Source organism: Pseudorasbora parva, chromosome 1, assembly GCF_024679245.1.
Source record: "Pseudorasbora parva isolate DD20220531a chromosome 1, ASM2467924v1, whole genome shotgun sequence".
Classification (NCBI taxonomy): Eukaryota; Metazoa; Chordata; class Actinopteri; order Cypriniformes; family Gobionidae; genus Pseudorasbora; species Pseudorasbora parva.
In genome coordinates, this window is record NC_090172.1 from 20,132,250 (window position 1) to 20,272,430 (window position 140,181).

The 140,181-nt window shown below is 41.3% G+C and overlaps 2 protein-coding genes, 1 long non-coding RNA gene and 1 pseudogene across 4 annotated transcripts; 3 read left to right on the forward strand and 1 right to left on the reverse strand.

Moving 5' to 3' along the window:
• Positions 1-19,746: 19,746 nt before the first annotated feature.
• Positions 19,747-103,331, reverse strand: LOC137059471 (cellular tumor antigen p53-like). 2 transcript variants are annotated; one of them, XM_067432448.1, is made up of 11 exons: positions 103,213-103,331; positions 102,573-102,642; positions 102,297-102,357; positions 98,081-98,284; positions 57,955-58,141; positions 34,730-34,842; positions 32,888-32,997; positions 32,671-32,795; positions 20,277-20,383; positions 20,090-20,193; positions 19,747-19,986 (listed from the first exon to the last, which is right to left on the reverse strand). In XM_067432448.1, exons 2-11 carry the CDS (start codon positions 102,638-102,640, stop codon positions 19,920-19,922), a joined length of 1,146 nt encoding a protein of 381 aa, XP_067288549.1. In that variant the 5' UTR covers positions 102,641-102,642; positions 103,213-103,331; the 3' UTR covers positions 19,747-19,919. The 2 variants fall into 2 exon arrangements, with proteins under 2 accessions (XP_067288549.1, XP_067288550.1); XM_067432449.1 differs by having other exon boundaries at positions 103,125-103,264.
• Positions 72,373-74,157, forward strand: LOC137081953 (zinc finger BED domain-containing protein 4-like; annotated as a pseudogene).
• A 9,147-nt stretch (positions 103,332-112,478) lies between the features above and the next one.
• LOC137083437 (uncharacterized) lies at positions 112,479-113,574 on the forward strand. The gene is made up of 3 exons (XR_010906503.1): positions 112,479-112,659; positions 112,814-112,907; positions 113,040-113,574. It is a non-coding gene; the product is annotated as an uncharacterized lncRNA (long non-coding RNA).
• An 18,317-nt stretch (positions 113,575-131,891) lies between these two features.
• On the forward strand, positions 131,892-135,881 carry LOC137083442 (uncharacterized). The gene is made up of 2 exons (XM_067449392.1): positions 131,892-133,348; positions 135,725-135,881. Exons 1-2 carry the CDS (start codon positions 132,233-132,235, stop codon positions 135,725-135,727), a joined length of 1,119 nt encoding a protein of 372 aa, XP_067305493.1. The 5' UTR covers positions 131,892-132,232; the 3' UTR covers positions 135,728-135,881.
• The last annotated feature ends 4,300 nt before the right edge of the window (positions 135,882-140,181 follow it).

Here is a 140,181-nt window from a genome sequence, read left to right on the forward strand (position 1 = left end):
TCCTTCGGTGGCCCGTCGCCAGAGGATGATGAGGACAGCCTCTCCACAGCCGCTTCTGGTAGCGAGTGGTCAGCTTCTGTCTCGGAGCCCCCCGCTTCGACGCAGACCGCCACGAGCGCCAAATCTAATGTCGACGCAGAACTCATCCGCGTGCTCTCCAGGGCCGTGGAAGACCTCGGGCTCGAGTGGTCCCAGCCCGATGAGCCGACGCGCAGCAGATTGGTCGAGTGGTTCCTGGAAAGCCGCCGCCTCTCTTCTCCTCAGAAGCCCGCGCCTTTCTTCCCTGAGGTACACGACAAGCTTACGAAGTCGTGGAAGTCGCCCTACTCTGCTCGCGCTAGATCCGCCTTTTCCCCAGCGCTCTCCATTGTCGACGGCGCTAAGGAAAAAGGCTATGAGTCTCTTCCCCCCCTCGAGGAGGCTGTCGCCGCGCACCTCTGCCCGCCCTCCTCCTCCAGAGGATGGCAGTCCAGGGCTCAGCACCCGTCCAAGCCCTGCCGCACCACTTCTGCTCTCGCTGGCCGGGCATATGCCTCCGCTGGCCAGGCTTCCGCGGCCCTTCACACCATGGCTGTCCTTCAGGTGTTCCAGGCCAGACTTCTCCGCTCCTTGGATGAGTGTCCCCGACTCCGAGGTTTTGAAGGACCTTCGCAGCGCGACGGACTTGGCCCTTCGCGCCACTAAAGCCACTGCACAAGCCATCGGGAAAAATATGGCTAACCTGACGGTCTTAGAGAGGCACCGTTGGCTGAATTTGACCGAGATGAAGGACGCGGATAAAGCCTCCTTCTTGGACGCCCCCATCTCCACTACCGGTCTCTTCGGCCCGTCAGTCGTGGGTTTCGCGGAGCGTTTCACCGAAGCGCAAAAGGCTTCGCAGGCTATGAGGCATTTCCTGCCTAAGCGCACCAGCTCGTCTTCAGGCCAGGGACGCTCTCGAGGTAGATCCCCGCCTTCTCAACCCGCTAAGCCGGCAGAGCCACCTTCCCGGCCTCGCTCCTCTTCTGGACCGCGCCAACGTTCCCGCTCCGCGAACCGCAGCAGTCGGCCTGAACGCCGGGGACCTCGACCCAGGCTTGTGTTGAACCCCGAGCCTCCGAAGCCGTCCTAGCCGCAGGGATAAAAAGGAGATGGTCAGGTCTCGCCTCGGCCGGACCCCCATCTCTCCCTCCCGGTCTCCCAGTTCCCTGCACCCAGGTGACTGCCGACCTCAGTTTAGCAGCCAACGAGCCCGTTGTCAAACGCACACGCCTGCACACAAACGCCGTTATCACGGCGACCCAAATAAATCTCAAAAAGAGCTTTTTCTCTGTAGTAAATGTGCCCACACATCAGTCTGCACTCCTACACTCATTCACCCCTCCCACCCATGCTATAAATGTCCCGGCGCCCACTCCACAGTGCACGCCGCCACACATAAGCACTACCCCCTCTATGTCTCAAGCACAAAATGGCAGCGCTACAGAGTTCCCTCTAGTAGGCGACCCTTATCCGCGCCGGCTCCAGCCGCGATCGTGTCGGGCTCAGGCCTGGCAAGCCATGCCCGGGGTATCAAATTGGGTTATGAACATAGTAAAAAGGGGCTACTCGCTACAGTTCGTTCGCAGGCCCCCGCGCTTTCACGCCGTGGTCGAGACCTTGGTGAGAAGCAGCGTCAGTCACGTGCTTCGCACCGAGATTTTGAAACTGGTAGAGAAGGGAGCGGTGGAGCCCGTTCCCTCTTCCAAAAGCGAGTCGGGCTTCTACAGCCGATACTTTCTCGTTCCGAAGAAGGACGGAGAGCTCAGGCCCATCCTAGATCTAAGGCATTTGAACAAAGCTCTAATGACTCGCTCTTTCAAAATGCTAACGGTGAAACAGATCCTCGCGCACATTCGCCCTGGGGACTGGTTTTTCACGATAGATCTGAAAGATGCGTACTTTCACTTGCAGGTAGCCCCCCACCACAGGCCATTCTTGAGATTCGCCTTCGAGGGGCAGGCTTATCAGTACACGGTCCTGCCATTCGGCTTATCCCTGGCGCCCCGCACGTTTACGAAATGTATGGACGCGGCATTAGCCCCGCTCAGGCTGAAAGGGATGCGGGTGCTCAACTACCTCGACGACTGGCTAGTGATAGCCCAGTCTCGAGCAGAACTACTAACACACAGATCCTGGCTCCTCAACCATTTAGACTGTTTGGGTATCAGGATCAATATCGCCAAGAGCTCGATGTCACCCACTCAAAAGATATCTTTTCTGGGCATTGTTCTAGACTCGAGACTCATGAACGCGCGGCTAACGACACAGCGCGTGCTATCCGTCCAGAACATGGCGACTTCATTCAAAGCCGGAACTCGCGTTCCCCTGAAACACTTTCAGAGAATGCTCGGCCTTATGGCCTCGGCATCGTCAGTGCTCAGGCTGGGACTGCTACACATGCGCCCCCTCCAGCGTTGGCTACGCGCCCGTGTCCCTCCTTATGCATGGAAATGGGGCCGTTTTCCCGTCAAAGTGAGCCACAGCGTTGTCAAAACTTTGGCTCCTTGGACGAGGACAGAGTGGTATTGGAGGGGCGTGCTTATGGGCACGGTTACGAAGTTGAAAATGGTCTCGACAGATGCCTCCACTCGGGGGTGGGGAGCCCTGCACGAGGGCAAGCCGATCTCTGGCCTGTGGGCAGAAACAGAAAAGCGGCTGCACATAAACTGTCTAGAGATGAAAGCGGTCGCCTTATCGCTGAGAGCTTTCCTTCCACATATAAAGAACCACCACGTCTTGGTTCGTTCAGACAACATGTCGGTGGTAGCGTACATAAATCGCCAGGGCGGCCTGAGATCATATTCCCTTCACCGCATGGCGAAGCATCTCCTTTTATGGGCAGAGCACAACCTGAGCTCCCTGAGGGCGGCTCACGTGCCAGGTATTCTGAATGTGGGTCCGGATATGTTATCCAGGAGAACCATTCCCCCAGGGGAATGGTCTCTTCACCCGCAAACGGTTCTCTTAATTTGGAACACCTTCGGCAGAGCGAAAGTGGATCTCTTCGCCTCAGAAGACAACACTCGCTGCCCAATATTTTTCTCCAAACGCAGGGATGCCCTGGCCCATGTCTGGCCCAGCCTCCCGCTATATGCTTTCCCCCCGATCGCGATGCTACCACAAACCATCAAGAAAATCAGGGTGACAGCATCCGCGGTGCTTTTAATAGCCCCGCTCTGGAGGAACCGAACGTGGTTCTCCGATCTGATCCAGCTGTCAGACACAGCCCCATGGCCCATTCCGCTGAGGAAAGACCTCCTCACGCAAGCGAAGGGGGGGATCTGGCATCCCAGTCCCGAACTATGGGCCCTCCACGTATGGCCCATCAACTGGTATCGGGAAACCTCTCTGACAGAGTTATGAACACTATAGCGGAAGCTAGAGCCCCCTCGACGAGGCGGCTCTATACTCTGAAGTGGTCGGTGTTTTCTAATTGGTGTGCCGTCCGAAATATCGACGCACGCTCATGCGAAACAACAGAAGTGCTCGCTTTTCTCCAAGAGCTACTGGACGCGGGTCGTTCCCCCTCCACGCTCAAAGTTTATGTCGCCGCCATAGCAGCTAACCACGCTCAGGTCGCGGGACATTCACTAGGGAAAAGTGAGCTCATTGTACGTTTTCTTAAAGGGGCCAGGAGATTGAACCCCCCTCACCCCCCCTCGGTTCCTATTTGGGACCTCGCGGTGGTTCTAGACGCTATGAAGGGTCCCCCCTTCGAGCCTCTCCAGACCGCGACCATAAAGCTTTTATCACTCAAAACCGCGTTTCTGCTGGCTCTGGCCTCCGTTAAACGTGTGAGTGACTTACACGCACTCTCAGTGAGTCCGTCCTGTCTCGAGTTCGGGCCCAACAACTCCAAAGTTGTGCTTAAACCGAGACATGGTTTTATACCCAAAGTGCTTTCTACCCCTTTTAGAGCACAGGTTATTACTCTGCTTCCTTTACCCGCATCTCAGGGTGAACAGGACGCGAATCTACTCTGCCCGGTCAGAGCTTTGAGACTGTATCTGGAGCGCTCCTCCCCCTTCAGGCAGTCGGACCAGCTGTTTGTCTGCTTCGGCGGCCGCACTAAAGGTTGTGCCGTCACGAAGCAAAGACTCTCACACTGGATAGTGGACGCGATCTCGCTGGCATATGAGTCTAAAAACCTGACTTGCCCTATAGGCGTTAAAGCCCACTCCACTAGAGGCATGGCCTCATCTTGGGCTTGGTCTTGTGGCATTTCTTTGGAAGATATCTGTGCGGCGGCAGGCTGGGCCTCTCCGTCCACTTTTATCAGATTCTATAAATTGGAGGTTCCAGCTCTACAAGCAGGACTTCTCTCCATCTAGGCTCTATCTTGACCCTGGTAAACAGATTGCCTTTAGTTTTGGCCTGTACACATCAGTCCTTAAGCACTTTTCATTTATCATAAGATCCGACTATGTCCGATCAGCCGTTCAAACGAACCGACTCTTCCGGTTCTTCATCCCCCTTATGGCCGCCTCTTCGGTGCCTCGGGGGTTATTTACATGTGCTTTGGGCATACTGGGTCAGTCAGCACACACGGCGCTTTACATTGTGTTCCCATAAGTAATACGAGGAACCTCTCTCGAAAGGGAACGTACTCGGTTACTTTCGTAACCTCGGTTCCCTGAGAGAGAGGAACGAGTATTACGTTCCGTGCCGTGTTTATGCTTCTCAGGTATCGCTTCAGTCGATCTAAAAACCTGACACCTATGGCGAAATTAGGGCTTTATATAGCCTCCTGTATGCAAATATAAGCACCTTCTTTCGGCGGGCTTCTGGAACGCCTCCCATTGGCTCGTTCCTCTCAGCCGCCTCACCATAGGTTCCTGCAGTTGCCGTGGCCCGGCCAATCAGAGCGCTTCTCGCGCTGAGCTATGGCCGTTCAGCGGCACTGCGCTTTACATGGATACCTTTATTAAAGTTTTGCTGAACAATTTACAAATCTTTTAGCAAATCTTGCCATTAAATAAGTTAACATTTGCATTGAGAACGACATGACAAACACAGATCTTACCTGGAGCTCGACACTTCGCGGTCCCGCTGGGAGGCAATCATATCACGGAGACAAAAAGAACCCACGATTGATTTCCTCCTGGCCGCGGCGCGTTGACGCATGCGCAGTTTGCGATGACAGAACTAAGGCTATTTTTGTTACAGAAATCTTCATCGTCTAAGCCTAACGCTTAGAGTGAGTATTTAACTATTATTTTTTAAATATTGCGGATATTGCTGTTAACAAATAGTTTGTATGGGTAGAACATTACGAAACAAATATATGGGAATATACTGCAATTATATGCAAAATAGCCTATATTAAAGGAAATATAAAGGAATAAAGGAAAGTTAAACTAAAGCCTTTTTTAATATAGCTACTGCAATGTATGCATATTGACTATATTTATAAAATATGACTATATTTTAACACATACAATATTTAGTAATTAAGATATAAATAGTATTAAATGTAATATCCATTAAGTTGTATTATTTATTGTGTAGCCTTACTGTATATTGAATTTCCCATATTAATGTGAATGCATGTACACACATAAACACTTTTACAGAATGAGTTACAACAAATTTCTACTTCCCATCATGCTTTACTTCTGATTTAAAGGAGGTTAAATATTATATATATATATATATATATATATATATATATATATATATATATATATATATATATATATATATATATATATATATATATATATATATATATATATATAAACCCTTTGTAATTGTTAACATTTTCATAAGTAACTGTAATATAATAGCACTTTCTCAGTAACTGTAACGGACTACAGTTCCTTTTATTTTGTAATATATATATTATTTTGTTCAATATATTTTTCGGTATATCATCACATGCACATCAAATAAAATGACATACATTATGATATATAAGTAAATATATTGTCACATTTTTCTAATTGAAAGCAGCAATTCCTCATGTATTATAAAATATTGTAATATATTTATCCTGTATATTTTTAATATGCAGTTAAATAATTTAATATATTTATCATTTATACCCTTTTTTATTCGTTTTAATTGCTAATTAATTTACTAAAGTAAAATCTCACTGATTTGCAGGGGTTGTATTTAACACAATCCAGCATATATTTCTTTTACAGTGTAGGACATATATGATTGAAAATACATGAATATTGTACAATTTGTATATGTGGTTTTTGCAGCATATATGATCCTTATAGTTTTCTGTTGGAACATATAAGAATCACATATGTTTTTAGCAAGACTTTTCCATATGGGAGGCCCTGAGCATAGTCTTTGGAGTGAAAAAGTTTCACTAATATCTGTATGGCCACAAGTTCCACCTGCTAACTGATCATAAACCTCTTCTTGCAATCCTAGGTCCCAAATCTGCCATTCCAACACTTGCTGCTCTCCGCATGCAACGGTGGGCTTTGACCTTGTTGGCCTATGATTATGAAATAGAGTACAGGCGCTCTGCGGATCACGCAAATGCGGATGCATTGTCCAGATTACCGTGTGAGACACCCTCTACAGGGGGGCAAGAGGAGACTGTTTCAAGTCTCACACCTAGATGAATTGCCAATCTGTGCAAAGGACATCGCCACAGAAACTAGGAGAAATTCCTTGCTGTCAAAAGTGTTGGACCTAACTTTGTCTGGATGCCCTAATCATGTCACAGACGAGCACTTGAAACCGTTCCTTGTGAGGAAAGACCAGCTCTCAACAGACCAGGGATGTATCCTTTGGGGCTCGAGAGTAATCGTTCCTCCGAAATATAGGGAAAGACTGTTGTCTGAGCTGCATGAGGGACACCCAGGCATAATAAGAATGAAAGGATTGGCAAGAGGATACCTCTGGTGGCCATGTCTTGACCAAGACATCCAAAAGTTTGTAAGTAAGTGTCCATGTGAGTTGGGGCGAAACCAACCACCCTGTGCTCCTCTTCACCCATGGTCTTGGGCGACAACACCCTGGGAGCGCATTCACGTAGACTATGCCGAAATAGACAAGCAACACTTCTTAGTGATTGTTGATGTTCATTCGAAATGGGTGGAAATCTTTCCCCCTCAGCTGACAAATGCAGAGAAGACTATAAACCTTTTACGTCCTCTCTTGGCTTCCTATGGATTTCCCAAAGAGCTGGTGTCAGACAATGGCCCACCATTCACCTCCAGGGAGTTTGAGGAGTTCCTAAGGAATAATGGTGTGCGTCACGTTCTGTCGCCTCCATATCACCCAGCCACAAACGGTCAAGCCGAGCGAGTGGTACAAACCTTTAAAAAAGCATGGCAAAGGTTACGAGCACAATCTGTAGCCCCTCATCTACGCCTGGCTCATTTTCTGTTAACCTACAGCAACACTCCCCATACAGTAACAGAGAAAACACCTGCTGAACTGTTCCTTAAAAGACAGCCTCGTATTCGTCTCACACTGCTAAAGCCTGATACATCTGCTGTTGTGCAAGTCGGAGATCGTAGTCGGAGACCAAGTGCAAGTCGGAGATCGTAGTGTGAAGGTACATGTGAATCATCTGCTGTCATCTAATGCACAGGACAGAAAGGATGTTATGGGCAGTACCATGGCCAATGACTTTGCTCCTGATGTGAGTGACAAGGGCAATTCCAGTGATACCCAGTCACATGTTCCAGTGGAAACAAGGACAATTCTCAGTCCTGAAAGAAGATACCCACTTCGACAGAGAAAGGCAACTTACTGATAGGGTTTTTTTTATCATAAGAAGTTCTAACCACATGTCTACAATGGTTATTATGTGAATCAGAAACTGTAGTCACATTTCTGCAAGTTGTTCACATTGTTAAGGGGTTAAAATCTATGGGGGAGGAAATGTATTGTTCATGCGATGCTATACTATGCACTAAGTTAGTTTCCCATGTGTTGAACGCTGGTTGGAGCAGCAAGGCAGTGTAACTGAGAGAGCGAAACCCGAAGCACTCACCAGTAAAGACTCTGCAGTGAAATGGTTGTCCGTGTTTTTCCTCTGAACAGTAGAACATAACATTCGGTATTTAACAGGTAGTTTCAACTTAATATTTATATTTCTGTTGTGATTACAAGTAGGGAAAGGGTGCCACCTTTTCTTTTTGTAAAACGTTTATCCCTGTTTTTGTTTAGTCAGGGAGTGAGGGAAGATTATGTTGTTCATTTATTTTTATTTTACTTGTTTAGGTCATTTAGTTCCCCTTACAAAAAGTTAGATTACCTTTTGTTTGTTGTTTTGGCTAGACCCTTTCCTGAATATTTATTTGCTTCCAGTTTACTTTTACCTGTAACAAAATAATTAGTTTTTTGGCTATGCTATAGTGGTTGACTTACATTTCTGGGGCAGAGGATTGAAGGGAATCCTCCACGTTTCGTTCTTTTTATTCTTATGTAATTTATTTTGTTACCCTCTCCCAACCCTAGACTGTGAGAGCTTGTAACAGTATACAAATCTATGGATGTAAACTGAACACATTTACAAGCAGGTCAAGCTAATGTTACTCAAGGCCAAACTGAAGGATCGCGGCAATCTTTGCGATACCAAACCCAGAAGCACTTCGGCAACTGGAATTCCCGTTCAAGGAAAAGGTAAGGACAACATACATTTACAACTTAACTTTACCTACTGAAGTTAAACTAGTTCACAAGCTAAAACGTGAAGGATTGAACAGTAGCCTATGCACACAAACTCGTGAAGTCGTTTGCTAATCATTCAACACACGTTGGCATTGCGGTCAATACTAACTTTAGTGTTTGCTTCATATATATATATATATATATATATATATATATATATATATATATATATATATATATATATATATATATATATATATATATATACAGTATTGTTCAAAATAATAGCAGTACAATGTGACTAACCAGAATAATCAAGGTTTTTCGTATATTTTTTTATTGCTACGTGGCAAACAAGTTACCAGTAGGTTCAGTAGATTCTCAGAAAACAAATGAGACCCAGCATTCATGATATGCACGCTCTTAAGGCTGTGCAATTGGGCAATTAGTTGAAAGGGGTGTGTTCAAAAAAATAGCAGTGTCTACCTTTGACTGTACAAACTCAAAAACTATTTTGTACAAACATTTTTTTTTCCTGGGATTTAGCAATCCTGTGAATCACTAAACTAATATTTAGTTGTATGACCACAGTTTTTTAAAACTGCTTGACATCTGTGTGGCATGGAGTCAACCAACTTGTGGCACCTCTCAGCTGTTATTCCACTCCATGATTCTTTAACAACATTCCACAATTCATTCACATTTCTTGGTTTTGCTTCAGAAACAGCATTTTTGATATCACCCCACAAGTTCTCAATTGGATTAAGGTCTGGAGATTGGGCTGGCCACTCCATAACATTAATTTTGTTGGTTTGGAACCAAGACTTTTCCCGTTTACTAGTGTGTTTTGGGTCATTGTCTTGTTGAAACAACCGTTTCAAGGGCATGTCCTCTTCAGCATAGGGCAACATGACCTCTTCAAGTATTTTAACATATGCAAACTTATCCATGATCCCTGGTATGCGATAAATAGGCCCAACACCATAGTAGGAGAAACATGCCCATATCATGATGCTTGCACCTCCATGCTTCACTGTCTTCACTGTGTACTGTGGCTTGAATTCAGAGTTTGGGGGTCGTCTCACAAACTGCCTGTGGCCCTTGGACCCAAAAAGAACAATTTTACTCTCATCAGTCCACAAAATGTTCCTCCATTTCTCTTTAGGCCAGTTGATGTGTTCTTTGGCAAATTGTAACCTCTTCTGCACATGCCTTTTTTTAACAGAGGGACTTTGCGGGGGATTCTTGAAAATAGATTAGCTTCACACAGACGTCTTCTAACTGTCACAGTACTTACAGGTAACTCCAGACTGTCTTTGATCATCCTGGAGGTGATCATTGGCTGAGCCTTTGCCATTCTGGTTATTCTTCTATCCATTTTGATGGTTGTCTTCCATTTTCTTCCACGTCTCTCTGGTTTTGCTCTCCATTTTAAGGCATTGGAGATCATTTTAGCTGAACAGCCTATTACTTTTTGCACCTCTTTATAGGTTTTCCCCTCTCTAATCAACTTTTTAATCAAAGTACGCTGTTCTTCTGAACAATGTCTTGAACGACCCATTTTCCTCAGCTTTCAAATGCATGTTCAACAAGTGTTGGCTTCATCCTTAAATAGGGGCCACCTGATTCACACCTGTTTCTTCACAAAATTGATGACCTCAGTGATTGAATGCCACACTGCTATTTTTTTGAACACACCCCTTTCAACTAATTCAACTAATTGCCCAATTGCACAGCCTTAAGAGCGTGCATATCATGAATGCTGGGTCTCATTTGTTTTCTGCGAATCTACTGAACCTACTGGTAACTTGTTTGCCACGTAGCAATAAAAAAATATACGAAAAACCTTGATTATTCTGGTTAGTCACATTGTACTGCTATTATTTTGAACAATACTGTATAGAGTAGCATTGCATCCTGGATATCGCCGAAAAGTCTTTATTTTTTTTATAATTATATAAGAAAGATGCGCTGTTCCGAGTCTTTCCGAAAAAAGCCGAGCGGGTGGGGGCGTATCGTGTGAGCGGAGCTAAATAATGACGTGTGCGCGCCGCTGTTGTGTTGAGTGCGTCGTAAAGCTGTGTGATCCCTAACAGCGGGAAAAAACTTTATTCAAAATAAAAATATGGCTTTTAATCAGATACAGCCATACATCTATGATCCGGAATCAGACCCAGAGGCTGCAGTTGAACAGGAGCAGCAGCAAAAACGACTAGAGGAGGACGTCTCTATGTGGTACAAGTTATACACTAACTATATAATATGCTTAGTGACTTGTGTTATTTACATATTTATACTTGAATTATATCGTCATATTTTTGTCTTTGAAGGTGTACATGTGGGAAGTGCAGTTGTGCGTGTGTGTGTGTGTGTGTGTGTGTGTGTGTGTGTGTGTGTGTTTACGCGTGGTTTGTGTAGACAATTGTAACGTTAGTAAGCAGACTGGTTTTGCACGGCAGGCTAGTGTTTACATAGAAAGACATGGAATAGTAGCGCATTTGAATGAAGAAGCGTGCTTATTTAGTTCACCATATTTCCCCACTCTTTGTGTATTGTTGTTTGGAGTGCTTTTACAATACACAAACATAAAGTTACACATATAGTGGCCAGCTAAACAAATGTACACTCACTACACATCGCATGCTCCATTGATCAATTAACTATACGTGATCATGTTTGGGCTACTTGATGAGCATAGGCAATAACACAGACATTTGAATCAGTCTTACTCACCGCCTGCGGTTCTAACGTTGGGACCTTTATTGTTGGGACTGCTCCATCCTTCAGCATTAGGCGATCGGAAAATCCTGCGTCGAGCTGGGCCTTGTTTATGAAACAGTCGGTACCGAAATGCAGTGAACAGACATAAACCTTTGCGTAACTCAGTTGCTGATCCGGAAAAGCAAATTACATCCACTGTTGCCTTAACGCGGGTTTTTTTGGCAATCTGTACAGGACTGTTTTGGTCTGGCAACCAAAAACGCACTTTTTTGGTGACATTGTTAATTTCTTGAAGTCACATCACCTGTGCAGCGCAGCCTACGAGCCAGCGCTGATGAGCGTAGCCTGTTGCTTTCGCTCTCTCTCTCACGCTCTTCCGGTAGAATTGTCCGTACGGCCCATACAAGGAAATTCCGAAACTTTAACATCAAGTGGACCCATGATCGAAAAAAAATTGCTGAACCTTATGACTAACCGGAAGTAGTATTTTTGACAAAGAAATACTCCCATCAAACGTCCACCTTAACTTTTGAAACTTTGTCTATGTTTAGTATGGGATTCCAAGTCTTTAACAGTGTAAAAAGATCATTATGCATGAAACAGCATTTCACCCCCCCTTTAAACTACCTTTAAGGTCCACTCTGTTAAATAAAATACCCCTACATTATTTTTTTGCTACGAGCTGGTTTGTGTGCGTCTCTCCTTTATGTTAAGGGTGGTGTCCGACCGCCCTTAATATATTGGAGGCTCGTCCGGGATTTTGTTTTCATATAATTGGACTTTAGTGTTAAATTGCGAAACTTCTGAAAGCTACAACATTTTGGTGAGTATTCTGGTGGGCAATTATGTTTGTCTGTTCATTTGTTTAGTCAAGGTTTATTTTATTTTTGGTGGATATCTCAGGAGGGGGCACTCGGATGTCTCGAGCTGAGTAAGCCACTGAAGATACGTAGATATTTAGGATTTTGTTTTGGTTTTTGTGTATAGGTAGTAAGAGTAGTTGGACAACATTTTGCCTATCAGAATACCTTTTGTTTAGTTGTATAGCCTGTGATATATTGTGGCATATCGCCTATTTAGTGAGCACTCGTCTTCGAATTATACGAGCGTATTGAATACAATTTGTGGGTGGACATTAAAGTTCGTGGTCGTCTGTAGCCTATATTGTGCTTTTTGTTTGACCACTTTAGATATTCGCTACCTTGTACTGTAGCTTTGTAGCAGTTAAACTGCTTTAAGTGTTCTCTTATTATATATGTATTCTTTTTTTCCCCCTTGACTTTGGTCCGCTCTTAAGCGTCCTTTTGTGGTTTAATTATAATTTTGGTACTTGAATTCGGTGCGCGTTTTAACCATCGTTTCGTGTTAAAATGGCAAAGGAGGAAGCTTTTATTAAACCCTCTAATGAGTTACTTTTTTAATTTTCGAAAGAGCAGTTACTGAATTTGGCAGTAAGTTATAAAGTTGAGCTCACTTCTGCTGAAAAGCGCACCAAAGACACAATCAGAACCGTCTTACAAGCTGCTTTGTTTATCTCTAGGCAAAATGCCCTGGCAAAATCTCCCATGTCTACAGAGGCATTAGAGCTGCAGATTCGCTTGAGTTAAATATCAAAGAGAAGCAAATTGAGTTAGAGCGGGAGCGTATGCAAGCACGTGAGACTGAACTTGAAAACCGACTGGCTTTAAGAAAGTTAGAAATCGAGGCCCAGAGGGAAGGCGTCGTTCCTTCTGACCCTAATTCCTTTGACGTCACTCGCCACATTCGACTTGTGCCACCTTTTATGGAAAGAGAGGTGAAAAAATATTTTCCACACTTTGAGCGTGTCGCAACAATTTAAATTGGCCAAAAAATGCATGGGCATTCCTCCTGCAATGCGTTTTAGTGGGAAGAGCGCAGGAGGTTTACTCATCCCAAACAGTGGAGCAGAGCGGGGACTACGATGTGCTGAAAGTGTCAGTTCTGAGGTGCTATCAGCTGATCCCTGAAGCATATTGACAGAAGTTTAGGAACTTAAAGAAAACTGAGCGGCAAACTTTTGTTGAATTCGGTCGAGATAAAGCTGCTCTATTTGATCGCTGGTGTTCATCACAGCAGGTCGATTAATTCTCTTAGAAGAATTTAAGAACTGTCTTCCGACCGCTGTGGCAACCTATTTAGCTGAGCAGAGGACCGAATCTATTTCTGAAGCTGCTATACTTGCGGACGAATGTTTTAACGCATAACATTGCCAAAGAACGTTTTCGCTTAAGAGTTATTTCCTCCACGACCTCTGATGTAGACGTGAAAAAGAATGCAGTAAAACAAGACAGACACTGTTTTTATTGTAAAAAAACTGGGCATGTTGTGGCAGACTGCTTAATATTGAAGAAAAAACAGTCCTCGAAACCAATGGGTCTTGTTATTTCTTTGAAGAAAATGTCACCTGTCCTTCATGCGGAGATAACGTTAGAGAAAACCGAGTCCATGTACGAGCCCTTTCCGACGAATGGGACCATATCTGTGCTTGAAGATGCCGTTGCTGTGCGCATCTTGCGAGATACGGGCGCTTGCGCAGTCTTTCCTCCTCCGTGGCTTGTTGTCCTTGTCTGAAAAGACTGCAACCGGTAGCAGTGTCCTTGTTCGAGGAATCGAGATGGGTTTTCTCGATGTTCCCTTACATAAGGTACATCTTGATTCAGACTTGGTGTCTGGTAATGTAGTTGTTGGCTCTTTACCAATCCCTGGTGTCACGTTTCTCCTTGGTAATGACCTAGCCGGTGGAAACATGTGGAGCCGTGGCGATATTCCACCTGAGGTTGTTTCTGTGCCCCTCACCCAAGAATGCCCTGATGAGTGCGCACAAAAATTCCCTGGGGTATTTCCTACTAGTGTTGTCACTAGCTCGCAGACTCAGAGGTTGAGGGATGCAGTACCTCCCAATAACGTGGACCTGAGTGACAGTTTCATTGCTCATCCTGCAGAATGTGAGAGGCTCTTTGAACCTCCTTTCATTCAACGCCACAGTAGTCCTAGGCCTGTAGTGAATGAGGAAAAAGAAAAACACTTAGATGTCTCATTGTCATTAGAGAAACTTATTGCTGCTCAAACAAAAGACCCCACTCGTTTCATGTTTTAATGCAGTTCAATCTGTTTCAGATCGTGCAAGCGAGAGTCCGACCTACTTCATCAGAGATGGCCTACTTATGCGAAGGTGGAGACCTCAGAAAAGTAATGAGTGGAATGACATTGACCAATTTTTTTTTACCATCTGAAAGCAGACGAGTGTTGCACATGATGGAGTTTCTGGTCATTTAGGTGTGACTAAAACATTCAACCATATTCTTCGTCACTTTTTCTGGCCTGGGCTGAAGCGTGATGTGCGACGGTATTGTAAAACGTGCCATGTCTGCCAGGATAGTCGGAAACCAAACCAGACAATTCCATCTGCACCGTTGTACCCCATACCTGCCATGGGTGAGCCTTTTGAAAAGGTAATCATTGACTGCGTTGGTCCTCTTCCACGGTCCAAAAGTGGATATCAGTATCTGTTAACCATTATGTGTACTGCTACTCGCTTCCCAGAGGCAGTGCCTCTGAGGAAGATCACTGCTTAAATTGTGCGCAGGGCTTTGTTAAAGTTCTTTTCTTTTGTTGGGTTACCAAGAATCGTTCAAAGTGACCAAGGAACAAACTTTACGTCGCGTGTCTTTTCTCAAGTCCTTAAGTCGCTACAAGTTAAGCACCGCATTTCAAGTGCATTTCATCCGGAAAGTCAAGGCGCTATTGAACGTTACCATCAGACGCTAAAATCTATGCTGCGTGCATATTGTTTGGAGGTGGGTACAGACTGGGAAGATGCGATTCTTGGATGTTTATGGCCTCTAGAGAAGTCATGCAAGAGTCAATCGGTTTCAGCCCTGCAGAGCTAGTGTTTGCTCATAATGTTCGTACACCATTGAGCGTTATTAAAGATCAGTGGCTGAGCAAACCTACTCAGTGCATTACAGTTTTGCATTACGTAGTGCATTACAGTTTTTTTGTCACGTTCGAAGCCGACTTCACATAGCGCGTGAACTTGCGAGAGCGAACTTGGAAAAGACCCAGTTTAACATGAAAACGTGGTATGATCGTAAAGCTAAAGCCCGTTCGTTTAAACCAGGAGAGCAAGTGTTGGTTCTCTTTCCTGTGCCCGGCTCGGTATTCCAGGCACGATTCAGAGGGCCATATACTGTGGAAAAGAAAATATCTGATCTGGATTATGTAATTTTAACCCCAGATAAGCGTCGACATTCTCGTGTCTGTCATGTAAACATGCTCAAGCCATATCATAAGCGTGAATGTGTTCAAAATGACTTGAGTAATCTTAACTTACCCGGTCCAGTTGAGTCGTCCTTGTTGCTCTCTTCACTGGTAGAGGACGATGACGGGGTGACTCCTCCGTCGCGGTGCGTGATTGAAGGTCGACTCAATAACTCTGCTATGCTATCGTTCATTGCAAAACATTTGCCTCATTTAACTTCCGCTCAAACAGCTGACATATTGTCTGTGACAGATGACTTCCCTGAGTTATTCGGAGATGTTCCAACCGTAACTACAGTCCTGGAACATGATAGATGTGGGTGATAAGGGACCAATTAAACAGCACCCATATAGGGTAAATCCAGAGAAGCGAGCTATCCTGCAACGGGAGGTTGAGTACATGTTAGAGAATAATATTGTTGAGCCTAGCTTTAGCCCTTGGAGCTCCCCGTGCCTGTTAGTTGGCAAACCTTACGGCACTCACAGGTTTTGTACGGACTACAGACGACTGTAAGACTGTTATCCATTACCGCGGATGGATGACTGTGTGGACCGTGTTGGCTCTGCCACGTTTGTAACTAAGGTCAACCTCCTAAAGGGTTACTGGCAAGGGTTACCCAGCCTCGTTCCAGCGTTTAGTGAACATTGTGTTAACTGGAATGTCAAACTGCGAGGCGTATTTGGACGACATAGTCCTATATAGTACACACTGGTCCGAACACATCACACATCTTCGAGAGCTTTTCCGTAGGCTGTCTAGTGCCAATCTCACAATTAACCTTGCAAAATGTGAGTTCGGAAAAGCCACTGTCACTTACTTGGGGCAGATAGTTGGCAGAGGACATGTTTTGCCAGTAATGGCTAAAGTAGCCACTATTCAAGAATTTCCAATGCCCTGTGATCGCAGTGCGTTACGCCGATTCTTAGGAATGGTAGGCTACTATCGGAGTTTTTGTAAGAACTTTTCCACTGTGGTTTGTCCCTTCACTAATGTTCTGAGCTCCAAAACTAAATTTGACTGGACTGAGTCCTGTAGTAGAGCATTTGAAAATATCAAAGCTCTCTTGTTGACTGCTCCCATGCTCGCTGCGCCGGACTTCAACAAACCGTTTCAGTTTGCTGTAGACGCCAACAATGTAGGGGCCGGTGCCGTACTTTTACAATCGGGTGCAGACAACATAAACTATCCCGTGAGTTTCTTCTCCAGGAAGTTTATTTCTGCCAAGAGAAAGTACTCCACTATTGAACAAGAGACTTTGGCCTTAGTCTTAGCCATTAATCACTTCGAAGTGTATTTAGGCTCTACAGTACATCCAGTTAAGGTCTATACTGACCATGACCCACTCAAATTCCTCAGTCGCATGTACAATTCACATCGTAGGTTAGTGCGCTGGAGTCTATTGCTTCAACCGTTTAACCTCCAGATTGTGCATGTCGGGGGGATAGACAATGTTATTGCTGACGCGTTGTCTAGGGTGGATGCTTAATATTAAGATGTAGATCAGGGTATATGCAGGAATCCTGAAGTTAATTTCAATACCTTTTTAAGACTTTTTAAAGACCTTCTCAAAATAATTTAAGACCTCATCGCACATCAAGTTCTAATCAGCAACAAACCTTTAATACAGTTGTAGTCGAATGTAGACTTCAAATCTCTATCATAGGCCAATTTTGTATCGTTTATATTGCATATCTGTTTCGCAACGTAAGGAGGGCGACACATTACCTAACTGCGCATTTCGCAAAATACATGACGTCACCCGTAGACAGCGCTCGCCAGGGATGGAAATTAACTTTTTTCAAAGTCTACCACTCAATGTTTTTACCAGCCACTTTTTTAGTTTTGAACTGAAAATGTGTAACTGCATGTGAAAATTTATACTACAAGCTCTATAATACTTAAACAGTTTATTTAATCTCAAGTCTCAATGAAATACTGACATTTTCACGATGATTTGTGATCTTTTATGACTTCCAGTTTTATGGTTTTTAGTCCCAAGAATGAAGCTATTCGTTCTGGCATCTTTGAAGCGTGTTGACAACATACGAGCAGAACATTGTCAGTAGGGATGCACCGAAATCAAAATTCTTGGCCGAAACCAAAAAAAGAAGAAACCAAAGCCAAAAAAAAAAAAAAAAAAAAAATTCAAACTAAAATGTTTAACTTGACCTCACTCATGTGTTCATTAAATAATAATGTTCATGCCTACTGGCCTGCAGAAAGGTACAGAAATTGAATAAAGTAATCAAATGTAAAATAACTGCATATTTAACTGTTTTAATGAAAGATTAATCCTTATTAAATTTACAAAAGCTATTCAATCAAGAGCATTGTTTAATGTCAAACTAAATATAAGGACATCACTCAGGCAGCAGTAAAGGCTACTGCGCCTTTAAGACCTGATGCAGGGATATGCTCGTCTTTCTCGACTGTGCATACTATACAGTTCACTTAAGGCATATTCAGACTATGTCTGCTAGGATACTCATCAAGATGGACATGTTGACATACTTCTTGTGTGAGTTTGTCCGTATAAGCGCAAGACTTGAAAGAGAACTCAATATTTGCGCACTGTGAGACGAGTGCGCTCTCGGATGATGCGCGAGTCTTACAGCACGTCTTCACGCGCGTGATGACGGAGAAAACGACTGGTCATATGCACACATACGGCAGCACTCGCATGCATTGAACAAAGTTTACAAAGAGGTGAAACAGCTCGGTAGGTGAAGCGAGTTTACCCGCCACAAATCTAAATCAGCCGCATTTGGCTGGTGGCGGTGCTAATTTCCATCCCTGGCGCGCACGCTCCGAGCCGATCTCAGTCTGAGCGCCCCGTTGTTTTTTAATACTTATGGGAATGAAAATAAATATATTCATAAATAATTTGTGGAGTCAAACTCTTTTGACAAAGCATTAACAAAATACTTTCAAAATTTAAGACTTTATAAAGCCGTGATAAGACTTTTTAATACTTTATAAAGGTCTTAATTTTCCCAAAATTTATTTATCACCTTTTAATACTTTTCAAGACCCCGCGTATACCCTGTAGATAGTTTTGCCGTTTGTAAAAAATAAAATAAAAAGATTTGTAAAGATTTGCATTTGCCCTTTGTAATTGGAAAGTCCTAAAACTTTCTGGCCTGTGTGGCCTAAAACTAGCTTGTAATTAATTTTAAAAATAACTATAATTACGCCAAACTATATACATCTTCCTAAGCAGGTACGTCTACCATCAGTGGTAATGATTTTTTGTATCTGGAACTGTTGTCTGGGTTGGTTCGAACAGTGAGCTGAACACAGAAAAAAGAGTTTACAATGTATGGCGACAGGTCACCATTTTGGGGTGAGGGTGTTACGTCCCTCAGCTCTGGTGTTTGTTGCTACACGTGTTTGAGTGGGTGAGTCCATGCAGTGAGTGTCTCTTGATTGCAGATGAGCCACACCTGAGCGGAGCCTGTGTTAGCACTATAAAAGATTTCCTGGAGCATTTCAGGGCGCGCACACGGATCCTTGAGTGTCTGCACAACCGTGCTCACCTGCTGGCTTTGGTTGCCGTTCAGCCGTCCACCCAGTAGAAAACGTTCCGTATTGATTGTTGTTTTTTTTTTTTTTTTTTTTGTTAAACTACCTTTAAGGTCCACTCTGTTAAATAAAATACCCCTACATAATTTTTTTGATACGAGCTGGTTTGTGCGTGTCTCTCCTTCATGTTAAGGGTGGTGTCCGACCGCCCGTAACACCTTGTATAACAACTTTTGATCAGGCATTTAAAACCGCTACCAGCGGACACAACTTCACAGGCGGACACGATTTGTCATGACACCAGCCCAATTTAACCTCTGTTTGTGTATCTCTTAACATACATACAGAACTAATATAAAAATGATTTTTTTGATATTCCTTCTTCTTTTTTGCATTTAGATGAATCAGGGTTAAGAAACCGTTTTTGTTGTTCGCATCAGATCTAATACACAAAATCTCAACTTAAATCTTTTTACAAACTGATCCTTGCTGCTTTTACAAAAGATTGCTGAAGTAAATACAAGTAGTAAAGCTTTGCATGCGTGAATAAACACTTGACACTAGGTGACACTAAAATAAGGTAGTAAACGTGTGTGGCAAGACATGAAGAGAAGTTAAATTGTACAAGATTTTACTGAAAAATATTTGGCATGTAAAAAACAAAAAAAGAGATTCAGAATTTTTGAAACTTGGGAATCAAAAAAAAACAGGTTACACATCCACCTTCATAACAACCAGAAGCAGAACACTTTTCATGCATAGAAATAACATTTTAAAAAGCCTTATTCTAAATCTTCGAAGATTTCTTGCCACTCTTCAGCTGCAGACTGGATTGATCATGTTTTGAGGCATGTCTGGAGGAGAGATTATAATAAGTAAAAGATAAAAACTAGTTAATACCTTTTTTAAACATGCCAAAATTAGTTATAAGGACAAAATATTTGTCAGATGTCATACCTTTTTTGCCTGTACTTTTCTTGGTCAGCAAAAGGAATCATGTGCATAAGCTCCAAACTAGCATTTATGGTCTTCAGCATCTCATAACGTGCTTTACCACGTACCTAAAAAAAAAGGGTTTTTTATTTATTTTATTAAATGACAATTCATATACTTCTTAATTCATAAATATTCCCATGTTACACACATGAAGAATGAAGACATCCTCATTGGAACTGGAGTCAGCCTGGCTCATCTTGCACTCAAGACCAGTTGCAGGGAGTGGCTCTTTTAACCGATCAGAAATCCGAAGCTCTGGTATAATTGGGTTAAGGTGAAAAATATTTAACCGATAAAACAGTTACAAAAAAAATTTAAAATACGTTTAATGCACATATTACTGGGACGGGTTAGATATTACCATTTTTCTCAATTGCTAAAACACTAAACCCCATTCTCTGAACCAAATGCTCAGTGGCCTAAACATGTTTGTCAAATCACTCTTTAGGCAAAACCTTATTTATTTCATTTAGACACTATTTGCATGCACTCTTTTTGCAAAACGCTAATCATTCTCACTCACTAAAACATTTCATACGGTGTTAAAAAAAAGGTAAACATCAAAAGTTAAATTACAACAGTTGCCGTTTACACACAACTTGTTCACAGTTGTTTTTAATGACGTGAGACACCCATGTGTGACAAAAACACCCATTACAACTAAAAATAAACCAGACCTTTTCAGGGGGTGCTTAATAAAGTTACCACTTTATATGTTACGACTTACCATTTTATATACGTAAAACAATGAACTAATAAAGTGTGTGCTCTCCATTTCATTACTGCCGTGACCAGAATCCCTCTGGAGACTGCAAGCTGGACCACGAACAGTTGGTACATCTTTGAATAACTTTTTAGCAAAGCCTGCTTGTTCACAAAGCGATCTAGTGTGAAATGATTTGAGTTGATTTGATTTGAATTGCGAATTTAGGTTTAATTTGGGCAAATTACCTTCAAAAATAAATATATCCACTGTGTCCTCAGATGTTGAAAGGAAATGAAGACTCTTATGTTCACTCAAACAAAACACCAGGATTGCTTATGAGGCATCATCCCTACAGCTGCTCAAGCACAAAGAAAATGGTAGATAGCTCGCTGAGGGCAGAAACTATGGTAATGCAGGTCAGTGGTTATGGGCTGGACCTGAGCAGTATGACATCATACTTCTCAGAGAACCAAAATGGCATGTCTAATGAGACCGCTTTTAACGGGGAGTTAAAAAAAAAAGAAGTAATTTATTATTATTATTATTTTTAAATATTATATATTTATATTTTATTGATTGTAGGGTGATTGTGATTGTGTAGGGTGACACTGCCAACACACATTTGTGTCATTTAAATTGTCACTGCTTCTGTCATTGCATAAATAATAAAATGCCATGCAGAAAACAGATGCGAAATGTCGGGAGAAATCCATTTGATTGTAGTTTAAATGATTGTACTTTAAAAGTGACAGCGAGTCATTTTGCGGTCCAAATACCTCAATTTGAGAGGCAACGTAAAACGCAAAGAAATGTCATCAGGTTTTAAAAAAAGAGTGCCGATTAATTAGCCTAGAAATCTAGACGCACCCTAGCGGCAGCAAATTTAATCTGCCCGCGAGTGTCGTCTAGCAACTCTCAATACCCTTCTGAGCTGTTTTCCCCTAACTCTTGCCGGGCCAAATCACATCGTGTATAGAGTCGGTGGGCGGGGCCATAATGACGACAGCCGAGTTGCGTTTGCGTGCTTCTAGTAAACACAGAAACAGCGAACGGCGGTCTTTTGAATCAGCTTTGACCGCGACTCTCGAAGACTTGGAGTTAAGCTTTTCTCGGAGAAAAGAACAAAGAACGGCACTGAAGTCATTCTTAAAAAGGGAAGATGTGTTCAGAGTTTTGCTGACCGGATACGGCGAATGTTTAATCTATCAACAAGCTCTGTTTCACCTTCGTTGCTCTGGTTGGTGGTAGCGCTATCCTATCGCGTGCAGAGGGAGTTTGAAAGACAACCGTTTATCCCGCCCCTCGGATTGAGCCCTATCAATGGTGAGTTTCCAGACCAAACATCTTGATGTGGGTCTGGCTTATCAGGCTACCGATTAATACTATCAGCTAAACGTTATAAAGGGTATTTTGTTAGCTTCAGGTTTTGTTTGTTTGTTTGCTGCATGGTTATAGAAAAAATATGCAGTATTTGTTAACTACGTCCACACAGACATATTTCGCAAAATAAAGCAATGAGAAAGTAGTAGGCCTACTGTGTTGGACCATTTTGACAGAAAGGGCAACAAAGTTACTTGCAAAATATGCTACACGACATTAAAATACAGCAGTAGTACATGCTCCTGACTGGTGGAAAGCAAATAAAAGGCGCTTCCCAAGGCTGGCCAGTCTAGCAAAGCTTTATCTCTGTATTCCCAGGGCATTAGTGCCATCTGAAGCCTTGTTTAAGGCTTTTCGTAGTGTAGTTTTGGTTTTGTCACGTAAATTCTGGTTATAAAAAATGGTTTATAGAACAATTACGGAGTCACCGGCTGTTGTTTCAAAGAAAGCCATGTAAAGTATAAACATGTCTCAAAACGGAGAAGAGCCTTCAGCGGAGGCTCGTCTGGCTCTGCAGCGTGAAAGCATAAACAAGGCTTGAGAGAAATTGGTTTAAATTTAACCAATTACTTAAATCAATCAGAATACTATATAGAGTGTTATCAATAAAATGTTATCTTTAACAAAAGCCTGAAACGGGAGAATTTGCGGGTTTCAGTCAGAATTCAGACAGAGCGTGCGCCCTGCACACAATGCTTGGTTTCAGGGATGACTAATTTGAACGCTTCTGATTGGCCACCATGCTCGACAGAAACGCGTGTAATTGGTTGTAATGCTCAACGCTGCAAAAGGAAATCTGACGGAATGCAGAAGTCGGGTGGATCGAGGGAACGGATCCGTACTCATCTCGAGTATGTTTACAAAGTTTGTTTAACCAATATTATCACTTAAATATATCTTCTATTACATATATTTTGAAATAAATTTCCATGAATTAAAAAAAAAAAATTTGGTTTGTTTTTCAAAAACCTTTCCAGGCCTGGAAATTGCTATTTTAAAATTCCATTACTTTTTCAGGTTATGACTGTATGAACCCTAATTATTATTATCAGTAGAGGCGTATTATTATTACACAGAGACATAGCTAAATCTACTGTACAACAGTAGCCTAATATATTCTGTCAATTTCTTCATGTTACACCAAGCTTTTATTTTGACGGGTTGCCATGAAGACCTTTGAGCGTCCCTGTTCATATGACCGTTTTCTTAAATGAAATGGTAAATTCTCATGAAGTGATGGTTCATGCATTCGTGTGCTTATATACTGACACACGGTAGTTGGCAGAGACTACAAAGACAGCGAGCATCACGTGTATGTGTGTGTGTGTGCTTGCACGCATGGCAGCTGCGCATCGGCACTGGTCATTCACACAGAACAGGCAGGAGTACTATTTAAGTAGTATTTTGCAGTTTAATATTCACATACCCTAGTACACTCACCTAAAGTATTATTAGGAACACCTGTTCAATTTCTCATTAACTCTTTCACCGCCAAACACGGAAACTTCCGTTACTTGTGAGAAAACGCTTCCAGGCCAATAACGGAATTTTCCGGGTTTCCGTGTTTTCACTGTCGGGTGCTAGGGGGCGTTATTGCGCATCTTCTGAATGAGTACTGAATCTCCTGATCAAAACACACGTGAGGAAGACGCAGTGAAACAAACGATCGCATGTAATCATATGCATATTAAAAATAACGTGATCATCCTCATTAAACAGCATATGAATCAAAACTGCCTAATGTTACTGAATGAAATGTGGACCCAGGATGAGCTACAGGACTGTGTAAGCATTAGGGGTGTTGATGGACTTGATCTACTCTACTCTAAATTATTTTCTCAGCTTTTTGTTCAAAATGTTGCTTTTTTTATGAAACCTACCCATATTCAAGTGTTGATAAAAAAGGAATGCATGAAGCTAGAATAAAACAATTTTTTTTTGTTTAAAAGAAGAGGGTCAGATCTTTATTTTGATATATTGTATGCTCAGATATTCATTTAACAAAATATTCTATGGGCTATTAAATTTTGGTGAAAATTGTCAAAAACCCTGGCGGTGGCTGGCAACTTTTTTTTAAAACGCTGGCGGGGAAAGAGTTAATGCAATTATCTAATCAACCAATCACATGGCAGTTGATTCTATTCATTTAGGGGTGTGGTTCCTGGTCAAGACAATCTCCTGAACTCCAAACTGAATGTCAGAATGGGAAAGAAAGGGGATAAGCTATTTTGAGCGTGGCATGGTTGTTGTTGCCAGACGGGCCGGTCTGAGTATTTCACAATCTGCTCAGTTACTGGGATTTTCATGCACAACCAATTTTAGGGTTTACAAAGAATGGTGTGAAAAGGGAAAAACATCCAGTATGCAGCAGTCCTGTGGGCGAAAATGCCTTGTTGATGCTAAAGGTCAGAGGAGAATGGGCCGACTGATTCAAGCTAATAGAAGAGCAACTTTGACTGAAATAACAGTTACAACCGATGTATGCAGCAAAGCATTTGTGAAGCAACAGCACGCACAACCTTGAGGCGGACGGGCTACAACAGCAGAAGACCCCACCTGGTACCACTCATCTCCACTACACATAGGAAAAAGAGGCTAAAATTTGCACAAGCTCACCAAAATTGGACAGCTGAAGAATGGAAAAATGTTGCCTGGTCTGATGAGTCTCAATTTCTGTTGAGACATTCAGATGGTAGAGTCCGAATTTGGCGTAAAGAGAATGAGAACATGGATCCATCATGGCTTGTTACCATTGTGCAGGCTGGTGGTGGTGGTGGTGTAATGGTGTGGGGGATGTTTTTTTGGCACACTTTAGTCCCCGTAGTGACAATTGGGCATCGTTTAAATGCCATCGCCTACCTGAACATTGTTTCTGACCATGTCCATCCCTTTATGACCACCACGTACCCATCCTCTGATGGCTTCTTCCAGCAGGAAAATGCACCATGTCACTAAGCTGGAGTCATTTCAAATTGGTTTCTTGAACATGACTAAGTTCACTGTACTAAAATGGCCCCCACAGTCACCAGATCTCAACCCAATAGAGCATCTTTGGGATGTGGTGGATCCCACAAATCTCCATCAACTGCAAGATGCTATCCTATCAATATGGGCCAACATTTCTAAAGAATACTTTCAGCACTTTGTTGAATCAATAGCCCCGTTTCCACCACAGGAACTTTACCCAGGAACTAGGAACTTTGGGTGGTACTTCGTGTGTTTAGACCGCAGGAACCAGGGTATAAATGAAGTTCCGGGTAAATATTTCCCCCTCCAAACGGCCCTGCTCGCGGGGTAGTACTTTTTCAAAGTTCAGGAACTTTCGAGGGCGGGACTTGGGCGCTGAACATGCTGATTGGTTGAGCTCACGCAGCATTTAGGTTCAACTCGGCATTTTTAAAAGTCTTACACGCCGCGCTCATGTTGACAAGAGAGGAAAGTTAATTTTTCTGAGGGGTTAACTTTTTATTTCGTAAGTTATAAGATAATGAAGATAATGTTGGAGTAATGACACAGCGTATATTGCCCCAGGCAGTTTTACTTTAACTGCGCCTGACAGAAGAATTATTATTTTTTCTGAGATGATTATTTAAACAAATAAATAGCTTATAATAACTAAATCCACTAAATCTTTCAATCGGTACACAAAAAAATGATTACTGTCCGCTAGGGCTGTCATTTAAAAAAAAAATCTAATTCGAACGGATATCAAATATCAAGCAAGGCATTCGAATATATTCAATTATCTACAACGCCGTCATCTCCAGCAGCTGGAATGTGTTTACGGATGCCATAGCAACTCTCAACGGCCACCAGGACTTTACGGTTTTATAAAAGCTATTCATTTGTTGTAAAGTGTAATAATCATCTCAGAAAAAATTAATTCTAATGTCAGGCGCAGTTGAAGTAGTTAATGATTGTTTGCTTACATAGGCTTAGGGACAGTGTCATTATGCCAACATTATCTTCATAACTTCTTATGAAATAAAAAGATTATCCCTCAGAAAAATGTATTTTCCTCTCTTGTCAACATGCTTGGTGCATGAGCGCGACGTGTGCTCTTCAGTGGGGCGCGCGCTGTTGTCACATAAGGACGCGCACTCAAAAGTAATCCGGTCAGGTCATTTACATGGTGAAATGTTTCGTTTGATCGATTCATGAAAAGATTTATCCACCCATCTCAAAACGATTACAATTTCATTCAGTTTGGGCATTTTTATTACGATTGAGGTGTTTATATGGAGAATTTTCCTTCAGATTGGACTTTTAAACTGATTACAGTGCTCCATGTAAACGCACCGACAGTAAAAAAAAATTGCGCTACATGGCACTTTAAAAACCGGATAGTTTATTTATAGTTCGATTACGGATATTTCACGTCATCTTCGAATGCATATTCGAATATCGAATAAAAAGTGACAGCCCGTCACTGGCTTGGAGGAACAGTCGCGTGCAGTCCTACATCACCGGACTAATTTGCCTAATCTTCTCGGAACTTTATCGCGGTCGAAACGCAGACAGCTGCAGGTCTGGGGGGGAGAAAAGTTCCTGTAAAAAAGTTCCTGGTACAAATTGTTCCGGGTAATTTTGGTGGAAACGGGGCTAATGTCACAGAATTAAGGCATTTCTGAAGACGAAAGGGGGTCAAACACAGTATGGTATTAATATGGTGTTCCTAATAATTTAGGTGAGTGTATATAATCGGCTACAGTCTGGAGCCCTGTGCTTAGATTAACATGGAAGCGACTGAACGCAGCTGCAGGCAGAGTCCTGCATGGGTCCATTTTTGGAGACCCGCCCCCGCAAGGTTTAGCACCAGATCCGACCCGTGAAAATATCAAAATTAAATCCGCACCCGCCCAGACCCGTTAGTATTTGGCCTATTACCTGACCCGTGCACCCAAGATAAATCAAACGGCAAAATCATTCCAATTAAAATGCTTTATTTTTTTTATCTTGCACCTCTCTCAACATCACAACAGTGTCATGAATGGGCTAATGAAACAGGCTGTGCCTTTAAAGACTTGTTATCAACAATTTGTATATACTCCACTCACCAACTTTACTTTTACTTCATCCATTGCTACTCCTGCAATGCTCGCTCCAACTGGGCTACGAGATGCACAAAAGTTGCACTGTCGCACTGATGGTGACGTGATGGGTCAAATGGCATATTGTTGTTGCATGCATAATAGTAATTTGGACATAGAAATTGTAATACAGAATGTTCGGGGGGTGGGTGGAGGCGGGAACCGGCTAAGATTTAAAAGACTAACCAAACAAAACGAAAGTAAAGTGTGCAGCCTCTCGGACAACTTACACACACACACACACACACACACACACACACACACACACACACACACACACACACACACACACACACACACACACACACACACACACACACACACACACACACACACACACACACACACACACACACACACACAACTCAACGTCAAATCCAGGTCTGGTGATCTCTCGTCCTTTATTGGTGTTGCTCGTCCTTATATGCCTCCAAACTCTCTCATGAGAGGACTAGAGACCAGTGTGGCTCGCAGGTGAAGCTCATTCACAATCACGCCCCAGTCTCGCTCGCTCTTTCACTCGTCCACCTCGCCACAGAAATATTGCACATATTTTTCATCCGCACTACTACCCACCCACACAGATTAATTATCTGCCCGCATCCCCGCCCGTGAATTTTATAAATGTCACAATCCACCCGTTTTAGCCACTTTTATCCGCGGGTACCAGACCCATTGCAGGACTCTAGCTGCAGGTACCGGATATACTCTGGAGTCTGTATTACAGAAATACTGGTATCGTTACAGTTTTTAAAATGTCAGTACCGGTACATGTGACATCCCTATCTACTACAGTATCACATCACTGAGGAAAAATCCCCTTCATTCACTGTACTTACTCGACTTGACACAATACTCAATTTTTAATTCATAACATTATAAATACTGAAATTAGTGATTTTATTGACACTACACTTTATACTTTTGCACAAAAAAAATACCGGATGCGGGCTCCCTAAACATCGATTTTAATTATCTCAGGGGGTTTTCATTACAACAACACCAGCTGATTCATATGTTATTCGGTTCAGGAACTTCTTTTTTACCATTAGGAAGAGAAAGACATTAATATTAGGGATGCACGATATTATCGGCACGACATCGGAATCGGCCGATACACGCTTAAAATATAAAAATCGGCATCGGTCGATATGAAAACATTATGCCGATATGCCTTGCCGATATGATAACGTGTTGATATGTGCCTGCAATAACTCACGTGTGCAAGGAGTGCTACAGCGATAAGACCATGTCAGCACTGCAGTCATTCTTCAAGTGAAAACAAGAAAATACATTGCATGTACAGTGATTTATATTGACTGTTTTTAAATGCTGCCTTGAATTTCTGAATGCACGTACAGAAGGACGTGACCGTCACGTTTTCACAACAAAACTAGCCCAATCGCGTCTCCCCAGTCCCACTCTCTAGCACGTGCGGCAGCCTCCATAGCAGCAGAAGCTCCTCCAGGTCCTAGTGCCCTCCCGCTAGACCGCTATATATTTATACATGTAGTGGGTGCGCTGTTGTTGCACTAATACAATGAAAAGTAGAATACACAAATAAATTGAAGTTACTTCTTGTTCTGAATAAACAAATCAGTAATGATGTCATAAATCACAAGCAAGCCCAATCGCGTCTCCCCAGTCCCACTCTCTAGCGAGTGCGGCAGCCTCCATAGCAGCAGAAGCTCCTCCAGGTCCTAGTGCCCTCCCGCTAGACCGCTATATATTTATACCAAGCCTGCAGTCTCCCTCTCATTTACTGAAGCTTTCGCGCCTCGATCGCCCCCCGGTGACCGGTCCCAGTATAGCCGCCCCTCTGTGATTTCTAATGGATGCGAGGCAAACTAAATAATAAAATTACACTTCAAAAATGTTTTCCCCAAAGTTAGTTTATGTCACTGAAGGCAGTTATCATCACGATGATTTCATTTCAGGTGTTCGTTTTAAAAATAAGTTTAGTTTGAGTTAGTTATTTGATGCTATAAAAACGGGGGGTGTGACGTCATGATTGACAGCTGAGACTGACGGCTTCTCTGAGTGAAGTTGTCACTGAGGCACTAACGGACTTTTTTCGAAATTTTTGGGAGCAGATTAGAGCTTTAGCTTTAATTTCTACATTTCCATAACTGTTTATTTCACACCAACATAATTAATTGTTCTGCATCTGCGAGAGTGTGGGCGGGCTTTTGATATCGCGACTGTACTTCCTGCTCTACTTCCTGCGCTCTACTGCGCAACTCCGGTCCCGAAATCGCTACTGCGCAGACTCGGTCCCAAGATGTCCGCGCCGTGCAAGGCTGCCTGAAAGCTTCAAATATGGCAAGCGGAAACGGATGATGTCGAGTCGTCCATATTTTTTTACGGTCTATGATTTATACATGTAGTGGGTGCGCTGTTGTTACACTAATACAATGAAAAGTAGAATACACAAATAAATTGAAGTTACTTCTTGTTCTGAATAAACAAATCAGTAATGATGTCATAAAATCACAAGCATGACACTTGTAAATTAAATACTTTTATATACAGTGTATTAATCTGCAATAAAATTTTACGAAATGGATGATGAAAAATAATCAAAGGAGCTCTACAATAATTGTAGAATTAAAAGACAGCATCAATGGATGTCATGCCACCCCCACTTCATGTGCACAAACGTTAAATCCAAAAATACAATATTTAGGTTACAGCTGCATCTGGGGTGAAAAATTACTGACTTTATTATTGTTATTTTCAGAGCTTTTAATATACTCTTATCATAAAAAGAACTTTATTAACATTTATTTATCTTCAACAAGAAGGATACCTCAGAAATCTGAAACCAGAATGAATTTTTTTTTTTCATTTTTTGCTTGAGTTTTTGCTCAAAATGGTGTTGTTTCCAAACAAAGGGAAAAAATAAACATATATCGGCATCGGTATCGGCATCGGCCAAAATGAGCTGAAAAATATCGGCATATCGGATATCGGCAAAAATCCAATATCGTGCATCCCTAATTAATATCAATCGTCACGAGCGGCAAACAGGTTATCGCGACTTAAGCCGGGTTCAGATGTCTGTGGAGATATTTTTGTGTCATTGTCGTTTTGTAGCTCAACATTGTGCCAATAATAACCATCTTAATTTAAGGTCATATAAGGCCTGCTATGTGTCAATATAAAACGTTTTGTGGATGGTGGTGCGTCAGATTAATGCAGTGTTTCCCAACCGGAGTGCGCGGGGTGCCGCGTAAAAGGTTTCAGCATGCACTTGCATCGCGGTTCATCTGATGACGCATCTTTAATATGGGTTGTGACTTGAAAATAATGCGTTATGTATGTTTCTGTCGATGGATAGCCTACACCTGCTGGCTCCTCGGTGATACATTACAACAGCAATAATAATAAAAGAAGTGGGCAAAACTGTCTCTCTTAGTAAACTTTGTTTAATGCATGTGAGTGCTGCCGTATCTTCGAATATGAATACGGGTGTAGAGCCAGAAGACGCGATTGAGAACTCACGTGTGATCGCGATGTGAGAAGATTTGTCTGTGCGGTCATCCGAAAGCGCACATGCACGTCTCACAGCGCGCAAATATTGAGTCTTGCGCTTGAACGGACAAACTCACACAAGAAGTAGCCTATGTCAACATGTCCATCTTGATGAGTATCCAAGCAGACATAGTCTGAATATGCCTTAAGTGAACATACAGTCGAGGAAGCGATACCCCTGGGTCTTAAAGGGGCAGTAGCCTTTACTGCTGTCTGTTTAATGTCAAAGAAGATAAGGAATCATTCACTGCTCTTGATTGAATAGCTTTCGTAAGTTTAATATGGATTAATAGTTAATTGAAACAGTTAAATATGCAGTCATTTTTCATTTGATTACTTTATTCAGTTTCTCTACCTAAAAACTAATGTTAGGCCTACCTGAAAAGCCCGAAAAGCATTATTTTATTAGTAGCCTATCTTTGCTCAATAGTAATTATTTGTGCTGCTGCTTGTATTTAAGTTATTTGTTCTTATTTTTATTTTTTGACAGTAGTTCTTTTTTCCATGAACATAAATACTGAACCATACAGAAACCGTAAACCTGAAACTGTGAACCTAAACCGTGATACAAACCGAACCGTGAGCAATCTGTACCGTTACACCCCTAGCGTAACGTATGCGAGGGGCTGCCACAAAATTTAGTTTTTTACTGTTCTTTAGTCTTTAAGTCTTCTGAAGAGACACAATGGCTTTATGTGATGAATATATTTAACACAATGCATATACTATAGTAAACACAGACGTTCAAATGATTGCATGAGCCGCGAAAACAACATGAGAGAGGAAATGCTGAATTAAAATTCTTGCATGAGCTACAGTTTGAGAGCGGTCATTTTGACGAGCTTTCTTGCGATTAGAACTGTGATCGATTGCATTGATCATCTGAAGTGCATGTGGTGGCGGAGCTCTTCAGTGAGAGCGCAAACATTATTTAAAGCAACACTCCTCAAAGTCAATGTGCAAAGAACATTTAAAGCGACACTTAGTTAACGCGCAAACATCATTTAAATAACCAGATCACATTTAGTTTTAGTGGTATGATTATTCAAAGCATTTCAGATGTTTCATTCTTACATACTACATTAATAGCGGGAGAGGCAGGGCATAGCAGGCATGGGGAGAGATGCTGCCTGCATTGAAAGAGTGAATAATGTGTGAGGGAAAAAAATTTAAGTTCAGAGTATCAGTGACATACATTACATTAATAATCTTATTACATCGAATCATACAACAACTATACATAATGTATAATATTTATGGGTCCTGATAATAAAACACAAATAATAATATTATATAATATTATTTAAAAAAAAAGAAAAAGAAATACTTTATTTTGTCTTAAAATATTGGGATACATATCGTATCGTGAGTTCAGTATCGAGATACATATCGAATCGTGACACGAGTGTATCGTTACACCCCTAATGAGGATGCAATGCTACAATCGTGATATCGAACTGAACCAAATCTATGACATGATAATCGTAATCAAACCGAACTGAGACCAGTGTAGGTTCACACCCTTACAATAGATTCACACCCTTACAATAAAGGAAAGCATTTGGCTTCAGCTGGAATGGAATAACAGTGTTGAAGTTAAAAGTGGATAAAAATCTGTCCGACTCGCTTCTGATATTTGATGGTCAGAACAACCATCTGACTTTTTCATGAACATTATTAAATTAAATCATGCTTTGAAGTCAAAAATTATTTCCAGACACTGTATACGTGCATTAAACGTGTATATGATTATAACATGTACAATATTTAGTTGTTTAAAATGGTTTCAAGAAATTGTGTTTTGCAATTGTAAAAATAATTTGAACTCTTACTTCTCTTTGTCCCAGTAACCATGTCCCCATTAATCTTTTTCAGGTTTTCTTCCTCAGTTTTGCGGTCACGGCCTGGACATGCACAAACACGAACTTCAAAACATCGGCGACCAAGAACCTGTTCACTGTGAACATAGAACACCACTGTTTTTCCCAGCAGTACTGAAGATTAAGATTGAATATTGAAAGTTAGAAAAAACAGGAGAGAAGGACTTACTCGAATGTCTCCAGGGTCAGTATGGTGAGAATTGGCCTCCTATTCATCCCACCCATACAGCTGCTATTGCACATGAAGTTCAGTAGTATGGTGGTTACCACTGAACCAAGCTAAAGGAACAAAGCAAAAGAAACAAAAAAACAGTGTAGATTAGTAGGGCTGGGCGATATGTAAAAAAAAAAAGTCTCTCGATATTGTTACATTTTTTACAACATTTGATATATCTATACATTTGTAATTGCTTTTAACTAAATAAATTAAAACTTTTCTTTTACCACCATTAAAATTAAAAATTAAAATTAGATAAAAAAATAAAAGCACTTATTTTATATAGAGCTTTTTACGAGTCCAATTGTTTCAAAGCAGCTTTTAAATTAGAACTTAATTAAATATAAAATTGTGGCGGGGGGCGGGGGGGGGGGTTAGCAAGGTCTGCAGCGGGAGAGAGAGTCAGGAGACGAACGGTAAGTGAGTGGGTTGGACGCAAACTATCAGCACCTGTTTCCTGTTCCAGTAACTGGCGCGGAGAGAGTATAAAACGCCAGGAGGGCCGGAAGACAGGGAGAGAGAGACGGACTGCTGACGTGAGAGCTGACAGGAACCCAGAAGCCCTAACCCAGAAGTGTTTGACAAGGAAGTCTTCAGAATAAGAGTCACATGTTGTGTGTGTGTGTGTGTGTGTGTGTGTGTGTATTTGAGTTTAAGTAAGAATAAAATACGTCAGCAGTCCAGCCGACCCGTGTCCTCTTCCTTCCTTCATACGAACTACTACACTGGTGCCGAAACCCGGGAGGAAGAAGGACCACCGCAGGGACCGGAAGTGCACCGCCATGCAGAGTTTGTCCGCCACGCCGCTTGTGGATATCATCGCCTCCCTTGTGGTCCTGCACAGCGAACACCACCAGGCCCTGCTGGACTTAAGGGCTGATCAGGAGAGGTGCTTCCAACCCATCGTGCAGGCCCAGCAGAAGGGCCGCGAGAGGTTCCGGAGCTGGGTCGGTCGGGAGGTTCGCACCAAGGCTGCCGGGCAGTCCACGGCGCCCATGTACTTACCGCTCCACAAAATGGGGCCCCAGGATGATCCAGAGGCTTTCCTGGAGCTCTTTCAAAAATCGGCCGAGGCATGCGGGTGGCCCCGCGACCAGTGGCCGGTGCGCCTCATTCCCCTGCTCTCCGGGGAAGCCCAGGTGGCTGCACAAACAGCTTCCGATAGCAAACCTCCTGGTATTCGACAACCTGAAGAGGGCCACTATCCAGCGGGTCGGCCGGTCGCCGGAACAACATCGCCAGCACTTCCGGTCCCTGGACTGGGGTGACGCCAGTCGACCCTTCGCGTTGGCCCAACAGCTCCGGGACTCCTGCCGCAAGTGGCTTCTGGCCAAGGGAAGCGACGTGGACCAGGTGATCGATCTGGTGGTGCTGGAGCAGTTCATCGCTCGGCTACCCAAGAAGACGGCCGAGTGGGTCCAGTGCCACCGCCCCCCATCGATCTGGCGGAGGATTACATGGTGGCGTGCCCAGGGGGTCGGGAACCCCCATCTGCTAATTCTCTCTCTCTCTCTCCCCATCTGCTAATTCTCTCTCCCCTCTCTCCCTTCCCCTTCTCTCTCTCGACCTGTCCCTCTCCCTAGTAAAAAGTTCATGGATAATTGTGCGTGCATGTATAAATCATTTTGAGTCTAAAACATCCCATGATATACCTGTGTGTTTTGTTTCACTAGTGCAGTGTCTGTTCTCGATGCATAAAAAAAAACTAGTGTTATCAGCTTAAAAATGTTGTATACTTTACAGTAGTAAAGAAATGCTTCAGGAATTTAAGCAGTGTGTTAAATTCTTGTGTACCTGTGGGGACTCATAAGGCAGCGTCACACTATGCCTCTTTGTGTTTAGATCCTCATGGTACTGTATTTTTTGACTGCCCTCCACACGGATGAGATGACTACGGTGAGAAACACCTGAGAAGAGCAAAAGGCAATCAATATAGACAAAATTAATACTGACTGGCTTTGCTGACTTTCTAATATAAACTTACAGTATACAGTATAATAATTTGGATTTGTTCTAACAAATTCATTAGCCTCATTTAAATTACATACATTTTAGGCAAAGCAACTATCATTAATTGGGTGACAAGTGTGGAGGGTAGATTCCTAAATTTCTACATTTGGTTCACCCTAATCTTTAGTCAAGTCAACTTTATTTAATCAGCGCTTTTACAAATGACGATAGTTTCAAAGCAGCTTCACAGTGTTAAACAGTAAAATATTGCAACAGAATTTGATTGAGCAGCTCATTTCAATTTATTATATGGCGACAATGTTGGCATATCAGTATTATAGTTTATAGAATGAAATAAAACCTAATTCATACATTTTATTTGTATAATTAGTTGAATAATTTTGATCATAATTTTAGTGTCCCCAACTGAGCAAGCCAAGCCAAAGGCGACAGTGGCAAGGAACCAAAACTCCATCAGGGCATGATGGAGAAAAATAAACCTTGGGAGAAACCAGACTCTATTAACACACCGTGTATGACTATTATTCTTGCAACCTTACAGGTCAGAAATCATATTAGATTGGAATATTCAAAATTTCAGGGTATCACGGAAGAGACAGGTTTATTTAGGATGGTGCGTCGATTACACAAGAGTAGGAATACATGAAAGATCGGAAATATTGCGCCTGAGACGGGTTTTTTGAGCATGACGAACATGACGTTTTTTGACAATAGAACATCACACGCACGATAATTCTCTCTCGTCTGCAGCAGCTCATTTGTGTTTACACAGATCGCAAAGAACAGCTTTCAGTTTAGCTTTTAGTTCAAAAGTGCTAATATATGGAGAAATATTGTCATATCACATGTTTGCAAAATATTTTGTCATACAGAATACCATTTCTATTCATGTCTCACCGAATTATTCAATCTAAAAGAGCTAAAACATGCACATAGCTCTCTCTGGGTCTCCTCTTGCAGATGATATGCAGCATATACGAGTAATCAGGCGTACATTTGCTCACTGACTGCCAATAATATGAAATTCTCAACACTGCCCTCCGCATGACGCGCTCCTCCTGTCTGTTTACTTCCTCATTCTGACTCTGTGAAGAACGAGCTTATTCTTTATTTCTATGCGTGAACTAAGAAGCTAATAAACACACGATAACTATGGAATAAGGATTTTGTGTGATTTTTTATGTGATTTCGGCTATTTTATATCAATAATGGATGTTTACATTATGACTGTTAACAGGTGTAGAGATTAGCTCCATATAAAATATGTTTAACATCACCATATGAATGAAATCCCCATTATATCGCGACAGGAAACTAATACAAACACTCGATGGTGGTCTAAAGGGAAATAGAGTGAAGGTGTAATTTTAATCTTTTAAATTGTGTTGTGTAGCTTGATGCTAACTGAAGCTCTAATGCACCTGTTGGACCAGGAGCTGTCTATTTTGTTACAATAATTCACATAATGTGCTTTTAGAATTATAAAATGCACTGTTAATGGGCCATTTAGGCAGGCATACACGTTATAATGGATTTGAATAATGCCTGTTAAAAAGCAAAAGATTCATAAAAGAATAATGAGGATTACGTCTCAGACATTCAAAAGTGTGAAACGATCGTGGATTGAGCACATTGAAGCATTAATTGAGCTGCTCTCCTTTCCAGACATTAGACAAATGTCTGAAAAGGACTGCAAACCTTCAGGCCAACAAACTTATTTGATAAAAGCATCTTAAAAAAAATCCAAACATGGTCTTAGAAAATGTTTAATAAAATTCACAGTTTTGGACATAACGGCTTCAGATAAAAAAAAAAAAAAAAAAAAAAGCATGACCACACTTATGCCTTCAATTTTGTTGTAGTTAGTCATTATATAACTTTCACATTATATTTTTCTACATGAAGAAAAATATTTAAAATATTTAAATTTTTTATTTTTATGTTTTAGCCTATATCTCTATATTAATAACTGTCTGAGTACGGTACCGTACTCAGGACTACTTCTGATGTGAGGGAAGATTTTTCAGTCGGGACTTCAGTCGGGAGTCGAAGTACTCTCAAAAGTGCTATTCCGCCATACATTATAGTTCTCCTTTTTAATCCGCTTAGAAAAAGCGCCAGGTTTTATTTTGTCACCATACTAGGTCGTTCAACTATTCGTGTAACTATTTAAATAGGGCAAACGTAGAGGTGTTTGGTCACTTCTAGCTTGATCTCTGTTTGGTACCTAATGAATGAACTGGGCTTAGAGGGCTAAGCTAAATGCTATCAGTTCGTCACCGTGCGTTGTGTCTGAGATTTCTGCAGTGTCAAAGAAAATCAGCAAAACGGAGGAGCTAAATACAAATCTACTGACGGAGTAGCGGAAAGTGGCGACAAGCGGCGGATAATGACGAGTGAAGGCGGAAGAAAGTGAAACTCACACGGCAGATGCATGCACGCGCGCACGCAGAATTAGAGTGCAGAGAAAGCAGAAAATGTGATCGCCGCAGTGAGCTAATGAAGCAGATTAAAGGCACATGTAACTTCTGCATGAAAAATGATAAATGCAGAACATTTAAAAGGCTGCCGTGAGTAATACAAGACGGGAAACGCATCAGAAATCAGTCACCTCAGGGACATTGATGGTATGAAAATATCTATCTTTGATTATATGAAGGACTGATTGTCACTTAAATCTGTGCTATTTAACCATTATAATCCACAATATAGAGAAGATTAGTTAGTAATTTGATGCTGTGGTTATTATTTAAGTGCGTGATGCACAGTTTATTATGCGTTTATAAAAAATGCAACCTTGTGTATTCAGAAAAATCTGAAATAGTGACCTATACCACTGGTTTACTTAAATAGTTCATGTATAATGATAATGTTATGCTTTAATAAATATGAAAGTGGGCTCAAACATGTAAATTAACAAATTTAGAGACAGTTGTATGTGAAAGTCTGTATTTGCATTGCATTTGTTCACATTTAATAATGTAATAAGTAATTATGTATTCTTTTCTTTGTTTGTTTTTTTCTTTAAGGTTCATTGAGCCAAATTGTAAAATTACTGTCTGACCTGACAAAATTACCAAATACAAGAGCTGAAAAGTGATTTGGAGTTGTTCCCTGTGTCCCCTGTGATTGGCTGATTTTTTGTCGAGTTAGAAGCAAATACTGATGAAAAATTCCCAGATAAATCGACAGTTGATAACCACGTGTAGCAGCGTGGATGAAGAGATCAATGGCTCAGTAAAGTCCAGAATAAGTGCTGCTGACACAAAGAATTAAGTGAATAACATCCAAACCAAAATAGCTGAGGAAGCACTAGGGAAAACAGTCGATCAACTGAAAAGGGATAGAACCTCTGCAAAAAGCAGCTGTAGAGAAGCGCATAGACTGTTAGCAGCCATATCAGCATATCAGTTTGCAGCCATACCAGCAGCCATATCACCCTGTAGCCCAAGACTGGTTTCCCACTGAAGCTAAGCAGGGCCAAGCCTGGTCAGTAGCTGGATGGGAGACCAACTGGGAAAACCAGGTAGCTGCTGGTAGAGGTGTTAGTGAGGCCAGCAGGGGGTGCTCACCCTGTGGTCTGTGTGGGTCCTAACGCCCCAGTATAGTGATGGGGACACTGTACTGTCAAAGAGCACCGTCCTTCGGATGAGATGTTAAACCGAGGTCCTGACTCTCTGTGGTCGTTAAAAATCCCAGGATGTTCTTCGATAAAGAGTAGGGGTGTAACCCCGGCATCCTGGCCAAATTTGCCCACTGTCCTCTGTCCATCATGGCCTCCTAATCTTCCCCCTATCCTGATTGGCTTAATCACTCTGTCTCCTCTCCACCAATCAGCTGGTGTGTGGTGAGCGTTCTGGCGCAATATGGCTGCCGTCACATTATCCAAGTGGATGCTGCACATTGGTGGTGGTTGAGGAGATTCCCCGTTCTATGTAAAGCGCTTTGAGTGCCTAGAAAAGCGCTATATAAATGTAATTAATTAATTAATTAATTAGAATCAGAGCTCAAAGAAGAATTTAAAAAGTTATCTTTTGAAGCAAGAAATGTGTTTGAAACAAATGATGATTATAAGGCTGGATTACTGGCAGAGATTGAAGCTAACCAAGAAGATGGTGCAGAGGTATTTCTTTCTGCACAGCAGGAAGCTGACTATAGGAAAACTATGACGCAAGGTTTGAGAAAGTTAATGAGTTAGTGTAAGACAACCTCTGGAAAAGATATGGAGAGAATGAGGTGTCAGCCGCTGTCTCTGAAGCAGAGAAAGCCTGTGAACGTGCAGTCCACCATACCTGTCGACGGCGTCGGCTACGAAAGCTATGAAGTGCAACTGGAGCTCTTGATGAGACCGGTGAAAGAGGCAACTGGAGCTTTATTAAGTTGGGAGAGATGGACCCCAACAACTGAAAGAGAGCATCTAGAGATTTTTGTACAGAAGCTGAAAGAGTTTAGCAACGAGCTTGAAGCAAGAAAAGCAGAGTTTGTGTGGGCTCAAAGAGCTGCTGAGGATGCTCAAGTTTCAGAAACCAATATGAGGGAAAAGCTGGATGCGATGGCATCTGCAGCTCAGATGATACCAGTAGTGAGAATCAAACCAACAAGATTACCCAAGTTTAATGGTAATAAGAGGGATTTCTACCGCTGGAAAAGGGACTGGGAAAATCTCCAGAGACAGGGGGAGCCCACCGGGTCAGCTGAGGTTAAAAAGATCCAGCTTGCAGACAGCGTTGATGAGAAGATTGCCAAAGAGCTCAGATTGTCTTCTCATAACACTGCTGATGACGTGTTCAGGGTGTTGGAAAACCGGTATGGAAATAAAATAATCGCCATGGAAATTGTTGAAGAGTTGGAGAGGATCCCTGCTGTGAGAGGAAATCAGACAAGAAGGATTATAGAATTAATCCAAATGGTGGAAAAAGCCCTGGCAGACCTCATTGATCTGGGAAATATAGGTGCGATAAAGAGTCCACTTGTCATAAAGTCCATTGAGAGCAAGTTGCCTGAGTTTGTGAAAAGAGACTGGAAGGAAGGATTGGAAGGAAGTGGGTTATCATGATGCTGATGGAGGTAACCACAAATGCGTGAGGAAATCTACATGACAGATCCTGCAAATGGCATCACACCAGAGAACCATTTTGATGCACTGTTAAAGTTCCTAAAGAAAGAATAAGAAATTCTGGAGAAACTTGAACAGCTCAAAATCTCAGAGAGACCAGAAAAAACAGAAAGGAAATCTGAGAGAAGCAATGCTTTTACCAGAACGACAAAGACAATTTCTACAGAAAGCAGATGCATCGTGTGTGGAGCCGAGAAATATAGAGACAAGATTTTCTTCTGCAGAAAGTTTAAAGAACTAAAACTAGCAGAGAAGAAGTCTATCATTAAAAAACTGGGAGCATGTAAAAAGTGTTTGGGATGTCATAAAGATGATGATAAGTGCAGTGATAGCTACCTTTGCAAGAACAAAGACTGCAAGAGAGGACTTTCGTCAGACCACCATTACTTCCTTTGTCCAAAAGGGGAACTCAAGAATGTGAGTGAAGGAAAGGCTGTCATCAAGGATAGTAAAAGAGGAAGCAGATTGACGGATGAACAGGAGGAATTCTTGGCTGAGCTCTCACCAGAACTTGCGGAAAGGTGCAAAAAGGCATTCACCAACAAAGTTAAAATGGTAAACTGCTCTGAGAACGATCAATTGAGATTGTTGGAAGGAAGTGGGCTGCAAGAGCTTCCTGTTATCATGATGCTGATGGAGGTAACCACAAATGCGGGACAGAAAATCGGCACTCTGATAGACCTGGCCTCAGACACTAATTATATTACCCATGAAGCTGCTGATAGACTCAAGCTGAGAGGTGAGAAAATTACCTTGGTTGTTCATGGAGTTGGAAAGATGGCCATTAGAGTGAGCACAAAAAGATACCTACTCAGGATTAGAGTTAAGAGTTCCAAAGGGACAGAGAAGCCTCACCAGTTGATCTGCTATGGGTTGGAGGAAATCGCCAAAGTTCACAAGAGTGTAACACCAGAGCAACTTAAGAAATTCTTCCCTTATGCGGATCTTGAAGAATTGAAAAGGCCAGAGAAAATTAAGCTGCTTATCAGCCATCGAGAGGGGAGACTTGCGCCACAAAGATTGAAGACTGTGGAGGATCTTGTCCTGTGGGACAACCCGTTGGGAAAAACAGTGGCTGGAGTACACCCAGAACTGTTGGAGATGGTCAACATGGCAGCGTATGAGTCTAAGACGCATTTTGCCCGATCCATGAGGACAGCTGCAGTCAGGAATGAGGAAATCCTTGAGAAGGCTGGAGTTTCAAAGGGAAAAAAAATCATGTCGCTGAAACAAAGAGCTTACTGACCAGTAATCAGGAGTTTCTTGAGTGGTGGAGATGGGACAGTGTTGGAGCAGCCTGTGAGCCAAAGTGTGGTGGGTGTCGCTGTGGTAATTGTCAACCTGGGGGGAAGGAAATGACCCTTGTGGAAGAAAAAGAACTAAAAATCATAAGAGAAGGTCTTACCTGTATTGAAGGGGATTCCCACAGCAAGTCTCCACACTGGGATACAAAGTATCCATGGATTCAGGATCCATCTAGCCTTCCATGCAACAGAAGTGGAGTGGAAAGTGTTTTCCTTAGAACAGAGAAACAACTCATGAGGGTGCCTGAGTGGCAAGGCATTTATGCAGCTCAAGTCCATGACATGGTGGATGTCAGGCAGCGACAAAACTCACCAAGGAAGTAATTGATAAGGGCCCAATTTGGTATGTTAGCCACTTGGTGGCACCAAATCCCCACTCAACTCAACTCCTGTGCGGCTTGTCTGGAACAGTAGCCAGAAATTCAAGGGATTAAGCATGAATGACCTTCTGTTAAAGGGACCCATGTACTAAACCCCATCAGAGCTGTCTTAGATTCAGGAAAGTATTCAGGAGTATTTGCTGCTCTTGGGTACATTAAGAAGATGTATAACTCCGTGTGGCTGGAGGAGCGTGAAGTACATCTTCACAGGTTCCTTTGGAGAGATACTCAAGAAGAAGAAATAAAAGAGTACGCTGTCACAAGGGTTAACATCGGCCTGCTGGATGCATTGCACAGTTAGCCATGCGTGAGACAGCAAGACTAAAAAAGTTCTCATTTGAGAGAGGAGCGCAGAGTCCTTGAGGAGGATAGTTATGTGGATGACATCCTTACATCCCACAATAACCAGGAAAAAGCTGAATGAGACAAATGGACTGGAAGAGATTCTGACAGCTGGTGGATTTGCACTCAATGCATGGGTCCGGTCAGGTCAAAGTGGGAGGCAAGTGACTGGTGTGCAAACTCAAGGTCAAGTAATCATACTCCCAAACCAGATGAAGGATGAAGATAGCAAGGCTTTGGGCATAGGCTACTTGCTAGAAGAGGACAAACTCTACATAATGACTTCAATTAACTTCTCAAAAAGGAAGAAGATGATGAGGATGGGCCAAAACCTCCTTAAAGACGAAGTGAAACTGAAAACCCCTAAACCTTTGACCAGAAGACATCTGCTAAGCCAAGTTGCTGGGCTCTATGACCCAATAGGTCTTGTTACACCTGCCAAGCAGAAGGGTGCAATTCTTGTCAGGAAGGCATTCCAAGAGACAGGAAAAGGGAACTAAACCCGACAAACATGGAACAAACCCCTTTTTGAAAACCTCAGGAATGAAGCCATCAAACTCTTTGAGGAGTATGTACAGCTTGGTCAAATTAAGTTTCACAGAAGTCTCACTCCAGTTGGCTGTAAAGGAAAACCATGGGGGATCACGTTCTCAGATGGTAGTGACAAAAGCTATGGAGCTGTGTTGTACCTAAGGTGGGACACGGATCAAGAGATAGATGTCAGACTAGTCGAGTCTAAGGCCAAGTTAACACCGTTGGACCAGAAGGGGGATGCTGTAAAGGCTGAGATCTGTGGTGCAATTTTCGCTGTATGTCTTAGGAAGTATTTTGAGAAGCATGGGCGGATGGAAGTTGGTGCCAACTTCAACGTGATAGAATGTCTGGTACCCATAACTTCGCAAATAGAGTCGGAGAAATCCAAAAGGCTGGATCAGTCAGTGATTGGTGGTGGATCCCAGGGGACTTCAATATCGCAGACCTCATCACAAGGGGGGGGGGGGGGGGGTACCCCTAAGGATCTTGATGATGATTCTGTTTGGCAAAAGGGACCACAATTCCTTAGGCATCCTGTAGGAAAGTGGCCAAAGAAATCTGCTGCTGAGGTTGCTGCTGATGCCAGGGAAAGGGTTAATAAACTTCAAAGGAAAACATTTTCAGCAGTTCTGACGAGAGCTCAAACAAGGAAGGACATGAGAGAAACAGAAGAAGAAAGTCTCAAAGTGTCAAGCCCTGGAATTGAGAGCAATTCAACCAACATAACTTCTGACCCAAGCATCCATGAGAATACAGGAGAATCAAAACTTGACGATAACTTACAGAGAAATACACCAGGTGACTTAGTTGTCAAAAAACGAGTGAATGTGGAAAAATTTAGTAGCTTAACCAGACTAGTCAGAGTCATCTGCTGGGTATGGCGTGCCATACAGAAATGGTTAGGAAGTCCAAATCAGAACCCAAAGGATGAAAAACAGAAAGCGGCATTGAAGATTGAAACCAGAAAGACTGTGCTTACTGTAATAGAGCAGGAGGATGCACTAAGAGGGCTCTTTCTGGCAGCCCAGAAGGATAAGATTTTCCCACTAACGCTACGCTTAACAGACTGGCTGTATACTGAGAAAACTCAGGGCTCTTGGTCTGTGGCGGCAGGATTCAAATCTTCAATGATGAAAACGTTGCAGTTCCAATATTATTTGACATTGCATGGGTGTCTATGCTATTGGCCAAAGAAGCTCACAATGCAAATCATGAAGTAGCAGCAGGAACACTTCTCAGGATGAGAAAGAAGGCATGGGTGATTAAAGGTCAGAGACTAGCCAAGAAGGTAGTCGACAGCTGTGTAATTTGTAGGAAAGCAAGAGAAAAAAAGATGTCAGCAAATCGTGGGCGACCTTCCTCCTGAAAGGGCAGAACCAGCTGTGCCTTTCGAATTCACAGAACTCTACAAGTTCCTGGATAAGTTGCAGAAGTTGGAGCTGGAGGGAGAGGCTGCTAGACATGGTACTGAATGGTCCAGGAAAATCCATCCCACAAGCTTTCCTCATAGGAATGGGGCAGCAGAAGCCGCTGTCCGCATTGTAAAGCAAACCCCCCACAACTTGGGAGGCAATGGTACTTTAACATGGGGCGAGTTCCAAACCTTTCTCTACATGGCAGCCAATCTGGCGAATGAGAGACCTATAGATGCGAGAACCCAAAGCAGAGAGGGTTGCATAGAGTACATCACTCCCAACTCTCTCTTGTTGGAAAGGTCAGGACCAAGGGGAGACCCAGGTGACTTTGATTTTGTAGGCTATCCCTATAAAAGATTGAAAATCATTCAGGGGGAAGTTAACAAATTTTGGAAGAAATGGAGTCAGTTAGCAGGCCCAAATTTGTTTGTGAGGAGCAAGTGACACAGGAAAGAACGGAATGTTGCTGTGGGGGATGTAGTCTGGTTAGTAGGGCTGGGATAAACGATTATTTTTTAAACGATTAATCTAGCGATTACTTTTTTGATGCATCGTTTAATCTAACGATTAATTTTTCCTGTCCGATTCGATTATCTCCCCATTAATTGCCTAATAGCAATTTATACATGTTGATTTAATTATCTGAATGAAAAAAAATAATTCCTTAACATTGCAATATATGTTTATTGCTTTTAAAATTCCAAAGTAACAGACTATACAAGAAAAATGCATTAAAAAAAAATCATAAAGTGCACACACACACACATGCACAAATAAATAGCTAAGTATAAACCAACAACAAAGAAACACAATATACGATTTTTCTATGTATGCAACTCAGCCTACAGGCTATGCCCATCGATTAAATATCAACAAGTTGGTTAATCAAATCCGGGGACACTGAAGCGTGCCGTGAGCGTCTCGGCTGCGTGGCCGTTTTTGTTTCGGCTCCCACATAAACAGGTTGGAGTTGCACACTGCCTGTGCCGTCAATATCATAGACATATGGTCAATAGGCTACTGCCGACGTTGTCTTTGCTATATCAGTAGGCCATTTATGTTTAACATTAAGAATAGGGCTTCCCTTCGCATCAATAGCAGCAGCAGTGCCGCGTCAGACACGTTTCTAGTGTGCAGAGGCAGAGAAAACGCCACACAGCCCCATGGCATGACAGTGAAAACAGTTACATGTAGAGTGCATTACGGGCACCAATATTCCGTTTAAAACCGTAATAATAATAATAATAATAATACGTTTTATTTATATAGCGCCTTTTCAGAGCTCAAGGACACTTTACAATAAACAAACAACAATAAAGCCAATTGATAAACAGAGTAGACAGAACAACAGTAGGCAATTGAGAGTGCAAGTACAATAATTGAGAAATCGTAGTGAAAATAAATAAATAAAAACCTTTCTAAGACCTATACCAATCAGTAAAGAGGTGTGTTTTGAGCATGGATTTGAATTCAGAGATGGTGGCAACAAAACGGAGTGATCGGGGTAGAGAGTTCCATAATTTGGGTGCTATAACACTGAATGATCTGCCCCCCCATTGAAACAAGGCGATGCCGAGGGACAACGAGAAAGATGGAATCAGCAGATCGTAGAGAGCGAGTAGAGTTGAAGGGGTGAAGCAAGTTACAGAGGTAGGGGGGAGCAAGGCCGTGCAGAGACTTAAAAGTGAGAAGAAGAATTTTGAATTTAATACGGTAAGACACAGGAAGCCAGTGAAGATCATGAAGAATTGGGGAAATATGAGCAGAACGTTTGGTGTGGGTGAGTAGTCTGGCAGCAGAGTTCTGAATATATTGTAATTTGGAGATGGAGCTAGCTGGTAGGCCAATGAAAAGTGCATTGCAGTAATCAAGACGTGATGTGACAAATGCATGGATGAGTGTTTCAGCATCAGAGATACTGATAAAGGGACAGAGCTGAGCGATGCGACGTAGATGAAAAAATGCTAATTTAGTGACGGAATTAATGTGAGAGTGGGAAGATAACGAAGAATCAAAAATTACACCAAGATTTTTAACAGTACTAGATGGTTTGATAAGAGTGCCAGCAGTCTCACAGGTGAAGTTGGTAGGAATTTTATTAGTGAGTGATGAAGGTCCAGTGAAAATAATCTCAATTTTGTCCATGTTGAGTTTTAGAAAATTTGAATGAAGCCAATCTTTTATTTCATGTACACAAGCAGAGATTTTGTCAGTTGTGAATGATAAAGTGGATGTACAGGTAGTGTATAATTGAATGTCATCAGCGTAAAAATGATAGTTAAAACCATGGATCTCACCAGGATCTCACCAAGAGGTATTATATAGATAAAAAATAATAATGGCCCAAGAATGGATCCCTGAGGGACACCTTGCTTCAGGGGGACAGTGGGTGAGCGAAAATTCTGAAGAGAAACGTAGAATAGTCTGTCAGAGAGATAGGAGGAGAACCAAGAAAGAGCAGCACCAGAAATACCCACATCCGAAAGACACAGAATGAGTAGTTGATGGGAGATGGTATCAAAGGCAGAGCTAAGGTCAAGCAGCAGAAGCATAGACAGAGAACCAGAATCACCAGAGAGAAGCAAATCATTCAGTACCTTAACTAGATCAGTTTCAGTACTATGCAAAGGGCGAAAACCAGATTGAAAAGGATCGAAAAGATTATTTAGAAAAGACTGAAGCTGGGAGGCAACAGTACTTTCCAGTAATTTGGCTATGAAGGGGAGATTTGAAATGGGACGATAATTAAATAAAACTGAGGGATCAAGGTTGGGTTTCTTGAGAACGGGGGTAACAGCTGCAGTTTTGAGTGACAGAGGAAATGAAGCAGAGGTAAGAGATGCGTTGATGAAATGAGAGATAGGCGCAGAAATGACTGAATGGCAACGTTTTAGTAGAGTAGTAGGAGCAGGGTCAAGATGACAAGATGTAGGGTTAGATTTCAAGATTAACTCAGAGACAGAAGAGGGAGTAGACAGAGAAAAAAGCAGCAGGGATTGACCAGGTTGATTCGGCAGATAACTAGTGTTGGTGGCATCATTAAAGAGACACTGGATTACGGCATCTGTCTTTTCAAGCATGTGAGCTAAGAATGAAGTGCAAAGTTCATCAGAAGCTAGAGCAGCATGAGACGGAGGTTTGATAAGTTTGTTTATTGACTTGAATAATGCTTTTGGCCTGTTGCTTGATTTATTAATTGTAGCCAATACAAAACTGGAACGAGCCAAATTCAGAGCCGATTTATAATTTTTCATATGTTCTTTGAATGCCAAATGGTGAACAGTCAGGCCAGTTTTCCTGTAGTAACGCTCAAGCCGTCTACCAGTGGCCTTTAAGATACGGAGCTCAGGAGTGTACCAAGGAGACGAATGTGTGGAAGGGACACTTCTGGTTTTGACTGGAGCATGCTCATCTAAGATATCCAAGATTATGGAGTTATAGTTGGATTGTCTCAGTGAGGGTGAGGAGATAAAGACATCAGGGAGATTCGAAGAGGAAATAGAGGTACAATATAATGTAATATCAACCGCTTTGATATTGCGGTAAGATATGACGGTTGTAGAACAATTTTTATGGATAGGCAGGCTGAAACTAAAATCAAGAAATTTATGATCAGAAATACCAGTGTCAGTAGACGTGATAGAAGAAATATCAGCCCTTGATGTAAAAAAAAAAAAATCTAGAGTATGACCACGAGTATGAGTTGGAAAATTAACATGCTGAGTTAGATTAAAACATTCAAGAATAGAAAGTAACTGGTTGGTGTTGGAGCAAACAGCATCAATATGAATATTAAAGTCACCAAGCAGTAGAATGGGAAATGACAATGAGCAGGCGATGGTCAACAGTTCAGAAAAGAAGTTAGACAGGATCTTAGGAGGTCGATAGAGCAGAATTATTATGAGAGAGTCAGCCTTCAAAACCATGTACTCAAATGTATTGGTGTCGTGAAAGTCAAGTAGCTTGATACGGAGGTTGTCGCGATGAATGATAGCGAGACCACCCCCTTTACCATGGGGTCTCGGTCGGGACAGATAATTATATCCATCTGGCGTGAGCAGGAACTTGCCAAGTTTCAGTGAGAAGAAAAATGTCAAGGTTATTGTCAGTGATCATTTCGTTGAGATAAGAGGCTTTGTCCGAAATTGAGCGACAGTTCAAAAGGGCAAAGTGATGATGTGATTGATTCAAATTCGGTGTATGTTGCTGATCGCTATCAGTGAGATAGATCAGAGAACGCTGAATGGAGGGACAGGCAGGCAGTTGTCTTGGCATGGAAGATAGCCTATTGTTGGTCCAGATGCAAGGAGGAGAGTCAGGCTTTGAACAATGTGAACTCAAGAGTGTGCACCGCGAACGGTGTGTGTATCTTGGGCGACGGAGAAGCCCTAGTCTCTGACAGTATTCATACGTCACCGAATCAAGACGCGGGCGGCAGTTAAAGGCCCTCAGTTGAGATGTGGAATATTCAATATCCATCACAGATGTAAGATAACAAAAAAAATAAGGCATTGGAAAAAAGAAAAAGTGTTTTTGCACAAGGCATGTTGATACTGAGAAAGTGAAAGCCCAACCACAAGCAAAACTACGTTAGCCAAACCTGAACGTCACTTCACCAAAACAGCAGACTAAATAGGAGGCAACGCACCCAGATAGTAAGCAGTAAACAAACGGCGCAACCGATAGAGAGAGCGGTAACTCACCCATCAGAAGAGCCGAGTGTGGTAGAGATGTAACAGGGAAGAAAGCTCGCAGCAGCCCGATGGCAGACTTAACAACAGTTCAGTTCAAAGTTTAAACAGTGGAAAAAGGATTAATCCAACTAGGCGCGAAACAGCCGCACAGTATTCACAGCGTCTAGCATACAGCAGAGGTGGTCAGCGCAGAGCAGCAGAGGTGGTCAGTGCAGTGACAGCAGTCCAGGCCAGGGAAACGGAGTAGTCAACACTGAGTTCCGATGAAAAAAAAAAAATATATATAAATAAATATATCCGAACCAGACAAACAGTACAAACAATCCAGGATACGAAGCGGCAGCACAAACGCGCACAGCGTGCTCGACCCGGAACCGGAAGTTCCGGGTTTCATGCGCAAGATTAGGCCTTACCTAGGAATAGTCCTGGGATGAAACTGTGCTCACTTAGAGGATGGATACCCTCGGTCACATCAGCGCGATTAGACAGTGAACATTTTAAATTTAAAACAGCTCATTATGTAGGTAGCCAATGTGCCCGATACTTTCACTTGATGCAAACGTTTGTTTTTGTGATTAAAATACATAAAATATTACCAAAACATCTGTCTTCCTGTGTGCAGAAATTTGTTTATGTAGCAGTGACAACAAAACGCGTGCATGCGCGCCTGTGTTAAGAGCGCTTGCTCCGTGCGCGCTAATCCGCAAGCCTTGCACTTCTGAAAGTCTGAGGAGCCACTCGTGTTGCTACCATATATATACATAATAAATAATATACTTAATTACATAAAATACTTTATTATGTATATCTATGGTTGCTACTACTCTCCGGCGCCACCATCTTTATTTTGAGTCTGACGAATCGACGCGCATATTTTGCGTCTACGTATTTTTTGCGTCAACGTCATCGATGATATCGACGCGTTGTCCCAGCCCTACTGGTTAGCTGACCAAAATGCAAAGGTGTTGTCAGAGATGTGCATGTTAGGGTGTACTCACACTAGGCACGGTTGCCATGAACTGGGCCCGAGTACGAATGTCCCCCCTCCCCACTCCCCCGCTGGCCTGCACTCACATAGGGTTTCAGCATTCGTGCCGGAGCACGCTTACGTCATTATGGTGCGACGGTTTCGGGTTTCAGCATTCGTGCAGGAGCACGCTTACGTCATTATGGTGCGACAGTTTAGGGATAAACAGAAAGAGCGGCGCTCTCTGAACACAATGGAGTTCATCGCTCTGTTTTCTTTGTGGATAATTTTGTGTCGTTTGGTCCACGGTGGTCCACAGCCCTCTCACAGCCTGTTGTTAAACAGATGTGTCGCCTTAGTGGCGTGAAAATGTTCACGTAATCGTGCTGCTCGTATTATGAGGTTTGCAAGGTACCAGCTTAAGTGCAGCAAGGACTTTGCAGCTTTGATTACGGACTCCAGCACGGTTAGCGCTCACACTGCATGCGAACCGCGCCCGAGTCCAACTGAATCGCGCTCTGTCCCACCTCTTCCAAACGGGCCAGGGCCGGCTAATTGAGCCGCGCCCGGGCACGGTTCGGAGCACTCACACTAGTCAAACGAACCGCGCTTTGGTAGTCAAACGCACTCGGGCACGGTTCAAACTGGCTAGTGTGAGTACACCCTTAGAGTCTTTACACACTACCCAATCTCAAGTATAAAGCCTAACAAAGTGAAAACTATAGACGGAAGGAAAAGAGTTACCAAATGTTTGACCAACAAAATTCCTGCGACCATCCTCCATAGAGATGTTAGACGGTTTGTCGTCTTGATTCCTGCGGAAGTATAGCCAGATAAACAGGCAGAGGAAATGATAGTGCGACCTACTTGGGTTCAAGAACCAGTAGATCAAGTGGGAGGTGTAAAGCTAAAAAGCAGATTTGTGTCTGAGATTTCTGCACTGTCAAAGAAAATCAGCAAAACGGAGGAGCTAAATTCAAATCTACTGACGGAGTAGCGGAAAGTGACGACGAGTGGCGGATAATGACGAGTGGCAGATGCATGCACACGCAGAATTAGAGTGCAGAGAAAGCAGAAAATGCAATCGCCGCAGTGAGCTAACGACGCGGATTAAAGGCACATGTAACTTCTGCATGAAAATTGATGAATGTAGAACATTTAAAAGACTGGCGTGAGTAATACAAGACGGGAAACGCATCAGAAATCGGTCATCTCAGGGACACTGATGGTATGAAAATATCTATCTTTGATTATATGAAGGACTGATTGTCACTTAAATCTGTGCTATATGACTATTATAATGCACAATATAGAGAAAATTAGTTAGTTATTTGATGCTGTGGTTATTATTTAAGTGTGTGATGCACAGTTTATTATGTGTTTATAAAAAATGCAACCTTGTGTATTCAGAAAATCTGAAATAGTGACCTATACCACTGGTTTACTTAAATAGTTCATGTAGAATGATAATGTTATGCTTTAATAAATATGAAAGTAAGCTCAAACATGTAAATTAACACATTTAGAGAAAGTTGTATGTGGAAAAGTCTGCATTTGCATTGCATTTGTTCACATTTAAGAATATAATAAGTAATTATGTATTCTTTTCTTTTAAAAGAAAAGAACACTCAGTTTCAGTCAATCTCATGTCAATCTTGAGTACCTATAGAGTAGTATTGCATCCTTCATATCTCCGAAAAGTCTTTAGTTTTATCATATTTATAAAAGAAATATAGGCTGTTCCGAGTCTTTCCGGAAAAAAACGAGCGCCTGGAGGCGTATCGTGTGGGCGGAGCTAAAGAATGATGAATGCGCACAAAGCGGTGACGTCCTCAAGCGTGGAGAAACCCATCTATCTCAGCTAATACAGATAATGATCCACAATCAAATCTGAGGCAGAAATAAATTGAACACAAGAAACGGCAACATCAGGACGTCCATCTCTGTGGTATGTACTGTATTTAGGGGCCTCTGTGTGTCTTTACTCGCAGTTTATGAGGACATGATTCGGTTTATGGACTATTGTATGTGACTAAGTTAGACCTTAGAAGTAGCAAGCAAAACGGTTTTGCACGTCAGAGTCAGACTAGTGTAAAGTTATACAGAACAACAATGGAGTAACCGTTAGCGCATTTGAATGACGAAGCACGCGATCGTGTCGTTTACTGATGTTTACTCATGCGACGGTAGCCAATAGCAGAGACATTTGAAACAGATTTACTCACCAGCTGCTTCCAAAGCAGGAACGAACCTTTATCGCTGAGGACCGCTCTGTCAAAAACACACTTCTTTGGTATGATTTGGTGAAGTCCTGTGACAGCAGTGGCGTGGAAATCCACTTTGAGACGCGACTGAAGCGATGCCTTGAAGCTTCCCGTCATTTCTGCGTTCAAATCGGTTCAAATGCACCGCTGCCTTCCCGGAATGCTGTGCTGAAGTGTTGAAGTCGCTCGACGTCACCCATAGGAATAAAGTGGAGCGCGGCGCGCGACATAAGTGTTCACGGACGACTGGATCTGCAGCTGAGAGACTGTTTTCGGCGTGCATTTCCTCTCTCTCTATCTAGTCACGCGCGCGCACCCTACCGGGAGAAGAGCCCGTACGGCCCATACAAGGACCTTCCGTTCTATTAACGTCAAGTAGACCCATACTCGAAAAAAACTCTCCGAAACTTGTGAGAAACCGGAAGGAGTATTTTTGACACAAAAATACTCTATCAAACGTCCAACATTAGTTTTTGAAATTTTGTCTATGTTTAGGATGGGAATCCATGTCTTTAACAGTGTATAAAGCTCAGTATGCATGATACAGCATTTCACCCCCCCTTTAAGGTTATCAACCTTATCGAATCATTGATCCAAATTGTAAAATTACTGTCTGACCTGACAAAATTACCAAATACAAAAGCTGAAAAGTGATTTGGAGTTGTTCCCTGTGTCCCCTGTGATTGGCTGATGCTTTTGTCGAGTTGGAAGCAATTCGACAAAAATGTACTAATGTAAAATTCCCAGATAACTCGACACGCACCCAGATGAAAGAGGTATGTATCAACTCTGTTTAGTTAAGGGAATAACAGTTTAATATGAAAAATCAGTGAAGTATCCCTTTAACACTTTATACTCCATCACGTTTATTGAGGTTTCAAAACTCCGGCCAGTTGATAATACCTAGAATATCGAAATCAACTGCAGGCGGTCGATCCTTTCCTATTTAGCACCTAAACTCTGGAACAGTCTTCCTAGCACTGTTCAGGAAGCAGACACACTCATCTCATCTCTTTAAAATGTATCTCTTTACTATGGCATACACATAGAACATTAACTTACATTATTCAAATCAATTGACTGATTGTTAGGCTGCATTAACTAGGTCAACTAGAAACGGGAACACTTCCCATAAAACCTGATGCACTTGTTACTTCATAAAAAGAGTGACATCTACGATAATGTTAGTCTCTCTGTTTATCCCGAGGTTTATTGCAGTCGGCCGGATCCAGAACAGATGAACATCGACCAACGCATCCTGGAGTGTCTGCTGAGACAGTGTCAATTAGTGTCTCCTCTGAATTTGACGGCACGTCATCCTCAATGCAAAAGTAGCAAAAACTAGAATAGGGAGGGAAGAGAGCAAAATAGAGGAGGAAGAGTAAGATTTTTTTAATGATAAGATTAAGTGCTCATGGAAGAGATTCGTTTTTACCTGTCTTTTAAATGAAGTGAGTGAATCAGTCGTGTGCGTTTGGAGGATGGAAGATCGTTCCCCCAACTGGAAACAGTGAATTAAATAAAGTTCTAGAGAGGGATTATGCCTCTCTGTGATGGTACCACAAGCCTCCACTCATTAGCTGAGGCAAAGGCTTCTGGTGGGAGTGTAGACTCATAGGAGCGAGTCGAAGTATGTGGGTGCTGAGCTTGTGGTGGATCCATAAGAGTCCATTTAAGAGATCCATAAGCAAGAGTCAGAGCTTTGAATTTGATGCGGGCAGCGAGTGGTAGCTAATGTAGAGAGATCAAGAGGGGTGTGACATTAGCCCCTTTGGGCTAATTGAAGACAAGCACACGATTGAAGTCCAGCCTTGAAGTGCATTGCAGTAGTCGTCTAGAAGAAGCTGTTGCATGCTCTGTAAGGAACGGTCTGATTTTCCTGATGTTGTGCAACGTAAACCTGCATGCACTTTCTTTGAAATGTGGTCTTTGAAGGACAACTGGCCATCAAAGATTTCTGACCGACCCTAAAGGGGTAATCAAAGATGAACCTAGCTGGATGGTGAAGTCGTGTTGTAGGGTCGGATGAGCAGGGGAGACGAGCAGCTCAGTCTTTGCTAAATTGAGCTGCAGGAGATGTTTTTTTATCCATGCCGAGATATCCACCAGGAAGCTTGAGATGTGTGCATGTACTGTGGGATCATCTGTTGAAATGAGAGGTAGAGCTGTGTGCCATCAGCATAATGATAATAGAGGCCATGTGCCTGAATGATGGGTCCCAATGATGTAGTGTAAAGGGAGAAGAGGAGAGGTTCAAGCACTCTCCTGAGGAACCCCCATGGTCAGTTGATGTGCTTTGGATACCTCTCCTCTCCAGTCAACCTTGAAAGACCTACCTGTGAGATAGCACTCAAACCAGTAGAGTGGAATCCATGTGATGCCCAGTGATAAGAGTGTGGACAGAAGAATCTGATAATTCACAGTGTCAAAGGCAGCAGATAGATCAAGCATGAGGACTGATGATTTGGAGGCAGCTTTTGCCATCCGCAGGGCTTCAGTAACTTACAATAATGCAGTCTAAGTTGAGTGGCCCTTTTTGAAACCTGACTGGTTAACATCCAGTTGATTAGACTGTGAGAGGAAAGATGAGACCTGGTTAAAAACTATTTTTGCTATGACTAGTAGGAGAGAAACAGGTCTGTAGTTCTCTACAAGTGATGTGTCTAATGAGTGTTTTTTAAGCACTGGGGTTACCCGAACCTGCTTGAATGTGGTAGGGAAGATGCCGGTGCAGAGTGATGTGTTGATGATGTGAGTGAGTGCTGGTAAGAGTGTAGGGGAGAAGGCTTGTAGAAGGAGTGAGGGGATGGGATCTAGAGGGCCAGTAGTGGGATGGCTGGAGAGAAGAAGTTGAAATACTTCACCCTCAGTGAGTGTAGAGAAGGATGTGCGAACATGTTTGGCTGTGGATGTGGCTGATTTAAAATTGTGTGTGTGTGGAGGTGGGAACTGACAGTGGATGATCGTAGTTTTATCTGTGAAAAAATAGGCAAGATCATCTGCAGATCGAGAGGTAGTGGGAGGTGGTGGTGGGGGACAGAGGAGAGAGCTGAAAGTTCTGAAAAGTGTGGGTGTCTGAAGTGTTGTTTTGTTGTGGAAATATGAGGATTTAGCTGCATGGACATCATTTGAGAAAGAGAGCAGATTGATACTTACCCAGGTCAGATGGGACATTTGATTTTTACCATTTTCTCTCTGCTGCTCTAAGTTTGGTCCGGTGTTCATGAAGAACATCAGATAACCGAAAATGTTAGAGGGATTAGAGCGTGCAGATACTATCTAGAAAATAAGTTAAACTCTTTTGAAGCGCTGACAATACATTTTGGTCCAAAAATAACAAATATGACTTTATTCAGCATTGTCTTCTCTTCCGCGTTTGTTTTCAAACCTCAAATAAAGAATCAAACGGTCGTGCATCAGCAGATTCATATCGCCAATGTCACGTGATTTTAGCAGTTTGCCAGTTTGACACGCGATCCGAATCATGACTCATAACCGTTTGATTCTTTATTTGAGGAACACAGAAGAGAAGACAATGCTGAATAAAGTCATATTTTTTGTTATTTTTGGACCAAAATGTATTAATCAACACTTCAAAAGAGTCTAACTAACCAACTGATGTCACATATGGACTACTCTGATTATGTTTTCATTACCTTCTGGACGTGGACAGCAAGTGGGCATAAACTTACATTCAAAGGACAGAAAGCCCTCGGACTAAATCTAAAATATCTTAATCTGTGTTCCGAGGATGAACAGAGGTCTTACAGGTGTGGAACAACATTAGGGTGAGTCATTAATGAAAGACATTTCATTTTTGGGTGAACTAAACATAAAATGTCCGTTGCAGTGTTGACATCCATAGAGGAGAATTGTGTGGATGACGGAAGAAATGATACAGCAGGGGAGAGATGAGAGGGAGAACGAGAACGCAGGTTTCTTCTGAAATTAACTGGTAGAGGGAATGGAGGTGCACGAGTAGTACGATGTAGATTAAATGTGTTGAAGTAATGATCTGAGCAGTGTAAGGGTTTGACCAAAATGTTGTCTGTAGTGCATTTGTTTATGTAGATGAGGTCAAGCTGGTTGCCAGATTTGTGGGTGTGTAAAGTGATAAGGAGTTTATGATCGAATGAGGCTAGAAGGGAGTGAAAATTCGTAGCATACAGTGTGTCCAGGTGGATGTTGAAATCACCAAGGATTACAAGCGAGCTGCCATCCTCTGGGAATGAGGATAGCAGCACATCGTTCCTCAACAAAGGTGCCCAATTGACCTGGAGGGCGGTAAATGACTACAAGATGGATTTTAACGAGAGCTGAAACTGTAATGGCATGGTATTCAAATTATTGCATCGAGAGGTGTGGGTTGAGTATTTCCAATTGTTTGTGATGAGGAAACCTGTGCCTCCACCTCTGCTAGTGTGCCGAGGGGTGTGAGAGAAATAATTGTTAGAGAGAGCAGCAGGGGTTGCAGAGTCTTCTAGACGGATCCATGCCAAGATATTCAGAGTGAATTAAGTGGCAAGGGCGGGAATGAAGTCAGCTTTGTTGACAGCTGACTGACAATTCTATAGACCCAGAGAAAAGGAGGGAGGAGTATTAGTAGAGGAAGGATAAAAGAAAAACGTTGGTAAAATGGGCTCTCTTTGTAAACTGTTCAATGCATGCGAGTGCTGCTGTATGTTCGAATATGACCAGTCATTATCGCCGTCATCAACCGCGTGTAGAGCCAGAAGATGTAAATGAGAAGTGAAGATCTGTCTGTGCGCTCGTCCCAAAGCGCGTACAAATATTGAGTTACCTTTCAGATCAAGTCAGTGGCCATTGGGCCACTGAATCTGCATTAACGACAACAGTTGGGGCAACAGCCTTAGTCCTAATGGGTTGTTATCATGGCTATCAAAATCCAGTGTTCGGTGTTTTGCGTACGTGAGTTTTTGTTGTAGGTGGGTATTGTAGATGGCTATAAAAAATAAAAATAAAATAAAAAATTGTGTACTGTGCTAATTAATTGAGACTTCTTACAGCTCTTACAGGTTGTTGGCCTTGTTTGTTTCGTTGCTTCTATTGCCCTCCCCTTTTTTGTAAGTCGCTTTGGATAAAAGCGTCTGCTAAATGATTAAATGTAATGTAAATGTTAGTCTTGAACGGACAAACTCACAATAAGTATGTCAACAAGTCCATCTTGATGAGTATCCAAGCAGTGTCATAGTCTGTATGTCTTAAGTGAACTTTATACAGTCGAGAAAGACGATGCATATCCTTGCATTAGGTGTTACAGGGGCAGTAGCCTTTACTGCTGTCTGTTTAATGTCAAAAAAAGATAAGGACATCACCCACTGCTCTTGATAGAATAGCTTGTGTAAGTTTAATAAGGATTAATATTTAACGTAAACAGTGAAATATGAAACCATGACATTTGATTACTTTATTCAATTTCTCTACCTAAAAACTAATGTTAGACCTACCTGAAAAACATTGTTTATTTTATTAGTATCTTCGCTCAATAGTGTTTATTTGTGCTGCTGCTTGTATTGAAGTTATTTGTTCTTATTTTCTTTTTTTTATTTGACAGTAGTCCTTTTTTCCCTGAACATGGTAAATACAGAACCGTACCGAAACCGTGAACCTAAAACCGTGATACAAACCGAACCGTGAGAAATCTGTAACATTACACCATTAGCGTAATGTATGCAAGAGGGTAGCACACACATTCTGAAAGCCTTCGTCATAATTCAGATGAGCCAATTTAATCTAGATTAATTCCAAAATTATTCTAGATTTAAAAAAAACAATATATGCCCCTTTTTCTTAATTTTAAAATATTTCTGCTCTTCCTCATACAGGCCTTTTTTTAAAGCAATTTTAGCCATTTTTACCATTATGTTTGTAGTTTTGTTTATACTTAGCAAACAGTGTAATAGTAGTCATTAATGATTCTGCCCTTTTGCCAAACAAACTTCCATTGCAACTTGGCAAGTGTATGCGTTTTAAAAAAAACTCACAAATTCAGCTGTATTTACAATACAAACCTTCATTATTCTCAGCGACACTCTGGTGGTGTGGGCAACGGATTACCACCTCAGATACATGCTCTGATTTCTTATAAATGGCTGTGGCTCTCAGCATGGCACCCTGAGGTGGTTCTCTGCCCACCAGCACATCCACAGGACATGTTTTTGCAAGTTGACAGTACAGCTTATTCAGCAGCTGAGAATACTGTGGGAGAGAAAAACAAAGGGTTACAGCAAGAAAAAAGCTCACATTTGTGCCAATATAGTTAGTATATGATGGGAATGAAAGAGTACATATTGATCAGAGAAAATAAAAGATAAAAATTTGTGTGTGTGTGTATGATGGGGGGTGGGGGCATGTACTACGAGATTTTGGGTCCTTTCCTCAGTTAGAGCATTGAAGATGGGTCGCTTATTAAAACTAATAATTTTAAAGTTGAGGCAGTAAAGGACCATGAGAGTTCCTAAAATCATCAGGAGAGCCTAAGGATTAAAACTGCCAAGACTGGGAGAAGCCTCGCTTATTGAAGACATCTGAGAATGTCTTCAATAAGCAGCGGCAGGTAGCCTGTCTACCTGCTGCTGCCTGCCTCAGTGTTTGTAGCTCTGTTTAGCTGCATTTGAATCTCTATTTTATATATTTTCTTTGTTATCTAAATATAACTTACTCATCACCATATACTGTTTAATATAGCCTATCAAGTTAAATTTGACATCAATAGCTTTTAATCTAAATCACTTCCACGTGTTAGCTTTTTGCTGCCCTGGTAGCTTTCCATCCCGGCACCCGGGTCTCCTTTTTTTCGAGTTCATTAGACAACTGTGGTGAGTTGAATTATTTAATAGACTCCATCAAACAACTGTGGTAAGTTTTGGATTCATCAACGTCATCATATACGGTAAGCCATGTCTTCTCCTGCCATTGTCACTTGCACTGCATGCTACATGTTTAGCATATTTATCTCCGTTGGCAAACAGGGCTTCACGTGATAAATGTAAGGAAATAGTCAGGCTGAGGGAGAAGATTTCAGATTTAGAGACACATCCAGACTTTATGTGAGAGTAGTGAGAATGTAACAGCTTTAGATACTGCTTTTTTTGGAACCTTAGAAGAGGGGGAGATGAGACAACGGTGTGCAGAGGTAAAGTATACTTGCCTGCTTTGCTGTAATAAGTAAACTTTATTTAACATAAAAGCCATTAATACACAATTTAGATGTTACATAAATGCCTTAAATTAGGGCTGGACAATAATTCAATATCAATATATATCGCGATATATTTTTTTTCAATAACGGTGATATGATTTTTAAACACATTTCCGATATTTCGATATGACTGACGTTCAGGGCGCATGCCATCAGAAAGAGCAGAACACGATTGGCTTCTTGCGTGATGACGTAGGCCTACACCACGGACACGCAGCCAGTGCTCAGCAGTAGTAGGCTGATGGATCCAACGCGGCACGTTTTAGCTACAAAAAGAGTTTCCCTGACCGCAACACAAATGTGACTGAACGAGCTTCCACAAGTAAGGAGAAATAAATAGTTGATAAGAGAAGAAAGACTAACTTTCTTTAGTGGCGTGGAAGTGGTTCGTCTATCTAAAGCACTATTCGCACGGGATTAGTATTATCTAGGGACCTCTGTGATTTAGAAATGACTCCTCCACATCTGAGTTTTGCGTGGCGCATTCGCACGGGATAAGCAAAGCCTGTGATTTTACTCGAATTTACTGACTTCTCCCGGATATGATGTTCGTTATAGATAGATAGCTGTATGAAATCATAAACAGGCATCGATATCGTTTTGATTATTTTACAGTAGCCTAATAAATAAATATAATTTCGTTCAGTTAGCGAACAGACGCCATAACTGAGCTCAGACCAGCGGCAGGAATCAGATTTCATTTATCACGAGTAGGAAGCTGACAATATACGGCGGAAGATTCAGTTTCAAAACTAAATGTAAAAGCGCCTATTTAAACAAGATTGTCATTGTACTATACTGTTCTGTTATGTTTTTCATTCAGAACAGTATTGATGTTAATATTAAACACACCATTCAATCAGATTACTCTCAAATTGATACTCATTCTAAAGTGAAAGTATAATCCGTGTGGGCGCGGCTGCACGGGAATTAACGGTGCGCATTATGAATGCAGACTTTATTCTTCGTGAAAGATAAAGATAGAAATGCTCACAGGGAGAAAAAAAGCTTGCAAAAAGTATATACAATCCGCCTAATCCTGGCCAAATCACAGAGATGTCGATTCGCACGGGACTAATGTTATCACAGGACCTCGGTGTTCGGCGAAATATGGTAGGTAGGCTAATTTGCGGGGGAATTTTTATTTTACAAATTACAGACATGGCCGATTCGCACGGGATTAAGATCACAGACATTCTCTGCAATTATTACAAATCACCAGAGGTCCCCAGATAATACGAATCCCGTGCGAATGGGGCTGATATTAAACTTGTGCCGGAGAGGTGCCGACTAGGGGTGTAACAATACATCGACATAGATGCATCAATCTAATGTCTAACAATACGATGCCAAGCGTTACACATAATCCATGTAGACTATTTATGTAAGAGGCAAGTGGCACATTTGTTTTAATACTTTCCACATTTGCACACAATGTCATGTATTAACACCAATGCGTTCATTCTCGTTTAAATTACCTTTCAAAGCTTGTGAAAGACGGTCAGACATGGCTTCACGAAAATGTATCATTTTCTCCTGTTTAAAGCCTTGCAAAAAGCAGCGTGCACTCATCTCAAACAGAGCACAAATAGGCCACTGAATTGAGTCTTCTTTTATTTATTTTTTGTGCATCAGTAAGCCTAGATAAAGGTATAGTTTTGCATAAAAGGAGAATATAGCGCTATGAATCGTTCTTCACTGAAATTTATAACTTAAAAGAAAATGCTCAATAAACTGCGTCTGCGAAGTGAGAGTCTTGTTTATTTGATGGTGATTTCACATTTCTTGTTCGTATAAAGGCTAAATACAAATAAAAGGTGAACATTAATTTATTTGTACCGTTTTTATTTCTAAAATATTATATAGTTTTATAGGAGGAGGTTTCATAGACTTGGCAAATTATTTTGTCAGAAGTTTGTAGGTACAGAAATCCTTTGTGGCAGTTCTTGGTAGTTTTTCTAAAGCTTTTATATAGTTCATATCGATATCGAAATTATATCGAATCGACCAAAATTAAGAAATATATCGTGATATAAATTTTGGCCATATCGTCCAGCCCTACCTTAAATATACCTAATTTATACAGGACATGACAGATTATTTTACGACGGAGTCACGTAAAACAATCCGTCATGTCATGACTGCCTAAAGATGTAACTTTGCATGAATTAAATAATACAGCCATGAATGAGCACATGTTGGAAATAAAAGCACTGCATTTAATTCTCTCTCTGTTGTCTATGCTTATCAGTCTCGTGAAGTCTGCTTTTTGCTATTCACGCAGCGAGCTGATGCTCAGGAAAGGCTCCACGGCCACAGCATGTAACTTTAACAAGATGCACTTGCTTGAAATACCATAATTATATTAACATTTAATTAACCATTAATTCGCTAATAAACATCCAAGTAAACACAACTCTATAGAAATTCATTATTTGTTACCTGCGCGAGCGATCTCAGTTTGAGTAAAAAATACACGTCTGAGCTGTAAACGCCAAACTCTGGTCGGGCCAATCCCATCGTGTATAGAGTCGGTGGGCAGGGCTTAATATAACGACGGCCGAGTTGCTTGCGTGCTTCTAGTAAATACAGAAACTGCCGAACGGCGGTCTTTCGAATCAGCTTTGACCGCAACTCTGGAAGACTTGGGAGTTAAGCTTTTCTCTGAGAAAAGGCACTGAAGTCATTCTTAAAGGGGGGGTGAAATGCGGTTTCATGCATACTGATCTTTTTACACTGTTAAAGACTTGGAATCCCATACTAAACATAGATCAAACGTCCAACTTAACTTTTGAGACTTTGTCTGAGTATTTCTTTGTCAAAAATACTACTTCCGGTTATGGGTCCTGCACACTGTGCGATTTTTCAAAATCCTTTGCGATTGTCCCTTGTCAGACTGTACGAACATGATCGCCATGTCACACTGTAAGATCTCAGTTGACATTAATGTCAGACTGCACGATAGTGAATGCGCGCTAAAAACGGACGCGCGCAAGAAAACTCACCCGGAGTTTTATATCATCAATGAATGGTGCGTTCAGTGACAGTGAGCTGCATTACACGCGGGACTGAAATGGAGGCTACAAAGAAATCTCTAGCTCTCGTTTTGGTCATAGTTTGTCTTGAAAAACTGAGATATTTGACTGTCGTCGTAGGAGAAGTCACACTGCAGGATTGTGTGCCAAATCTTCTGACACTGCCAGAATTTCGTCTGAGGTAAAATTTGATCGCAGCGCTCATTAATCGGCTGCCGGTGAACATGTCAAACTAACGACCAAAGACGTCAGATTTTAGCCTAGGATCAGAGGAATCTTTTAGGATTTGCTAAATTTGTCCCAGACGGCCAAATCGTGGCCAAAATCGCACAGTGTGCACCCAGCTTTAGTCATAAGATTCACCAAGTTTTTTTCGATCATGGATCCACTTGACGTTAATAGGTCGGAATTTCCTTGTCTGGGCCGTACGGGCAATTCTACTGGAAGAGCGTGAGAGAGGGAGTGCGCGAAAGCAACAGGCTACGCCCATCAAAGCGCTGGCTCGTAGGCTGCGCTGCACAGGTGATGTGACTTCAAGAAATTAACAATGTCACCAAAAAAGTGCGTGTTTGGTTGCCAGAGCAAGACAGTCCTATACAGATTGCCAAAAAAACCCGCGTTAAGGCAACAGTGGATGGAATTTGCTTTTCCGGATCAGCAACTGAGTTGCGCAAAGGTTTATGTCTGTTCACTGCATTTCGGTGCCGACTGTTTCATAAACAAGGCCCAGTTCGACGCCGGATTTTCCGATCGCCTAATGCTGAAGGATGGAGCAGTCCCAACGATAAAGGTCCCAACGTTAGAACCGCAGGCGGTGAGTAAGACTGCTTCAAATGTCTGTGTTTTTGCCTATGCCCATCAAGTAGCCCAAACATGATCTCGTATAGTTAATTGATCAATGGAGCATGCGATGTGTAGTGCGTGTACATTTGTTTAGCTGGCCACTATATGTGTAACTTTATGTTAGTGTATTGTAAAAGCACTCCAAACAACAATACACAAAGAGGGGGGAAATATGTTGAACTAAATAAGCACACTTCTTCATTCAAATGCGCTACTATTCCATGTCTTTCTATGTAAACACTAGCCTGCCGTGCAAAACCAGTTCGCTTACTACAATTGTCTACACAAACCACGCGTAAACACACACGTGCACAACTGCACTTCCCACATGTACACTTTCAAAGACAAAAAATACGACGATATAATTCAAGTATAAATATGTAAATAACACAAGTCGCTAAGCATATTATATAGTTAGTGTATAACTTGTACCACATAGAGACGTCCTGCTCTAGTCGTTTTTTGCTGCTGCTCCTGTTCAACTTCAGCCTCTGGGTCTGATTCCGGATCATAGATGTATGGCTGTATCTGATTAAAAGCCATTTTTTTTATTTTGAATAAAGTTTTTTCCCGCTGTTAGGGATGACACAGCTTTACAACGCACTCAACACAATAACAGCGGCGTGCACTCGTCATTATTTAGCTCCGCCCACACGATAGGCCCCCACCCGCTCGGCTTTTTTCGGAAAGACTCGGAACAGCGCATCTTTCTTATATAATTATAAAAAAAATAAAGACTTTTCGGAGATATGCAGGATGCAATGCTACTCTATAGGTACTCAAGATTGACATGACACTGACTGAAATGAGTGTTTCACCCCCCCTTTAAGAAGGGAAGATGTGTTCAGAGTTTTGCCGACCGGATACGGCGAAAGTTTAATCTTTCAACCATAGACTGTAACTAGTCTGCTTAACCATCGTTGTTCTGTTTGGTTGTAGCGCTATCCAATTGCATTCATGCCGTGCAGAGGGAGTTTGAAAGACAACCGTTTATCCCGCCTCTCGGATTGAGCCCTGTCAATGGTGAGTTTCCAGACCAAACATCTTGATGTGGGTCTGGCTTGTCAGGCTAGATAAACAGTGCTGTTAGCAGACATTACATAGAACAACAAAAATATTATTAACTCTTTCCCCACCAGCATTAAAAAAAAAACAACATTTTTGCCAGCAACCACCAGTTTGAACATTTTTATCTAAATGTTATAGCCCATATAATATTTTGTTTTGTGAATATCTGAGCATGCAATATATCAAAAGAAAGAGCAGACCCTCTTCTTTTAAACAACAACAATATTTATTTCTAGCTTCATGCATTCATTCTTTATCAGCACTTGAATATGGGTAAGTTTCATAAAAAAAGCAACATTTTGAACAAAAGGCTGATAAAAATCAGGTGTTTGTGAAAGACTGACTCCAGATCAGATTCAGAGATGATCAAACACAGATGGAGTAGATTGAGTCCATCAACACCCCTGTAGCTCGCCTGGGTCCACATTTCATTCACCAACATTAGGCAGATTTGATTCATATGCTGTTTAATGATGATCATATTTTTCATATGCATACGATCGTTTGTTTTACTTGCGTCTTGCGTGTTTTGATCATAGACTAAAAAAATAGGAGATTGTGCTCATTTAGAAAATGTGCAATAGCGCCCTCTAGCAGTGAAAATTCAGTTTTTGGCCTGGAAGTGGAAAATTATGATTAATTATTATTAAACAGAAAAATCTGTGTTTTGTCGGGGAAAAGTTATTAAAGGGGGGGTGAAATGCTGTTTCATGCATACTGAGCTTTTTACACTGTTAAAGACTTGGATTCCCATCCTAAACATAGACAAAGTTTCAAAAACTAATTTTGGACGTTTGATGGAGTATTTCTGTGTCAAAAATACTCCTTCCGGTTTCTCACAAGTTTCGGCGAGTTTTTTTCGAGTATGGGTCTACTTGACGTTAATAAGAGCGGAAGGTCCTTGTATGGGCTGTACGGGCTCTTCTCCCGGTAAGGGTGCGCGCGCGCGTGCGCGTGACTAGAGCACGCTGTAAACAGTCTCTCAGGTGCAGATCCAGTCGTCCGTGAACACTTATGTGGCGCCGCGCTTCTCTTTATTCCTATTGGTGACGTCGAGTGACTTCAGCGCTTCAGCACAGCATTCCGGGAAGGCAGCGCTGCATTTGAACCGATTTGAACGCAGAAATGACGGGAAGCTTCACAACATCGTTTCAGTTGCGTCTCAAAATGGATTTACACACCACTGCCGTCAGGACTTTACCAAATCATACCAAAGAAGTGTGTTTTTGACGGAGCAGTCCCAGCGCTAAAGCTTCGGTCCTGCTTTGGAAGCAGCCGGTGAGTTAACTTAAACTGCCTCAAATGTCTGTGCTTTTGGCTACGGACGCATGAGTAAACATCAGTAAACGACACGATCGCGTGCTTCGTCATTCAAATGCGCTAACTGTTAACGGTTACTCCATTGTTGTTCTCTGTATAACGTTACAGTATTCTGACGTGCAAAACCGTTTTGCTTGCTACTTCTAAGGTCTAGTCGCATACAATAGTCCATAAACCGAATCATGTCCTCATACACTGCGAGTAAACACACACAAATGTGGAGAGGCCATTAAATACAGTAACTTACATACCACAGAGACGGACGTCCTGATGTTGCCGTTTCTCCTGTTCAATTTATTTCTCCCTCAGATTTGATTGTGGATCATTATCTGTATTAGCTGAGATAGATGGGTTTCTCCGGTTTCTCCACGCTTGAGGACGTCACCGCTTTGCGCGCTTGTCATTCTTTAGCTCCGCCCACACGATACGCCTCCAGGCGCTCGTTTTTTCCGGAAAGACTCGGTACAGCCTATATTTCTTTTATAAATATGATAACTCGCCTCAGGATCTTACTCACACCGCCACCTGACACGCACATTATATACACGCGAGCTCAATTTTGAATTAACTGACAGATGAGCTGCATGAAAGCGCTCTGTGGTGCGGCAGGGTTTTAAACAACTTCCCGAGTGGCCGCGCTTCCCAGGCGCTGAATGCTGCCGCCGGTGTGTGTACACTCATTGGCCCTCACTTATTAAGTGCGTACACCAAATTTCCAGCTGTAGCCACAATGACGGGGTTGTTCATCTGGCAAACAGCCCGATGCCTCTCGCTTCTCCTGAGGTGCTTATCAGATCATGTTAATACGATTGATGGCCGAGAAAGGCACCAAGATGTCTGGAGACCACTCTTGATCTCCCTTGGGAGACATCAAGCAGGCTCCGTAGTGACTTTTATTGCCCCAAATGGCCCTGCACGATATCTGACACCTCACAAACATCTAGACACACACACCCACATAGAGTCCCACGAGTATCAGGGGAATGTATGATTAAAAGTCACTCCAAAAATGTATTAAATGTATGCTTTTCTGCTTTGTGTTATTATATGTGTCTGAAACAATTATAAGATTTATATGTATATAACTCAAGCTGTGTAGGCCAACAGACAGTGGAAAGCCTATATTTGTGTATTCCCAGATCTCAGACTTATGATCCATGGTATCCTTGTAATCAGAAAAATGCGATCGTACCGAATCTTGTAAAAGAATTTACAGGACATGCATTATTACAAAATTACCAGCGTTGTAAAGAAAAATGCATTGAGCATATCTTCTTCGGAAAGAACCAAAAGGAGGGACCAAACTGAACAAAGAACTTTGTTTCGCGCCGAAAGCGCTCTGATCGATTGGACCATCCAGGAAATGGGCGTCGCTCTACCTGATCTACAAATGCCAATGTGACCCTCACCCTTTCGCTTTTTGCATCGCATCAAACGCCGTAGGGCCATCTACCATCCGCTTTCCAGCCCCCGAGGGCATTCTTCAGAGAGGAGAATTCAGCGCACTTCAAGAGACCCGCCGCTCCAAACCGACCTTGGAAAGAACCGCTGGACATGCAGGACATTTGAACTCAGAATACACGCACACACGCGAGAAGCCTGTGTTAGAGAAGCCGAGAAGGTTGTGTTAATCCCGTTTGGGACGAGTTAACTCCGTGAGGGTTCTGTGTAACGAACTGAAGTGGACTCTCACACTCTCACTCTCACTCTCACTCTCACTCTCACTCTCACTCTCACTCTCACTCTCACTCTCACTCTCACTCTCACTCTCACTCTCACTCTCACTCTCACTCTCTCACTCTCTCTCTCTCCTCACTCTCTCTCTCTCTCTCTCTCTCTCTCTCTCTCTCGCTCTCTCTCTCTCTCTCTCTCTCTCTCTCTCTCTCTCTCTCTCTCTCTCTCTCTCTCTCTCTCTCTCTCTCTCTCTCTCTCTCTCTCTCTCTCTCTCTCTCTCTCTCTCTCTCTCTCTCTCTCTCTCTCTCTCTCTCTCTCTCTCTCTCATCTATATTTCTACTCTCTTTATGCATATTTAGTATGTACTTTCTGTGTGAATTGTAGTGTTATTTTTAGTCTGTGTTTATTAAACTTCCAAAAGACATTTATGAATTGAATCTGTTACTCTTCCACATACACGAAGTCAATGAAACTTACGATCCTAACGTTACCTAAACTGCTTATGCTACTATTTTAGTAAAGTAAACTGTACGAACATATGAAATATTGATTGGTCCTGATCAGTAAAGTTAATGTTTCTTATGCGCTCGTAAAGCAGTAATCCCTTATTGAGAATTGATTTGAAAGTCTATAACTAATTTGCAGGACAAACTTAGGAGGACACATTTTTCCTTATCGGAAAATTTAAATACGTAATGAACGACTAGCAAATTATATTCATAAATTCAAGAATATTGAATATTGAATCCCTTTTGAGTTAATTATTCCCCGAGACATTAAACTCATAGTCATTTTTATGTGGCTACACAGCGTACACCTTGCGTACACCCAAACCCACGGTGACTTTGAGATTTATCAATATGGGCGTTGGCGTACGGCACGCTCAAATCCTACGCCAGCTCAGGAGGTGGTGTATGCACATTTGAGTTAGTGGGAAAATGCGCAGAAAAACAATTCCTAACACCACAAAACGCACTGACAAGATATGCTATATGATCCACTGTTAAAAACCACAACAACAACATTCAGTGTTTATTTTTGTGCAACATGAACGTCAATGTTTAATTTGTGTGACTTTACCAAAGCGTTTGATTTGTAGGCATGTATTCCTCCAGTCGTGAGCCTGTGCGCTTTATCTGATGTTTCAGGCCCGTCTGGCCCGGCAGCTGTGCACGGACTGGGACTAAAATAATTCAGACTGACAAAATAATAAAAATGACCTTCTTTTAAATAATAATAAAATCAATAAAAACGACATTCTTCTTCTAAATAACAAGCGTCATTAAGAATAATAAATATAATAATAATAATAGCCTAATAAGAAGAATCTTACAAATCGTAATGTGATTATTAATGTGAATGAATCTTACTCCACATCACATCATCACTATTGTACACCCCAATACATGTGCCGTGATACGAAATTAAATGCATTTTTTTTTAAAACGTGCTGTAAAATAATGCAGTGATGGTAATTTATCATCCAAACAGCTTTAAACTGCTGGAGTGCGCTTCTCAACCTCCACACTATTAACAGTACTCGTTATTTGGGTCCATATTTTGTTTTTGTAGGTGCCTTTAATTCCACTCTTTAAACTCTCAAATAAAACAATTTCGTTTTTTTTCCACTTCCCTGGTGATCTCGATGGGCGCGTCTCAATCATCTCACTAGTCCACTAGTCAGGGCACTGATCAGGGAGTCAGCCCATTGACTTATGTCCTAATCAGTGCCCTGACTAGTGGACTAGTGAGATGATTGAGCGCGCCCGATCTCCACGTCGGAGAAGTTTCGCTTCTTTGCCGTCTTCTGTTTGTCCATGGCGTAAAATGAGGGCGTGGGGGAGGCGGAGACTTGAATCTATAGGGCGTGTTATTCTAATGACGATCGTTTTCAGCCGCCGCATTTATCAAGGGCAAGTATTGCGTACACCTGGATTGCAGAGGTGCGCACAGCTTCATAAATCAGGCGGTGAGAGGAGTGTAAGCATAATCTTACGCCAAGATATACGCCCGTTTCTACGCAAGATTGATAAATGAGGGCCATTAGCTGTGTCATTTCGTTAAATTTCGAAGGCTGCGTCCTCCGGAGGACACATCCTGTGTAGGATGCAGTATACGGAGTGTCCTCAATCAGAATTAAACAAGACGTCCTTCGTAGGACACACAGGCAGGAAGTATCACGTTGCTATGCCAACAAGTTCAGCCTTGTTGCTCTCTCACGCCAGTTATATGAATGAAAATTATTTATAACTGGAAAATGACTATGAAATGTTTCTTGTCTTGACAGCAATGTACTGTTCTAAACGTTTAAAAAGCACTAAAGCGTTGTAATCCTGTTAACCCCAATCCTCTGTTTGAGGTAATAGAGCTTAAAAATAAAAACAAGCTAGAACTTACATTTTAAACACCACCCCTACGCTCGCATGTATATCTGGCAGTGGTGCCGTTTTTTCATATAATATAAAAAAAATATTTATGACGGTTGTTAACGGCGACGCAAAGAATTATGGGTTATCTCCAGCCGCGAAGGCTACACCTCATGCACACTCCGAATTCCTGTGAAAGAAGGACGCATTCGAAGGTCGCGTTTGGAGTGTCCTACTCACTTTTTTGAAATGAGACGGCCTTATGACGTATGCACCCTTCAAATGCGACCTCCGGAGGACGCAGCCTTCTGAAATGAGACACAGCTATTGAACGTGTTCTAATTTTAAAAGCACGGTGCGAAGTTCAGCGACCTTAAAGGGGTAGCACACCCATGCTCAGCTCAGCTCAGCGCCATATTGCCAAAATGGTATGATCCTTGTTTCATAACACCCGCGAAGATTTGACCGTGTGATCGGTGGTCGAATCAGGCTCCGCATATTGATGCATCGAATCTTAGACTATTCGGGGGCACCCTTAATTCCAATATTACAGAGAATATTAATCAGTTATTTAATATTATCCAGCCAGTTATTCTTCATTCTTTAGCCTATTAAACAGCTTATACATCTACTAAAACTGTAGTTTAAAATTAAGTAGGACATTTCAGCAAAGTTGATATGACTCCTGTCATTAATAAAAAAAAATCTATTAGAAAACATAAGAGATTCTACATTTAGAATGATCAGAAGATCGTTTGTGGAACGATCTTCCATCCTCACGACAGAATCACTCGCTTCATTCAAAAGACTCTTCCATGAGCACTTAATCTTATCATAAAAAAAATAATAATAAAAAAAAAATCCCTCTAAAATCTTCCTCTCTCTTCCTATTTTGCTTCTTCCCTTTTCTGTTTTTTGCTACTCTGAGTAGTATACAAATCTTGGTATTTAGGTCACATTTTGCGTTTCTTTGCCTCTCCTTGACCGATCACTTCCTGTACTCCTGAGTTGTGAGACGCTTTGGATAAAAGCGCCTGCTAAATGCGTAAATGTAAATTTATTTTGCTTATTGTTAACATTAGTGTTGCTGCAAATGCTTTTTATAAATAAAATTATTTTTGTAATATGAAGATTAAAGGGGGGGTGAAACACTCAGTTTCAGTCAGTGTCATGTCAATCTTGAGTACCTATAGAGTAGCATTGCATCCTGCATATCTCCGAAAAGTCTTAATTTTTTTTATAATTATATAAGAAAGATGCGCTGTTCCGAGTCTTTCCGAAAAAAGCCGAGTGGGTGGGGGCGTGTCGTGTGAGCGGAGCTAAATAATGACGTGTGCACGCTGCTGCTATTGTGTTGAGTCGAGTGCGTCGTAAAGCTGTGTCATCCCTAACAGCGGGAAAAACTTTATTCAAAATAAAAATATGGCTTTTAATCAGATACAGCCATACATCTATGATCCGGAATCAGACCCAGAGGCTGCAGTTGAACAGGAGCAGCAGCAAAAACGACTAGAGCAGGACGTCTCTATGTGGTACAAGTTATACACTAACTATATAATATGCTTAGCGGCTTGTGTTATTTACATATTTATACTTGAATTATATCGTCGTATTTTTGTCTTTGAAGGTGTACATGTGGGAAGTGCAGTTGTGGACGTGTGTTTGTGTGTTTACGCGTGGTTTGTGTAGACAATTGTAACGTTATTAAGCGGACTGGTTTTGCACGGCAGGCTAAGTTAGTGTTTACATAGAAAGACACGGAATAGTAGCGCATTTGAATGAAGAAGCGCGCTTATTTAGTTCAACATATTTCCCCCCTCTTTGTGTATTGTTGTTTGGAGTGCTTTTACAATACACAAACATAAAGTTACACAAATAGTGGCCAGCTAAACAAATGTACACGCACTACACATCGCATGCTCCATTGATCAATTAACTATACGTGATCATGTTTGGGCTACTTGATGAGCATAGGTAAAAACACAGACATTTGAAGCAGTCTCACTCACTGCCTGCGGTTCTAACGTTGGGACCTTAATCGTTGGGACTGCTCCATCCTTCAGCATTAGGCGATCGGAAAATCCTGTGTCGAGCTGGGCCTTGTTTATGAAACAGTCGGCACCGAAATGCAGCGAACAGATATAAACATTCGCGCAACTCAGTTGCTGATCCGGAAAAGCAAAGTATATCCACTGTTGCCTTAATGCGGGGTTTTTGGGGAATCTGTGCAGGACTGTCTTGGTCTGGCAACCAAAAACGCACTTTTTTGGTGACATTGTAATTGTGCACATCACCTGTGCAGCAGCCTACGAGCCAGCGCTTTGATGGGGGTAGCCTGTTACTCTCTCTCTCTCTCTGTCTCTCTCTCTCTCTCTCTCTCTCTCTCTCTCTCTCGGTAGAATTGTCCGTAAGGCCCATACAAGGAAATTCCGCCCCATTAACGTCAAAGGGGACGCATGATCGCAAAAAACTTCCCGAAACTTATGACTAACCGGAAGTAGTATTTTTGACAAAGAAATACTCCCATCAAACGTCCACCTTAACTTTTGAAACTTTGTCCATGTTTAGTATGGGAATCCAAGTCTTTAACAGTGTAAAAAGATCATTTCACCCCCCCTTTAAAATGAACATGAAAGACTACAAATTTTCTACACTTTTTTTTTCTCCAGATGACTGAAAGGAGAAAAAAAACAAAGTGAAGTATGGATTTACTTCACTCAGTCATTGCCAGGGCTGGCAGTTTACAATGAAGGCCAAATGAATGCGAATATGGGGTCAAAATCTAAAACAACAAAAAATACCTCCAACTTGTGGACCCACCTAAAGATACATCACTCAACAATCTTTGAAGAAGCAAAAAAAAAAAAAAAAAGATGCTGAAGAGGAAAATACAGCAAGCCACATGAAGCCTCTCTTCCTATGATGTTTGACAAGCAGACAAAGTGGAAGACATCTGATGTCCACTCAAAAAAATTAGACAGGCTGATTACAGAAATGACTGCTACATTTCTGTAGCAGCCTTTCAACTTTGTTGAAAATAAAGGATTTGTCACGGAGTAATCCCGTGATCATGAATGGACTGCATGTGCATGCACATACCAAATATCTAACACACACATAGGCCTAGGTTGTTGCAGCATTAACACAGTCTGGTTATTGACACTGATACCTTACATGCTCTGACTTGTGCAATGTTTGCAAATATTTAAATTCTTTGTGTTGCATGTGGTTAAGATATTGGGGGGTACAATGTGCATTGGTTTGTAATGTGTAGTGGATACATGTGTTTGGGTAAAAGTAGATGTTAACATTGTTCATTCATTGTTATTATAAATAACCACAATACACAGTTGTCTGATTTTAAGTCTTTATTCAAGATGGGGTCATACAGTCAGCACAATAACAAATAGGACTTACCGGACACCACTGACCAAACCTGTATTGTTTTAAAAATGGAGTATTTAAACATGGTGGACATGCTGTCTGAATGGGAGAGACCATGTTATGTGATGTCATGGGGGGGTATTCCAGTATCCCTGTAAAACAAGGTTAATCTTTGGTAAATCATGTGTTGTATTATTGTATTGTATTATAGTGTAACTTAATCATGGATAGATGTTTATGTACTTAGGGTGATAAGAAGGACATATGTGAGACATAAAACTTACCTCCTAGAATGGTACACTCCAGGGTGTGGCCTAGGTTATAAATGGCTGCTGGAGTTTGTACATGGAGGGCAGAGTGAAGTTGAGTCTAGAGGATCAGTTTGGGTTGAGTGGAGTTGACGCAAAGTAGAAAGAAAAAAGCTTCTGCTCAAGAACATTTGTTACTCAAACAATACTAATTGCAACTTGCCAACAAAGGACTTATAGTTTTCCAAGTTATTTTGTTATTTTCCTTTTTTTATTTTTATGTTTGTACATAGTTCTTTGTTTTGACTTCGCTGTGGGATTTGCACTGTCTGCACAATAAATTCACCTCAACTGGGATTCCTGTCACCTTGGTCTTATTATGTCTCTGATCGCGAGTGCGATTGCTAACAGGATTCAAGAGACTCATGGCTACTGCTGAAACAAGATATACTCTAAAAAGTGAGAAGTTCCACAGAACAGAGATGTTCCCCAGTATTCACAACAGTATTGTTGAGAAGGTAAAACCTGATAAAGCAGGTTATAACTTGGCTAAAACCTGATAAAGCAGGTTATAACTTGGCTTTTACCACTGACTGCTGGTCCGGTACAACAGAATCCCTCATGAGTCTCACATGCCATTTCATTAATGAGCAATGGATTCGCAGACAAGTAATTCTAAATACAAAAGTAATGACTGGCTCTCACACTGGGGAGTACATTAGTGAGATGTTCTTGGGAATGCTGGAAGAATGGGAAATTGACAAAGAAAGAGTGGTTCTTGTTCTCAGGGACAGTGGTGCTAATATTGTCAAAAGTATGAGAATTGCTGAACTGTCCGACATGAGCTGTGGTGCCGACATACTGTAGCTTGTTATCAACGATGGCCTCAACTCACAGAGTTGTCAAAAATATTCTGTAAGTGCTGAGAAGCTGTGCTACCCATTTTAATCATTCCTTACTAGCCTAACAGCGTTTAGCAGTGATCCAGCAGGACCTTGCGCTACCTCCACATTCCATCATTCAGGATTGTTGCTCAGCAGCCAAGGTCCCTCCTCTCATGGGATTAAAACAATGAGACAGGAGATGCTAGAGAGTCTCACCAGACGGTTTGCAAAAGTGGAGGAGGTGAAATGTGCAGTCCTTGCCTGTCTTCTGGATACAAGGCACATGGCTTTTTCATCTGATACCACTGTAGCGACTCAGGCGAATCAAACACACAATCGCCAGTTACATTTAACAAATATGTTGTGAAAGCTGTGTGCTGGGTGGCAGACCTTCCCCCAACACAACAGAGGGAGATTCTTCAGTCACCCTGGAAACCATCTGATAAGACTGTTTTATGGCCCCCAAAAGAATTCGGCCACATGAAGTCTTATACACAAAGAGTTTAAGACACAGAGCTTTTGCCTCAAATTATAGACAAACCATCTATAAATGAACATGCACCCCAGGACATTATATGTAAACACATAACTGTCTTGTAAAATGTTTATTCTGTATGGTATTTTGCATCTTTTTGTCTTTGTCTTAACAAAGCACTAGTTCAGATAACCTCATATATGTCATGTCTCCTATCAAATTAATGCTCACTTCACGACTTACACTTCCATGTATATCACTTATTCAGAAAATGCAGTGTGTGTTTGTTGCATTAATTATAGTATGAAGACTCAGAGACCCACTGAGTCGAACTTTCAAACAAAGAGCTATAAATTCTGCTGAGGAATTTCCCGCCGGGAAATCCCAACACTCTCATTGGTTAAGTCTAACCCTGGAGGGTGGGACTATTTCCAGACCTTAAAAGACCAGTGAAGACAGGCTCTCCCCCTCTTATCTTCTCTTCTGGGAAAAACTCTCTGGCTCTTACTTCTTCAACTCTCTCCCTGTGGGAGCCAACACACAAAAGAATGCAAGTATTCTTATTCTTACTGCTGTAAAGAGGGTGTGTTATGTCCCCGTTGGGATAAGTTAACTCCGTGAAGGTCGTATTTGATGAACTGAAGGAAAGCATGCCTTGCTTACCCTCCCCCCACTCTCTTTGTCTCTCTCTCTCTCTCACTCTCTTTGTCTCTCTCTCTCTCTTTTATCTCTCTCTAACTTCAGTCTATTCATTATTCTCTTTTATGTATTCTTTCGTTAATATCTATACTTCTACTCTCTTGATGCATATTTAGTATGTACTTTCTGTGTGAATTGTAGTGTTATTTTTAGTCTGTGTTTATTAAACCTTCAAAAGACATTTAATGAGTTGAATCTGTTATTCTGCCACATACACAAAGTCAATGAAACTTGCGATCTAAACGTTACCTAACTGCTTATGCTACTATGTTAGTAAAGTAAACTGTATGACCATTTGAAATATTGAACTTATCCTGATCAGTAAAGTTAATGTTTCTTATGCGCTCGTAAAGCAGTAATCCCTTTATTGAGAATTGATTTGAAAAGTCTATAACTAATTTGCAGGACAAACTTAGTAGGATAATTTCAAGCAATTTCATAAAGGGTTACTTGTATTTAATTAAACAATTTTCCCTATTGGAAAATTTTAATACGTAATGAACAACTGGCAAATCATATTCATAAATTCATGAACATTGAATATTAAATCCCTTTTGAGTTAATTATTCCCCGAGACATTAAACTCATAAGCTCGTTGTTGTTACACCACACTGTCAAATGCAAAAAAAAGTGGCTCAAAGAGGAGACAGAGCTTAGAGCAAGACAATGCACAAACCACACAATGTGAAGAAACACAGTCAGGTGATTATAGCATCGTTTCAAAAATGCCCCGTTACAGACAAAAACCAGAAGAAACTGATTGATGAGATGACACTATGCTTGGCGCAAGTTCTGAAGTTGCCTTGAAGCAGAGCCTTGAAGGAGAGCTTCAGCAGTACCTTCTGGAACCAGTGATTGATAGAAGGATGCGCAAGCCACTTGAATGGTGGAAACTGATAGAAGGATGGGCAAGCCACTTGAATGGTGGAAACAAAATAAGAGGAGTTTCCCCATTCTTGCTCCTCTGTCAAGAAAGTTTCTTTGCCCCCTACCTTCTTCTGTGCCCAGTGAGAGAGTCCTCAGTGAAGTCTATTTATGAAAACAAATGAAGCAGGCTTATGGGGCAGAATGTTTTCTACACTACAACCTAGTTCTGCTCAACTGGGAGTAGGGCTGGGCGATATGACGAAATATATCGTCTGGACGATAGAAAATGTCTATCGTTTTATATTAGGCTCTATCGCTTACGGCACGATAAGGCGTTTACGGCAGAATTTTACGTCAAGATGCACCTCACGCCACGGCATGCCCATGCACGCTGCAATACATAAACAAACATGGAGGAAGATAGTAGACGCGGTTCAGACCAGGGAAATTCTCAGAGTAATTATGCCAGAGTCTGAACAAACTTCAGACACAGACGCTGCAACGGGATTTTACGCGTGGCACACCATATAGCCATATATTGAAATATTTTAATGGCAGGTGTAGGGATGGCAAAAACTAAACATTTTCTTGACCGACCACTGAGCCTCATTAGCCGGTTGAAACCGGTTAACCAATTAGTTTAATATATGCTGCGCTATTTGAAATAACAGCCGCGAGCCGCCGCTCTCTCTCATATACACACACACACACACACACACACACACACACTTTTTAAGCGAAATGCACGCTTCATACTGTTGTCTGCCCTGGCTCTAACAGAGCGTTTTAGCCTGTTTACTTTTTGCAAACCTTGTGAGCACGCAAACCCAAACGCTGTGACCTCGCGTCAAATGTTTTTATTGGTTTATTAAGTACAAACAGGCGAGTTATGAAAAATTGAGTGCGAGGGATATGTTCACTTCACACAAAAAGATTTTGGAATGAGATGGCTAATTGTAGTAGCGTTTAGTCCACTGTATAATAGCCTAATTTAGAGATCACTTTTTTTTCTAACCGACAGCTTTGCTCGGTTAACGTTGATACGGTCAACCATTGGTCAAACGGTCATCGGTTAACCTCCCTAGGCAGGTGTTAACTTTACCAACTGTCTTGCTTGAAAAAAAGGTTCTAAATAAAATGTAGTCCATACTACCTTTATTTGTTTTGTATATCATTTCAAACTGCATTTCCACATTGCAATTTTGTATAGACTATTCATAAACTGAATTAACAGAAAAATTGCTATATCGTTATGTATATCGTTATCAGGATATCGAAAGAGCTATATCGGGATATGAAATTTTGGCCATATCGCCCAGCCCTAACTGGGAGTATAAGCTACATTAAAACAGCAATGCTATTTTTTTCCAGGTGGTTTAGAATTTTGTTTGTTTTTTTGTTTTACCACATTAAATATTTTATTTTACAAGCAAAAACAGTTTAGTAACAGTGCACTGTTTTATTTTTTGCACTTTCAGATCCCTCTATTTATTGGTGAATAAATAAGATTTGCTTTGTTTTCTATGCAAGGAGGGAGTGATTGTTATAAATAAAATGGTTTGTTCAGTGGTGTTGTAAATGTATCAAAAACAGTAAATAAATATCGGCTCTGTATATCGATAATCGGGCACAAACACACACATTATCGTTATCGGTTCTAAAAAAAAAAATCAATATCAGCCGATCACTAAACAAGACCTTGAAGCAGATGAGATGAAGGAGAAACACACACACACAACTCATACGTGCCGCTCAAGAAGGCTATAAGGCATGTTACTGGTAACATGTTAACATGCCTACGTCTCCATTAAAAACAATGGTGCGGTGGCTGGGATATACAATATATAATTTTTGGAATTACTTATCACGAGAGGGAAAAAAGAAAACAAAATTTAGTCACAGGGCATTAATCAAAACTCCATCATTTTGCAAATATGCAAAATGTTTTTTATTGAAAAAGAAAAACTGTCTCCATTGCAAAACATTGCAGTTTTGCAAATATGTTCTTTTTCCGAATTGCCTGAAAAACCACCTCATGCGAGCACATTTTCCAAAAATCTGTAATGGCAACGCGGCTATAGATGAGGAAATCGTAGGCTTTTAGGTCCCAAAGCTTGCATACTCTTCTGCTACACACTCAAAACTAGCCTATGTACTTTTTTTCATAAAAGGAGAAGCCTATACTTAGGTCGCATCTAATTGAGACGAAGCAAGTTAGTCTGAAAATAGACTGTCACAGCGAAGTAGGCATGTGCCGATATCAATTTTTCATGTTGCGATTAATTGCTGAAGTTTTATCACGATATACGATATCACAATATTGAAACAAGTTGCAAAAAAACGTGTTGCCATAGCATAACAGCTTTAAGAACTATTTTTGTAATAACAAAAATAACTGAATGTTTAAATACAATAGTGCACCAAAAATATATACAGCTCTGGAAAAAAAATTAAGAGACCACTTAACATTAAAGGGGGGGTGAAATGCTGTTTCATGCATACTGAGCTTTTTACACTGTTAAAGACTTGGATTCCCATCCTAAACATACTCCTTCCGGTTTCTCACAAGTTTTGGAGAGTTTTTTTCGAGTATGGGTTGACTTGACGTTAATAGACCGGAAGGTCCTTGTATGGGCCGTACGGGCTCTTCTCCCGGTAGGGTGCGCGCGCGCGTCACTAGAGCGAGAGAGGAAATGCACGCCCGTAAACAGTCTCCCAGGTCCAGTCGTCCGTGAACAATTATGTCGCACGCCGCGCTCCACTTTATTTCTATGGGTGACGTCGAGAGACTTCAACGCTTCAGCACAGCATTCCGGGAAGGCAGCGCTGCATTTGAACCGATTTGAAAGCAGAAATGACGGGAAGCTTCACAACATCGTTTCAGTCGCGTCTCAAAGTGGATTTCCACGCCACTGCTGTCACAGGACTTCACCAAATCATACCAAGTGTGTTTTTGACGGAGCGGTCCCAGCGATAAAGGTTCGGTCCTGCTTTGGAAGCAGCCGGTGAGTAAAACTGCTTCAAATGTCTCTGCTGTTGGCTCGTCGCATGAGTAAACATCAGTAAACAACACGATCGCGTGTTTCGTCATTCAAATGTGCTAACGGTTACTCCATTGCTGTTCTATATATAATGTTACACTAGTCTGACGTGCAAAACCGTTTTGCTTGCTACCTCTAAGGTCTAGTCGCATACAATAGTCAATAAACCGAATCATGTCCTCATAAACTGCGAGTAGAGACACACAAATGTTGACAGGCCACTAAAAACAGTACATACCACAGAGACGGACGTCCTGATGTTGCTGTTTCTTCTGTACAATTTATTTCTGCCTCAGATTTGATTCTGGATCATTATCTGTATTAGCTGAGATAGCCATGGGTTTCTCCACGCTTGAGGACGTCACCTCTTTGGGTGTGCTCGTCATTCTTTAGCTCCGCCCACACGATAAGCCTCCAGCCGCTCGTTTTTTTCCGGAAAGACTCGGTACAGCCTATATTTCTTTTATAAATATAATAAAACTAAAGACTTTTTGGAGATATGAAGGATGCAATACTACTATATAGGTACTCAAGATTGACATGAGATTGACTGAAACTGAGTGTTTCACCCCACCTTTAATGTCTTTAATGCCTCTGTGCTTAAAAGGCCTTGAAAGCTTGAACCCCGCTAAATGCTGCTTGCAGCTTTAATTCTTCTATTATTCTAGTATCATTAATATTATTACTATTTTTTTCTTTCATAGTTCTGAATTTTGTCTAAAGTCTTGAGTTTTAAAATCTTCATTTACTTATTTGTACATACTTTTGCGGGCCTGTTCTATACTTCTTTTATTAGAAGGGTTTAGTGAGGGAAGTTAGCATGGTGAATGTCTATTTCTTGGTTTTTTGTTATCGCTGTTCTACGTTTTTTTTTTTTTTTTAAGAATATTGTAATAATTCTAATTTGTTTGATATTTGTAGAATTTTTAACCCTCAAGACAGAGCATACTCTTTCCATTCCAATGATCATTATGTATATACTAGAATTGATTATTTTTTGGCTGAAGCTAAATTGGTGCCACTAAAGTTGCGTATCATGACATAGTGATTTCAGATCATGCTCCGCTTTTATTCTCTTTAAATCTAGCTAACTTGCCCCATTGTGACAGGATATGGAAATTAGACCCACAGCTTTTAAAGGAACCACAGTTTTGTAATTTTATAGGAAAACAAATTTCTTTTTTCTTTGAGATGAATGATCTTCCCGGAACGTCCCCCTCAATACTGTGGGAAACCATGAAAGCTTATATTAGGGGATGTATTTCTTTTCAGGCTGCTAGAAAGAAAAGAAAAAGGGCTGAATTGGCAGATCTGGAGCAACAAATCAATAGATTGGATAAAGAAAATGCAGTGTTCCCATCCATGGAGATCTATAAGAAAATCCTTTTATTAAGGTTTAAATACAATCAAATTCTTTCAGATCGCATAACTAGGGGATTTTTATTCACACAAAACAAACATTTTTTGAATTTGGTGAATAACCTCATAAATTATTGTCTAGACAAATTAGGAAAGTGGAAAGCGATCATACTATAAGTAAAGTTAAGTCAGAAGGTGGTGATATATTAACGTCTCATAAGGACATTAATACATGATTTAAACAATTCTATGAGGATTTGTACTTAGGATTTATATATAGGCCTTAATCAATGACCTGGCTGTCAAAAACTTCTTGGATAGTTGTGACCTCCCTACTCTAGCTCAGAATGATCGTGACTTCCTCAATGCTGAACTTTCAGTCTCAGAAATATGAGATACAATCGTGTCAATGAATTGTGGAAAGGCCCCTGGCCCTGATGGGTACTCCAGTGAATTTTACAAAGAATTCACTGATCTTCTTTCACCTTATTTAATATGTATACCCATGCGAATACAATGGGCATTTTGCCTCCTACTTTAAATGAGGCTACCATAACAGTATTACTTAAAGGCTTACTTCAGCGATTAGCATATGGCTTTGTATCAGTAGAAACCCTGGAGAATATTCTAATTATTGTGCTTTCCCCCCTCATATCTCCCTGAGATGAGAGATTTATGCATTTTATTTCTGGAAAAATTCCTCATATGATGCAAAATGACGATTTTTGCATCATAGGAGGAATGTTGGCCCAGAGGCTAAAGACTACAGCCAGCAGAGGGAGCCATTTCCGCATGTTTTGAATCCGGCATTGGGGGATGGGAGATTACACTCAGCTTGCAGGGAGAGCTCAGCTTGCAGACTGGATCATTTAAACGGAGCTATGGTGAGCAATGCAAGTCTTTTAACTTCTCAAATTCATTTCTATGAAAGTCAAGCTTGCAAAGGCATGAACTGAAACGCGCCAGACTGAACTCGAGTTGTGAATGTATGCCGCGAGTGTAGTCGCGATTACCTCAGCTCTCATCACTCGTGCAGTTAGTGCTCAGTGCTGTGATACTCGCGCGGTGACTCACTCAGTTTTTAATTTTAGCGTCTTCTCTAACTCAGTCACAGTAATGAAGTTGGTGGCGTTGGGAATGGCCTCACAGGGCAGCGAAGCATTCTGGGAATTGTAGTCTTTCATCCCCATGGGACAAAAATACATTCTGTCTTTTCTCAGTCTAGAAGACACCAAATTCAAAACAAATTTCACATTTGTACTGCATTGATGACCAAGTTTAAATACAGATTCATATTCCCAGCACTGAAGTACCCCTTTAAAAAGGGTAAAGATTCAGAAAAAGTAGGTAGCTATAGGCCAATTTCCCTTTTGACATGTGACCAAAAAATTTTGGCTAAAGTTTTATCCATCAGGCTGAGATCTGTAATTGGTAAACTTATTCACCCTGATCAGACAGGTTTCATTCCAAATAGGCACTCCTTCTCCAAACTTCGACGTCTTTTTAATATAATCTACTCCCACAACACACATACAGATGATCTTGTTATTGTCTCTCGACGCAGAGAAGGCTTTCGACCAACTAGAGTGGCCTTACCTGTTTGCAGTTTTGAAAAAAAATCGATATTGGTGATAGTTTTGAAAAGTGGATAAAATTCTTTATTTGCAAGCCCTTTGCTCTTCAACGTTTCAACTACATAGGGGTTCAAGACAAGGTTGCGCTTTATCTACCTTGCTCTTTGCTTTGACCCTCGAGCCCTTAGCACATGCGATTCGGTCCGATCCCAATATTCATGGATATAACACAAAGAATACTATAAGTACAATTTCATTATATGCGGATGATATCCTGTTATATGTTACTAAACCTCAGATTACTATCGCAAGAATCTTAGAAATTATTTCTCATTTTGGTACTTTCTCAGGGTACAGGATAAACTGGTCTTAGAGCGATTTAATGCCTATAAAGGTACAAGATCTTTCTGTTGCACGAAACTTTCCTTTTAAAATAACACATCATAAATTTACTTATTTAGGAATTGAGCTTACGAAGGATTTTCAAGCATTATTTAAAGCTAACCCTCTCTCTCTCGATGGATGAAATGGTAAGGTTATTACATCTGGAAAGAATTTGTTTTTCTTTGATAAACAAGCTGGATCAATTTGATAAAATTTGGTTTCCCCTTCTCCATTACCTTGATAGCGCAGCTTGAGTAATTGTAGCACTGACTGTCCCATATATGTGATACAAGTCCCTAGGGTGGGGTGGGTGGAATAGAGATTGCTTTGTTGTTGTTTTTCTTTCTTGTTATTGTATTGTTATTTTTGTTTCTTTCTTTGTTGTTTATAATGTGGAATCATAAAAGCTATGTTCAATGATTGTCAAATTGTTGGATTCCCTAATAAAAAAATTTAAACACAGAATTATTATGAGCAATCTAGCTAGAGGTAATTATAGAAGTAAATAGTACAGTGGTGGTCAAAATTGTTGTTACCCCTAGAAAATATGATCAAATATGGCTGTAAAAAAAAAACTGCATTGTTTATCCTTTTGATATTTTATTTAAAAATCCAACCTTTCAAATTAATTAAAATAATTTAAAATGGGAGGTAAATCACATTATGAAATAAATGCTTCTCCAAAACACGTTGGCCACAATTGTTGGTACCCCTAGAATTTTTTATGAGTAAAATATCTCTGAAGTATATTTACATTAATATTTTTAGCACACCAAGGACAAGGAACATGCAATTGTCCAACTATGATGTCTTGTTTCACAGGAGTATAAATATAAGCAAGCACTATAGCCAAATTCCCTTAATCATTCATCACAATGAGTGAAACCACAAAATATAGTTCTGATGTGCAGCAAAAGATTTTTGAGCTTTTCAAAATAGAAAGTGGCTGTTGGAATATAACTAAAGCATTGAAAATCCCCATCTCCACACTCAGGGAAATAACTAAGAAATTCCAATCAACTAAACATGTTACAATCTGCCTGAAAGAGGACGTGTGCATATCCTAATGCACGGTGAGGAGGAACGTTTGAGTGCACAAAGGGTGCTTTCACATCTCTAGTTCGGTTCATTTGGTCCGAACCAAGGGCAAACAATTATACATTGTTGCATTTTTCAGCTTTTTTGGTTCCTTTTCATACCACACTGACTACGTTTACATGGACAACAATACTCCGATATTATTCTGATTAAGACAATACTCTGATTAAGAGGCTACCATGTAGACAGCGATTTCTAATTACCTTAATCTGATAAAAGTCATAATCTAACTAAACACAAATCGGATTAAGACATGTGGAGTATGCCTATTTTAGTCACATTTTCGGACACATGTACACACCTTAATCTAACTATTAATGTCGTGTCGGAGATTTCGCCGCATTTTGTGACAACAGGGAAGTGCAGAGGGGAGGCTTTGTGGGTTCGAGCCTCTGCCCTTTTTGAAAATTAATCAAAAGTGCCCCTTTCAACAATCATCGATAAATTGTGGCCAATAAAACAGAATTGGAATTATAATTAATATAACAACGTCTACAAACCAGTAAGTAACAAATGGCGGAAAAGTCCCGTTTATCTTTTACGTATCTGTCAGTCTGAAATGTCGTTGCCATAACGCGTTGCTATGGGCGGTGTGTGTTTTACTTGAATAATAATAATAATAATAATAATATATTTTATTTGTAAAGCCCTTTTCATAGTTAAAAACAATCCCAAAGTGCTACACATAAAACAAATAAAACAAAATTAAAAACTGGAAAGAACACACAAAAAAAAAGTTAGCAAAAAGTAAAAAATGCTTGTTTAAAAAGAAAGGTTTTTAGTTCTTTCTAGAGTCTATGGCTTAAAATTGGCTTGACTTGACTGTTCATTTTGAACACTGCGTCCTCTCTATATATTTTTATTTTTGTTGTAATTATTATGCTCATTGTAAAAGTAAAATACAATAAGTTTGTATCTGTAATCGCAAACCAGATGGGTCATTCAGTGAACGCCTGTGGCTCGACGGCAGGAAAAACAATCCAAACAGTCACTTTTTCATCATTAATCAAAGCTATTCTAAATGTAGGCTGTCAATAAGGAGGAAAGAGGGGTAGTGTCTCTTCAAAAAAAAAGAAATATTACAAAAATAAATCAACGTAAATGTATATAAAACATTATAAAAACGCATATACTTCTTAATTTAAAGTAACACTGTCCAACAGCGACACCCGCAGGTGAAGTTAGCGGGTTTCCTGAGCCCATAACAGACCTGCCAAAGTCACGCCATGATTGGATGTTGGAGAACATAGCGTGGCATGGGGACGTAATGACGTGCCATAATCGATCTATGTTCTATCACATGTAAAACGGGAACATGAACGGAGTACTCTAAAAGCAACTCATGTAAACACCTTAATCAGAATATTGTCTTATTTAGAATAAGGTTAATAATTAGATTACTGCTGTCCATGTAAACGTAGTCATTGATTGCTTTGGTCCGAACCAGTTGAAACGAACCAAAACGCAAGCATGTGACAACATCCACATCACTCATTGGTCATAGCCCATTTCATAAACTGCTTTTCGATTGGTCAGAATTTACGTGTGGAAAAATAGATTCTAACGATCTATCAGGTAATAATGTCATGCACACACTAGCTGTGTCTCATTTCGTTAAATTTCAAAGGGTGCATCCTCCGGAGGACACGTCCTGTGTAGGATGCAGTATACGGAGTGTCCTCAATCAAAATTAAACGAGACGTCCTTCGTAGGACACACAGGCAGGAAGTATCACGTTGCTATGCCAACAAGTTGAGCCTCGTTGCGCTCTCACGCCAGTTATATGAATGAAAATTATTTATAACTTGAAAATGACTATGAAATGTTTCTTGTCTTGACAGCAATGTACTGTTCTAAACGTTTAAAATGCACTAGACAGTTGTAATCCTGTTTACCACAACTATCTGTTTGAGGTTATAGAGCTTAAAAAACAAAAACAAAAAAAGCTTGAACTACTTAATTTAAACACCACACCTACGCTCGCATGTATATCTGGCGGTGGTGCCGTTTTTTCATATAATAAAAAAAAAAATATGACGCTTGTTAACGGAGACGCAAAGAATTGTGGGTTATCTCCAGCCGTGAAGGATACTCCTCGTGCACACTCCGAAATCCTGTGAAAGAAGGACGCATTCGAAGGTCGCATTTGGAGAGTCCTTCTCACTTTTTTGAAATGAGACGGCCTTATGACGTATGCACCCTTTGAATGCGACCTCCGGAGGACGCAGCCTTCTGAAATGAGACACAGCTAATGTCAGCGCAGCTAACTACGGCAGCTGGTTTAGTCCAAAAATGATCAGTACTTTTGCAGTTGGTTCTGTTCGAGGTCGGATCACGTTCTCACCATAAACAAACCGCTCCAGAGTTCGTTTGAAAACGTACCAAGACCACCTCTTCAAGGAGGTCTCGGTACGCTTGTTTGGTCCGCTTTTGGTGCGCACTCAAGTGCGATTGCTGCTTTCACACCTGAACAAACGAACCGCACCAAAGAGGGAAACGAACTCTAGTATGATTCAACCAAACTAAATGAGGCTGGTGTGAAAGCACCCAAAGACTCTCCAAGGATATAAAGACTCACTACAAATCAATCCAAATCAGCAACATGTATGCTTGACCCTATACCAACAAGGCTATTAAAAGAGAGGCTTCCAGAGGTCATAGATCCTCTGCTTAATACTATGAATTCATCCTTGACATTAGGATATGTATGGAAAACTTAAAGGGGGGGGTGAAATGCTGTTTCATGCATACTGAGCTTTTTACACTGTTAAAGACTTGGATTCCCATCCTAAACATAGACAAAGTTTCAAAAACTAATGAATGAAAACTAATAAAAAACTAAAACATTAATAAGCATCGGACTCAGTGTGCAAGGTCTCTGTGCGTGACAAATTTTTCGGATCAAAAATACGGAAAAATGCATGCAAAAATATCGGACTCAGTGTGCAAAGACCCATGTTCTTTGAAAACACGCGTAGACACAAGTGCAGACCAGACAAAACAACCAACCTATGATAGGGGCGGATCTACGGTTGGGCCTGAGATTGACAGCTGCCCACCCAGTCAGATCAAATACATTACGCTTAACCCTATTAGAATGCGAGTGTTGACGCCAGCAAATTAAAGTGCTATTTGACCGTAAATCCTCAACATTTTGCGCGCTTAAAAAAATCCTAAAAGACAAATAGCGCTTTTTGCCAAAATATGGTTTATTATGGCAATTTCTTGCTTTCTGTTCGCCAATCGCTGCTTTCTGAAAAGCTGAAGGAAAAGTGTAAGGAGTAAAAATGCATGAAGCAGTCGGGTGAAGAAAACTAAAAGGTTTTGTTTCTGAACGGAAGTAAAAGTTAAGACTTTGGTAAATTAAATTTAAGACCTAGGATGAAAATCTGGGCGTTCTTAAGACTTTTTAAGGCCTTAAATTTAACTTTCTGAATTTTAGACTTTTTAAGACTTTTTAAGACCCCGCGGGAACCCTGAAATACTCCTTCCTGTTTCTCACAAGTTTTGGAGAGTTTTTTCAAGTATGGGTCCGCTTGACGTCGACAAAGCGGAAGGTCCTTGAACGGTGCGCACGCGCATGACCAGAGCGAGAGAGGAAATACACGCCCCATAAACACTGCTCTCAGGAGCAGATCCACTCGTCTGAGCAACACTTCTGTGGCGCTGTGCTCCACTTTATTCTTATGTGTGACATCAAGCGACTTCAACGCTTCAGCACAGCATTCTGGGAAGGCAACGCTGCATTTGAACCGATTTGAACGCAGAAATGACGAGAAGCGTCACATCACGCTTCAGTCGCGTCACAAAAGTAGATCTCCACGGTCACTGCAGTCACAGGACTTCACGAAATCAACAGTTACCAAAGAAGTGTGTTTTTTAAGGAGTGGTCCCGGCGATAAAGGTTCACGGTCGTGCCTTGGAAACAGGCGGTGAGTATAACTGCTTCAAATGTCTATTTTGGTTATCGTCGCGTAAGTAAACATCAGTAAACAACACGATCGTGTATAACGTTAGTTAATTCATCAATGGAGCGTGCAATCTATGGTGTGTGTTTAAATTAGGGATGTCAATTTTCACAAATTCCCATGATCGATCGTCGTTTAAATTAACGATCAATTAATCGATTAATCGTTAACCATAATACTGAAATATGTGTCTACAGCAGTGGCTTATAGCCGACAGCATGACAGTAGGTATGTGCAATGCTGCTCAAAACGCCATGTTCTTCACCAAATGAATGAGAAGGATTTTTTTTTATCTAAACAAAGGACTATGGGATTGTAAAATTAGTCGATGTTATTTATAATTTAATTAAATTACTTATTTAATAACCAAATATAACATGTAATACAACCCGAACGCCGCCTCAGATATGTTATTCAGAATTTGGACGCACTTGCAAGAACAACGTGCTGAAACGTCCCCAGGGCCGGCGCTAGCTCAAATGCCGCTCTAGGCAGAGCACGATCGTGCCGCCCCCCACCTCACACTCACAATTAGGTATCCTTAAGATGCATGTACATACAAATTAATATGTTCTTTATCTATAAAATGACACTAAAATAAAAACGTGCAGGCATGTTTTCAGATTTTATTTTTCATTCTGCAACGTGAAAAAAGTACACAGTGCTACAGCTGCATATCATTTCTGTTTTATAATAGACAGTGTACAGAATAAAACTAGAGCCCTGCACGGGCCTCAAATCTAGGCTTATCAAAATTCTCGGCCCGAGTCCGACTGGAGGCCGGGTTTTTTTTTTTTTTTTTTTTTTTTTTACATTGTTGCAGCCATTAAAATAGTTCTGTTTTGTTTTTAATGTCAAAGTAGATATATTTCGTTTCGTTTCTTTATTAAGTTAATTTAGAAAAATGTTTAGAGCATTTTTTTGTTTGTTAAATTAAAGTTTTATTTTTTTTAAGTGACGACCAAGCGGCCAGCGCCCGACAGTGAGTTAACCGCATATTTAATCGATTTAGTCTCTCAAATCAACTCTTGGCTTGTCTTGCCTATAATAAAATCCATAGATATAAAACACTTCAAGCATCACAATGTTAGTTAATTTCGCCAACTATTACCACCACAGTTAAAGGCATTTTGACGAGCTGAGGCAGGCTGATTATGCTCGCGGCTCTCGCAAACGGAGCTAAACAAATAAAAATAAAAAAAGAACATGCAGGTTGTCTTATAGCCTACCTTACACCTACGCAAAATGAATATAAATCCGATCTTCAATTCCCGTGGTATGCTCATTTAACGGAGTTTACAGCAACGAAAACATAAGATTAGATGCATTTTATTCAGCAGCTCATTTCAAATTCAAAGACCACATAAGAGAGAGCGCGACCTAAGCGCACGATAATTTAGTCATTTCGCAATCAGATAAATACCTGTTATAAATAACGAATGAAGGAACCAGTTGTGAAAAGGCCATAACGCCGGGGACACACTGCAAGCGTGTCGTGAGCATCTCGGCTGCGTGGCGTGTCCGTTTTTATTTCGGCTCCCATGTTAACCGGTTAGAGCTTGCATACTGCCTACGTCGGTCCGAGCCGCGCGGAAAATACGTGCATGCTTCAAATAGAAGATAGGCCTACGCCTATTTTCACGCGACACGCGAGCGTGTTGGAAGCGTTTCCAGGCGAAATATAATAGGAAAAGATGTGTATATGCCATTTTGACACGAATACACATTAATAAAAATGACATTTTCATGTTTGAAAGTCTGTACATAAATGCAGATATAGGCCGAATTGTAATAATAAAAAACAATATAATTATCGATTTTGAAATATTAAACCAGTCAATACAGAACGAAATATTCTGTAGCCTTTTGCCGTCAATACCATGGATATGGTATGGGCCGGCTATACTGCCGGCGTTGTCTTTGCTGTATCAATCGGCAATATATTTATATTTAACATGAAGTATAGAGCTTCCCTGTACATTAATATCAGCAGACGCCCCACGGATGACACGCAACATAAACGCCACAAGAAACGCGCGCTGCTGCTGCTGGCGCGGACTCTGAACTTATGCTCTGAACACTGTGCGAGCCATATCTTGACAGTCGCGTTAGCTATTATGGTCTCCTGTTGTTTCTACCAGCAGAACATCTCTGAACATATGCAATATGCAAACAAATATTTAGCTCATTGGAGGTTTCGATTTTTTTCTTGACTGATACACACAAACACACATTCACATAATCATAATCTGAGCTCACAGTGACGGGGAGAGTGAGAAGCACTCTCAATGCTATAAAAACATTGGGGAAAATCAACACAATCTCATGGTCATGCGTATAAATACTAAGAGTGTAAAATCTTTTTTGCGTGCATATGATACACTTTATGCGTATGTATAATACGCCATAACCCTAATAATACGGTTCATATAATACGCCATAAAGTGCGTATCATATGCACGCGAAAAACCACGTAGCCTACCATATGCATGCCAAAACTCATTTTGACGTATACATTCCACGAGATTGAAAACTATTTATAGGCTATGCATTTTCGTGAGATCGGGCTCAGAAAAATGTATTCCATCCCTTTTTCATAGATGAATTTAAGCGCATCCAGTGGTTTAGATCCAGCAACCAGGCGTCTACCCAAAGCAGTCAGCTCTTCAAACTATTTATGCCTATCAACATCCCGTGAGTCTCCATGAGTCAGGGCCTTTTCCAGTCTTAAGCAATCCTGAAGAACTATTGTAGGCTATTCTCCTTTTCTTTGAGAGATGTGATGTCATATAAAAACCCAAATACGCGCCCATGGTCTCGAAGCAGCGAAAAGCGCTCTTCCACGGAACGGATGGCACAGTCGAGCGTATTTTGCACGCATATACTAATCGATGCCGCTCTAAGTGAGGTGGGGGCACGGCCGGGCGGAAATTTTTATTTTTAAATTTATACTAATGGAGTGGGAAAAAATGTTGTTGATATAAGTGCCATAATTGTAACCTACCTAATGTAAAACTAACAAATACATATTTTTTTTAATTCTCTCTCTCGCTTACACAGTTACACTCTCTCTCTCTCTCTTGCCGCCCTGGCTGAGCCGCCGCCCTAGGCGGCTGCCTAGTTCGCCTATAGGCACGCGCCGGCCCTGAACGTCCCCTAAACCCAATTAATTCAAAACGATTTATTAAAATATTGTTTTCATTAATGTTATGTAATGTGACAGTCCCAATCATAGTTATTATTAGTCGTGCGTTGCTGTTTGAACGGCGCGAGCTGAAGCTGATGCGCTGAATCAACACTGGTAAGTAAACACTGAAGCTCTTTCGTTATTTAACTCAACAAAAAGCTTCCTATATGAGATTAATCAGATTTATATAAAGTTAACAAAATATTACAAATTATATATCTTCAAAAAATGATGCGAATGCACAAGTGAACTTGAACTGAGTTGCTGATATTCATATTCAGAATGGGAGACGCGCTCTTCCTGGAACAACGCTCTGAACACGGCACCTAAACCCAATGACTTTACAACCATTTATTAAAATAGTGTTCTCATTTCTGTTATATAATATGACAGTCCCAAACATGGTTATTATGCTTTGCTCTGTATGCGCTAAAGCCAAAGCACTGAATGAAAACCAGTAGCCATCACTGACTGAAGCCACTTGTTAGTGCGTTTTATTTCGCTAAAAGAAACCCATCCTATATGATTGATCACATATATAACGTTACAAAATAAATGTAATATTACAAATTACTTCAGCACAATCATGCGAATGCACAAGTGAACTTGAACAAGTTACATGCGCGAGTCAGAATGCGTGACTCATGTTGTGCACGCGCTCTTCCTGGATCAACGCAATAAAACACACGGCAAATAAACCCAAATACTTAACAATCACAATGTTTTATTACAATAGTGTTCTCATTAATGTTGTGTAATATGACAGTCCCAATCATAGTCATTATTAGTGCTGTTGGAGCTGCACGCTGAAGCTGATCACCGCCACGCCTTACTACCGCTCACCTCAAAGGTTATTATTAACCAAATGCATCCTTATGAGATAAATCAGCTAAAGATAGGCCTGCACAAAATAAACACAATATTACAACTTACATTTGCACAAAACAAAATGCTGCGAATGCACATGCAAACTTGCAGTCATGATGAAGGTGCAACTCCAGCTGTAAAATGGTCCCAAATAGAACTCGGGCACGCTCGCTTCATTTTTCCTCCTGTTACGCGGTTGAGCCGCACGCACACGCATGACCCTGCTTAATCGATGATCGATAAGTCTTATCGATCAAATGTCTTATCGACAATTAATCGATCATCGATTAATCGTTGACATCCCTAGTTTAAATACATTTGTTTAGCTGACCACTTTAGGTGTCAGTTTGATTATTGTAAAACCACCCAAAAATAAACCTAGGGGAGGTTCTCACAAAGCGTGCTTCATCATTCAAATGCGGTTACTCTATTGTTGTTCTATGTATAACGTTACACTAGTCTGACGTGCAAAACCCATTTTGCTTATTACTGCTAAGGTTTAGTCGCATACAATAGTCTATAAACCAAATCATGTCCTCATAAACTGTGCGTAAACACACACAAATGTTGACAGGCCACTAAATACAGTACATACCACAGAGTCGGACGTCCCACTTCTCCTGTTCAATTTATTTCATCCTCCGGATCCGATTCTGGATCATATCTGTATTAGTTGAATCTGATTGATAGCCATGGTTTTATTAGGGTAACGTTTTCTTCTCCACGCTTGAGGACGTCACTTCTTTGTGTGCGCTCGTCATTCTTTAGCTCCGCCCACACGATACGCCTCCAGGCGCTCAGTTTTTTTCGGAAAAACTCAGTACAGCCAATATTTCTTTTACAAATATAATAAAACTAAAGACTTTTCAGATATATGAAGGATGCAATACTACTCTATAGGTACTCAAGATTGACATCTCCCCCCCCCCCTTTAAGTTGGCTATAATTAAACTACTTATTAAAAAAACGTAAATTGATCCTAAAGAATTAGTCAATTACAGGCCAATCTCGAATCTACCGTTTCTATCAAAAATCCTAGAAAATGCAATGTCTTCATAATTATGTTCCTTTCTAAAAAGAAATGGTATATGTGAGGATTTCCAGTCAGGATTTAGACCGTATCATAGTACTGAGACTGCTCTCATCAGAGTTACAAATTATTTACTCTTATCATCTGATTGTGGCAGTATCTTTCTATTAGTGTTACTCGATCTTAGCGCTGCATTTGATACTATCGATCACAATATTCTTTTGAATGGACTCGAAAATTATGTTGGCATTAGTATGGTTTAAATCGTACTTATCTGACTGTTATCAGTTTGTAGCAGTAAATAAAGAGATGTCACACCGATCCCAAGTTCAGTATGGAGTGCCGCAAAACTCAGTGTTAGGACCGTTGCTTTTCACTGTTTCACCGTTGTTTATGCTGCTACTGGGAGACACTATTAGGAAGCATGGCGTTAGTTTTCATTGTTATGCTGATAATACTCAGCTATATATTTCTTCAAGCCCTGACGAAACTTACCAATTCACAAGATTAACGGAATGCATAGCTGATATAAAAAATTGGATGAATAGTAATTTCCTTAGTTTCAGAGAGTTTTTTTCCGAGTATGGGTCCGCTTGACGTAGATGGGGCGGAATGTCCCTTGTATGGGCTCATCTCACGGAAGGGTGCGTGCGCGCACTGCTGTCACAGGACTTCACAAAATCAACAATGTTACCAAAGAAGTGTGCTTTTGATGGAGCGGTCACGATGATAAAGGTTCACGGCCCTGCTTTGGAAGCAGGCGGTGAGTAAAACTGCTTCAAATGTCTATGTTGTTGGCTATCGGTGCGCGTAAGTAAACATCAGTAAACAACACGATCATATATAGTTAATTTATCAATGGAGCATGTAATCTATGGTGTGTGTTTAAATACATTTGTTTAGCTGACCACTATAGGTGTCTGTTTGTTTATTGAACTACCCCAAACATAAACCTAGGACACAAAGCGTGCTTCGTCATTCAAATGCACTACTCCATTGCTGTTCTATGTATAACGTTACACGTGCAAAACCATTTTGCTTGCTACTGCTAAGGTTTAGTCGCATACAATAGTCCATAAACCAAATCATATCCTCATAATCCGCGAGTAAACACACAAATGTTGACAAGCTACTAAATACAGTCACAGAGACGGACGTCCTGCTGTTGCTGCTTCTCCTGTTCAATTTAAGCCTCCGATCAGATTCTGGATCATATATGTAGAGTTGAATCTGATTGATAGCCATGGTTTATTCAGGGTAACGTTTTCTTTTCCACGCTTGAGGATGTCACAGCTTTCAGACGCTCTCAACACAACAGTTGCAACACTCTGCACACATTATACGCCTCCATCCGCTGTTTTTTTCCAGAAAGACTCAGTAGAACATATCTTTATTTTATAAATATAATAAAACTAAAGAATTTTCAGAGGTATGAGAGAAGGATGCAATACTGCTCTGTAGGTACTCAAGATTGACAGAAAGTAGGGCTGGGCATATCAGTCGGTATCGATAAATATCCTGATAAATGTAAAATCGTTATTTCTTTAAAGTTTAAAGGCATATTTTTGCTCCTGAGTGAAAGATGTAGAAAACAGACAGTTAACTGTGGTTTTAAACTATCCTTTACTGTCAAAACATGACAAACATTTTCCAAACAGGTGAACAATTTATTAAATCTGAAGTAGATTTATTTTTTTAAACCTTAAAGGGGGGGTGAAATGCTGTTTCAGGCATACTGAGCTTTTTACACTGTTAAAGACTTGGATTCCCATCCTAAACATAGACAAAGTTTCAAAAACTAATGTTGGACGTTTGATGGAGTATTTCTGTGTTAAAAATACTCCTTCCGGTTTCTCACAAGTTTCGGAGAGTTTTTTTCGAGTATGGGTCGACTTGACGTTAATAGATCGGAAGGTCCTTGTATGGGCCGTACGGGCTCTTCTCCCGGTAGGGTGCGCGCGAGCGTGACTAGAGCGAGAGAGGAAATGCACGGCCATAAACACTCAGGTGCAGATCCAGGCGCCGCACTCCACTTTATTCCTATGGGTGACTTCAACGCTTCAGCACAGCATTCCAGGAAGGCAGCGCTGCATTTGACCCGATTTGAACGCAGAAATGACGGGAAGCTTCACAACATCGCTTCAGTCGCGACGCAAAAGTGGATCTCCACCGTTCATTGCTGTCAGGACTTCACCAAATCATACCAAAGAAGTGTGTTTTTGACAGAGCGGTCCCAGCAATAAAGGTTCGGTCCTGCTTTGGAAGCAGCCAGTGAGTAAAACTGCTTCAAATGTCTATGCTGTTGGCTCGTCGCGTGAGTAAACATCAGTAAACGACACGATCGCGTACTTCGTCATTCAAATACGCTAACGGACTCTATTGTTGTTCTATGTACACTAGTCTGTGGTTCAAAACCGTTTTGCTTGCTAGTGCTAAGGTTTAATCACATACAATAATCCATAAACCGAATCATGTCCTCATAAACTGCGAGTAAAGACACACAAATGTCTTTACTTTACAAATGTCTTTACCCCCCCCCCATATATATATATATGTGTGTGTGTGTGTGTATGGTTGCCTCTAGGTGGATTATCCCTTACATATATGTGTGTGTGTGTGTGTGTGTGTGTGTGTGTGTATGTATGTATATGTATATGCAAAACATTCAGAGCAATCAGTCAAAAAATAAAAGCAGCTTGTTTTCAAACGACTTAACGACTGAACAACAATGAACAAAAAAATATTGCACTGGCCATTAATTTAAGATTTCTTGTTAAAGTGCAGTGAAATACAAATGTCAGCAGAATGTATTTTCTAATAATGTGTTTTAGCCCTTGCCCGCTGTATGGGCTACAGAAATAAATAGTCCATTAAAATAGACAGGCTGCGACACCAGGTTGACGGTAGCCTAAAAATAACGAAATAGGCTTTAATAAATAAAAAACACAATGAAAGAACTCAAATAAAACGGCAAAACAATTAAATCACCTCAAATGTATAGGCTACTCGAATGAACTTATTGCTAAAACAAACACAAGGCCACAAACAATTAAGACAACAATTATTGTTATGCAATTCAGGTATCTATTCCCAAAAATGTTTTGTATAAAGAAAACCAGCTGGTTTACTCTCTCAGGTTTGAGAAGGTTGCGGTGGGGAGTTATGTTGCCCGCAGCACTGAACACGCGTTCCGATGGAGCCCGTTTCACACATAGGCTACTCCATCTGCAGTGCGGCGCGTATTTTTTTCGTACCCATGTTAATGATTTCACACTGCACGCGAATGCTGTCCGTCAGTCCGTTCCAGGTGCGTTGCGTCTGCAGCAGTGCACGGATCATTTTCGTACCGAGTCTATTCTTTGCTGCGCTGCACTTGCTGCATTAAAGCGACAGAACATTGTTCGCATTAAAATAAACATGTACTGACGCGAAATTCTAGTAATTTAACCACAGATGCATATAATTTAAAATATAGGCCTACTCTTGTTTCAAAGTCAACACATGGCTTTTTTTCTCAAGTTAAGCAAGGAAACGAGACTGCAGGATTTCCTTTAAAAGGTTTAAAAACGAAAGAAAAGACGAGAGTCGGCTGTTTTTGAATAGCCTATTGTAAGTTTCTAATTTAAAATGTTTGTGACTTAGGCTATAACCTATGTTTAAATGTTTTGCCACTTGTGTGAGCTAAATCTAAATATGAATAAATGAATTGAATAAAATGCTGTTTATGTAGGCTAATAGCCTATAAGTTAACCTGACTTAGAAGAGTAAACAAAGAGAATTGCAATTCTGACGAGCCATGTTCAGTAAAAACTTTTGGATTTTAAATAAAAAAATAATGAATAAATGCTGTGTTTGTGGTATGCAACAGCGGACCAGTTGCACACGGATTGCTTCACGGATGAACCTAACTAATACAAACACAACACATCTGGTTAACTAGAAGAGCATCATTTCGTTTGTTAAATAAGAGGCGATCTGGCGCTCGTTGCCGTTTTCAGTGGTTCAGATTTCTCTCGTGGCTCATGCATGTGCAGAGCACTTTAATCTAACTTTTTTATTCATTCCGGTAAAATCACGAAACAAAATGCACAAAAACTGTCCCTGCTCTTGATGTAAATCACTGATGATATTCGGTTTTAATGAGAAAAAAATACGAGGATTTAAAGTGTGCAAATCTATGCCTTTATTCACGTGAAAAATCTGGACACTAACGCTATATTGTGTTTAGAAGCATTCCCTTATAATACGCCATAAAGTGTGTATCATATGCACACAAAAAACTGCGTAGCCTACCATTTGTAAGCCAAAGCTCATTTTGACGTATACATTCCACGAGATTGCACACTCGTAGCCTTCTATTTATACGCATTTTCGTGTGACTGTCCCACCCACTTTTTAAAACAAAGTTACGCCACTGATTGCACCGCCCCAACGCGATAAGATCGTGTATCGCGGTCTCACAGGCTGACGAAAGGAAAATTAGGCATATCGCCCAACACTAATCCATACTCTGATTTATTTTTTCCATACTTTTCCAGACCCTGTAGGAACCCTGAATAAAGGAAATCCCCAACCAGAGTCAGAGCGCGGTCAAGTTCATCTGCATATCCGTGTCCTTTTCCACAGATGCAAGTTGTAAGATTATTTGTTTTATACTTGATTATATGTTGTCTATATCAGATTCATTTCATATAGTACGGCGTTTGGTTGAGTTTAATAACCAGCTAGCAAAGCGCTGCCGTTATTTCGGCTGGTGTTCATTCATCAGCTCAAATGCAAACAGCCCGACATTGTCGACTCTGGGTTATTTGAGATGGTCATATTATTTTTAGATAGGCTATTTCGTTTTCAAAATCATTGATGATATTAATAACGCAGCAGTGTTACTCATTTTTTTAACATTCGATCGGTTTTAATGTTTCTCATGGATTCAAAAACGCGCAGTGATGCTGTTCTCACTTTGATCATTTGATCATTGCCAATCTGTCATGTAGGCTACATAGAATTATAATAAGAACACGATTAAAGTGTTGTAAATTATCTGTGGTTTCGTTGCCCGTGTATTAGCGTTGAAGAGCGCATTCAAAATGAGTTTCGTTTGCAAGCCTGTTGGCCAAGTTCACATGCGCATTTGCGTCCTTTTGGGCAGATGACAATTGTAATAGGCATATATCTGATTAATCTTATATAGGATGCGTTTGACTGAGTTTATTAATTCTCTAGCAAAATTCATACAATGCCCGATATCATTGACTGGGTTATTTGAAACAGTTAGGTCTATTTAGTTTCTTTTTCTTTAAGACATTTATGCATCATAATGTAACAGTTATTTTTTTATAGTCATATGTTCATATTTGCATAGACATCTCATGTTTTTGTCGAATACATTTTCATAACAGTCTTAAAATAGTTTCATATCTCCATGACGGAGACGCCCCGCCCCCCACCCATGGTTAATCGATTACTCGTTTTTGAGACCTATCGATGATCAAAATGAAAACTTTACAAAAATGCCCATCCCTAATATATATATTATATATATATTCAAAATCTTCGTTCACTCACTGTGGATGTAGCCGACTTTGTAGTGCTGGACTGATTAAAGCGTAACTGGAAATCATATTCCCCAGGATAGTCAGAGATGGAGGGTACTACAGTTGCAGGGGGTGGGAGGTTGTCCACAACTGGGGCCACATCAGGTGCAGAAATCTCAGTGCTCTCTGGGAAATCCAGGTCAAATTCTTCCATGAAAGGGCCATCGGGCAATGCCTGTGGTAGTGCAGAATGTTAAAATTTAGGTATGGAAGGTTTGATGCTGCATTCTGTTCCTGAATTTAGAATTAGAAGCAATTAAATCAATTCAGCAGTTATGTTTGTAAAAACACCTGTTGGACCTTTGGTAGCAGAAATCTGGTAGTCAATTTAAAAAAAAAATCACTTTGAAGCAATGTTCCCTCTAGCTGCAGTAGTGGAGGAATCATGAATCAATACGCTGATTCATAACCGTTCTAATCTTTATTTGAGGATTGAAAACAAACCCAGAAAAGAAGACAATGCTGAATAAAGTCATAGTTTTGTTATTTTTGGACCAAAATGCATTTTCGATGCAAGAGATTCCACTTAACCAACTGATGTCACATATGGACTACTTTGATGATGTTTTTATTACCTTTCTGGACATGGACAGTATAGTGTGCATACACTTTCATGAAGGAACAGAAAAGCTCTCGGACTAAATATAAAATATCTTAAAGGGTTAGTTCACCCGAAAATGAAAATTATGTCATCATTTACTCTCCCTCAAGTTGTTCCAAACCTGCATGAATTTATTTCTTCTGCTGAACACAAAGGAAGATATTTGGAAGAATGTTTGTATACAAGCAGATTTTGAGCCGCATTGACTACCATAGTAGGGAAAAAAATACTATAGTAGTTAATGGGGCTCAAAATCTGCTTATATACAAACATTCTTCCAAATATCTTCCTTTGTGTTCAGCAGAAGAAAGAAATCCATGCAGGTTTGGAAGAATTTGAGGGAGAGTAAATTATGACCAGTTTCATTTTTGGGTGAATGCGTTCCGAAGATGAACGGAGGTCTTATGGGTGTGGACAGGGCCGGCGCTAGCTCAAATGCCGCTCTAGGCAGAGCACGATCGTGCCGCCCCCCACCTCACACTCACAATTAGGTATCCTTAAGATGCATGTACATACAAATTAATATGTTCTTTATCTATAAAATGACACTAAAATAAAAACGTGCAGGCATGTTTTCAGATTTTATTTTTCATTCTGCAACGTGAAAAAAGTACACAGTGCTACAGCTGCATATCATTTCTGTTTTATAATAGACAGTGTACAGAATAAAACTAGAGCCCTGCACGGGCCTCAAATCTAGGCTTATCAAAATTCTCGGCCCGAGTCCGACTGGAGGCCGGGTTTTTTTTTTTTTTTTTTTTTTTTTACATTGTTGCAGCCATTAAAATAGTTCTGTTTTGTTTTTAATGTCAAAGTAGATATATTTCGTTTCGTTTCTTTATTAAGTTAATTTAGAAAAATGTTTAGAGCATTTTTTTGTTTGTTAAATTAAAGTTTTATTTTTTTTAAGTGACGACCAAGCGGCCAGCGCCCGACAGTGAGTTAACCGCATATTTAATCGATTTAGTCTCTCAAATCAACTCTTGGCTTGTCTTGCCTATAATAAAATCCATAGATATAAAACACTTCAAGCATCACAATGTTAGTTAATTTCGCCAACTATTACCACCACAGTTAAAGGCATTTTGACGAGCTGAGGCAGGCTGATTATGCTCGCGGCTCTCGCAAACGGAGCTAAACAAATAAAAATAAAAAAAGAACATGCAGGTTGTCTTATAGCCTACCTTACACCTACGCAAAATGAATATAAATCCGATCTTCAATTCCCGTGGTATGCTCATTTAACGGAGTTTACAGCAACGAAAACATAAGATTAGATGCATTTTATTCAGCAGCTCATTTCAAATTCAAAGACCACATAAGAGAGAGCGCGACCTAAGCGCACGATAATTTAGTCATTTCGCAATCAGATAAATACCTGTTATAAATAACGAATGAAGGAACCAGTTGTGAAAAGGCCATAACGCCGGGGACACACTGCAAGCGTGTCGTGAGCATCTCGGCTGCGTGGCGTGTCCGTTTTTATTTCGGCTCCCATGTTAACCGGTTAGAGCTTGCATACTGCCTACGTCGGTCCGAGCCGCGCGGAAAATACGTGCATGCTTCAAATAGAAGATAGGCCTACGCCTATTTTCACGCGACACGCGAGCGTGTTGGAAGCGTTTCCAGGCGAAATATAATAGGAAAAGATGTGTATATGCCATTTTGACACGAATACACATTAATAAAAATGACATTTTCATGTTTGAAAGTCTGTACATAAATGCAGATATAGGCCGAATTGTAATAATAAAAAACAATATAATTATCGATTTTGAAATATTAAACCAGTCAATACAGAACGAAATATTCTGTAGCCTTTTGCCGTCAATACCATGGATATGGTATGGGCCGGCTATACTGCCGGCGTTGTCTTTGCTGTATCAATCGGCAATATATTTATATTTAACATGAAGTATAGAGCTTCCCTGTACATTAATATCAGCAGACGCCCCACGGATGACACGCAACATAAACGCCACAAGAAACGCGCGCTGCTGCTGCTGGCGCGGACTCTGAACTTATGCTCTGAACACTGTGCGAGCCATATCTTGACAGTCGCGTTAGCTATTATGGTCTCCTGTTGTTTCTACCAGCAGAACATCTCTGAACATATGCAATATGCAAACAAATATTTAGCTCATTGGAGGTTTCGATTTTTTTCTTGACTGATACACACAAACACACATTCACATAATCATAATCTGAGCTCACAGTGACGGGGAGAGTGAGAAGCACTCTCAATGCTATAAAAACATTGGGGAAAATCAACACAATCTCATGGTCATGCGTATAAATACTAAGAGTGTAAAATCTTTTTTGCGTGCATATGATACACTTTATGCGTATGTATAATACGCCATAACCCTAATAATACGGTTCATATAATACGCCATAAAGTGCGTATCATATGCACGCGAAAAACCACGTAGCCTACCATATGCATGCCAAAACTCATTTTGACGTATACATTCCACGAGATTGAAAACTATTTATAGGCTATGCATTTTCGTGAGATCGGGCTCAGAAAAATTTATTCCATCCCTTTTTCATAGATGAATTTAAGCGCATCCAGTGGTTTAGATCCAGCAACCAGGCGTCTACCCAAAGCAGTCAGCTCTTCAAACTATTTATGCCTATCAACATCCCGTGAGTCTCCATGAGTCAGGGCCTTTTCCAGTCTTAAGCAATCCTGAAGAACTATTGTAGGCTATTCTCCTTTTCTTTGAGAGATGTGATGTCATATAAAAACCCAAATACGCGCCCATGGTCTCGAAGCAGCGAAAAGCGCTCTTCCACGGAACGGATGGCACAGTCGAGCGTATTTTGCACGCATATACTAATCGATGCCGCTCTAAGTGAGGTGGGGGCACGGCCGGGCGGAAATTTTTATTTTTAAATTTATACTAATGGAGTGGGAAAAAATGTTGTTGATATAAGTGCCATAATTGTAACCTACCTAATGTAAAACTAACAAATACATATTTTTTTTAATTCTCTCTCTCGCTTACACAGTTACACTCTCTCTCTCTCTCTTGCCGCCCTGGCTGAGCCGCCGCCCTAGGCGGCTGCCTAGTTCGCCTATAGGCACGCGCCGGCCCTGGGTGTGGAACGACATTAGGGCCAATCATTAATGACATGAATTTCATATTTGGGTGAACGTAACCCTTGAAGTACAGTACAGTTATAAGTTTCATAGAAAGAGAAAGATTTCGTGTGTGATCGCAGTGAGTCATGTTTGCGGTCTAAATAGCTCAATATGAAAGGCAGAGTGAAACAAACAAATGTGAAATAAAACATGTTTCATTCATGTTTTAAAGAAGAGTGGCTTGATTAAGCATTGAAAATAACAGATGATAGGCACAGTACAGTAGAAATTAAATGATAGGCACGTTAAAGTTCAAAGTTACAACTGCACGATGAAGCCATTTTTGTACGCTGTACAGGTCTGGTAAAAGAATGTGTTTGCCCGGTTGACCAAAATGTCCACTGAATAGAGAAAAGTTTTGTTCAGAGAGAAAAGAAATTAAAGGGAACATTGCTTTGGAGTGCAACTAAAAAAAAAATGATAAAAGCATTAGCTTACAGCAGTAAGCCAAGCATCACTGTTTGTACGAGGCAGCTCCTTGATCAGCTCACCAAATCCTCTATGGAAGTAAATAAATACAGTTATTTTATGTATGGGGATGCATTTGTGTGTTAATAATAAATAATATTAATCATAATAAAAGACATAATTTAAATGTAAAACATGGTTCACTGAATGCACATGCAATGATCAATTTTGTCACTAATGTAATGTTGCTAAATTTACATCTCTCATTATATTGTCAAAAACTAATTTTTAGTGAAATTGACTTACAGGTCCCCCCAAATCTGCTCAAACTTGCCCTGGCTCAGAGGCAGCTCAATTATCTCTCCATCACTCATGACTGCAGAAACAATATGACAATAAACAATAAACAGACAATATGCTGGACACACAATTAAATATTTAGAAAAAGTCAGTGTGCATAAATATTGGAAACAACACATTGGACTGTGAAACTAGAAAATATCTACTGGAAATATTCTCTCTGAACCAGGAAGTGATCACAAATTACAAAATAATTATACCTAAATGTAAAAACTGACTGATTGTTAAAGTAAATACTAAATAAAAACATAAAATACTGATAAACTAAGAGGCGTACAGTGTGTTGACGTCCACACAAGAGAAAATAAATAATTCACCTTTCAGCGTTTAAGTTCCCTCTTAATGTTTTATTCAACAATAACGTTAAAAAAACGCTGTTCAGATAACCCGTAAAAGAAAAAAATGCCGTGTGTTAACATCAACAATATTTGGTTACTAGTGATGGGATGGTAGCCAAACTTCGTGTGAAAATGTTTGTTAGATACACATCAAACTCACATCAAAAGGACTTTCAAACATGCACATTAATCAGCTGATCGATCTTGCCTCACAGAAAAATAAATGTCCCAAATCTCTACACACTTACCGCTTCTGAAAAACAAACGTGCTAATTCAGATAAAAGCTATCTTGCCGTTCACACACATTCTTTTCCTTTATTCATCCAGTGAAAGATCAGCGCAGTCACGTGGGAGCAGACATGTGACCAACCAGAGGCGCGTATTATCTACGCATTTTTTGAATCCACAATCAAGAAATTTTTTTTTTTTTTTTTTTTTTTTTTGCATATGAACAATAACATAACAGGCCAACATAATTTTACAGACTGAGTAGAGACAAATTGTAATGCATAAAGTTACAACAACACAAAATGAGAACATAAACAAATAAAAAAAAATAATAATAATAATAATAAATAAATAAATAAAAACAGTTGGGGGATTAATTCAAAATGGCAATAAAGTCATAATGATTAAACAAATCAAGTAATTTTCTGACTTTACATGTTCTTATAATTTTTAAGGCATCAATATATAGGATTAGCTCTTTCCTAAATATATCGAACTGGGGTGCAGTTTTCAAAATTTTGCATTTGTGAATAAAAATTTTTACTATAAGAAATAGACAGTTAATAACAAGTCTGCATTTTTGTCCTCCAAATGTATACCAAATTGTATCATGTCCCAATTAATAGATGGAAAAGAGCATATGTTATTATTTATCCAATAAAGGATCTCATTCCAAAATGGGTTAACTAAATTACATTGAAAAAATAAATGTTCTACAGTTGCAATATCATTGTTACAAATTTTTTTGACAAGTATTTGATTCCATATTAAACCTTATTCTTAGAAATTCTTTGGCTGGATAAATATCATACATTATTTTAAAGTGTATTTCTTTATATTTGGGTGAAAGGGGAAAAACAAGATATTTACATCTGTATTCCTTTACCAATGTATTACTTAGATGTTGGAAAATGTAGTTTCTCCTAATACGACCAGGATAGTTTTCCTGCAAACGACAGTTTCTTATAATCTTATTAGTACACTTCTTATCAACAAATTTGATTTGGTCTAAATTAAGTTAAACTATTCTCGGAATAAGTGTAGAATATGTTAAAAATCCTTTTAACATAATAACCAATGGTAAAGGGATACTTTTGATGACCTTTGTATAATCTCTCTTTTCACAATTAAAGTTAAATTTGATACAGAAATCATTACAATTCCAAAAACTACCATTTGTGTCCATCATGTGAAGCACTGACCAAATACCTTTTTGCCACCACTCCTCCATAAACAAAGATTTTCTCTGGGACAATATACAGCGGTTATTCCATAAGGATACATTGTGTGGACTGAAATTATGTTTAAACAACATCTTCCAATACAGGAGGACTTGTTTATGAAAAACGGATAGTTTCAGTGGAATCTTAGAAAGCTCAAAGTCGCACTGTAAAAAAAATGTAATACCTCCACATTTTTTTAAAGAGACTGGACGGAATTGCAAACCAAAATGAATGCTCATTTTTGATAAAAGATTGAAGCCATTTAAGTTTAAGAACCCCGTTCATGATATCAAAATCAATAGCCTTTAAATCCTCGTATTCCTTTATTATATCATTTTTTCGAATATAGTGATACTTCTTTCTCCAGATGAAATCAAAATTCAATTTATTAATTGCTTTTATTTTCTTAGTAGAAATCGGCAATATTCTCCTGATATTGAGGATCCTGGATAATTTAACCTTGAAAGACTTTCTATTTTTGTTAATAATACTCTACCGAATATTGTGATGTTCCTCTGTAACCAACAGTTTAGAGTAGATTTACACTTTTCAATATTTCTATCAATATTTAATAATTCTAATCTGTTTTCATCTTTAGAAATTATAATTCCTAAATACTTCACCTCCTTTTTAATATTATACAATGAGAGCAAGGGTGAGTCATGAATATCAGTTCACATTTTGATGTATTTAACTGTAATCCTGATGCATTAGCAAAATATTTTACCAAGTTATTAAGTGCTAGGGGGATCTGCAATTGGTTTTTTAGAAAAAGAGTTGTGTCATCAGCAAGTTGACTTATGATACATTTGTGATCCAAAAAGTTAATACCCGAAATATTTTCATTTTTTAAAAGAATGGCTAATAATTCTGCAACCATAATAAACAACAGAGGTGAACTACCACAACCCTGCCTTATACCTCTGTTCACTTGAAATCTTGGGCATGTTCCTTTAGGAAGAGCTATGGAACTATTTATGTCATTATACAGCATTTTAATCATATTAATACATTTAGGTCCAAAGCCAAAATGAAAAAGAGTCTGAAAAAGAAAAGGGTGTTCGACCATATCAAAGGCTTTAAAAAAGTCCAAAAATAAAATAAACCCATCATCTTTAATTAGATTATTATATTCTAAGATGTCAAGCACCAAACGAATATTATTATGTATTGATCTGCCCTTAAGGAACCCAGATTGAGTCTCACTAATTAATTGTGGAAGTCCTACCTTTAGTCTAGCAGCTATCGCCCCAGTAAATATTTTATAATCAATATTGAGAAGTGTAATAGGTCGTAGATTTTCTAAAAATCTTTTATCCTTTCCAGGTTTTGGAATTAATATAATAAGACCCTGCTTCATTGTAGGCAGTAATTTATTATTTATAATACAATCTTGTAGTGCTTCTAAAAGTAAATGTTTTAAATCTTCCCAAAAGAACTTATAGAAGTCTGTCGTCAGACCATCTGGTCCAGGAGATTTGCCCGCTTTTATTCTTTTTAAAGCTAGATCTAATTCTTGGATTTTCAAGTCCGAATCACATAAATCTTTAAATGAGTTCTTAATTGTAGGAATATGACCCTTCACTTTTTTAAAGAACTTATCAATTAATTAGCATTATCATTGGAATAAGATGATGTATATGAATTTGAATAAAATTGAAACACTTCATTTACGATAGTATTATTATCATAACATTCTTTCTGATTAATTAATAAACTGCTTATAACTTGCTTTTCTTGACGTCTTTTTTCAAGATTACAAAAATATGAGCTATTTTTCTCCCCCTCTTCCATCCATTTTGCCCTTGACCTCACATATGCACCCTTTCAGGGACGTGCACAGGGGGGTTGCTCAGGTTGCCCGGGCAACTGCCCATATGCCCTTCTCGACTCACGTTGCCCTTCCGAGGTGGAAAAAAATAAATAAAAAAAATCGTACAATGGATGCAGAATTTCATGTAGGCCTAGATACAAAAAAAAAGTCGCAAAGCCTCGTTCACTTCCATATTCGGGTACCCGTCCGAAAGTGAAAGTCAAGCAATTGCTTGGGGCACCGAGCTGGCCTGGGGCCTCAAGACAGCGACAGGTTAAGAATAAAATGCAACGACAAACTGCTTGAGCGCCCCTTTGATAGTCAATGCAGTAAAGTGCATTGACACTGTTATCGGAATCCCCCTCAAGGGGGCCCTCTCAGTCGTCGCTGACAACAGCCACCCAACCACGCAATCTCTGCTGCCGGCAAAATACAAAACCTCCTCGGCGATCATGGAGCGGAATTATGCTTTAGGAAGCCAGAAAAGAAAAAAGAGAAAAAACAAGATAGTGGTAAGTGATAAATTACACTATATAAAATAGCTTTATTTGTACAAAAATTGTGTAATTTTGCAGCAGGTAGGCTAGCAAAAATATGTTTATGTTAGCTAACGTTACCTGCCTGGCAAATGCTGCTTGTAACGAACAGTTAGTGCAACTTTTTTTTTCGAACGGATGGAATATGGTTACTTACTGTAATATGTTTTTTTTTAACGGGATAAGGAAGAAGCAGATCTGTTCCAGAATAACTGTTTATCGTATTTAATGACATAAAATTGCTATAGCTTTGTAATTGGTTTTGATGAAAGTGGCATAGCATGCGCATGCTATACTAACTATTTTTATGCTATGCATAAATAACCTGGAATAGTTAATATAGCATTAACTATTATTATAAACATTATTTAACCAGAAAGAGGCAGAGGAACATGATTTTTTTCATAGCTTATCTTAATGTGCTAGTGTCGGGATATTTGGTAGTAACAGTTTATGCAGATATGATATTATTTTTATAAGTTACCAATGGATCTTGAACAGTTACTTTATTCGGTGTGGCAATTTTTACACTGTTGCATTTTGAAGTACAGTATCAGGACAACCCACATGTTTTACTGTTACTGTTTATTAACTATTTAACAGGTATTGTAGTCATCTGTTGCAACTTCATAATAACCATCCAGATAATGTTTATAGACAGTTTACAAACCAACTAGTAACCCTTAACAAAGTGTTAGGAATATTTGGTCTGTCTATCTATGTAATGTTTATAGATGTTTTAAAAATGGTTTCTTAAAGTTTTACAAACATTTTTTAATCATTACCGGTTTATCTGTAGAAAGTTAGCCATGTCCATTTTGCTTGAGGCCCCCAAAATCCTTCTAACCGCCTTGGCTGAGCCTGCATGAGCGGCACTAGAAGGAGATTGTCGCCGTTGTCGGGTGAGACTTAACGTTGTCGGAAAGGTATAACAAATGGACGATCATAAACTGTTGATGGCAGTTAAATTAATATTGTCTTTTTTTATTAGACTATTGATATTGACTGGTTTGAGTTCTTTATTGGTATAGGCAAGGGAAATGGCCTCAAACGCACCAAAATGCAGGAAATCACATCTACGAAATAAAAAAAAATTCTTGGGGGAGAAACCCCCAGACCCCCCTGCAAAAAAATAGCCCCACCTATAATATTTTTCCTGAGCAGAACATAAATACCACTAGGGGGCATTGAAATAATAATGATAATGGCAATAACAATAATATGTAATTGGACAGATCATGAGGGGTGGGTGGTTTCGGTTGGGGGGGGGGGGGGGGGGGTTCCCTTTTTTAGGTCAGAGCAACTGCCCCTCAAAAATCCTGTGCACGTCCCTGCACCCTTTGCCTTTCTTATAAACAGTTCATCCAGTAAAGAATGTAAACTAATAAGTTTGTCCTTATCTTCATCTGATAAAATAGATTTAGAGCAGCACTTATTGATCTCTGAATATTCTCTGAGTTTGTATTTTAAAAACTCCCATTTACTACCACTAGACATACATTTCTTACCAATATCTGTTATAATCTTCTTTATATATATTCCATAGTCTTCGTGATTTAATAGATCAGAATTAACTTTCCAGTACCCCTTTGAACTATGAGAGTTTTTCTTTGGTTTTAAAATTAAATCAATAAAACAATGATCAGTTAATGGTGCACTAGAGATGGTACATTTACACACATAATTAGAAACTGTCACGTCACATACAAAGGAAAAGGGTGCGAGGACTCAAGTGCAGAAAAAAGATGATTTATTTGCAAAAACAAAACATAAACTCAAAACAAAACCCACGAGGGGGAAAAACACATAATAGAATAATATAAATACAAACTTAAACAAACCAACAGAATCACGGGGAGGACGGAAGACGCAGACATTACACAAGGATCCAACACAGACTGACAAACACAAGGAGCTTATAAAGGGAAGAAATCAAGAGGGAACAGGTGGGAGAAATCAACACTAATCAGATAACAAGGGGGAGGGATCAGACAATGACAGGAGCACATGCAAGACATGACAAAACCCACATGTGCACACAAGACAGGACAGGCATGTGACATTACCCCCTCCTTAAGGAGCGGCTACCAGACGCTCCACTAGGGACGGGCGGGACAGACCAGGGCGGGACGGGAGGGACAGACCAGGGCGGGACGGGAGGGACAGACCAGGGGGGCACGGGAGGGACAGACCAGGGGGGCACGGGAGGGACAGACCAGGGCGGCACGGGAGGGACAGACCAGGGCGGCACGGGAGGGACAGACCAGGGCGGCACGGGAGGGACAGACCAGGGCGGGACAGGGGAAACAAACAAGGAAGGAACAGACAAGGGAGGGGTCAACAAGGGAAACATGGGGAAAACAAAAAGTTCAGGAGGCCATGGTGGCACACAAAGTTCGAATGACCAGGGCGGCCCGCCGAAGTCGGGAGGCCCACCGAGTTCAGGTGGCCGGGGCGGCCCGCAGAGTTCAGGCGGCCAGGGCGGCATGGGTAGAGCAGGGCGCCAGGGAGGCGCGGTGAGAGCAGGACTCCTGGGTGGTGCGGTCAGTGCAGGGAGCGCCAGGGAGGTGCGGTGAGAGCAGGACGCCTCAGCGGCGCGGTGAGAGCAGGACGCCTCAGAGTCGCACGGAGAGCAGGACGCCTCAGCGGCGCACGGAGAGCAGGACGCCTCAGCGGCGCACGGAGAGCAGGACGCCTCAGCGGCGCACGGAGAGCAGGACGCCTCAGCGGCGCACGGAGAGCAGGACGCCTCAGCGGCGCACGGAGAGCAGGACGCCTCAGCGGCGCACGGAGAGCAGGACGCCTCAGCGGCGCACGGAGAGCAGGACGCCTCAGCGGCGCACGGAGAGCAGGACGCCTCAGCGGCGCACGGAGAGCAGGACGCCTCAGCGGCGCACGGAGAGCAGGACGCCTCAGCGGCGCACGGAGAGCAGGACGCCTCAGCGCCGCACGGAGAGCAGGACTGCTCAGGGGCGCAGGGAGAGCAGGACTGCTCAGGGGCGCAGGGAGAGCAGGGCGCCTCAGGGGCGCAGGGAGAGCAGGGCGCCTCAGGGGCGCAGGGAGAGCAGGGCGCCTCAGCGGCGCAGGGAGAGCAGGGCGCCTCAGCGGCGCAGGCAGGGCGTTGGGGAAACTTCTCCAGTCCAGCAGTATCCACCGGCACTGGGACCACCGGAATACGATCTGCTGGCATTGGGACCACCGGAACATGATCTGCCGGAACTGGGACCACCGGAACACGATCCACCGGCACAGGGACCACCGGAACACGATCCACCGGAACTGAGACCACCGGCACACGATCCACCGGAACTGGGACCACCGGAACTGCCTCCGGGGCTTCGGATAAAGCCCTGTGCTCCTTCCACGCATGCAGGACTGCCACCACAAAGCATCCCATCACAGCCCTCCAGGCCGTTTCCGGACTCGGGACCACCGGAACGGAGTCCACCGGCACAGGGACCACCGGAACACGATCCACCGGCACAGGGACCACCGGAACACGATCCACCGGCACAGGGACCACCGGAGCACGATCCACCGGCACAGGGACCACCGGAGCACGATCCACCGGCACAGGGACCACCGGAACATGATCCACCGGCACAGGGACCACCGGCGCACGATCCACCGGAACTGGGACCACCGGAGTGGTGGATGACACCCTGTGCTTTTCCCAAGCATGCAGGATTTCCACCACAAACCCTCCCATTACGGCCCTCCAGGCCATGTCTGGACTCGGGATTCCCGGACTCGGGACCCCCGGAACTGGCACCGAGGGAGAACTTCTCTGCTGAGTCCTCATAGTATGGTTGGATCCTTCTGTCACGTCACATACAAAGGAAAAGGGTGCGAGGACTCAAGTGCAGAAAAAAGATGATTTATTTGCAAAAACAAAACAAACTCAAAACAAAACCCACGAGGGGGAAAAACACATAATAGAATAATATAAATACAAACTTAAACAAACCAACAGAATCACGGGGAGGACGGAAGACGCAGACATTACACAAGGATCCAACACAGACTGACAAACACAAGGAGCTTATAAAGGGAAGAAATCAAGAGGGAACAGGTGGGAGAAATCAACACTAATCAGATAACAAGGGGGAGGGATCAGACAATGACAGGAGCACATGCAAGACATGACAAAACCCACATGTGCACACAAGACAGGACAGGCATGTGACAGAAACAGCCTCAGTGCACAGCCAGTAATCAATTCTTGATCTAGCGTTTGCATTGGATTTAATCCAAGAAAACTGTGTAATGTTTGGGTTTTGTAGTCTCCAAATATCACTCAATTGATTTGAGAATCAAAAATTTTGAATTATTTCATTGATTTGTGGGGCATTATATTTAGAGGGATGTCTGTCACGCCACTCATCTGGAGTCAAATTGAAATCTCCACCAATTAAAATAAACTCTGTGGGGTAAGTGGCTTTCAAATCATTAATAATATTAGTAACTTCAAAAAGCAGCTTTTTATTTTGGATGCGGCTATTATAACCATACACATTTATCAAAATGAAAAATATTTTTTCTAAACTTAGAACTATTGCTAGCCAATGACCATCATCATCCGCTTTGTGAAAGATGATTTTACCAGGAAATTTCTGAAAACAAACAGCGACTCCAGCAGATCGGTTCGAGCCATGACTAAAAAACATGTCATCACCCCATTGATTGCGCCAGAAAAGAACATCCGAAGCTTCCGAATGTGTTTCTTGAAGAAAAAAAATATTCGATTTTTGGCTTTTGCAAAACAAAAAAATTCCTTTTCTCTTGACAGAGTCTTTCATACCCCTACAGTTTAAAGACGCAAACGAAACATTAGTTAATAACGGAAACATAATAAGTTTTCACTGATATTGAACTTTACAAAAACTTTGTTATCGCTAGACGAAACAGATAAGTAATGCAGAGTCCCTAATTATTTATCCTCCAACTCAACGTTCATTTGAAATCTCTGTTCAAACCCATTAGTTTTCTGAGATACGCTTCCCATTTATGTATCTATAAGGGCCGCGAAATCCAGCCGACTTTCCTTCTTTCCTGGCTTGCTCGATTTTCGGCCACATCACTCGTCTTGCCAGTCTATCTTCTCTTGTTAAGTCTTCCGTGAATCTGATTCCCGCATTCTTGCACACCACTGAGTCTTTCGTTCTTTTCCACACCTCATCCCTCACTCCTCTACGAGCAAAGAGAATGATTGTTTCTCTGGATCCGTTCACCTCTTTTCTTCCTACCCGATGCACCACATCCACCGCGTCACTCATGTTGGAAGCGAATTCAGGAGTAATTTTAACAAGAAGCTGGAGTACATCTTCCCTTATGTTTTCATCAGGCTTTTCTTTCATTCCTTTTATGCGAAGGCACCATCTTCTCTTATATCTCTCCTGGTCTAAGACACAACTTTTCGGATCACCGTTTTCTTTAGAGAGCTTGTCTACATGCTTTTCCAACATGTTCACTTTTTCTCTACACTCTTTTGTAACCCTGGTTAAATAATTATTTTATAAATATTAATTATTTATGATTGCTTGAACATAACATTATTATTATTAGTCATACTTGTGAAATTATAGAAGACTAATACATAAAAATATGTATGTATAAATATATTTGCATTTGGAATTAGTCAAGAAACGAGAAACAGCCAATCGGAGCGTTGATTTGTTGGCTCCGCCCCCCTTGCTCACAGATCGCTCGTTGCGCAGGCTGGAACACAGATGCAGAGTGACAGGGAAATCCGATCTGACATGAGAATTGAAAAATATCAATCTTAAACTGTTTAAAGTTACTTAAACTGAACGAATCAGTGTTTAAATTCGAGATATTGGATGATCCAGTGTGATTGTGTCGATCAAGCACTTCAGAGCTTACATTTTGAATCGGTGAGTTTACTAATGTTATAATTAGCCTTAAAAACGAATGACAACACATTTCATGTAATAGTGTTTTATTTGTTTTATACATTGGAGACAAAATGGTATTGTATTGTGATGTAGTATGGTTCGGATTGTTAATTTACGGTGTGGTTATGTTCAGACCGCATGGTGTAATGAGTGTTCACTGCCGTTCGCTGACGCCATTTTGGTTTGCGCGTGCCTGTGGAAAAAAAGAGAAACACGTGAACAGACAGGTAAATGATTATAATGTCATTTGCTATGATAATGCTATGCATATATGTATTTTATTTGTTCCTGTGTACTATATTTAATTGTAGATCATTATTGATATACAATATTGAATGCACATTCTGGCCTGTGATCAGGCCAGGTTTTTTTCTGTGTGAACATTTTTTTTCCAAGTTGGATTTACATAATTGATGGCGAGCCTCCCACTTCGACCCTGAAAGGATCACGAATCTAGAGGAAAGGACAATTTCCGATTTATTCTTTTCTACAGACAAGTAAGAGAACACTTCTCAGAGACTGGTTCTTTATAGTTTTGTTTATGGGACTGAAACATCTCAGGAGCACAATAGGAGAAAGTAAACGCTGATCATTCTTCCAATTGACACAAAGTTGAACTTGAAAGACTTCTTTGTGAGTTTCATGTGATATCACCAGTGATTGTGATTTAATTTGTGTTAAATTACATTGATTGTGATTGTGATTACTGTTGACTGAATAGTAATTTAGAGGGTGCACCCAGGGTATACATTTATAGTTATTGTATTTTCTCTGTTTTCTTTATTGTTATTCTTTGGGTATGTGATTCATGTGGAAAATTTAAATATTCAAGGAAAGTCACTAAAATTAGTACAGTAAAGTAAAGGCCTATATTTCAACTTACCTTCTGTCTCTGCCTGTTACTCAGTATCACCGCCGCCTCCCTGTACGTACCAAGCAGTCTTCTGATCATTATCACCTGGTCCATTATTGAGTTAGTAAGACCCGCTACAGTTGTGGCGAGCCAGCCAGGAGGTGGCGCTGTTGCTGAGTACAGTTGTGAGGTAAACGATTAAATTTGCATCTTCTCAGAAAAAAAAAAAAACAGTGCAATGGATATAGTTGAGGCAGAGGGCGTAAAAGTTCCAAACTCTCTGATTGTTAGTGGCTTGACTAACACCGAGCATGATGAAGAATTAATTGATCTCCTGAAAAGATATGGTTCTTTTGCAAGAACGCTTCTAATCAGTGACAAAGATTCAGAGTTTTATCAGAACACGATAATTGAATATAACAATGGTGAAGCCTTGCAAGCTCTTGAATCCCAGCTGCCTTATACTCACCAGCTGTCCAGTGATCCAGGCATCATTTACCATGTGAGGGCACTGTCTAGCATCTTTACGCAACAATTGGGCAGTAGTGTCACAAAATCCTACCTGGAAGGATTGAAAGAAATAGCAAAATTGAGTGGAACCAATTTTGAAGCAGTGTTAAGCCAGATGTTGTCTCAGATGAGTGCAGAACTTACACCAGAGTCCACTGACCTTGCAGCTGGAGATGAAAATCCAAGTGAGCTACCATCTCAAGCACTCCCTGACAGGGGCTTTAGCGCAGCACCTGTTAAGCCAAGTCAGGTAGATGAATCACAGCCACAGTGTATGCCTACTAAATCAAATGGGCCACCCCTCTTTACCTCTCAGCAGATAATCAACCCACCTGAAGTCCAGAAACTCATTGTTGAACATGTTGTAAGGAGTGGAGAAGTGGCTGCCCAAGGGCCCGTACAGTCAAGGCTCAGGGTGTTTTCTGGTAAATGTCCTAGACCTGGAAATGAGGTCGATTATGATACTTGGCGCTCCAGTGTTGAGCTTGTTCTGAAAGACCCTGGCTTATCTGATCTGCATGTGTCCAGGAAAATAGTGGACAGTCTTTTGCCACCTGCAGCAGATGTTATAAAACATCTAAGCCCTGAAGCTCCATCCCCAGCTTATCTTCAGTTGCTAGATTCTGCTTTTGGAATTGTCGAGGACGGGGATGAACTCCTTGCCAGATTCATGAATACCTTACAGGATGCTGGTGAAAAACCATCTACTTACCTTTATAGATTGCAGACAGCATTGAGAATGACTATCAAAAGAGGTGGCATTACTTCTGAAGAGGCAGACCGGCATCTTCTCAAGCAATTTTGTAGAGGCTGCTGGGATAATGATTTGATTACTGATCTGCAGCTAGAGCAAAAGCGCAACCGTCCTCCTTCTTTTGCGCAGCTTCTGCTCATGTTACGCACTGAAGAAGACAAACATACAGCCAAAATCAACCGAATGAAGCAGCATCTTGGGTCCTCTAAGCAAAAAGCTCTGATGCATTCCCAGAGAACGTGGGTTTCTGCTGAATTGGAGCAAAGAGAAACCGCAGGAATGGCTTCACTTGCAACTGAAACACAAGAGCTCAAGAAGCAGATAGCTAAGCTCCAAAGTCAGTTAGCCAATCTTGTGACGAAGCCTAAGACCCAGAATAAACACCCACTCCAAGAAGCTGCAGATAAGCAAGACAAGAAGAAGGCAGGAAATGCTGGTACTGGGAGTGTGACTCCAGTTGGTAGGAAATCAACAGGCAGGCCAAGGCCATGGTACTGTTTTTCTTGTGGCGAAGATGGCCATGTTGCATCATCTTGTACTTCCGAACCCAATCCCACACTTGTTACTACCAAACGTAAACTCCTAAGAGAAAAGCAGCTTCTGTGGGACTCCCAGAACCCCAAACCCACGCCTGATTTAAACTAGACTCAGCCCTTGTTGTGGGACAGATGGGGGCTGAATGGAAATCAAACCGTCCCACTGCTAAACGAGTCTTGGACAAATGTCAACATTCTAGGAGGCAAACCGCTAGCCTGCCAAAGGGTTTAGTCGGTGCTAGGTGCATTGCAGAGATCAGCATAGCTGGTGAAAGGTGTCACTGTTTATTGGACACTGGGTCTCAAGTCACAACAGTCCCCAAGTCCTTTTATGAACAGCATCTCTCAGAGTACCCCATTAACTCCATCAATGACATCTTGGAAGTTGAAGGAGCCAATGGTCTTTCTGTTCCATATGAAGGCTATATAGATGTAGACATTACTTTTCCGGAGGAGTTCATGGGTGTGAGCATTGAGGTGTCTACTGTCGCCCTAGTAGTCCCTGATCTAAACCCTCACAATCAGTCTTTGATTTTAGTTGGCACAAACACCCTGGATACTCTTTATGAGCAACATTTGAATACAGATTCCCCAACGTATCGACCCTCTTCGTTTGGTTACAGAGTGGTTCTGAGGACCCTTGAAGCAAGATGGAAACAAAACACAAGTGGTATTCTTGGTCAAGTGCGGCTGAAGAGTAAAGTACCTGAGGTTATGGCTGCAGGTCAGACTGTAGTTGTAGAAGGTTCTGTAGCAGTGCCCTGTGGGGTTGATAAGTGTGTGGTGGTGGAGCATCCATCCAACTCATCCCTGCCTGGTGGGGTATATGTGAAACGCTGCTTACTTACCCTTTCTCAACCTTACCATGTACCAGTGGTGCTTATAAATGAAACTGAACATGATGTGGTAATTCCGCCAAGGTGTACCATAGCTGAGCTTCATGTGGTGGACTCTGTACTTCCTCCTCAAATCACCCATTCAGAAGAGTACTCACCTGTTCAGCAGCTTGATTTCACCTTAAATTTTGGGGACTCCCCTTTACCACAAGAATGGAAGGACCGTATCACTAAAAGACTCAGAGAACTGCCAGAAGTTTTCAGTCAGCACGACTTAGACTTTGGGCACACCCAAAAGGTGAAGCATCGCATAAATCTGAACAATGAGACTCCTTTCAAACACAGAGCACGGCCAATCCACCCACAAGATGTTGAGGCTGTCCGCAAGCATCTGCGTGACCTTCTCACGAGTGGAGTCATTAGAGAATCTGAATCACCCTTTTCCTCGCCTATAGTGGTGGTGAAAAAGAAAAACGGAGATATACGGCTGTGCATCGATTATAGGAAACTGAATCTCCAGACGGTTAAGGATGCGTATGCACTACCCAATCTCGAAGAAACATTTTCAGCTCTGACAGGGTCCAGATGGTTTTCTGTACTTGATTTAAAATCAGGATACTACCAGATAGAAGTTGAGGAGTCCGACAAACCCAAAACCGCCTTTGTCTGTCCATTGGGATTTTGGGAATTCAATCGGATGCCCCAAGGTGTCACCAATGCACCAAGTACCTTCCAAAGATTGATGGAGAAGTGTATGGGGGACATTAATCTGAAAGAGGTACTGGTCTTTTTGGATGACTTGATAATATTCTCTGACACCCCGGAGGAGCATGAGAGACGGCTGCTAAATGTTCTATTTCGCCTCAAAGAGTATGGGCTGAAACTTTCTCTGGAGAAATGTAAATTTTTCAGACCTCCGTTCGCTACCTAGGACATATTGTGTCAGAGCATGGAGTAGAGACAGACCCTGAAAAGATACAAGCTTTAAAAACCTGGCCGAGTCCCAACAATCTAAAAAAATTAAGGTCATTTTTGGGCTTCTCCGGCTACTATCGCCGGTTCATTAAGGATTATTCAAGGATAGTGAAACCGCTCAATGACCTTACCTCAGGGTATCCACCACTAAGGAAAAGTAGTAAAAAGAGTGATGACAAGGGTCAGTACTACAATCCTAAGGAGCCCTTCGGGGGTCGTTGGACGCCTCTTTGTGAGGAAGCTTTCCATTCCATTATCGAGAAGCTAACTAGTGCGCCTGTCTTGGGTTTTGCTGACCCCAAACTCCCCTACTTTCTCCATACAGATGCTAGCACTAAAGGGCTGGGAGCAGCACTGTATCAAGACCAGGGTGGACAGATGCGGGCAATTGCATTTGCGAGCAGAGGGCTGTCACACAGTGAATCAAGGTATCCTGCTCACAAACTTGAATTTCTTGCCCTAAAATGGGCGGTAACTGAAAAGTTTAGTGATTACCTTTATGGCAGCTCATTCACTGTCATTACTGATAGCAACCCTCTCACTCATGTTCTTACCACTGCAAGATTAGATGCTACTAGCTATAGGTGGCTTGCAGCTCTTTCCACTTTTTCATTCAAGTTGGAGTACAGAGCAGGCAAGCTGAACGTCGATGCAGATAGCCTTTCAAGGCGACCTCAAGAGCCATTTCCAGAAAACCCTTTGTCCCAAAAAGAGCATGAAAGGATACAACAATTCATACAGCATCAGCTTGCAGATGCGGAGGATTCTGTCAGCACAACGGATGATGTAGTACAGGCAATCTGTGAAAAGCACCTCGTTAGGCAGTCAGCTGATGTTGAATCGGACATTGCTCTTGTAAGTTCCCTTGCACTACATCCTGACGCTGTACCTGACTGTTATGAACAAGACAATTCTGATTGGTTCCCTGTTATGCATCACCTTTCAAAAGACCTTGGTGACAAACAAAGAGCCGATCCAATTATTCGAGAGGTGATTTCACACTTGGAGTTGGGAGAGAAACCTTCACCAACAGTAAGGAAGGAACTTCCAGGTTTTTCCTACTTTTTAAAAGAGTGGAACCGCCTTGAGCTTAAGGATGGGACACTTTACAGGAGACGGAAAGATCAGGATTCCATTACTTACCAGTTAGTGCTCCCTGAAGAGCTAAAATCCGCTGTGATGAGCAGTTTACATGACAGTATGGGACATATGGGGATGGAGAGAACCTTGGATCTGGTTAGATCCCGTTTTTACTGGCCAAAAATGGCTGCTGACGTGGAACAGAAGGTCAGGACATGTGGCCGATGTGTGCGCAGGAAGTCATTACCTCAAAAAGCTGCACCCTTGGTCAACATTCAGGCCACGAGACCCTTACAATTAGTTTGTATGGATTTCCTCTCATTGGAACCGGACCGAAGCAACACAAGAGACATCTTAGTGATCACAGATTTTTTCACTAAGTATGCTGTGGCAGTCCCTACCCCAAATCAAAAGGCAAGAACAGTTGCAAAGTGTCTTTGGGAGAATCTTATTGTGCATTATGGGTTTCCTGAATGCCTTCATAGTGACCAGGGCCCAGATTTTGAGTCGCGCACAATCAAAGAGCTTTGTGAGATTACAGGTATCAAGAAAATTCGAACAACGCCTTACCATCCTAGGGGAAATCCTGTGGAACGTTTCAATAGAACCCTGTTGAATATGCTTGGCACATTGGAAGAGAAAGACAAAACTCATTGGAGAGATTTTGTCAAGCCATTAGTTCATGCATATAACTGCACAAAGCACGAAGTTACAGGGTTTACCCCCTATGAATTGATGTTTGGGCGCCAGCCACGGTTGCCTGTTGACCTTGCCTTTGGGTTGCCGTATCAGGACAGTCCGCAAAAGTCACATTCTGAATATGTAAAGCATCTAAAGTCCCATCTGGAAGAGAGTTATATGCTTGCCTCCCGTCGTGCATCAAAGAGTGCAGAGAGGAACAAAACCAGATTTGACAAACGTGTGACAAATTCCTCCTTGGAAGTCAATGATCGTGTGTTGGTGAGGAATGTTCGGTTGCGTGGTAAGCACAAGTTAGCAGACAAGTGGGAGTCCGAGGTGTATGTAGTAGTAAAGCAAGCAGGCGACTTACCTGTCTACACCGTTCGTCCAGAAAACAAGGATGGCCCACTCCGTACACTCCACAGAGACCTTCTGCTTCCCTGTGGGTTCTTACCATCATCAGAAATTTCAAGCCCTACCTTGACCAAACCTACCTCTAAACCTAGAACACGTCAGAACCCTGGGATTCAACCAATTGATGATGATAAGTCATTCTCTGATCCAGAGGAAGAAGATTGTAACGAGAGGTATGATGCTTCTCCAGTTGTGGAAACAGTACGGTTTTCTACAGTCCATGATATCTGTAGATCAAAGGAAACTTTGGATGTTTCTCATGATGCTGACTTGACTAACCAAAAACCTCCAGATGTTGATACTGTGCAAAGAAATCCAGTCGAACACCTACCTGTTGATAATTCAATCACACATTCATTGGTTGACACTTCAAACGCATACTTACCTGCTGATACTCCAGTTGACGACTCACCTGTTGATGCCCTGGGGGTCCCTGAAACAAGTAATATGTCAGACAAAGACCAAACTGAATCAGAAAAAAACCTACCTGTCCAAAGAGAAGAAGCAGTTGAATTGACAAGTGTTGCTGAAACCTCAGATTTTCCTGTTGAAGGGAGAGAACAACAGTCAGAAATTGAGGAGGTACAAAATTCAGACATCCCGCCCAGACGCTCTGGTAGACAGAGAGGGGGACCTGAGAGACTCTCCTACTTTCAGCTTGGAAACCCCCTGTCTTATGTTGTTCAGTCTTTGTTCCAGGGGTTAAGCACTGCCCTTGTTAGCTCCCTTAATGGTGTTGAAGATTCAGGTGACCTTTCCATTCTACCTGATGTTTCACCAAATGTAGTGATAAATCAGCCACTCAGAGCATGCAAAGGGACTCGCATGATTTCAGGGGGGGAAAGTGTAACCCTGGTTAAATAATTATTTTATAAATATTAATTATTTATGATTGCTTGAACATAACATTATTATTATTATTCATACTTGTGAAATTATAGAAGACTAATACATAAAAATATGTATGTATAAATATATTTGCATTTGGAATTAGTCAAGAAACGAGAAACAGCCAATCGGAGCGTTGATTTGTTGGCTCCGCCCCCCTTGCTCACAGATCGCTCGTTGCGCAGGCTGGAACACAGATGCAGAGTGACAGGGAAATCCGATCTGACATGAGAATTGAAAAATATCAATCTTAAACTGTTTAAAGTTACTTAAACTGAACGAATCAGTGTTTAAATTCGAGATATTGGATGATCCAGTGTGATTGTGTCAAACAAGCACTTCAGAGCTTACATTTTGAATCGGTGAGTTTACTAATGTTATAATTAGCCTTAAAAACGAATGACAACACATTTCATGTAATAGTGTTTTATTTGTTTTATACATTGGAGACAAAATGGTATTGTATTGTGATGTAGTATGGTTCGGATTGTTAATTTACGGTGTGGTTATGTTCAGACCGCATGGTGTAATGAGTGTTCACTGCCGTTCGCTGACGCCATTTTGGTTTGCGCGTGCCTGTGGAAAAAAAGAGAAACACGTGAACAGACAGGTAAATGATTATAATGTCATTTGCTATGATAATGCTATGCATATATGTATTTTATTTGTTCCTGTGTACTATATTTAATTGTAGATCATTATTGATATACAATATTGAATGCACATTCTGGCCTGTGATCAGGCCAGGTTTTTTTCTGTGTGAACATTTTTTTTCCAAGTTGGATTTACATAATTGATGGCGAGCCTCCCACTTCGACCCTGAAAGGATCACGAATCTAGAGGAAAGGACAATTTCCGATTTATTCTTTTCTACAGACAAGTAAGAGAACACTTCTCAGAGACTGGTTCTTTATAGTTTTGTTTATGGGACTGAAACATCTCAGGAGCACAATAGGAGAAAGTAAACGCTGATCATTCTTCCAATTGACACAAAGTTGAACTTGAAAGACTTCTTTGTGAGTTTCATGTGATATCACCAGTGATTGTGATTTAATTTGTGTTAAATTACATTGATTGTGATTGTGATTACTGTTGACTGAATAGTAATTTAGAGGGTGCACCCAGGGTATACATTTATAGTTATTGTATTTTCTCTGTTTTCTTTATTGTTATTCTTTGGGTATGTGATTCATGTGGAAAATTTAAATATTCAAGGAAAGTCACTAAAATTAGTACAGTAAAGTAAAGGCCTATATTTCAACTTACCTTCTGTCTCTGCCTGTTACTCAGTATCACCGCCGCCTCCCTGTACGTACCAAGCAGTCTTCTGATCATTATCACCTGGTCCATTATTGAGTTAGTAAGACCCGCTACACTTTCAACTCTTCGGCCTGGATCTGCACGGCCTTTGCTACGCTGGTGATCATGGCGCTGTGCTGTTTTAGTTGCGCACTTAGATCTTCATGCTGCTCGTCAACTTTAACACTAAGTGCTTTGATCGCTTCAAGGATAGCAGTGTTAGGTACATCGGCGGATTGGTCAATTCCAGGTGATATTTTTGATTTTTTTCCCGCCTGAGATTTTATCGGGGTGGGTGGATCCGAGCTACCTCTCTCTCTCTTGCTTGAGACCTCGATGTCCATCGCGTAGTTGTGTATTTCCATCTGACTTTAAACCAGCAACAACAACAAGAATACGTTATTTACCTTGAGAGAATCAATGTCGGGTATATTGAACAGATAATTACAACCAGTGAATGGAGTATAGAAGCATCAGTTATAAATTAACTCGGGACACATTAATGGAGCAGAAAAAAGTCGACTGCTCAGTCTGCCATCTTGCCCGGAACCCACAATCAAGAAAGTAAGGAAGAGACTTTTTCTCCTGAATCGCCTCAGAATTACCAAGTATAAACTCATAAATGCTTGTTATAAAGTTAGAATTACGAGATATAAACTCGCAATTGCGACTTTATATCACCCTGATTCAGTCAGACGCAGAAGTGGTGGATTTTGTAAAATTTGTATTAATATAATTATTAATACAAATTTTACAAAATCCGCCACTTCTGCGTCTGACTGAATAATAAGAATAAAAAAATAATCAAAACAATAAATGGTTAAATACATTTGTAAGTATAGTCAGCTTTTAATAATGACAAAGTATCATTCAACCAATTTAACCAAATATGTCTGCGTAAAATAATAATGCCACAGGGGTATAGGCTAAGGAGGGCCTTCTTGCTTCAAGTGAGAGAGAAGAGCAAGAGGAACTTCGCAAACATGTATAGGCTATATATTGGATAAGAAACGGGTACGTCAATCAAATCAAAAATATCCTTAATCAGCTCTGGCCTCTTAGTATTCTGAAAGAGTATAAACATAGAAGCAGAAAGAGCGCAAATAAGCATCATGACTTTATGATAATAGCCTACTCTCTGTACGCAAGACAACAGACTCATCTCTCTAGTGAGATATTATTTTAAACACTGACTTGGCACTTAAATATATCATCATGTAGCCTTAATACCAGCAGAAATAGCCTACAACTTTTTCACGGGGCTCGCTGCCGAATGCCCTCAATCGGAGGAGCCAGTGTGTCGGGGAACCGGACCAGATTTTTTTTTTTCCTCTCTCCCCTCTCTCGTTCGGTCGCTATTCGTGCTCCCGGCTCCGTTTCTCTCGCCTCTCTGTCCTTACCCCAGGTGCCGTGGCCGCTCCCCCAGGAGGGGGGGGGGGGGGGAGTAGAGCGCAATCTCGGAGTACCCCCTGGCCTGCGAGGGGCGATGGGGGTATGTGGCAAGGGACCGTGAGAGTGGGCCGGTGGCAAGTGGTAATGAGCGCCAGCTGCGCGACACAGCGGTCTCGTCTCACCATGGCGGAGTGACGGGAGTATAAAGGGAGGAGCAAAGACAGTGGAAGACGAGAGAGGACCAGGCCCTGACTTTATGTTGAGTTTTGTAATGTGTGTGCGGGCAGTCGTCCATGAGGGGCTGCCCGCGGTTTACTTTCATTTTGTTTATTTAATAAAAGTTGTTGAATGTTCGCCGGTTCCCGCCTCCTTCCTTCCCATCTACGAACATTATTACAATTGAAGTCTGTCCCAACCACTGCTACTTTTTTTTTTACAATATTAACTTAATGAACCAGGGACAATAATAATTTAAAATAATAATATTAGTATTATAACATTATTACTAATAAATAATGTTATAATTGTACTGATGGACTTGTTATGGAGATGACACGTTGACATGTCCCGGGTCCTTGGTTAAAATAGCAATTTTCTCACAATTTACAAATAGTTGGAAACATTTGGGATATTGTCAGTACTCAACTGAACAAAATATTTAACACTGGCCTAGTGGTTTTTGGATATTTTACTGCAAAAATACTACATAGTGCACCTTTAAGTGTTTGTTTGTTTTTGTTTTTTTGATCACTTTTACTCCGGACATGCTAGCTGGCAACATAGGATTCCATTCATTATGCTAAGCTAAGCTACGACCCTGCCAAACTTAACCAATGCATACACTGAGACAAAAATGCATTTGTCCACATATCTAAATGTAGGAAAGAAGTTGAATAAGCTAGCCTGAGGTGGTCATACTCAATTCTAGTCAGAATATGAGTCTGAAACTGCTCCACTGGGCTGTGATTATGGGGCGTGTTTCAACTGAACCAGGAAAGTCCTCAATTGGATAGATCTACAACCAATCAGAGCAACGAAGCGACGTCAACAGAGCTCAACTGCACTGTGTTGCCAAGTCCGCGCTTTTTTCCACGGGCTGTATTCTATGTCCGCGGGTTGAAGCGACTATTATGTGATATATAGACCCATGAGTCCGAATTTTAGCAGGCAACCTTGCCAAAATAACACACATTTTACCCCCCAAACACCATATTTTTTCCAGAGAACCACCCGAGAGCTATTGTTTAGGGCTAGTAGTTGGCAGGTTTTGTTGTAAAAACTTGGCAACCCTGTCTGCACACGCGCTGGAATAAACGATCTTTGCTGATGTTGTAAAAAAAATAAAGAATAGGGGAGAATACACAGAGAACTTAACATGATCATCATTTTTGAGAGAAATTGTGAAGGTGAATGCATATACAAACAAAAGCTCTCCGTTTATGATTTGAACAAATATAATCCAAGCCCTTTTGATGACGTGCATGATTACGTTACTGTTGATCATCTGTCCATCATCGTCTAAAGCCCGTCCTGATGATTTCATTGGTCCGAACAGTTTCTGTTCGGGGATAATTACTCCCCTATGGAGCAAGGCGAGACCGAACTGCCCGACCTAAAAATGTTGTGTGCGGTGCTAAGTTTGACTGGCATCCAGGCTAGGAATAAGCCCTATTTCTAAAAACATTTTTGGTTTTCCTTTTAAGTGTTAACTATTGGTTTGAATGTATTTATACATGTTGAATTTTAGTGGTTTAGGTAACACTAAAGCCCCTTTCACACTGCGATTCCGGCAAATACACGGATAATGCGACCCGGCATTTGTTCCCGGGCCGCTAGATTTGGCCCATTCACACTGCCAGCGAAATACCGTAATATGTGCGCTTTCACACACAACGCTTAACGGTCCCGGGTCGAGTTGACACATGACATCCTGATGTGACGTATAATGGCGAGTGATCTCAGCTTCAGCGCGGATAGTAAGGAGCTCCATGGTCTCGAACCATCCTTGTCAACTGGTCAAGTCTTTCTTGACCCAAATGTAATACACTCTAAAAAGAGCAAAAAATATATGTTGAACTAATTTTCTTACTTAAGAAGACATATTATATTAAGTCTGCAGAAATATATTTAAAAAACATTAAATGAATTGATATTTTCTAACCAGTTAACATTTAGAATTGCAAATGTTAACGCGAATCCAGCCAATATTTTATAAAAGTAGGCTATTCATATTTAACACACAATATTTTACTATGGTAAATAGATTTTTGTTTGTTAGATGTATTTTTGATTTTTTTTTTTTATGATGGTAACTGCATTATGATGAGAAGATGGATCCTACAACACTTACATATTACATATTTAATATTCAATTCATGAACATATGTAGTTAATTGTGGCATTTAATCTGCCTAATTTTAATGAATACGTACAAGAGCTTGTTTGACTACGTGGAAGGATCTGTATTGCTCGTTTGATTTCACGGAAGGATCTCTGGAGTACTTGTTTGATTTTGCGGAAGGGTTGAGATCAAAGGACTTCGCAAGTTTCACCAGAGAGGTAGCAGCAGGAATTTTGAGGGTGCAGTTCACGCGTCAGTTAAGTGTTAATGATTAAATTGCAGACAAATCTGTCGAAAAAAATATTAGGCTTGTGTGGATATTTAACGTTAGAAGTGAAGTAAGAATTAAATTAGAAGTAAATATATCCAAGGGAAATAGGGATTATTTAGGCCTAAGTGATGTCTACGTCAAGTTCACTCGTCATGAATAAATGATTTACATTATGTTAATGTGGTCTTTAACCATGTTTAAATAATAATAATTTTTTTTAAACTATAATACTATATAATGTATTTTAGATTTAATCTCAGCGTGTTGTGTTCTATTTTTGTGTCAGACAAACTTTTTTCTCATTAGCTATAGGCCAAGGTGCTGTGGTGATTTTTATACGAGCAAATTTACTGAACCATGTCAAACGTGTAACTTAATGTAGGCCAAATAATGTTCGCTATTTATGGTTAAGTGGTTGTGTTGAACGTGATTTTTCGTGTTCCAACTTTTGAAATTGTCCCGTAAAATTAAGGGAACAACATAACCACAGATACTATGATAAAATGGCGCTAATTTCATCGTCCTCACAAGCGGGACGAATTCTAAACAGCGTAAGAGAAAGAAAGCAAGCCATGTAGGCCTACGTTGCAATATAGGGTATAAAAAATACTTTAGTTTGCAACTTTAGTTTAGTCACACATGCAAGAAAATTCTTAATATTGATAAAATGTATAAAGAATATAATTTGATTTTTTTTAAATTAATTTTTCTCTTTCTTTCTCCAACAGGGTGTGACCAAGATATCCATTGATGCTTTTTCATCTTTGCAAAGTTTCTCATCCAAGCCAGTCAGTTCTTCTTAAAGGGATAGTTCACCCAAAAATAAAAATTCTGTCATTTACCCTCATGTTGTTCCAAACCTGTATGAGTTTCTTTGTTCTGCTGAACACAAAATAAGATATTTGTATTAATGTTTGTAACCAAGCAGATAGACCAACCATTCACTACCATAGTAGGGGAAAAAATACTATGGTAATAAATGGTTGCTCTATCTGCTTTGTTACAAACATTCTTCCAAATATCATATTTTGTGTTCAGCAGAACAAAGAAAACTATACAGGATTTGAACAACATGAGGGCTAGTAAATGATGACAATTTTCATTTTTGGTGAACTATCCCTTTACCAGCTAAAACACTGACAAGTAGCAAGAATGCTCCACTGTATCTACTTTGACTGTGTGTGTATTTTCAAAACTAAAGGTGCATTAAAGACATTAAAGTAAAGGGCTTTGGTCATTTTTTTTATTATTTAAAGAAATTTGACATGAATTCTTATGAAAATGTATTGTTTGTATGACAAATGTTATAAATGCAGATGATACAATGCTTTTTCATTTGTTTTTATCCTCGCTATAACATGTTGTAACTAGTTCCACTGCAATTTCTAGTAACAATTAAAACCATTTAAAAATGAAACCCCTAATTAAAACGTTTTAGTTGAATTAATTATAAAAAAAGGTTGAGTAAACATACATTTTAAAGTTGAAGTCAAGTTTGAGCCAACTAAAAAATTATTAATTCAATTAACTTTAAAAATAATTGAGCAAACGTACATTTTAATGTTGAAGTCAAGTTTGAGCCAATTAAAAAATATTAATTCAGGTAACAATTTCTAGAACGAAATTGAGTGAACGTAAAACATCTGTGGGACTAAATAATAATTAGTTGAAAGCACTAGAAATGTTTTACAGTGTAGATCATACCCTATCTTAAAAGATTTAAGTTCACAGGGTTTCATCCAGTGTCCAAGAAAAAACAAAAAAACAAAACAATACACAACTATCAATTTCGGTGCACAAAAATACTTAAGTCCCCAAGCCGAATGCCATAGAGAAAATTGCAAAAAGATTCGGTCAAAGTCTCTGCAAAAATGTTTCACAACTTTTTTCTAAGTGTTCACTCAATGTTTTTTATAGGCATTGTAAAACAGTCCATGTCCATTTGGCCTATAAACAGTCCCGTTTATGTGTATGTGCATATGTGTGCAACAGTTCTTTGTTTTTCACAAGTTCTTTCACAGTCCACAAGAACAATTAGTGTGTGTACTAGTCGGTAGGAACAATTAGTGTGTGTTCTCAATTTCAGTTCAAGCTTAATAAACAGATGGTGTTCTCGGGTAGGGAAATGCTGTTGGCACCCAAGGCGTAAATGTAGGTATCCATGTGCTAGGAAAATGTGGATCATACCCAGGACCAGTTACTTGGACTTTGTAACAGGTAGGAGTCCCTAAACTATATGTGAACTTCTTTGGTGGTCGTCGTTTCCTCTCTGAGTACTGGTATTCTCTTTGCACCTCAACAGGTCCATCACTTGACTCAATTTCCTCTGGTTCTTTAATAGGTAAGTTCTCACGTGCACTCAATGGTAGACTAGAAATCTAGACGCACCCTAGCGGCAGCAAATCTAATCTAGTCGTCTAGCAACTCTCAATACCCTTCTGAGCTGTAAACGCCAAACTCTTGTCGGGCCAATGACATTGTGTATAGAGTCGGTGGGCGGGGCCATAATGACAACGGCCGAGTTGCGTTTGCGTGCTTCTAGTAAACACAGAAACTGGCGAATGGCGGTCTTTCGAATCGGCTCTGACTAAATACTTGGGGTTTTGAGTCTGACGTCAGCACGTGGGCGTGGTTTGTTCGCTAGGTCAAGGCGTATGCACTTTTTTCATGCTCCGGGAGGACCGCGAAACAGACACAGAGAAGCGACGGCGATCAGGTTACTAACTTGAAGGTTTGTTTAATATTCTCATTTATCAAACAAGAATGATTAATAATGTCATCAAATGATTATTGATCAAATAAAAAAAGTTTTGTAGAGTGAACGTCCTAATTACGGCTAACGTTACAGGATTATGCTTGGTGTCTCAGGTTAGATGCTTGGTGTCTCAGGTCATATGCTTGGTGTCTCAGGTCATATGCTTGGTGTCTCAGGTCATATGCTTGGTGTCTCAGGTTAGATGCCTGGTGTCTCATGTTAGATGCCTGGTGTCTCAGGTCATATGCTTGGTGTCTCAGGTTAGATGCTTGGTGTCTCAGGTGATATGCTTGGTGTCTCAGGTCATATGCTTGGTGTCTCAGGTCATATGCTTGGTGTCTCAGGTTAGATGCTTGGTGTCTCAGGATGCTTGGTGTCTCAGGTCATATGCTTGGTGTCTCAGGTCATATGCTTGGTGTCTCAGGTTAGATGCTTGGTGTCTCAGGTCATATGCTTGGTGTCTCAGGTCATATGCTTGGTGTCTCAGGTTAGATGCTTGGTGTCTCAGGTCATATGCTTGGTGTCTCAGGTCATATGCTTGGTGTCTCAGCGGGGAAAAGGGATTTTATTCCAATTCCTCGTTATCTGACTCCATTTAATCATCATTTAGAATTTAGGTTAGAATGCCAATTGGTTATTTGCTCATTTATATTTATTAGTTTAACTACACATTTAATTATTCCGTTTAACCCTTTGTTGAAATTATGCCTGTTCATAACCTTAATAATTCCAGAAGTCAGAATCAATCAAAGTGTAACAATTTATTAACAGTCAGGTAAATGTATAACGGCAATTACATAATCAATTCAAAGGTAGCCTAATCCATATAACATCAAATACTCTGAAGTAAAGAATTAAATATATACCTGACTTCTGAAAATTTCATAATGCTGGCTATCTTGACACGTCCAGCATTACGGGCTGACCTGAATACAGAATCGAGCCCTGAGCTCTTTGCAACATTTCCTTAAATACCGAACCAGATGCATACCCAGAACCATTTGAAACTCGTTCAGTTGTTCGTTGCATTAATCAAGTCCTATAGACTTGTGCAGTTGTGACAGGCGTAAAAACGTATTATTATTCAGGGTATTCTCACAAAAATGCGTATAAATAGTACGAGTGTGCAATGTCGTGGAATGTATACGCCAAAACTCATTTTGGCGTGTCTATGGCACGCTGTTTTTCGTGTGCATATGATACGCATTTTATGGCGTATTATACATACGAACCCCCCACCCCACCACCCTAAACCTACCCAAGCGCGTGTCATATATACGCCCCACTACCCTAAACCTACCCAAGCGCGTATCATATATAAGCCATAAAGTGCGTATCATATGCACGCGAAAAACAGCGTATCATATGCACGCCAAAATGAGTTTTGCCGTATACATTCCACGACATTGCACACTCGTACTATTTATACGCATTTATGTGTGATCGGGTTGCATTATTAGATAATTGGAGACCTATAACTCTACTTTGCAGCGAATTATAAATTACTAGCTTTGGTATATGCTAACAGATTAAAAAATGTCTTGAACAAGTTAATAGACGAATTTCAGTCAGCTTTTATTAAAGGTAGGCATTGTCAGACACAGACGAGGACACAGATAGTTAGTGTTGTGTGCAGTGTTTATTAAACAGAGGTAACACAGGTAGAACTTAAAGGTCAATCTTGACACGAAGAGGGTAAACACAATGACAACAGAGGGACAGGTGACTAAACGGCGACCACAAGGATGATGATGGGGGGGGGGCGACGACGACGACGACGACGTGCAGGTAAGCATCGGGTAAGAAGTAGGTTGTGTCATGAATTCACTGATTCACGGAAGTTGACTCAAAACACTTTATTGTTGGAATTACTAACAGAACAGTCACAGAAACAATATCACCTTTGTGACGACACCGAACAGTCTCACATGTTCATTTTCCTCATGCACAGCGGCTACAAGCCATAACGCTAATCAGCAGCGCCCCCTAATGGAGCGTAGTATTTAACATTTTAGGTCACCTCACATCTCCCCTCTTTAGCTGGTTCACAACAGCAGAATAGACATTTCCAACTAGTCTATACTCAGTAAAGAAGATACCATTTGTGATTTACTTAACCAATATCCAAGTGTAACATATAGCCGTAGGTACTTTAGTTCTACAATGCAGTAACACTACCTAACCAAAAAAAACCCAACTAAACACAATTGGTTTGATGTTTCTAAACTCCCATTCTAGCAGGTGTACAAACATCATTCATAAAGGACATTTATCTTCTCAAACATAATCCTTAAATCTAGCAGGTGGTTTAATAGCTCGACCAGCAGCAGTTCTCTTTGGGGTCCCACCGGAGCCAGTAGGGATGGTGGGAACACAGGGCTCCGATGCATTACCTGCAGCAAGCGGGGCAACTGAGTCACCTGGGTCAGGAATATCCAAGCGACTAGTCTCTTCCGCAGTAACTTGGGTTGTTGACTCGGGTACTTCCTGTAAATGCCTCCTGTTTCTACGTGCTACAGTCCCTTGGTCGGTTTGGACAATGTAGGATCTGGGCTCTGGCGCTTTTGCAATGACTTTCGCTGGGGTCCTCCAGCCCTTTTCCCCATCCAGCTTAACTGTAACACTCTGACCAGGTTGCAATGTCGACAAGGGCCTAGCTGAATGACGCCTGTTGTAGAAGAAACGGTAGGCTGACTTAATCTGTTGGTCTTTCCGCCTTACAGTTTCTCGATCAACCCCTGTCGGACATAACTGCTGAGGCAACACAGGCACCGTAGTCCTGATCTCACGCCCAAACATAAGACGAGCTGGGCTGTGACCTGTTGCGGTGATGGGAGTAGCTCTGTAGCTCAGCAGGGCTAGCTGTGGATCTGGCTGCCGCAGAATTCTCTTGGCGATGGCAACGCTCCTCTCAGCCGCTCCATTTGCTTGCGGGTAGTGAGGACTGGATGTTGTATGCTGAAAGTTGTACGTCTCACTGAACTGGCGGAACTCGGCTGAAACAAACTGGGGCCCATTATCTGTTACCAGCTCAAGAGGAATACCCCACCTCGCAAACATATATTTGAGCTGTGAAACCACTTGGTTACTGCTTGTGGTAGACAAATGTGAAATCTCAATGTAACGTGAATAGTAGTCGGTCACTACCAAATATTGTTTACCATCTTGCTCACACAAATCAGCTGCTATTTTCTGCCAAGCACCTTGTGGCAGTGGTGTGGTAATCACTCTTTTCTCTGGCTCTTTTCTTTGGGTCGGTTTGTTTTTACAGCAAAACTCACAGGAGCTGACTAGCTCCGCAATGTCTCTCCCAATGCCTGGCCACCACACTGACATGTTGGCCCTTTTCCGGTGTTAGGGGTTAACAGCTTATGACCCAGGACCAGTAGTGAAGAAATGAAGACAGAGTCAGGATTCCAATTAATTAAAAGAAAAATTTACTTAAGAATAGTTTGCAGTTTCAAAAGCAGAAGCCAGCTTCAAGTCTCACAAGGAGTTCGTAGGCCGCGCTCCCTCTCTCACCGTCTCGTTGCCTCGCCCTATCATACTGTGGCAAGGGGGGCATGGTTCAGCGAGGTCTGCAGCGGGAGAGAGAGCCGCGGGACGAGCGGTAAGTGAGTGGGTTGGACGCAGATTAATAACACCTGTCTCTTGTTCCAGTAATGAGCGCGGAGAGGGTATAAAACCTCGGTGGAACCAGAGACCGGGGAGAGAGAGAGACGGACGGTTGATGCACAAACCCCAGAGACTGAGTAACCGGAACCCGGAAGTGCCGACCCGGAAGTGATCGTTGTGACATTGAGAAAGAGAAACTATACACCCCTGAGTGTGTTTTGACAGTAAATGAGAATAAATAAAGAAAGCATCAACCGTCTAGCCGACCCCCGTGTCCTCTTCCTTCCTCCTATTAACGAACTTTGCTACACTGGTGCCGAAACCCGGGAGGAAGTAGGACAGCGCCGCCGCCATGCAGACGCCCTCCGCCACGCCATTTGCGGACATTATCACATCCCTCGCGGTCCTCCATCAGGACCAACATCAAGCCATGCTGGACCTTCGGGCAGACCAGGAGCGCCGCTTCGAGGCCATTGTCCGAGGCCAGCAAGAGGACCGCGAGAAGTTCCGGAGCTGGATCGACCGGGAGGTTCGCACCGAAGCCGCCGGGCTCGCCAGCGCACCGGTCCACGTGCCCCTGCACAAAATGGGGCCACAGGATGACCCGGAGGCATTTATTGACCTCTTCCAAAAGGCCGCGGAGGCCTGCGGGTGGCCCCGGGCACAGTGGCCGGTGCGCCTGATACCACTACTGACAGGAGAGGCCCAGGCGGCTGCACAACAGCTACCGGTGGCGAACCTCCTGGAGTACGAGGACCTAAAGAAGGCCATCCTCCAGCGGGTCGGCCGCTCCCCGGAGCAACACCGACAGAGATTCCGCTCCCTGGAGTGGGGGGAGGCCGGCCGACCCTTCGCGATGGCCCAACAGCTCCGGGACTCATGCCGCAGATGGCTCCTGGCCGGCGGAAGCGACGTGGACCACATCATCGATCTGGTGGTACTGGAGCAGTTCATCGCTCGGCTCCCAAGGAAAACTGCCGAGTTGGTCCAGTGCCACCGGCCCACGTCGCTGGAGACGGCCATCCACCTGGCGGAGGACCACCTGGTGGCGTGCCCGGGGGTCGGCGCACCCCTTTTAACCTCTCGCTCTCTCTCTCCCCCCTCTGTGTCTCCCTCTCCTCCTATCCCTCTCCCTAGGTCCCGTCCTCCGGGCCCTCCTCGGATTCCCCCCAGAGGCCGGGGTGGGATGGGCCCTGGACCGCTCGGGAGTTCGCGGGCTCCGCCCAGGGGGGCGGGGCTGCTGGGGATGGGGGGTGATAGTGGCTCTGGTTCCGCGCCCTCCCCGCGCTCATTTTCCAACCCACTCCCCGCCGCAGGGGTGGCGGGTAAGCCTGGGCTGGCCTGCTGGCAGTGCGGTGATCCGGATCATTTTGTGGACCGATGTCCGAGGATGGACATCGGGACAATGATCCGGATCCCGGACGTCCAGCGGACCACCCCCGATCAAGCAGGAGAGTACCAAATTCCTGTAAGTATCAAGGGGGGTACATATCAGGCCTTGGTGGATTCAGGATGTAACCAAACCTCGATCCATCAAAGCCTGATGCAGCCTGGGGCATTGGATACAAGCCGCATGGTTAAGGTGCGGTGTGTGCACGGGGATGTGGTGGAATATCCGGTTGTCCCAGTCACGATACAGTTTAGGGGGAAAAAGCATAGTGTTGAGGTGGCGGTTAGTCCCCACCTCCGGCATCCGCTAATTCTGGCTAATTCTGGCCCGCCTTTTCGGCATTATTGGGGTCGTTATGCGCGGATGCCGCTTGGGAAAACAAGGCTAGGAACGGGGCGGTGCGAGTGCAGGTGGGCGAGACTGATACGGGACCCTTGGGAACAGCTTCAGAGGAACCGAGCGGGGTCGAGAGACTGATTCTCTCGGACCGCGATGACTTCCCTCTGGAGCAGTCTCAAGATGAGACCCTAAAACATGCATTTCAGCAGGTCCGCTCTATCGACGGTCAGTCTCTCCAACCCGCATTGCCCGTCACGTATCCTTATTTTGCCATAATTAAGGATCGGTTGTATCGAGTGACCCAAGACACTCAGACAAAAGTGGATACAACCCAGTTATTAGTACCAAAGAGCCGCCGGGAAATGCTTTTCCAGGCGGCTCACTCGAACCCGATGGCGGGCCACCTGGGGCAGGCGGCCACACTGAATCGCTTAATGACCCGATTTTTTTGGCCAGGCATTCATGACAATGTGCGCAGGTGGTGCGCGTCTTGCCCTGAATGTCAGTTGGTGAATCCACTGGCCGCCCCAAAAGCGCCATTGCGCCCCCTTCCTTTAATGCAGGTCCCCTTCGAGAGAATTGCGATGGACCTCATCGGGCCATTAGAGCGATCCGCACGCGGACATCGTTTTGCGTTAGTCATCGTGGACTACGCAACACGATATCCGGAGGCAGTGGCTCTCTGCAACATCTCCGCGAAGAGTGTTGCGGACGCACTGTTTCGTCTGATCTCCCGAGTGGGGATTGCGAAAGAAATCCTCACTGATCAAGGCACGGCGTTTATGTCACGCACGATGAGCGAACTCTACGGATTATTGGGCATTAAATCCATTCGAACAAGCGTCTATCACCCACAAACGGACGGCTTGGTCGAACGATTTAATCGCACTCTTAAATCCATGATCCGTAAGTTCGTACAGGAAGACGCCAAAAATTGGGATCGGTGGTTAGAACCCCTCTTATTTGCCGTGCGGGAGGTTCCACAAGCCTCCACGGGGTTTTCCCCCTTCGAGCTTCTCTACGGACGACAGCCACGGGGGGTGCTGGACGTCCTACGAGAAACTTGGGAGGAGGGACCTTCTTTGGCCAAAAACGAAATTCAGTACGTCATGGACTTGCGAACAAAACTCCACACCTTGGGGCGGCTATCTAGGGAGAATTTGTTGCAAGCCCAGGACCGCCAGAGCCGGTCATATAACAGGGGTACAAAACTACGCAAATTCACACCGGGAGAGAAAGTGCTCGTTCTACTCCCTACGTCGAGCTCAAAATTAATGTCAAAGTGGCAGGGGCCGTTTGAGGTCGCACGACAGATAGGAGAGCTCGATTATGAAGTGATACGATCCGATAGGAACGGGGCACGTCAAATATACCACCTCAACCTGCTAAAAAAATGGAATGAGGTGGAATCAGTGTTGTTGGCAACGGTGATCGGGGGAGAGGATGATCTCGGGCCAGAGGCGAGCATTAAAGCGCAATCAGTCGCGCTGGCCCCTGGGGGAGATCACCTCTCACCGTTACAACTCACTGATTTATCAAAATTGCAGGCGGAGTTCGCTGACGTGTTCTCGCCCCTACCGGGACGTACCGACTTGATTCAGCACCATATCGAGACCGAGCCGGGCGTGGTAGTTCGCAGCCGGCCGTATCGCTTGCCTGAACACAAGAAAAAAGTAGTTCAGGGAGAATTAGGCGCAATGCTCGACATGGGAGTAATCGAGGAGTCCAACAGTGACTGGGCGAGCCCGATAGTTTTGGTCCCCAAAACAGACGGCTCGGTCAGGTTCTGTGTGGACTACCGCAAGGTGAACGCTGTGTCGAAATTCGACGCGTATCCAATGCCGCGGGTTGACGAGTTGCTTGATCGGTTAGGCACGGCTCGATTTTATTCGACACTGGACTTAACCAAGGGCTATTGGCAGATCCCCTTGTCTCCATTGTCCAAAGAAAAAACAGCTTTCACCACGCCGTTTGGATTACACCTGAGTCGGGCGGTGGGGGTATGTGGCAAGGGGGGCGTGGTTCAGCGAGGTCTGCAGCGGGAGAGAGAGCCGCGGGACGAGCGGTAAGTGAGTGGGTTGGACGCAGATTAATAACACCTGTCTCTTGTTCCAGTAATGAGCGCGGAGAGGGTATAAAACCTCGGTGGAACCAGAGACCGGGGAGAGAGAGAGACGGACGGTTGATGCACAAACCCCAGAGACTGAGTAACCGGAACCCGGAAGTGCCGACCCGGAAGTGATCGTTGTGACATTGAGAAAGAGAAACTATACACCCCTGAGTGTGTTTTGACAGTAAATGAGAATAAATAAAGAAAGCATCAACCGTCTAGCCGACCCCCGTGTCCTCTTCCTTCCTCCTATTAACGAACTTTGCTACACATACATACAATTGTCCCAACAGTTATACCGTTTTCAAGGTCTTATCCACGTCATTACTGCAATGTGGATGCTTCTGATTGGCTCAGAGACAATGCACAGTCATGGTTAATTTCCACTCGAGTCAGTTAATCTGATGCACGTTTCCACTGACGTGTCACTTGTTGATGCTTTCACCCCAGAATCAGGCCCGTAGTGACCTTCCAGATCTGGAGCAGGCGCCAGCTTGCCCAGAACAACAAGTCCACCCATCTCTTAGGGTGCCCATTGAACACCATTCTGATCTGTAACATAGAATATTGCACACATACACAGATACACAGTCTCTCCAAGGTTGGAGCTGATTAAGCTGCAGTTCTAACTAGTTCTTACCAAAACATACTGATAACATGTGCTTTCATTTAGTGAGAGGGACACACAATAGTACAGGCAATATTCATCTTGAGTCTTTAGTGTTTCAGTAAAAGGAAATATAAAAGAAATAAAACATAATTAAATGAAAGACAAATCCATATTTCATATCTGGAAGCCGGGCTAAGTGAGCAAACGCTGTTACTGCACTCCTGACATGTTAGGGGTGTGTGATACCTCCAAAATCCAAACATATGACCTTGTTGCCAGTGTTTAGTGACATATCACACAACTCTAGGCCAGACCCTCAGTCACTCCTCAGAGACCAAATACACACTTTAGAAAACAAGAAACTAAAACAAAATCATAACTGGATAGAATCATTATAATAATACAGGATAAATATTGATTAAAGTTTTGATTATGAAGTTAATTAGGATATAAATATATACAGGTATATTGAAGCGGCAGTGGATTTCAGAATCCCCCCCTTCACTCCCTCCTAAAGGCCAATTTTGGGGTCCCAATGACCCCCTAAAGTTGGTCTACCAATTTAGACCGCTTCATAATGTTCCATGCCCTCCCCTTCTTAGTTTATAATCTTTGAAAAAAAGAAAATCTCTTTTCCCCTCAGGGATTTAACTTTAACCAATATTAATCTCATCTAATTTGGTTTTATCAATGGCTTGATTGATTACAATAAGCACATATTCATCCTCAGGAGGACATACTACATTAGCACCCCATGTTAAATACCACCCCATTATAAATACCAAGATATCTAATCTAAAAATAGGGATTTTAAATACACTTATTTCAAACACAGACCTTTTTCATCTTCAAAACAATAGTGGTCTGAAATAAAAATAAACAAAATAAATAGGCATCATAATCCATCCAATTACATTCAGTCTCTGCATAAAACATCCTTCAGTTTACAGTCTACATACAGGTACCATCTTAATTACACATCCTATTCATTTCTTTCTCAAACATGTTCATAACATCCATTTCAATCGCTTTTCCCTGATTTTACTCAAGAACCTTCTTGTTAAACCCATTTTCATAACTCCATTTTCTTTTCCACATAGATTTCCACATACTCAAACCTTTTTGTCAAACTTGCTTTTTCCATCAAATCCAGTTTTCACTCATGATAGCCCACATCATTTTTAACTTAAATGAACATAACCATAAAATTGTTAATGTTGAAAACTTCATCAAAATGACATATTTATCCATTTGTATTACATTCATTCAGCTTGTTCACATCTTTATCTTGTGACATTGTGTTTAATCACACTCAATACAAATTATTTTTCAAAATAAATTTCCAAACCCATGTTATTTAGTAAACCATTCAAAATCAATTCATTAGGGTTTCCTTTACAGTAACATTTTTCTTTCAATGTCTTGTCCATTAAAACTCTTTAGGCGTAAGCTCCAAATGACCAAAATCTTAACCCTGTTGATTCATGTCATCTGGCAGTGATACTTCTCATCAAATCCTCACTAGCCTTCCTTTGCCACTTAAACCAAAATTGTTATAATTTTACCAAGAACTTACAAATTTTCATAATCTCCCATATTACTTTATAAAGTATTCAGATTTGTACTGTCATCATCAATTTATTTAAAACTGTTTTAAAACAATCTGTATTTTGAAAATCATTCATTGTTCAATATTAACTTAATTTGATGTAAAGTGTTCATAAATTATGTCAGAAGTTTTATTTTCACAACATTAATCTTTAGGGCTATGTCTCTCTCGTTTTAATTTGTCAGATTATTCTTTATCAAAAATAGTCAGTCTCTAGTGCAGATGCACCATGTGATCATTATTGTTTCAGTCTTATATCTACTGCTCTACAGAAACCAAAATATTATTTTATTCATCTCCTAATCAGTGACACTGATTAGCCACATGCTCCTTTAACATTAATTAGACATTATTACTAGACATCTAATGTCCTGCATCCATTTAAGGGATAAACAATAAAAATCAAAATCAACCTTTTTCTTTTAGAAGTGATCTTTTTGGCCGCCCTTCTGCCTTCAGAAATATGAGGGAATCTCTGGATAATTTAGATAGTGACTTCAGCCAATTTGTCACTTTGTCTCTGCCGTCAAGTTTCTAACATTTGTATTTACCATTTCTAATCAATTGACATTATTTCAATTTAAACCCTCAGTTAAATTTGGAGATGGGTGTTTAACCCATTAAGAAACGGCAATCTTTAACTTTATAATTCCACTTTAACTAATCCAGAGATTAATTCAAATCAGCATCATAAATGACAAAATTAGTCATAATTACCAGTAACGGACAGAGCTGGATACCAGTCCACTTAAAGCTCGTCCCATGTTCTGGATCAACTTTTCCAGATTCCTTCAGAATTAGCAGTTTCTTTAAAAGTTGTCATTTGCCTTAACCCATCTGTAATGATAAACACTCATTCCAGAGGTTAATGACCTCACACACACTATCAGGACAGAACAGTTTCACAAACCAACACATACAAAACATAAAGTGCAGTCATCAACAAACATACGCACATTAAACATATAATTTTGAATTGCTCATTCTCAAAATTTGCTTTTAGTGTTTAACTAAAAAATATTTAAACTCAGTTCTTACATGGTTTCTTAACCAATTTCAAATCATGTCTGTTCATTATTCCTTCATTTTTAGAGAAGTCAGCTGGGTTGTTTTGGTTCTGATATCATTGCTTTTGTTTAGTTTCAGCTTTAGCAGGATGATAACAGACAGAGCACCATCACTGCTTCTCAAGCAGTCTCTCTCTCTCTTACACGGATAGTCTCTTTTATTAAATTCATTAACCTTTAACCTTCACAAAGTTTATCCTTAAAGAATAAATTTGTATCAGAAATTTAAATGTTTAACTCTCCAATTAGAGCTATATAATAATCTCAAAATAAGTTATGCTATGGATTTTTTTTCTTCAAGTTACTTTAGTCAAATACCTTTTGTTATCCAGACCTCTTCTTTAAACTTCAACAGCTGTCCTTATCTTTAGACACCACCATGCCTTCAAATTCTCCTCTGCCATATCTAATGACCTGCAGGATTAAACTCATGATATGGAAATATTAGTTCAATATCACAGTTTTACTGATTCAGTTAATGCATTTTTGTTCTGGTCTCCACAAAAGTTAATGACAATCACCTCATGGTCTCAGCTGGCTCTTGAATGACCTTTACCATCATAACTTTCACTCAGGGTCTTCCCTGGCATTCACAAACAATGCGGTATTTGAGTGAGCGGTATAGAGGAGCCATTATTAGGGCAGGCCATGCTGTGTTCTGTCTGGACTCTCGGCCCCTACAACCACAGCGTCCCCCCTTACTGATGCTGCTGGCCTCACAGTCATCGGTTCAACTCTCATACACACCTCACATAAAACACCTCCCTTCTTGGAAGTGCCCAATGGCGGTGACCCCCATGTCTTAGGTTGTCCCCCGCTGGCCAAAAGAGGATCTTACCCGTCTTAGGCGAATCACCCTCATTCACATTGGTCATCGCTTGAGATCTTTGACCCTTAAAATGGATCAGATGTTTTTCTGGGGAGCCTTGGGGAAAGTGCATTCAAGAGTCACCAGAGCCATTTAGTCTGCTTACTATAAGTAGAACATGGAGACAGGTTAATCATAACACTTAATCACTGATACCAATTACATCTTCCAAACCGCAACATAGTGCGTAGATTATACTCAGTGAATTTAGCCATAACCACTGTCCATTCAATTTAATGTCCTGCATGTCGACTCTGACCTGATCCATTGGTCCTGTGCATGGTGGCGGCTAAGATTAGACAAAGATG

Coding starts and splice junctions, on each gene's coding strand:
- LOC137083442 (XM_067449392.1), top strand. CDS start 132,233: ATGCAGACGCCCTCCGCCACGCCATTTGCGGACATTATCACATCCCTC.
- LOC137059471 (XM_067432448.1), bottom strand. CDS start 102,640: ATGAGTGATGGAGAGATAATTGAGCTGCCTCTGAGCCAGGGCAAGTTT. Junction 102,358..102,572: donor GAGCAGATTTGGGGGGACCT/GTAAGTCAATTT, acceptor TTACTTCCATAG/AGGATTTGGTGAGCTGATCA. Junction 32,998..34,729: donor TGCCTTATGAGTCCCCACAG/GTACACAAGAAT, acceptor TTGTTCCTTTAG/CTTGGTTCAGTGGTAACCAC.